At 40.8% G+C, this 144,179-nt stretch overlaps 5 protein-coding genes across 5 annotated transcripts in view; 1 reads left to right on the top strand and 4 right to left on the bottom strand.

The window, feature by feature from the left end:
* Positions 1-7,609, bottom strand: part of LOC118684147 (uncharacterized) — an 8,227-nt gene extending 618 nt beyond the window's left edge. Inside the window, exons 1-2 of the mRNA XM_036378872.2 lie at positions 6,763-7,609; positions 1-832 (exon numbers count right to left, since the gene is read on the bottom strand). The exon at positions 1-832 is cut by the window's left edge and continues 618 nt beyond it. Of these exons, the coding sequence (XP_036234765.1) occupies positions 1-822 (822 nt within the window). The 5' untranslated portion in view covers positions 823-832; positions 6,763-7,609. The remainder of the gene's footprint in view (positions 833-6,762) is intronic.
* Positions 7,610-33,871: 26,262 nt separating this feature from the next.
* TMEM64 (transmembrane protein 64) lies at positions 33,872-45,850 on the bottom strand. The gene is made up of 3 exons (XM_036378859.2): positions 44,997-45,850; positions 39,233-39,388; positions 33,872-36,550 (listed from the first exon to the last, which is right to left on the bottom strand). The coding sequence occupies exons 1-3, from the start codon at positions 45,762-45,764 to the stop codon at positions 36,356-36,358; spliced, it is 1,119 nt and encodes a 372-aa protein (XP_036234752.2). The 5' UTR covers positions 45,765-45,850; the 3' UTR covers positions 33,872-36,355.
* Positions 45,851-45,861: 11 nt separating this feature from the next.
* On the bottom strand, positions 45,862-46,422 carry LOC129046727 (sterile alpha motif domain-containing protein 1-like). The gene has a single exon (XM_054515287.1). It carries the CDS (start codon positions 46,420-46,422, stop codon positions 45,862-45,864), a length of 561 nt encoding a protein of 186 aa, XP_054371262.1.
* Positions 46,423-78,486: 32,064 nt separating this feature from the next.
* Positions 78,487-128,353, top strand: NECAB1 (N-terminal EF-hand calcium binding protein 1). Its single transcript, XM_036379201.2, is given in 16 exon segments — positions 78,487-78,568; positions 81,884-81,908; positions 87,418-87,477; positions 87,480-87,525; positions 99,755-99,780; positions 102,148-102,202; positions 102,204-102,243; positions 112,333-112,405; positions 112,408-112,466; positions 113,682-113,808; positions 116,477-116,577; positions 120,313-120,370; positions 121,782-121,890; positions 123,892-123,969; positions 124,993-125,084; positions 127,990-128,353. Coding segments are annotated over 16 exon segments (1,017 nt in total). The 5' UTR covers positions 78,487-78,526; the 3' UTR covers positions 128,016-128,353.
* Positions 128,354-131,754: 3,401 nt separating this feature from the next.
* On the bottom strand, positions 131,755-139,728 carry C1H8orf88 (chromosome 1 C8orf88 homolog). Its single transcript, XM_036379202.2, has 5 exons — positions 139,641-139,728; positions 138,746-138,822; positions 137,303-137,387; positions 133,728-133,834; positions 131,755-132,078 (listed from the first exon to the last, which is right to left on the bottom strand). Exons 1-5 carry the CDS (start codon positions 139,726-139,728, stop codon positions 132,040-132,042), a joined length of 396 nt encoding a protein of 131 aa, XP_036235095.1. The 3' UTR covers positions 131,755-132,039.
* Positions 139,729-144,179: the final 4,451 nt, after the last annotated feature.

Raw genomic sequence — 144,179 nt, 5'->3', positions numbered from 1 at the left:
TGTACGGTCCCAATGTTCAATCACGGAGTCGCAGCCTTCATCTAAATTCTTTAAATCTCTTTTGATACGTTTTGAATCGAAGGTCGAATTGAGGCTTGCGCTTTTATTTTGCCAATCAATAATATGGGTCAGGTTGGGTGTAAACAGGGACAGCCGGCCTAATGCACATGGTCCCCCGATAGGATTAGATGGGATTCCCGCCCAAGCTCGGTTTCCGCAAATTAAGAACAAACCATGGGGAAGGGTCACTGCTTTGTCATTCGGGGAGGTGGCTAGAGGGATTTTTTCAATGCGTTTGCACCATTGGTTCGGGAGATAGGAGGCATTGGAGGGGTTCAACAGGGTCAGAGAGCGTGGATACCGGAGTGAGGCAGAGGGGGGGTGTTGGGAACCCGGGGCTTCTCTAAAATATAGAGGATTACCGGGGCTGGGGATATATCGAAAAATGAGGCAAACTGGGGCAAGTGCAGAGCCGAGCAAATGGAGCTCTGGAGGGTTCACCTCAAGAGTAGGTTGTAAGCGGAGGTGGTCTCTCCAGGCGTTCCAAAAAGCAGTGGGGGATTTCGGGGTAGTTCTGAAGGAGTAAATATAATTGAAAGGGGAGGGAAGCTGGGAAGGGGGGAGCGGGATCCCCACGAGGCAAGACGCCATCGGGTCTTCTGCTGCCGCCGTGTTCAGGCAAAGGTGATCTTGCCCCAGGGCTTCCGCGAGGGTCCGCCAAACATTAGGTTTCGGCTGGGGGAGAGTCCATGCAGAGCAGCTGGTGGTGAGCGTGGCCCAAAGGAGGTAGGTGGCAACTAGGTGTGTCTGGGGCCGTGCCATACCTGAAAAACTAAAAAGAGGCAGTATCAGGGAAGGAGAACTGGGTTTTAAGAAACGTGAACTAAATATTCGAATGGTTCTGGTTCATCACTGAATAAAAAACAGATAGGCGGAAGAAGGGGGTCAAGGGGCTTTCTTCGGCGCCTCCAACTGGCGACACGGACTTGTTGCTCTTTCGCCCGGTGTTTCGCTTCCCTGGGCACAAAAGGCCGAACCCACTTTGAGGGCACCCACTTGGGACCAGAAGGAGTGAGGACGCAAGCGTACCCTCTCCCCCAGGTCACCAAGTCAAAGGGTCCTTGGGTCTGCCAAGTCTCCGGGTCCTTGATGAGGACCGGAGGCTTGGCTGTAGGTTGCAGCGCGTTGTGGCTCCCGAAGTGTCTAACCATGGGCGGGTTCAGGCTCTCAAAGGAACAGTTCAAAAAATTCAAAGTGAACATCGCCTTTGAGAGTCTGATGTGAGGGGGCTCTACCTTTGTGGTGGATTTCTGGTGTTCTAAGATTTTCTTAAGGCTTTGGTGAGCCCTCTCTACCATGGCTTGGCCTGTCGGGGAATAGGGGATGCCTGTTCGATGTTCTATTCCCCATTGCTGCAGGAACTGGCGCAGTTCCCTGGACTTGTACGCAGGCCCATTATCAGTTTTGAGCAGCCTAGGGATGCCCAGAACAGCAAATGCCTGAAGTAGGTGTTTTTCGACATCTGCTGCTCTTTCTCCCGTGTGGGCGGAGGCGAATACCGCGCCGGAGAAAGTGTCTATCGAGACATGAACAAAGCTCAACCGGCCAAAGGAGGGAACATGAGTGACATCTGTTTGCCACACTTCACAGCTCGAAAGTCCTCTAGGATTTGCCCCCAGGCCCAATGATGGAAGCTGGTGGGACTGGCACTGGGGACATGTCGCCACGATAGCTTTGGCCTGTTCGCGCGTCAGATTGAACTGGCGAACAAGGCCAGGCGCGTTTTGGTGGAACAGCTGGTGGCTTAGTTTGGCCTGACCGAAACGATCAGGGAGCGGGGCCACCTGAACAGGAGCGGCAAGGGCATCAGCGCTCCTGTTGCCCTCCGCAATGAACCCCGGCAAGTCGGTGTGCGACCTTACGTGCATTACGTAGAAGGGCTGCTCTCGGTGGGAGACTAAATTTACAATTTTGGAGAGTAGCTCGAAAAGACGAACATTCGAGACGTCCTGGAGGATTGCTCCCTCCGCTCTGGACACTACACCGGCTACATATGCCGAATCAGTTACCAAATTGAATGGCTCAGAGAACCTCTCAAAAGCCCGGACGACTGCATCTAACTCAGCCACTTGTGGCGATCCTTCCACCACAGTGATGTCTGCCTCCCACCGCTGAGTTTGAGGATCCCGCCAAGTCATCACTGACTTGTGGGATGCTCCAGATGCGTCAGTGAAAACGGTCAGGGCATCGAGGGGTCTCTTGCTCTGCACTGACTTGATGGTGAAAACAAATTCCTGATTAAACAATTTGTGGGCCGGCCGATCTATCGTGATCTGGCCCGTGTAGCTGTCCAAAGCTAGTTGTAAAAGTTCGTTTGTCTGAAGGACGTTCTCAAACATTGTTAATTTGAGGTGGCCCGTGCCAAATTTAATGGGAAGATGAATGCACGTCAAGTCCTCACCTGCCAGCTCCCTGATCCGTGATCTCGCTTTCCGGATCAGGTCAGCCACCAGCTCCAGTGGCGATGTCATTCTCTTGGACCTGTGGTGGCTCAGGAATACCCACTCTATGATCAAGAGAGGGTCCTTCGCCCCGCGGTTCTTGCTCTTCCCGATGACTCCGTCCCACTGGAAGAGCATGCCGTGAAGGTGTGGCAGTTTCCCCAGAACAATAAAACGGAATGGCAGGCCCGGTTGGTAACGGTGGGCCTGCCTGGCCGAGATTAAACTCTGAATTTTCTCCAGAGCGGTTTTGGCCTCCGGGGTGAGGGTCCTGGGAGAACTCAGCTCGTCTCCCCCCTTCAACAAATTGAAGAGAGGGGTTAGGTCTTCCGTGGGAATACCCAACCAAGGTCTCACCCAATTTAAAGAACCACACAGTTGGTGGGGCATCTGCTAGGCTTCGGATATTGCTTTTTATTGCCAATTTTTGCGGAACAATGGTCCGCTTGGTAATTTCAAGGCCAAGGTACCGCCAGGGTGGCATCCTTTGAATCTTTTCCTGCGCCAGCTCAAATCCTGCAGCAACCAACGCAGTGGTTGTCAGGTCAAGCGCATGGGCCAACAGGTCGTCGTCTGGCGCACAAATCAAAATGTCATCCATATAATGATGGATGACGGCTGACTCCACAGCTGCACGGACAGGGGTCAGCAGGGAAGCGACGTACCATTGGCAGATCACCGGGCTGCACTTCAAGCCTTGTGGCAATACTGTCCAATGGTAGCGCTTGCCTGGGGCTTCACGGTTGATGGATGGAACCGTGAAGGCGAAGCGCGGCGCATCATCAGGGTGTAGAGGAATTTGGAAAAAACAATCTTTTATGTCAACAACTGCCAAATTCCAATCTTTAGGGAGCATCGCAGGGGACGGCATCCCTGGTTGGAGGGGTCCCATATCTTTAATAACTGCATTAATTTGACGGAGGTCATGCAGGAGTCGCCATTTGTCTTTGTTGGGCTTTTTGATGACAAAGATGGGAGAGTTCCAAGGCGACATGGACTCTACTAAATGCCCTTTCTGTAGTTGTTCCTGCACGAGCTCGTTGAGCGCCGCTAATTTTTGTTTGTTTAGCGGCCACTGCGCCACCTGTACTGGTTCATCCGAAAGCCAATCCAGCTTCCAGGTGGGGCGCTCAGCAGTGGTCGCTGCCCGAAAAACCTGGGGAGCCACTGGTAGGTCAATTCGGGCTCCCCACTGGGCCAAGAGATCCCTCCCCCACAAGGGTTCCGTGTAATCTAAAACAAACGGACGAACCGAAGCCAATTGTCCGTCGGGCCCCGTAATTTGTACGATGCTCTTCGATTGTTTTGCCAATTGAAGCCCTCCTACACCTCTGATGTGGCCAGGGACGCTTTGCAATTCCCAACGCGACGGCCAATCCCGAGAGGGAATAACCGTGACGTCTGCCCCTGTGTCCAGCAAGCCGCGTAGTGCGACTTGCTCTCCCCCCTTTTTTAATTTACAAATAAGTTTGGGCTTTTCATGCCCAAGAGTTTGAGCCCAGGCTACTGTGGGTATGTCTGGAGCCTGGGTTGCCGATTGAAATTCCGGAGGTGATAAATCGGAAACAGCATAAGGTGGTGACACGACAAAGAATTGGGCCATTATTTGCCCCTTCGGTAGGAAGAGCGGGGGGTGGACACAATGCAGCATGAGTGAGATTTGTTCCGAGCCAGCGGGAAGCAGGCTCGGGACAATACTCACTTCTGGTGGGGTCGCCTTTGTGTCGCCTAGGACGAGGAGACTGTGGCTTTGACGTTCCCAGTTTGTTAGACCCTCCGGGAGGACAGCAACGTGGTGGAAACCGGCGGAACAGAGATGTAATGGTTCCGCAAGCTGCAACCTACGGGAGGAAACACAGGATGAAAGAGCATGAGTATTAATAGGTGGTGTTTGTGTCAGTCCGGCATGAAGGTCAAGTCCAGTTGGAGGCATTATCTCACTGTTCTCTCTCTTCTCCCGCCAGGACGGATGGTGTAAACAGGCCTCTGCATTTGTGTCCTGGCGCAGGGGGCCGCTGCGCTGTTTAATTAGTTTTTTTGAACAGTTTGCCCGTGGGTCCCCTGCACGGACTTTTTAAACTCATAAAATTGTTGTTTGAGGGGACATGCGGGCATCCAGTGCCCCAGCTTCCCACACAGATGGCACGGTGTGGCTGGAGGCTTGGGCACCGGGGCTGATGTTGGTGGCAGCGGCTGCGCGGTAGTGGGACAGACGTCGGTGGTGGATGGGGGCTCCTCGACGGCGGCGGCGGCAGGGCGGAAAGGTGTTCTCAGGCGGGCGGCTGCGGCAGGTGGTGGTCCGGTACCTGATGAGACTAATACCTTTTTCCCACACACCAAAAGCATGTCCCGCAGGGTGGGAGCTGGCTCCAGAGGGAGGCTGTTGATTGCATCTTTGCAAGCCGAGTTGGCATTGAGGAATGCCATCTCCTTTAACAGCTCGGCTTGCAAGTGTTCTCCTTCAACCTGATAGTTAATGGATTTTCGGAGCCGCTCCACAAACTCGAGGAATGGTTCCTCGGCACCCTGCAGGACTTTGGCATATGGGACCTGGGGTGTGGCCGCTCGCAACTCCAAGAAAGCTTTCTCAGCCGCCCGGGCAGTTTGCTGCAGAACCTCCACGGGTATGGCTCTGGCTTGGGTTGCTCCGTCACTCCAGTTCCCCGTCCCAAGCATATGGTCAATGGAAATGACATCCCCGTCTACACTCGTCCGGGAGTTCGGGGAATCCCATAGGGACGGGAGCACCTTCAAGGCTTCCTTTCTCCACGCTGCCTCCCAGAGCACTTGCTCGGTGGAATTGAGGAGGCAGCGGAAGACTCGGCGGAGGTCGGCAGGTGTAATGACCGACTCCGCCAGGACGGCCTGAAGGAGTCCCCGAAAATATTCGGAGTCCCTCCCGAACTCTTTCTGTGCTTTGCACAGCTCCTTCATGGACGAGTGAGAGAAGGGGACCCATTGAGCCAGGGTTGTCCCATCTCCCGCGGGATGAAAAACGACCGGGGCTGCTGATGGGACTGCAGACAGCTCCGGTCCCCGGCTCGGGACCCCCCCCCCGCTAGCCCCCAGAGCGTGGGAACCGGAAGGGAGGGCGTGGGAACCGGGAGCGGGGGAGGGAGGGTCCCGGCGTGGGAACTGGAGGGAGGGTCCTGCAGCAAAGTGCCTCCCCTTGTGGGAGGGGCCCCATGACGTCGTTGCGGAGGCGGGGGGTGGTGGGAGAGGAGGGGAAGGGGGAGGAGTTGCAGGGGGTGAAGGCGGGGGAGGAGGGGGAGGAGTTTCGGGAGCAGGGGGCGGAGGAGGAGGGGGGGGGAGAAGGGGGAGGGGGAAGGGGAGGGGACGTGGGAGGAACCCGCGAGGGGGGAAGGGGAGGGATTTGGGGGGGGGCTCGGGAAGGAGTGGGGGAACTCTGGGAAGGAGAAGGGGGTTTTTTAGGATTGAACACGCGGTCCCCTCCATTTCGGGATGATTTGACGCCATCTTGGCGAGAGGACCGCGGAGAACTGAAACGAACCTTGGGTTTAACAACTGGGGTCGAGGGGGTGCGGAAAGAGGGAGCAGGAACAGTCTCCTCCGGAGGTTGGCCAGACCTTCGGAGGCTCGGGGACCGGGTCGCCCGCGAGGAACTTAGGGACGGGTGTCTCCCTGGCGCGGGGCTGTCGCGGGCTGCTCCCCGCAGGGACTCGGTTCGGGAAGGAGGGCGCGAGGAACGAAGGGCAGGCGCATGGGGACGGGGAGAACTGGGGTATAACTGGGGGTCCGCTGGCTGAGTCCGGGAGGAGGGTTTAACAGTGAGGGCAGAAATCAAAAGGGATATTAAACAAAAATGGCTCTGAAAGGATTTGCCGCCAGCTTGGATCTCTCTCTGAAGGCGGGATTGGACTCGCCTCAGGAATTTGGGATCCCGGACTGACTCGGCATTTAAATCGGGGTAGGTATGGGTCAGCCAGCGGACTAAACTTTTAACTTCCCTTTTATTAAACTTATAATTCCCACCCCCCAGGGTACCCACAACTTGGTAAAAAACCCCTTTCTGAGTGGCCGACAGTTTAGCACCCATATTTGCAGATGGAATACGCAGGGGTCAGCCACTCGCTCTACCGCTAGCAACAGGAAAATCAAAAGGAATCTAAAATAAAACTAAACGGGGTCCCCACTGACCCTGACCTCCCCCTCCCACTGGCCGAGGAGAGGACCGGGATGCCTATGCCAGGTTTTCCGTGAGGTCAGGTGGTGGGCTGTACAACACAGCCAAGAGACTCACCCGTCAGGGGGACGAACCAAGGCTGCTGCTAGCGGGAGCTGCCTGCGCCGAAGGCGGCCTCTTTAGGGTGCGCTGAGAGGGTGTCGCCTTCTTCTCTCCGGAGCACCGCACCTCCCGAAACGAGGGCGTGCTACACGGAGAGCGGTGAGTCGCCCAAAGGATTAGAGCAATCCAACCCGCGCGTCGCGGGACTCCTGTTCCGAGATGCAGTCCTCCGAACGGTGTTCAGGATCCGCAGACTGCCTCAGATGCAGGGGTCTTCACGCCACGCGTTGGGCGCCAAACTGCTGCGGTGCTGGGGTGATGAGTTTGCCCGGCTCACGTTCAGCCCCGATCAGCGGCGAAGGGGCGCTTGAGGAGCCCGGAGCTCCTATCGCGCCTATGGGTCCCGAAGAGATCCACGATGCGAGAGCAAAGGAGGGCGGCAGACGCAGGGAGGCGCAGGCAAGGAAAGAGGGACTCAGCCTTCAGGAAGGGTTGGCAGGTTTATTGGAGGAAGGTCGAAGGGGGAGAAAAAGCAGGGTGGAGGGAGAAGGACTGAGCACCGAACTGAGGGCAAGTAACAGCTTATAAAGGAAGGGGGAGGGCCAGGGAGGGGCAACACGACAGCAAATGAGGGTATGAAAAAACTGATACATAGGTTGATGAACGCATGAAACCGACAAATCAGCAAAAAACTGGGGAGGGGTCCCTGCCCCTGCCCAATCACTCGACACCCTGGGGAGAAGGTTCTAGAAGGAAAGGCAGGGCTGCCGAGTGATGGACAAAGGCCAGGGGTGGGGACAACAAGACACATCTGATGGATAGGGGAGGGGAAACATGATAGACAAATAACGATAAGAAATTGGGGATTTCCAGGGAAAGAGGGGGAAACTATTCAGGATGAACCAGACCAAATCAAACAACGTTACATCACACACCACCACAAATGATCAGATTTCAAGGGCTTGCAATTATAAAATTGCTATTAGGCTGAATGAGAATGATTAATGCACATATAAAAAGTGATACAATGACTGATTTTGCTTCTTTTACTTCAGAGCCGATTCTATATAATATAAAACAGTTGGGAAACCAACAGTTAAACTTATTACATTGGTAACATTAGCACTTTACATGAAGAAAAAAGAACAATTTCAGTGTTGGACTTTTCCTGCTTTGTCCTAGACTCATTCAATTCCAAGCTGTGAAGAAAATGGCTCCTTGCCCCCCACTGCTATGTTAAGTCAGCTGTATCAGCTATGCCACATCAGATTACTCAGTTTAGCAGACTCCATACAGCACAAGATGGGAAAATGAGGGAAGTCTGCTCTTCTTTCTGCTTAGGCTGCAGAACCCCAAAACTCTTTCAGTGTCTGGGTGCATAACCAGACAGCTCCCAGCTCTGTACCAGAGGCTGGTGTGTATGCAGAGGTGGGTATGCACCAGCCTCTCTCTCCTCTTCCACAGGGAGGTATTTGAGCACACACCCTTAAATCCCAATAACTAAGCACAGACACAATGGTTTTTTTTTCCTTTTGTAGCACTTAACAGCTGTACAACTTCATCTGTATAAGGTAACAACTCCTCAACTTCTATTCCAGCCTTGAAGTTTAAACTTTTCATGCCACATAAAGAGGCAGCAGCCTCTTTTCTCATCTGCTTCTTTAGTGCTAGACTATGTTGAGTTTGCATGACCCTGATCCCCCTACTGACAGATGCCAGTTTGCTGTGTAAATGCATTGCCAGCATGAAAATGAATTCACACAGCACTGATCTGTACTCCTGAGGGTGCTGGTTTTGGCTAAGATAGAGTTAATTTTATTCACAGTAACAACTACAGGGCTGGGGTTTTGATTTGTGGTGAAAATAGAGTTGACAATGCATAGATGTTTTTGTTATTTCTGAGAAGTGCTTACACAGCAGCAGGGAATTTTCTGTTTCTCACACTGCCTGGCCAGTGAGGAGGCAGGGGGTGCACAAAGAGTTGGAGGGGACATAACTGGGACAAATGACCAAAGCCATTTGTCTTCCCAATTCACTGCTATGTGCAATGGAGCCCTGCTCCACTGGAGATGGCTGACAACTTCTGCCTGCCCATGAAAATGGTGAATGAATTCCCTGTTTTGCTTTGCTTTCATGTGTGGCTTTTACTTCACCTGTTAGACTGCCTTTACCTCAGCCCAGAATTTTTCTCATTTTAGTCTTGGAATTCATTCCCCATCCCACCAGTGGAAAGGGAGTGAGCTTCATTGCCAGCTGGGGTTAAACCACTACACCAAGCCACTAAGTACATCACTTTAATGAACAGTCTAGATTTAAAAAAACAAAACCAAAATCAGCACCCCCCAAAAAACCAAACCCACCAAAAAAAAAAAAAAAACCCCACCCAAAGCAAACAAAAACAAACAAACAAAACCAACCAAACAAAACTTAAAATAAAACAAACAAAATAAAACAAAACAAAAACCAGACCAAAACAAACAAACAAGGCCAAAAATTGTTTAGGACCCTGATGAAAAAGCCCTCACAACTTTCATAAAACCTCAAATTCAGAAGGTATGATTGAAAATAAATCACACTGTGGGAACTCAGCACATCGTTCCCGATGTCCACAGTTGCCAGGAAAACCCTTGGGGGTCTCGGAAATCCTGGAATGTTGCCAAGAGTGCTTGGTGGCTTGATTTTGATCCATCCACAGAAGTGACAGCAGTTTGAGGACATGAGAATCACTTGAGAGTGAAGGGTGTAAAATGGACACATTTATAGGGTGAAATATAAACTTTAAAGTTTTTGGTACAGGGGGGTTATGGAGACAAGAGGGATCAGGGTGTGTCTCATCCTTCTTCTTTCTTCTTCTTGTCTTCCATCTCCTGTGGTGATGTTGGCACTTGGGGATTGGTTTATGGTGAAGGTGCACTTACTAACATGGGTGAAAAGTATTGGAAAATAAAAGTAAATATCATGTACATAGATTTTAGTATAAAAAGACATGACCGCCTCGTGGGTGGTCACGAGTGCCCTTGGCTGCCTTGCAGATCAGACCTCTGTTGGGCAGGCAGAAAATTTTGTAGATAAGAAACAATAAACAATCTGAAGATCGAAAAGCTGAAGAGTCCAGACTCGCCCTTTGAAACGCGTGCCACCCAAGAACCACTCTACCCGTGTCGGGGCAGAGACAGACAGCCGAACCCGACATCACACAAACCCGACACACACATCCAGGCAGCTGCTACAGATGAAGCAAAACATTCCCTAGAAAGTTATTTTAAATCTCCACAAGAAATCTGGACTATCCCTGCTCCAGCTGAGGTGGGTTATAACTGCTGTGTATCCATGTATAACCTTGTCCAATAAAATAACTCAGAAATGGGAAGCTCTGCAGCCTCCATAGCAGAGCAACTCAATACTACTCAGGCTGGCAAAATGTTTTACATCTGCTGCCATCCCACCATTGCTCATACTTTGGAACTTTCCATGGCAGTTAGCCCCTGGTAAGCTCAGTACAAAGTTTTCTCACCAAAATCAGTCATTTCTTCATTTAGTCTTCTGCCCTTATTCCCCTTATGATCAGAAATGAGTTACCATTCATCCCTGGCTCTCTGTTAGGATCATTTAACAAACTTCCTTCAAGATATCAGCAGTAATAACCCTAACTTGTTTAGCAGAATTCCCTCATCCTCTCTGAAACTTCCAATCAAACAACTAAAGAGAAAATACTACATATCTGGACACATAGGGCTAACCCTCAAACAGATCCCAAAGAGATCCACTCAGCACAAACCACTCACAAACAGTCTGATCTAGAGCCAGTGTTCTGGACTGAACATAGCCTGGCTTTAGGCCAAGGCATGGCAGAATATCCACCCTCAACCCTGGCATTATCTGAGAGCATTTAGTACTGCTGAGTGTAGGAATTATTGATCAAGAGTTGGGGCAGGAGACTCAGGAAATTCTTTAAAATGCATTCCATGTAGGAATGGAAGGAGCTGAGATCCTTCTCAATGGGGTCCTGCAGAGCTGTGCTGGCAAGCCACAGCTTCATCACCTGACTCAGGGCATTCTCATGAGTATCTAAACACTACAAACAGTAGGGGTACAAACAGCAGCATTTCCAAACTTGTCCTTGTCCTCCACCACATACAACAATCCCCTTCATTGAGATGATTGGATCAATTAATAGATGATTACCAGCTACCTAAATCCGAGGAAGAGTCAGTAGAGGGAAGGAAGTATAATGGGAAATTTGTAGCTACTGAGTGAAAAAGTCAGTTTTGCTGAAGGTAGAAGCTGACTTTGAGTGTACAGGCCTTTTCCAAAAAAATGAATACCTGAAAAGACAATGTAAAGTTTCCACCTCAGCATCCAGGAGTTTTTGGTCAAACCTTCAAAGAAAGAAGAACTAATCCTCTGCAAGAGTAGATGCTGACCCAGCCTTCAACACTTACTGCCCAGACTGCCCTGGGACAGAAAAATACCCTGAACAATTCCCAGCATGTAACATGCTGCACAATCACAGTGTAACTGGCTGTGAATCATGGGGTGAAATGTATTCAGGAAATATGTTCTTGTAACTAACACAATCTCCCCCCCTCCCAAAGAAAAAAAAACCCCAACAAATCCCAAATTAGTCTGAAAGCTCTGGAGAGCAATAAAAATGTCTACAATTTTGACATTGTTCTTAATTTCTTCTAAAGAACTGGAAAACAATTTCCTGTAGGCATGGTCCATGATTGAGAAAATAGTTTGAAGGGAATTTTTCTTTCCATTTTACTGGAAATTTTTAAATATCTGTCAGGAAACCAGCCTCAGCTCGGTGGCATCAGTGAGCTGCTTCAACCCCCTACAGTCCAAGCCTTCCTGGTGAGCTTAGCAAGCAACACGAGCTTCTTTCCTTTTACACCAACACATGCTTACTGCTGGAACTGCAAAACACTTCTGACCCTCAGCCAAATTAAAAACACCCAGATATTTCGATTTTTATCTTGAGGGATAACACAGACAAAAAGTCACCTGAACATTCTGAATTCAAGCTGAAATGTGAAGCTCCTATTTCACATGCAATTAGTGCTGTCTGAAATACACATTAGCTTTCTTTTTGCTTTTGGAGGTCACAGATTATCTTTGTTGCAATTTATCCTTTACTCCAGAGATATGCTGTTCTGTGAGATAATACACATAATACACATTTTATTTAATCAGTGGCACAACTCCCACTGTAGCTAAAATTACACTGAGAAAAACAAAACCAAAACAAAACAAAAACTCAAATCAAAACTGCCTTAGGTCTACAGCATATCATCAACACTTCCCAGTAAAGTGATCAAGGAACAAAAACCATTTGACCTTTGTGGAGGAAAGCACCAAACTTTTTGATACTGGCATCACTCTCTGTTTCTCTGCAACTGCTTGAACAATGGTATTCCTACTCTCTGACCTGCTGTCTAAGTCTTATTTGGTTTTCTGCTGGCTCTGTGTTATTTTTCTGTTCTGTGTTAATAGGAAGTTTAAGGTGTTTGTTTCTGGAACCATGTTTAAATGTGGTTTTGTTGGCACTCTTCCCTGAGGCTGATGCATGATGACTGCTTTTGTTGTTTCAACCCCCACAGTACTTCATATTGCTTTAGTTTGTGGGTGGTTTGACCCTTGCTGGATTGCCGGGTGCCCACCAAGCTACTCTATCACTGCCCTCCTCAGATGGACAGGGAAGAGAATACATAACAAAAGGTTTGTGAGTGGAGAAAAGGGCAGGGAGAGATCACTCACCAGTTACTGTCATGGGCAGAACACACCTGACTTAGGGAAATTGGTCTAATTTATTACTAATCAAAATCAGAATACGATAATGAGAAGTAAAACAGATCTTAAAAGACCTTCCCCATATCCCTTCATCTTTCCTGGGCTAAACTTTATTCCCAGTTCTTTACTTGCTCCCTACCAACAGCGCAGGGAGAGAGGGAATGGGTGTTACAGTCAGTTCATCACATTTTGGTTTTGCCACTGGTTCCTCCTCAGGGAGAGGACTCCTTTGCCTGCTCCAGTATGAGGTCTCTCCAATGGGAGACAGGTCCTCCACAAACTTCTCCACTATGAGTCCTTCCTACAGGCTACAGTTCTTCACAAACTGCCCCCATGTGGGTCCCTTTCCATGGTGTGTAGCCTTCGAGAACAGCCTGCTCCAAGCATGGGTCCTGTGGGATCACAAGTCCTGCCAGCAAACCTGCTCTACATGGACTCCTCTCTCAAGGGGTCCATAGATCCTGTCAGAAGCCTTTTCCAGCACAGGCTTCCCACAGGGCCACAGCCACCTTCAGGAATCCACCTGCTGTGGTGTGGGGTCCTCCACAGAATACAGGTGCATCTTTGCTCCTCTGTGGACCCCTTGGTTTGAGTACAACCCACATTTGAGACCTAGCACACTGAAAGGCAGAGAGGGAGAGCAATATTTGCACAGTCTGAAATCTGGACAACCAAAGAGAGTTGTACCAGATGCCCACAAGGTGTAAAGCCAGAAGACTTCTTGGTGACAAAGTGGTTACTCCCTGCAGCTACGTTCACTTGAAGCTCAAGAAGAAGAGAAGATGCACATTTGAAGGAATACTGTGATATATGACTTTTTATTCATATTCACTGAGAGAAGATGAATTTAAAGGGAATTCAGAACTCCCTGTGGAGGCCACAAACCATGGGCAAACAATAAAAACTGCTGAAGTCCTAGGCTTATGTATGTCAAATAAAACTACACGGTAAAACTGGTCTATTATTGCATATACAGATCTGCAAGAAACCAACTCTCTCTTAGAGAAACCAGCTCTTCTGATTTATTCAGATAATTTTTTTTGGGTGAAAGACTGAATAATGTACTGCAAATAATTCAAAATCAAACCCAGTAAATGAGCCCACCATACTGCACACTTGAATAAACTGAGCAAGACATGCACAGCAGTACAGAGGAACACAGCCTGGGGCAGCATCAGTGTCCTACTAACTTTTACTACCATGGCATCTCTGGTACGTGGAGTATAACATAGATAACATGCAAAACTTCTCATGCATAGTGAGGAAATAAGGATGGAAATTATTGATTTTGTGAAAACACCATTTCCCAGACACTCTGTAAGAATTACTGCAAGTGTAGCTTTTCTTGTTGCTGGGATCATTTCAGTTATAGTATTTGACATAAAGAATAATTTATGAGAGTTTCTAATATGCATACATGAGTGCAGTTGTATAATAGCATTTGCTGAGCATTTTCCTTTGTTGTGCTAATGGAGTTTTTGGCTCTCTTCTATTTTCATTGTCAAGTCACTCAGCTAAGACAGTCACAGCAGTCATTTACAGGGACTAAGTTTACACAGCATTATGTGTCATGATGCAAGGGATCCTATCTAGTGACAGCTGCAAGGGGAATTTCTGCAAGCAGAATGCAATCAGTGAAGAGAAACATACCCAGCAATTCGAGCAATGATGGTTATGGTTTCCCTGTGATTTACAGTGACCTATTTTATTTCTGATTATAGCTGCTTAGAGCAGCAGTTTCAATGATACAACGGCAGAGATGCTGTCACCGGGTGCTTCTCAGCCTCAGGGTGCTCCTAGGGCACTCCTCACACCAGCACAGAACAGGTCTGCAGATCTCTGTGTGGGTTTTGGGCACATCTCTTGCTTTGTCCTTTGTGGCAAAAAAGCGCCAGTTTCAACACTAATGCTTCCAGGATAAGCTATGCAAAGATTTGGTGATCATCACAACAGCAGTCTATCTGTGCCTGTGTGAGAGGTGATGACCAGGACATGCTGTCCTGGTTGACTGCTGATGCTCAATACCTCCTGGCTTCTCTCTGCAAAGTTACTTTGTGTAGACCTCTAAACTCTGCAGTCAGTGGCTGAGTTCTGTTCTGCCAGCAGGAAAATTACTGCACAGTACTTAGACTGCTGCACAGTCCAGCGGTGCCAAGGGCCCCACAGTCCTTCTGCCAGGCTGATGGATAATGACAATGCAAGTGAGAGGGAGCCTTGGCACTACTCAGCTTGAGGTAACTCAGAACCTGCTGCCTGCTCCAGGAGGCTGGTCTTCTCCTGATGTTAGTAAAGAGAGGGGCAAATCTTTCCAAAATTCAATCTGGAAGAGGACCCGAGCTGAAATACATAGAAGTGCTTATGTCCCTGCCAGCTGTTCACTTTGGAGAGAAGTCTACAGTATTTTACCTTCACCAGCACCTTTGTGTCTGAGGTAACACTGAGTCATTCTGAGGGAATGATGATGGCCTTTTTTGGGGATGAAATGAGGCCATTTCTCTAGCAAGCCTTGTTATAATAACATCATGCAATTGCATATTCCCTCCAAAACCAGCCTAATCTGCATCCAAATATCCAAGTCTCCAGATGTAATGCTTCCACTCATATTCTCCAGTACTCATAACTATATATATACATGTGGGATGAATATTCAACACTGTAATCTGGCATTCCCCAGACTAGTTTAGGGATGACAAATATAACTTTTGATCACACTCTGTTCATGTGGAAAAGTTAGAACAGCTGCTGCTATTTCAGTTCTCACAGGCATGGGGTTAAATTACCTACAAATAGACACAGCAAGTATAACCCAGAAGGCAGAGAGCCCTGGGAGCTGTGCTGTGCCACCTGCCTCCCTGCAGACACCAGGGCTTGCAAGGGGATACCTGGGAGACAAGCTACAAAGCTGCCCTCTCTAGTGCTCACATTAGGGAAAACACCTCCCTCTCCCCCCTTTAGAGCTGGAACAAAGGTTTCTGGAGCTCCTTCATGCTTTTTGTTTGTTGTTTTGTTTTATGCATCTTTAAGGGCTAAAGAAGTAGAGATGAAAACCTTATCCAAGAACACTATTTGACCATATAAAGAACTCAAGGTCAAAATGGGGTGAAATAGATAAACCTTGCTGTAACAATTTTGAAATATTATTCATAGGGGTTAAAGAATGGGAGAGCAAAACACATTCATCTTGGCATTTAGAATTTTATTATGTTCCCCACATTTCCTTGACAAGTCTCCTGGTCCTACCTCATAAACTGTAAATATTCATCTGCATAACAATAGTAGCTAAACTCCAGCAGCTGGGCAAAGAAGTAAAAATTCTTCCACAGAGTCAGTAAGCTCATTTTTAATGGTATGTGGAACATTTTATTTCTGAAAAAGTAATTTATTTTGTTAGCAAAAATATGAAGATAAGGTCATAGAAAGCACAAAGCTACCTTTTCACTTCTGCCCTTTTTAATTTTCCTACTGGCTTCTCTCCTGGCAGTCAGCAAAAATATCACAGTATTTATACAGCCAACAGCACTATAGGCAATGCAAAATGAATTGCAGTAGAAGAAAAGAGAAAAATCTGAAAAAGGAAGTATATAGGACCCTTGGGGAAAAAAATTAAAGCAGAAAACAATTTTAGAAAAGAGCACATTATAAAGAAAATAATACTATTCTGTAAGACAAAAACAGGACAAGACTTTTTGGAGAATTGAAAGGAAAATTATTTGCTTGACAATAATTTGTGTCTTGAAGAAATTATTAATCATTAATAGACAGTTGGAAAATAAAGAGGGAAGATTTAGGAGGTCATCTAACTTAGTTCCTTTATTCCCTGGTAGTTTGAAGTGTCTGAGCTCTTTCAGCACAAGAACCACCTTTGAGATGAACTTCTAAGATTTTCTCTGCCAGAGATGATCATGCAACACATCTGAACAGAACTAAAGAGATATCCAAAACTAAGCTGAAGATTTCTTCCCTGGTGAGATTTAATTTAGAATTGCATGTGTCCTACCAGGCAGGTCAGAAAAAATGTAACAATTAAGCAAACATTACTCAGTTTTACACCCCAGCTGTAATATTATTTCTCTAATGACTGTCAATTTGTTTCATCCTACATGGATTGCGAAAGAGTGACCTTCAGCTTGTCATTTTTGTAGATCACTGGAAGAGCTTGATTGCAAAGGTAAGAAGATGTGTTTCTCACTACACAGCTCCCGTTTTCCCATATTTCTTTGAGATGACAGCAGGTAACTCAACTTGGAAAAATGAATAGGAATACAATTCATACAAATGTCAACCAGGTATTGCTTCAGCACATTTCTGCAGCATCAGTGTTAAGAGCCATTCATTGTAAATGTTCTGCAACTCACTGGACTGTGAAACTACTTGGAAAGCAAACCTTGAAATTTTGCTTATGAAACATTTACACTGATAAATTTAATTTAGTATGTCTTTCAGGTAACAAGAAATGTACATTAAAGTTTTGAAACAAGGGCAAGTGCAGCAGACATGACAAAATCAACAACATAAATCATATTGACAGTTTCCTATCTGCCCTAATTCTCTGCTCATTTTAGGTCTATTTTTCTGTTTTGTGGAGATTGATATTTAGAAAATAACTTTAAGCTTTAATTCCACAAAATATATAGACAGCACAAACTGTTCTCAGGGATGCAGTTATTCTATCAGGGAAGATATCAGTGGTTGGTTTAAAGCGTTTAAACACTGCCCATATTTATTCTTGCAGCAGAGAACAGAGTGCAGCAACATAAATACTTGCATAAACATAAATCAGTGGAGACATGAATTATTTTAAAAAGCAATCTTTAGAGGCAGGTAGTCTTTTGCCTTACTTGTTGTTTTCCACCCTTTAATCAAAGAATGCATTCCAGAAATCTATATTAGATTCTGATCCTGCAAATATTTGCAATATGTTTAAGGTCAAGCACCTTGTTGCACTGATTAGTCAATTTAGTTCTGTGTAGAATGAAATTGCACAACGGGAATCCTTCCCAGTGCTCATCTTGCTGTTCTCTCAGGCTTTGATACAGAGATGAGACAAAACCAAGTGCAATACAGCTCTAAGTCAGCATGTTCCCCCTGGAGGTCAAGAAAGAAAAGAATTTTTGTTCTTATGAGTAAAAGCAAAATTAAAAGTACTCTTAAATCATACTACTGTTTTAGACGCCACCCCCCCCCCCCCCCAAGACTAACTACAGAAGATGAGAAGAGAACCTTTTGGGTTTCCTGTTTATCTTGGTGTCCTAAATTGACCACTATCCCCAAAACCATGGAGAAAATTTATAAGAACCTGAAATGTTCTCTTATAGACTGGAAGTGCTTTTAAAACTTGCACAGTCTGTAGTTTAAAGGAACTGGACCAGACTGATCAGAGAAAAAAGACATCTATACTATCACCCTGATTCCAGAGGCACCAGAAGGCAATGAGCTGGAACAACGTTTTTGACTCTGTAACATCCAAGTACTAATCTAAAAAATGCATGACCTTTAATTAAGAGAAGGCAAATGGGTTTAAATTTACTACATAATGATCCATAAGTTCTCAGTCTGAAAATCAAAAAATTGAAACTCACTACTCTGAAAATGTCCAGGCAGAAATATATCAACCATATATTCCAAGTTTGACAGAAACAGTGTCTGTCCAAATCACTACATGAAAAAAGTTAGAGTTTTGACTTAGACCTCACTCCAAAAGTCAGTCTAATGTCCAGATATGAAAACTTCTTTCTCCTAATTTGCCTGACTTACATTGATAAAAAATATATTTGTCACTGCCTAATTCCCTGCCTGCTTAAATCTACCATGGTTTCCTCTTGGACTTCCTTGGTTTAGACTTTCAAAGGATTATTCTAAGAGGTAATAAAAGAAGATGTCATAAAGAAGATGTCATAAAGAAAATGTCATACTCCCTATCCTTATTTGTTCCCTAGATGGTGACCATTACATTATGGCATTGAGAAAATTGTAACACCAGAATGCCTTGATCCATAGGCAGAGCTAAAAACTCACTTGAACAATCTTTGCTCTGCATTACTGCTAATGTATAGAATGCATCATGAGCATTCATGCTATTACCTGTGCAGAATATTAAGAAATATTTTACTGGGTTTGGTTTCCCTGGGATGGAAAACCAGCTGGTCTTGGGGCTATGTTTTGGATTTGTGGTAACAGCAGTGTTGGCAGCACACCAGTGCTTTGCCTGTGGCTGAGTGGTGCTTACACAGTGCTGAGGTTTTTCTGCTTCTCATGCTGCCCTGACAGCAAATAGGCTGCTGGTGGGCACAAGTCTGAGAGAGGACACAGACAGTTCCACTGAGCCTGACTGGCCAAAGGGATATCCCATACCATATGGGATGTTGTGTGTTTGTCTTCCCAAGTCACCGCTGCGCATGATGGAGCCCTGTGCTCCTGGGGATGGATGAACATCTGAGGGCCCATAGGAAGTGGGAAATGAATTCCTTGCTTTGCTTTGCTTTTGGGCATAACTTTAGCTTTACCTCTTAGTCTGCCCTTATCTGAATTCACACTTTTAACCTCATCTTGAATATTTGTGTGTAGTTTTGGTCGACACAATATAAGAAAGACATTAAGTTACTAGAGTGTCCAAAGGAGGGAATAAAGATGGCCTTGAGGGGAGGCTGAATGAAGAGCAGCTGAGGGTCTTTTGGTCTGTTCAGCCTGGAGAAGACAAGACTCAGGGGAGACCTCACTGCATTCTGCAACTTCTATGTGAGGGGAAAACAGTACTTTGTTTTGCTGCTTCTTGCAAGAAAATCTTCGACATTTATCCTAACAGGGCTGTAACAGACTTGCTGAAATCATGCTGACTGGAGAATGCAAGCAGTGAAGCTGTACTGGCTGGACACTCACAAGAGCTGAACAGAAAAAAGACAATTTTAGAGCTGTATCCTGAAGTGAAATACCAAAGTTACATACTTAAAAACTAAACTTGAGAAAAAAGTTAAATTACTGACATGGAGAACATGTGAAATGGACAAATCAGGACACTGGATTCCTACAGTGTGTAAAATATTAATGGGTAAGGTTTTTCAGAGAGTGAGCATCATGAGTTTGAAATTAGGTTCTGATATATAGAAATATATCAGAAATATATATATATATATATATTCTGATATATATATATCTATATATATATTGTTTTATATTGTTATATATATTGTTTACATATATATATGTATATATATATCTCTATATATATTGTTTTAATCCACAGTGAAAGTTATCTTATGCTTTTCAAAGCCACAAACATAAGTCACATATGTAAAAAAAAAGATAATGAAAAGGCATGATATTGGTTTGACCTACATCACTTTGAATCAGAAGTGCTAAAAGTGACCTTAAAAAAGAAACAAACAAAAAAAAAATCAGACAACAAGTAAAACAAAAAACCCAACTAACAAAACAAAAACCAAAAAACCCCACCCAAACAAAAAAAAATCCAAAACAAACCAAACAAAAGCATAACAAAACAAAGAAGCAAACACCACAAAAAAAAAAAACAAACCCAAACAAAACCACAAAAACAAAACAAAGAACAAACAAAAACAGCCTAAAGTCAGAAATATTCCCAGATGAGAGCTGGGAAAGGCTCTCACAATACTATCCAAAAAAGTATCCAATATATGGCTGAGTTTTAAAAAAAACCAAAAACCAACAAAATCCAGGCCAAATCTAGATACCACCTTGCTAGTGGACAGAAAAAGTGCTGTAGTTTGAGTAAAAACCCAACAAAACTCATGGTGATAAAAGTTATATGTCTACTGGAAATTATTAAACAGCATCAAGAAAAATTTCAATCTGATGGAATTCAATCTTTTGAATGTTTAAACATTAGGAAAGTTGCAAGCATTATTTTGACTTGGACCAACTAGCACCTTCACAAACAATTTACAGGCACATCTCAGAAGTTAGGTCCTACCATGATTATTCCCTGCAGGCAGATTGGATGCAATCATCCCTTTTTTGGAGATTAAACTAGTGTAACAGTTGGACAAGGGCTATTCTGTGCTAGTTGGTCTCAGTGTTGGAGAATATTCCCAGACATGTTTATTTTGTGAATACCAACATAGCCAAATATTGCAAGTTATGGGTAGCTGACGCTGAAATTATTACAAGAATGTGACCTGCAGAGATTTAAAAGCAGTTGATAAACAACAGGAGCATATGAACTGATAAGCAGTCCAAGCGATGGAAGAGACCCAAGGGAATCTACAAAATGTTTTCTCCTGCAAGAACAACTTGGCAAACCATATATTTAGCTACAACATTGATTTTGTCACTGCAGCTAAAAGGCAATGGATTAGGCTGTATTTGTGGAAATAGAAGAGGAAAATTAAGTCTCCTAATGACCAGAACAGAAATTTTGTATTTATCACATGGAAGGAAGGCATTACAATCTTCTTAAAAATGCTTAGAAAAATACATTTTTGTTGCTGTTGTTGTTGTTAAATTATTGTATTATTCCTACTCTCCTTTTTACATCTGAGAGCTTTTTTTCCATATGTGCTTAATTCCTGATAATTTCTATCCTGAGTGACTAGGAAATCTGTGTCTATGAGATTGCATAAACTGCCAAGCAATGTATCTGCTTAGTAAAGTTTCAGGACAGCTTGCTCTGTTGGAGACATTGGTTCTATTTAGAGGAGACTAGTGAAACATAAACAGCACAACGTATTTACTTAGAACATCAAAGAGTTCCTGCTTATGATGATGGCAGTCTAACCTTGTCTTTCAGATTGCTGAAAGCTATTGGCAGAAAAGACAGGGTTCAGGAATGTAGGTGGAAATTAGTTTGAATCAGTCAGATTAAAGAGGAGACAGGACTGGTTCCATTTCTAGTGGCACATTTACTCTATGTTTTCAGCAGGTGAGCCCAGAAACAGGATCTCATGTCTTTGATGATGATTAAAAAGTTTACTCTACAGATCTCAAAGTTCCAGACAGCAAATTATGGGATTCACTGAATCAGGTGTGAGTTATGTCTAGCACACATCTGGGCCAAGTCACCATAGGATCCTTCCACAGTCCTGCAGAGAGGAGGGAGCTAGGCAGGAACAGCAAGAACAGGCCAGGGACTGCCTCATTACCTCCTCAAGGAAACATCTTTCCTATGATCAGATGAACTGTGCTTGAATTTCCACTGCTGGGACTCTGCTGGGAACCAAAACAACCAGACAATTAAAGTTAGGTGAGCTCAACCAGAGCAATGTTCTGGAGGGTCACTGCAGTGCCCAGCTGAGCCCAGGACAGCAAGTCAGACCCTAGACCATGCTTCATACTGCCCAGAAACAATAGAAGGTTAGGCACACCCTTTCTTAGCACAGCTCAGTTTAACTAGTACTAAGCTAAAGCTCCTAACCTGCAGCAGAAAAGTAGACAAATAGACTGATAATCCTGATCAGTGTGAGCACTGGAAGTTTCAGGCACCTCAAGCAGTTTCAGACATTTGGAAAACAAAAATATTCCTGGCTTTATGAAGGGTATGCATTTTACATAAGAAATTTCTCATCTATAAGCACAAAGAGACCCTGTTTCTTCAGGCACTGGAGTTTGCAGTGTCTGTACACAACATGCCCAGGTAATACTGTAACTGTGGATCTGACCTCCCAAAGTGGTTGCTTCACCTGCATTAAGTCTAGAGATATTTGAAACCAACCAGCATCTTACAGGAACAATTAGTACCATGGCATGTGCAGAAAGGTCAGAAAAGGGCCAGAGAGCTAATACTGAACTAGGCCTGCAGAGAGTACCAGAGAGCACACACTGTGAGCTTTTACAGCAGGAAATGTACCTTGTGCCACAGAGCACACACCATGAGCTTTGACAGCAGGAAACCAGGCAGGCTGGGACAGCTGTTTGCATCTTCCCTTCATATTCCTGTGACTATTTAAAACAATGTGAGAGGTGTTAGTACCATCGATGTGCATTCTGCTGTACACATGGCTGACACTGTTCATTATGTGCTTTTTGTGTTACAGCCAAAACTCAAAATACTTTTGCTTGCAAAAAGTCAACAAAACGTGGAACTGTGAAGACTCATCATCTGAATCACACAGCACTAATTAAATCAGTTTTTGGGTTGTCACACAGGAAGACTGCACAATACTGCAAGGAAAAACAAGCTAGAGAAAGCAGATGCCTTAACAGCTACTAATTAGAATCTAATTACTCTTTCAATTACCTTTACTCAGCACTCTAGGTCCCCAAGCCACTCCTGACAGACATCAGCTGTCCATGTGGCATCCTCATCTGGCACAAACCGTATTGAGTGCAAAATCAAACGAGGCACTGTAACCCCAGCGTCAGCAGCGAGCCTTTCAAACTCCCTGCAGTAGCAAGGCGTGCTGAATATTTCATAGCACACATTTAGAGCTGGTATCTCCTTCCTGAGGCAGTACAAATACCATATTTCTGCAGGATTGCAGTGCTGCAGAACTGTAGGCCAGTGATTACATTCTATGCACAAACACAGAGACCAAATCACAGTCATGCTGGACTAAACAAGCATTCCCCCATCCTTTTATGTGAGTTTAGATCCCTGCTGTTACAAGTCATTTTGTCATAGGTTAATATCTAGCATTAATCCCTTCCTTAAAAACAGAGAAGGTTCCTTGCACACTAAAGGAATAAAACATAAATATAATCCTTATTCTCCAGAGTTTTCTTCTATATATTCTAAGGAATTGAAAATCACCAAATCCCTGTCATCTAGAGATCTCTGTGTACCTGTTATTATTTTTCATAATTCATACAGTGCCTGGAGTCCTCCCACAGCTACAGAATCCCTCCAAAGTGGGTCTGTAGATGTTTACACTGTGAACAAGACCACACTGCCACAAGCACACAGCACAAGTGCCCAAGAAAACAGAAATAATCTCTATTTATAGATGAGGAACAAAAACTGAGAGACACTTCTCCCAAAACACAAGAGACTCAACCTCAGATTTGCTTTCTTCAGCACAGCATTTATTGTGGGTCCACCTTTCTTTCCCCAGAAGGATGGGCCTCCTTTCTTCTAGATAAACCCATCTTAATTTTGTGGGAATGTGAATTTTTGAAGCACCCTGAGAAGTAAGACCTTTTGAGACATAAAGAATTAGTCAGCATTAAAAAGAGTATCTGAGTGTGGCTTTATCATAAGAATTACCATGGGACTGTGTCAGAGACTGAATGTTGTAATTTAAACATCTTCATGAAGGACATTGTTTATTACAGCAAAGCTGTATAAAAGCTGCAGAGTAGACCACCACACACTGAATTGGCCCTGACTGAGGCCCTGAACTCTGAAGATAACAAAATGCCTCAGGTCTGGGCTGGGGAAGAAGAACACATTCTCAGAGGAATCAAGCTCAGCACTTTCGGGTGAGACCAGAGCCCCAGGGCTATGAGCTGCCAGGCTGGAACAGACCCTGGTGGGAGGAGGAGAGGTTTTGGGTGTGTGGTGGAAAAGCCTCTGCTCAGAGGCAGTGAACACCCACCCTCTGCTCTGTGCAGAGCTCAGCTGTGAGGCCCTTCACCCCGGGATAAGCTGCCTCCACATCAAGGACAGAGGGACATCATGGCCCATCCAAGACTCCCCCAAAGGGGTCCCCAGACCCTGCGCCAGAGCCCTGCAATGGATCCACAGTGTTGCAAGGGACAGTGTCAAACTTGCCCTCCCCAGAGGAGGCAGGTGGGCATTCCCACCTGGCCAAAACATACATTAACCCCTGAGATTCTATAATTGTTGGTGAGGGACTCAGCACCAAGAAAACCGGATGGAGGGAAGCTGTGAGTTGTCATTAGGACCCCTGGAAAGGTGATATGTTTCCACCTAACCCCTGTCACTCTCTCCCTGTGCCCCCACCCTGCCATTCACAACCTTCACAACCCTTCCTTCCTTCCTTCCTTCCTTCCTTCCTTCCTTCCTTCCTTCCTTCCTTCCTTCCTTCCTTCCTTCCTTCCTTCCTTCCTTCCTTCCTTCCTTCCTTCCTTCCTTCCTTCCTTCCTTCCTTCCTTCCTTCCTTCCTTCCTTCCTTCCTTCCTTCCTTCCTTCCTTCCTTCCTTCCTTCCTTCCTTCCTTCCTTCCTTCCTTCCTTCCTTCCTTCCTTCCTTCCTTCCTTCCTTCCTTCCTTCCTTCCTTCCTTCCTTCCTTCCTTCCTCTTTCTTTCTCTCTCTCTCTTTCATATGCTACGGACCACAAGGTCAATAATTATTTATTTTCCTGTTTTCCTGTACAAATCCCTCTTTGGGTAGAGGCAGTCAGGGAGACTACAAACTGTGTACTCTAACTCTTCATCCTGAGCACACTAATCAATCTCTCCTGTTAAGTAGCAAACTCAGTTATCAATATAAGGAAGCTCCTAACAAGACACAGAGTTTTCTTTTTAATTCTAAAGAGAAATGATTACTGATGTGCACACAAATAGGTCAAGCTAATATAACGAATACAGATAAAATATAAAGCAGTTTTCTATCCCAAAGCCACCCCTTTAATAAACCCCCACTGTCAGTCTTGAATCAGGTTGTTTTCTTGTTACAGGCAAATGTGCATGTGGCAGCAGACCAGATCTTTGCCTTTTCTCCTGCTTCAAGTAAAAAGCCAGGCAAACAGCATTACAAAAGGAAAACAAACTGCCAGAGGAGAACAAGCTCCACTGAAGAGATGGGAACAACTCTTGCTGTCATGGGAGTTTTTAAAGATTCCTAACCCTCAGAAATCATTATCCCTTTAAAAAACAAAAAAACAAAAAACCCCACACATAAAACCAGATATTGACCTTGCCAATACAAAGAATCCATTTTGAGAATAGGAAAAGGGGAAAGAGAAAGATGTTCAAAATAAGTGCTGTACAAAAAGCTGCCTGTCTGCTTCCATGCCACCTAAAAACTTCTTTATATTTTCAGTGAGCATTTTTCTTTTATTTATTCTGATCTAGACTATAACATACTGTTCTTCAAGAGATTGACAGAGTTTACTTTCTGTAAACTACAATGTAACACCATATATTTTTATAATTTTGTAAGTAGTCTTCTCCAGTGAATATTATTCTAACAGTAAAATGAGTAAAAATGTTTAATTTAATGTACCATTTAAGAAAATACTTTTCTTTGGGGGATACTGCACTACTTTATTTAGCCATTGCTCTGTGACAATGCAGGAACTTACCTTGCTATACAGACCTCTCTGCTGAGTTCAGACCTCAAGTTCAGACCTTATTTTTAAGTGAGACTTTAAAATTTTCCAGAAATGTTACCTGGAATTTTCTCCATGTATTCAAAGGAGAGGATAGATGAAGGCAGTGACAGAGGACTATTTTCTATTACTCTTTTTTATTAATTATTAATATTGACTAAATAGGTGATTTTATTTGCCACCTACGAAGATGACTGAAAAGGGAAACTTTTAAGCAGTTTTTCTGCATTCTATTAGAATTTTGAAATCTAAAACCCGTTAACACATGAATACACTTGGAAAATTAGGGGTTTTTTTTGGTTAACCAGAGCAAGGGGAGGATGTCAGATACAGTGGGGGAGTTCTCTCTCATCCCTCCAGTCTGAAATATTTAGCATACTGATTTTTTCATCTAAGTATATTCTTAAGCCTTTAAGAAAGTTGGAGATTACTTAAGTAAGAGCTAGAGATTTAATGCATATGATTATGCATATTTAATGCATATGTATGAACTGATACTGATATAAAACCCTAAATTTATATAAGATTAAATTATACTAAAATTATAAAATACAACTAGTTTTGCTTTTATCTTCTCCAGTTCCAGTATCTTACAATGAGATAATCCATCTAGTTCCAGTGTGGGTGCCATCTGTATTTTAATTTATTATTAAATCCTGAAACTGTTAAATATACATCAGAGGACACAAATCTAAATATAACAGAGAGTTCTTTGAATCAATGAGAAGTTAATATTGTAATAATATTGACACAAGATAATAAACCTTCCTTATTGATACTAATTTTTTATTGCAAAATTTCATCTTTTCCAAATGGCAGCAGAAGAATATTCGTGCAAGCAGCAGACTTCTGAATTAGCAGCATGGCTTCTTGGCATTCCTCCCTGCAATGAACTAGTGCAGCATCTCAGAGTTAGCTTCACAAAATGACTCTCTGAGACCAGACTTTTAGGCTGGTTTTGCAAGCATGAGATTTTGAGAAGTGGTTTTTGACCTGCAAGCACACAGACACAGCATCCCACAAAACCCTGTGTGCAAAATTGTTTTATAGATTGAACCTGCACTATTGCTGAGGTACTTTGTTCAGATTAAGAAGAAATGGACTCTGAAGTCCACAATGTCTGTGTGCCTGAGATCACAAAGCTGTGAGCCTATTTAATCTGCAGTCATATATGTATACATATGAATATATATATGAATATATATAGTCATATATGTGTGTATATATATATATATATATATCTATATGTATGTGTATACATATATATATATGAGAGCAACCAGTTTCCTGACCTCTTTGTTCCACGCCTCCTCTCCCTTCCTGTATGTAGTACAAAGAGTACAAGCAAAATGTGTCAGCACTACTTTCTTCAGGATCATCTCAGACATATGCTGAGGGATCTCTAGAGCAAAGTGAAACCATATATAGCAAGCAGTGCTTTTGCTTTGAATTGCATTGCAGCTCCAGCTAACAACCTACACATGATTCAAGTTGAGGAATTTAAGGTGATGGTAGGGAGCAGGTCTGGTTCCCTGTCTAATATTTCAATACAGCCACAGCCTTCATTTGTGATTTGTTTTAATGTACTTCTGAGCTTGGTCTGCAGTCTGCATTTAGATGACATCTAGGTAGACTAGGGTTCAGCAAGATTTCAAGAAAAGTAGATAAAATTCTAATTCCTTTGTCCAAACTAGAGGGAAGCGTGCCTGAGGCAACTTAACAAGAGACTGTACCTCTCCAAGAGGCATGACACATTTATCACAGTATCTTGATTCATCACGAGTGAAGATCCCCTAAAGCTGACAAGTTCAGAAATCAGTGGGAATCAGGATCAGGGAATTGCTGCTTTGCAGAAGACACCACAGCACTCCCATTCTGATCCTCTTGTGCCTCTCCAAACTCTGGACTGAGTAATACAGATGCAGCAGGTCACAAAAGGCCCCTTAAAAGCACTGGAAAACATCAGAAGTGTTCAGTGGAATTGGTGCTGAAATGCTTTGGAGACCCTTAGCACATGGCTTCAGGCATCTTTTAGGCACAAAGCTACTTTAGAGAAACTGTTTTCTGGGTACCTAATACTTGTTATACATAACAGGACTTCTTTGATAAATTCAGACAAACTATTTCCTTCTCTTGTATTGACAGCATTGACTGTTGCCCTGCTACAGTTAAATACCCACTACCAGTACAAAATAGGAAAAATAAAACAGTTGCCAAGGCAGCATGAATCTGAAAATGACTCACAGTAATTTCACTGTACTTAAAACATTTATTTGCAAGTGTTTGGACATTTGTCTTAATTGTCATTATTGCAGATACCTCTAGGAAGAAAAACACTCTGCTCTGAAGAGCTGATATGCTGGTATCATTTTTACCAATCTGACACTTTGAAAAGTACACTTTAATAATTACCATGATATTTAAGAGAAAAACTTGGAATCAAACCATATACGATATAGATACTTAATTTAAGCATTTAAATGCAACAATTCAAAAATACAAGTTTTGAGGATGTGTCTAAGAAGCTACTGCATGAAATGGCAAAAATGCATATTCAGCAGCAGAATAAAACAAAATTAGTCTGAGATGTCATTGGGATGTCATATTCTCTTTGTTCTCCAGCTATAACTTAGCCAGGTCAATGTTTGGAGATGCCTTTCTCCTCATCAGTGATCTTCATGCACAAATAACTCTTTTGCAACATAAATATTCAAGTGCATGCATATCATTACAATCACAGAGAAACAAGGAATCCAAGGAACTGTGCATTTCTTCGACCTGCAGGGCTGAATGTAAGAACATGACCTTTTGCACCTCTGCTCTCTTTCCTTGTTGCAGTACCCAAGCCCCCAGCACCAGCCTCCCACCAGCATCTCCTGCTCATTCCTGCTGGGCTCCTACACAGCAGAAGTGCCTCTGAGGGAGTTGTAGCCCCCAGCTTCCACTCAGTTGCTGTCTTTGACTACCTAATGGGCAGGAAGAGAAGACAGAGCCATAATCTTCCCAGAGGTGTTCAGTAACAGAAGCAATGGACACAAACTGCAACCACAAGAAAGTATGAGGAAAAATTCTTTCACCATAAGGTTGGTCAAAGATTGGACCAGGTCACCCAGGCCTCTGGATCCTCCACCCTTGGAGATATTTAAGCCTCAACCATATATTGCCCTCAGAAGAGCAGATCTAACTCAGCAAGGGCTAGACTAGATATCCTTTCCAATCTTCATTACTCTATAATGCTAAAACCTGGAAGCAAACTGCTCTTCTGGAGCTTCAGCTGGTCAAAATGATCTCATTTGTTAAAGGCAGAAGTTCCCAGCTTGGTTATGTTAATTCTTAAATATAGGGGAAAATAAGAGGTAGTTTTGTTTTGTTTGGGTTTTGTTTTGGTTTTTTTTAGGAGAAAACTCATCTCTTATTTAGGTAAATGTAATCACACAGAGCACCTGTAACGGGCTTCCATCAGAGGTACCTCAAACATTGTAAATATCATTATGGCCAATGATATCCATTACCAGAAAGTGCAGGTGCATCTCCTTTATCAAGTTCTAAGCTGGCTAGAGTTACTGCTAAGAGGGAGGGATTATTTGCTCAGGCTTATGCCACATTATCACAGCTACACATTTGGCCAATTCTGAGACACTGCAGTGGCTCATATACAATGTGGAGCATAGGAAGAGAACACCACCAGATACTTCTGCTCTGCAATAACTCCAAAGACTGAATACTCAAGGACTTTTCCCCAACAGAATATAATACATGTGATACAAATCTACCCATGCTTCACTACGTGGTTACTTTTTAACCTCTGTTTATCAGAGCAGATATAATGAAGAAAAGTAGACTTGTACCAACATACCTGCCACTTAAAAAAGCAAATATCTGCCTTGTCTCAAGGTTAGTATTCAGTAATCTGTACAAGTCTGCATTTTCTGCATTGTTAATACATTCTCCTGTGACTCCCTTTCCTTTTCCTATTTGGGTTTTAACAAGTAAAAAGGATTAAAAAAATGCATTTAATCCATTCTTTCTTCAATGACTCACTGAAAAGGAGAGAATAAAGTCCTCTAATTATAGCTGCCAGGGTTTTTACCTCTTGCTAAGTATACTAATATTCTTTTCACTAATTGCAACTTTCCCCTTCCTCCTCTAAATTTTAAATTCTCAAAATGCTTCTTTATGGAAACATTTTTGAAACTCATTACTACAAGACTTTTCTCCATTGAAGAGTCCAGAGTTATTTCTCCAGACCCTGCCATTTTCCCACCTCCAAGCTTGTTTGAAAGAACACGACCATGCCCAAATTAATTAAAAGAAGCATCCATTACAAAATGAATGTCTGTCATTAGACTGAGTGAAGTAGGTGGAAAAAAGATGGATAGATTCCTCAGCTGAAAGGAGACAGCCACCAAAAAAAATCTGCTTAATGATGGACCAGCATGTATACATAGCAGAGTCCTCTATTTGCCTGCAAACCAAATGATAACCATACAACATCTGAGAAACTGCTGTGGCTGCCGTGGGGGCAGGGGGAAAGAGTCATGCTATAGTCAGAGAAATACATTTCAACTCACTGCACAAAAATCAACTGTGCTCTGCCTAAGACCTGGAAAGACACACATCGTGTTACAACCACTGCAGCCTTCCCACAGAACACAACACAAATACAACACAAAATGCTTGTAAAGCACCAATCTATATGACCTTGGAGCTGCATATGGCTATGGTTTCCACAGCTGTGAAACCCTGAAATTCAGCACCACAAGAGAATGGGTGGAAATCAGTGATTCTGTCCAGTGTCAGCTGCAAGGAAATGCCTGCACAGCTACCACAGCACTGGTCCCTCAAAGCTCACTGACTGCAGAACCTCACACAGAAGCTGCTGAGAGTGGAAGAGATTACTACAGCTGTCTGAACAGAAAAAGCATAATTTTGTACCTCAATATGCATCCATGGGAGAATATATAGAATATTAATTTACTGGTATGAATTTTACCAGTTCTGAAGCTTTCTTGGGTGGCAGCGTTTGGGGGCTTTTTTAAATTATCATTTATTTTGGTTTGGTTTTGTAACTTTTTTTTTTTAGATCACAGGGAAAGGAAGTTACTCGTAGGGGTTTGGGGATGAAAGACAGAGCAACCTCTGGCTTCAGCTCAGCAATCTCTGCCTCCCCAGCTGGTGGAAAAGCAAATGGCAAGTGCACAGCTCTTCCTCCCCCAGCCACCACCTGTGCCAGGCAAAGCAGAGCAAGGCGAAAAGGAAGCCTTTCAGGCAGGCAAACCATCTGCCATGTGCTGCTGCTCTATAAGACATCAAAAGGGCAGCAATAAATGTTTCACTTTTAATGAGATCTAGCCATTACTTCTGGTTTGCACCTCTCTAGCTCAAATTAAAAAAGCAGGTCCTAGAGGCAGAGGTGTGCATCCAGCAGCTCTCCAGAATTCGAGAAACACTCTTTGAGTGTTTACCCCAGCTTCTTCTGAGGCTCTGTCCCCCATAACTGTAAAAGACACCTGGAACAGTCAAAAAAGTCAAGGTTTAAAGCTTCATACTGTTGCCATTTCAATGTTATTTACTTCCAGTAGTACCACCCCCATCCCTCTCCACCCCCTGAAGTCCAACCGAAAACAACCCTCTATCATCTGGGTACTTCATAATCTATTCAAGCAAATTCCTACTCCCTCACAAAAATCAGAGAATTCATTAGTCTATTCCCCCCACCACCTACCATTTCTCACATTAAATGGAGAATATTTGTGATCTTAAGCAATCAAGTTTCTAAAGCACAGTGAAAATTTGGTATTAGAACAGTTCATCACCACAGGCCTTTCCATCCTTCCTCCCACCCACCCACCCACCTACAGACTTTAAGGGAAACAGTTGCAGCTTACAGGGAACAGAGGGAAACACCTCACATTCAGCAAAGGGAGCTCACACATAGGCAGGAACACCACTTGGTACACAGATTTGTATCCCAGGTGATCTTACCCTGTTATTAGGACAAACTAAGCCTTTCTAATTTACAGAAAAGTCAGCAGAAGATTATTTCAGAAGTTAAGAGGTCTAGAAGTCAAAGCATGCTAGAATTCTCTAGAAGGGAAAATGTTGACCTGCCCCTAGGCCAGGCTACCCCAGCTGGTAAAAAGCAGAAGCTGCCAAAGGATGTGGCAATCACAAAACCGAGGCACGTAGGTGTATTCAAAGGTCTGGCAACATTATGGTTAATCTAACTCTTCAAACAGTGTCCACTGTGCCCAGATGGTAATTTCCCCTTCAGCTTGAACAACTTGTAGCTCTCTAAATTCCTCCTCCTGCAGAGGAGGGATGGGAAGCAATGCACTACAGTCACCAATGCCAAACTGTGCTGGGCTGGAGATTGCATGATGTAAAAAGACTTGTCACACTACCTGAATATCCAAGTTTTACAGTCCTTTATTACCTCGACTGACATAAGCTTATGTGGGCTACATCTTGGAAACGCTGTCTTCCAAAAAGGATGGCACCTAATATTCAAGTCTCAGAATCAGGCAGAACAAACCCTTCCACTACCTTGCTAATGACTTTTGCTCTAAAAGCAAAACCTCCAGTACATTAAGCCTGTTCTGTCAATTTCTTTAGCAATGCATCTGAAGCTCTAAATAATTAGAAGGAAAGTTAGAGGACTTTTCACCCTCACAACAGCAAATCAGGCCCAGCTAACTTCCCAAATGAATCGAGAATCCAGAACCAACCAACTACATATTAGTCACTTGGCTAGCAAGGAGGACTTAACTTACACTAATGAACTTAGGACTTCATTAAAATGTAATTTTAAGTTTAGCAATACACCAGGATAATATATTGTAGTAGGAAAGGCACAGGATTGACACCGCAGACTCAGCTTCTTGCTACTTATCACTAATAAATTAATATAAATTAAAAATCAATACAGCAGGGTAGTGCAAGACAAATGCTAATGTCCCTGAAGAGAGAATTTGTTAGACTCATTGCCCCTGTGCTGCCAGGCACATCACTAATTCTGCAGGACTGGAGAGGACAGAGACAAGCTGCTTTGCACAGCACAGCCAGAATTTGCATCAGCTGCACTTCTGCAATCGATTCGTATCCCCTCATGCCCAAACCATCATTACACAGACAGGACTAGTGCCAGCTTTGAATTACTGTGAGAAAGCCTGCCACAGAGCTACCCAAGTTCTTTACTTGCACCATTAAAAATTACCACAGTGTGAATGGGAACTCTTTTATATTTCATCTTAAGCATCTTATCCTAGATTATTTGCAAGACAGTTGATGACTCCAGTTATCTCAGTCAGTCAAAATCCAAACCGTATCAGCCTCCGGTGGAAAGCTGAAAATGAACACTAAGGATCCAGTATGGGACAAAAGCCACACACAATATAAGAGCAGCTTTCCATTTTTCAAACTTGGCCTCAGCAATGCTTGCCCAAGTTGTTGTGCAAAAATCAGTATGAGAACAGTACATAAAGCTCTGGGACTAAAAAAAAGGATTTTCTCACAGATGCTTAGTCTAGAGGTAAATTTTGACAAATTTACTGCACAATTGCACTTACCACAAGGCAGAAGAAAAACTGGTGCCATGCAGCTGAGAGTCTTTCTTCATGACCTGCCCTTTAGGTATCTTTCATGTACAAAAAGCAGAAATGTCACCATCATGACAACCCAGAAAATATTCTTGAAGGTGACTTGCCACATACTGTTTAAACTAAATTCATACCTTTGTGGGTTTTAACTAGACTAGGTAGGGAGCCTATCTTAAAAAAATGATTACATCACTTTTGCTACTATTATGTTCAGAAATGTCAATCCTCTTGCAGTTTTGTAGTATGTTTCTCATAAGCACATGTATGCTTATTCTTCTATTAAAAAGGCAGCTGCAAATACCAAACCTTTAAAGTACCTAATAGAATTAAGCATGTATTTATTTAAATGAAAATAAAAATTGAGTCTATGTCCCTTGTCAGTAACTCCCCACCCAAGAAATTCATCCTTAAAGTCTAACTTGTTTCTCCTTTGATGCAGACAATTATCTTTGTATGGCTGCATAAAGATGAGACTCCACTGCACCTTCTTTCCAACTACGTCATAGCAATTTAAACATTTAATACATATTCCTTTAAAGAAATTTAAGTGAATTTATTGTATAAAATTATGATTGGCATGGTACAGAAAAGTTCCTTTTAATGCACATTTCCCATTAACTTGTACACAAATATTACAAGTATCAAGCAAAATGCAAAAGTCTTAAGAACTAATTCCATACTACAAAAGTGTTCACATAGTGAAGTTACTCTGGTTACAAAATGTCATGGAAATAAAAGCACTTCAAAATACATATTTGGGAAATGTTTCAAATAATCAACGCAACCTTAAGTTAGTTACAAAATGCAAAGAAAGAGCTACCCTCTTCAAAACACTATTGTTCATTTGGCAAGATAGAGCAAAGTTCAGATCAGTTCACTGAAGGACTGTTCTTCACAAGAAACAAACAAAAAAAACCACCTTTAATTAAGAAAGGACTCAATTATACTATGATGACAAATAACGCCATCAAAAAGTTATCTGGCTCTCTTGTTTTCACATAGGAGCTGTCAGAGGCAGAGATGTGTAAATGAACACTTCCAGGTAGATACAGATTGCCTTTTCAAAAACCAACCAATCAAAACTAAACCCAAAACCAAATGAAACTAAAACAAAAAAAACCAAAAACAAACAAGAAAAAAAAAAAAACAACAAAAACAAACAAAAAAAAAACAAAACAAAACCCAACCAAAAGAGAAACCAAAACCAAGCCCCTAAACAACAGAAAGGAGACAATCTGAACTTTGTTGCTTTCACTGGACTAGTTCAGTCTTTAGGTCGCAGGACCAAGAACAGCAATCTGCAAAGGACACGTATTTGAGGAACAAAACGGAACTCCCGCTACGAAGGACTGTGCCGATGTTCGGTTACGCGAGTGCTGCACGTCCTCTCGGTAAGGCTGTCAGAGGCTCTCATATCTCTGCTTCCCAATGGCCTTGAAGACCCACTGTTCTTAAGACAAAAATGCTTGGACCCTACAACCAACCTTACGAAAAGGAGGCACAGTCATACAGTTAGGAAATAACACAAAATTTTGAAGACTGAAAGCATCCTTAAAAACTCACACAAAATAACTACAAAAGAAGCCATACTCTACATTATTTTTGTATCAGATGACTTGCGTGTGTTTGAGCCATTGAACATCGGTATGTATATCTACATGAAACTCACGCATACAGAACATTGTGTTCAGGCATCATTGTTGTTTTTCTTTTAGACACACACACAAGTTACTACCAGGATATCCAGTCTATTTAATGCAGTGAAAAACAGTCCACAGCAGGCGTAAAAGGAGCAGTATCCAATATAGTGTTGTCTTGCAAAAGTGGAGTCAGAATTCCTGAGTCTCAGAGACATTGCTGTCCTCTCCATTACTGGATTATTTCTTTTTTCCAAGGAGAACCTCTAGTTTTCATTTCTTCACTCTAATGAAATTTGTAATAGATTGCATCTTTTAAAAAATGTAAAACTAGTACAAAAGATGTGCCAACCAAAGTGAATTTTTAAAGCTTTTTAAAGGGAGAGGGGATTCACTTACAAAATAAAGGCCACCTTCTTGTAAAATTAGTACTGCTAATATCCCACCATTCTGTTTAGAGCAGAGATTTAACTCCCTGTTCTAGAAGCCTTACAATATGCAGTCATGTGAGCTGAAAAACTTCATCCTTTAAACAATTAAAAATATCATATATAGGACTAATGTGGAACAGCCCTTTGTTACAATCACCAAGGTGGCAAAACCAATTAAGTGTCATTCAAATAGTCATTGCAATCCAACTTCTGTATTTTCCCTTGTACTTTGCATATTACACAGTGTAACTTAAAATGTAATTTAAGAGCACTTCAGTCCCACAATGTAGGATTTAAGCTTGTATGAATACATTTGCATGGCTCTGCAACATTTGTAATGACTTAGAAAAATACATTCAACCAAAACTTTATACAGGGTTCTATTTTTTTAAATAAAAAAAATGAAGAAAAAGCCAAATGGTCCCATCATTAGCTAAATAATACACTCCAAGTTCTGGAAGCAATTCCTAAGCAAAAGCACATTCAAGAATAACACACATTGAATTGTATACTTTCTCATTCACCTTTATCAGTAATAAAATTCTACTGTATATAATTATTTAGCCTTATAAATAATGCTAAGCAGAAAAATATTTACCTCTGTGCTACTTTTTTGTTTATAGAAGCATTTCTCAGTTTATAGGAGCAAAGGAAAAAAAAAACTACTTAAAGTGCAGATTACAGGCCATGACAGGCATAATAAATGACCAAAGGTGCAGCCAAATTTGCATTTACATCTTAAGTTACTTTGCCATCTTCCTTATGTTGCTAGAAGTCACCCCATGTGCAATTAAAGAGCTGGTCAGTTGGTTTGTGCCACAGTACAACCTGTAATCACTTGTAATTTTTTAAAAATCCATTTCAATTGTCCATAGATATTTCTAGGCAAGGTTCAAGATATTTCTAGCTCAGGTTCACAAAACCTTACTTAGTCATTAACACTTGAAATCACACAATATTGACACCCCCTCCAGAGAATGCTACTGTCCTCTTGTTGCAGTATGTGGTTGAGCCATTGATGCTTGGCTGAGTGTCTTTAACAAGTGATGTCTTCATTTCCATTTCACACGCTACAATTGCTGCATTGAGTTCCACTTGAGCCCGGTGAACGACATAAAACGAGAGTCCTATGCTTATGACAATCTGCAAATAAAACAAGAGTGTTGTAGGCTCCACAGGCTGTGGGAATGAATACAACTGATCTGAATGAAACAAAAAGTTGTCAATGTCAAGATTCATGAAGGCATCTGTTGACTCAAAGCTTCACATGCAAGACACTGGAAGGGAGATGAACTTAGCCCATGAGTAGCTCTAAACCTGCATATGTAACAATGTAACCAGCATAGTAGGACATAGACATCACACAGAGCTTAAAATATTTATATACATTGAAAAGATAAGTTTCTTTCTTTCTGTTAAACTCCTTATACATGTTATAAAGCAATCCTTGCACCTTCTCTCTTCAATACAATACCAGTCAAGTTTTTAGATGAGATCCTCCTTAGGAAAAAAACACAAACATAAAATCTTCAAATAAAAAGCAAGGTGTCTCATAGTGAGAATCCCTTTGAAAGAAGCAAGTTCCTCTGCCTTTTAAAAGAACATTAACTAGCTGGAATCTGCAGCTTCCTTTCAAAAAGGCAAAGAAGTTATATTACTTAAAACAGAACCTAGAGTTCTGAGTCTAAAACCTGAACTTCATTACTAACTGTAGGGCTGCTTTCTTTAACATTGAGTACTATTGCTTAAAGCACCTGTCAGCATGGCAGACAGTGCTGGAATACCACTAAGACAACTGACAATTATGAGCACAGGACAACTGCAGCTGCATGGCACCTTGGCAGTCTCCAGCCCAAGCAGCTGCTCAGAGCAGGGCTGGCTGTAAGATCAGAACAGAACTTTTGTCCAATCAGGGCTTGAAAACTGTAAAAAAATAGAGATTTCACCACTTCTTTGGGCACTGTACTCCAGTGCTTGACTACCCTTGGGGTTTAAATCACATTCCTCATCAATTTATGCTATACATTTCAAAAGCTGGCTAATGTAATATTCACAACAATATTATACACACTGATTTTTGAACAGATAGGAAAATTTCTATTCTAGAAGCTTACCCAAATATTTAAATTTGCTTTGGTTTAGAAATATTGCTACCAGTAACCTACTTCCCTAGATAAATAATTTAAAAAATATATTTATATACATAGACAACCATGAAATGTGAAGGATTTTCAGAGCTATTTACTAAATCAAAGTCCCATCAAAGCTCACCCAGGCAAAGCACTTAGCAGAAGCCTGAGAGACAGTGGGAGAATGTAAATAATTTCTCTACTAAAGGCCTCCCCTTCAGTTATTCAGTCACGTCCCAAGGACTGGTCTCAAAGAGGTCAGTACTCCTTTTAAAAGATTCAGGCTACCCAGCTACCACTTACCTGAGCAACATTTATGTTACAACCTATATAATCTGCAAAGGAGAGTCAATGTCAATTAAAAAAAAATATAAATGGGAAAAAAAAGGAAAAGCCTACTAAAAACTACTACCCTGAAATAACATTTCATGACTAAAATAACAGCTGATCAAGAAATAATTTATTTTCTCTTTGATTTATCAAGACTATCTACGCCACACTTACAAAGGCATTTTAACCATGTTTCATGAAAGCTATAAATTCTATAGCTTCTATTTCTATTCAGTAGAAATAGTTCTATTTAAGAGTGCACAAATTTTGGGGCAAGGGAGGAAGGTATGTTTAAAATGGTCCTAGACTTAGTTTTCTATGTTAGCATTGTTAAACATCAGCTTTATGACTGTAAAAACTGAGAAACTGAAATTACTGCAGTACCTACTGAAAGCCTGCAAACCATGGTAATTGTTAGTCAAACACAGCCTGAAGTACTGTCACCGTCAGAGGAGGTTTTAATAGATAATATAATTCAGAAATACCCATAACCTCTATGCTCATAATGGTCTCACACTTAAGACTTATACCCAAAATTTACTGATAAATTATTTCAAGAGCTAAGGTTACATAAAGGTACTTTATATACTTCTCATTAATTTACTCACTTGTAAAATTAGGATATTCTGATTTAGGCATTAGGGAAATTGTACTCTACAGCATTTTTAATATCGTTAATATTTACGCAACATGGGTATGCTGAGTGCTAACGGTGAACAGTGCACAAGTCCTGGGTCTACACACACATATGCTTTTCTGTAGGGGTGGTTGACAAGTCTAAAATTCAGCAGGTTACCCTAGAAGGCAAGTGTTTTTCTGAATTTTCAGTCCAGAACAGGACCAATCAGTTCCAAGAAAAAGAAAAGCCATAATCTGAGGAAGTTCTCTGCCTCAGCTAGCTAAAAAAAACTAACTAAAAGCAAAGGAGAGCTCTTTCCTGCTGTCTGGGCTGCAGACAACACAATCCATGAGAGAATTGCGGGGAGCAAGTGCAGCCTCTAAAAACAAACTGTGCCCTTCTTTCTCCCCCGTTTTGCTCTCAGAATCAGTCTTAAATGTGCAGAAGTTAATATCCAGCATAAATAGAACAGAATACTGGGGATACAAGCATCATAACGTCACCCTAGGACAGCAAGAGAAGAAAACTTACTGAAAACTGTATCAGAAAAAGAGAACACTGAGTAAGTTCTGCTTTGTGTTATGGTGAGGTGTGAGAGAATTACACTTTTCCCAGAGCATAAAACTAAATCTAAAGAAATCAGTACACTGGGAACTCATTTTTCTGGGTATCTAGCAATCAACAGAAATCACAGAGAGACAGACAGCACTGTTACCAAGGTCTATGAAAGCAGTTATTTTAACTGACCTGTAAACAGAATACAAAATAGCCACTAACACTTTGTTCTGCAATCACGTCCTCCATGGTGCGTAAGGTAGTGCCCAAGTACGAGTTCAGGAGCTGAGTAGGAAGCAGCCCAAGTGAAGAAGCCATCAGGTAGTTGGGTAGTGATAGATCTGTAATCTGAGTTTAAAAAAAAAGAGTAAGAAATCAAAAGCAGCTTCAACACAATCTATGTGTACAACCAACCAGACTACCACTTCTCACAACCATCCCTGCAAAAACATTAAAGAATATTCTACATTCCTTCCCTGAAACTTTGATTCAAGCACAGGGGAAGATAACAGAATGGTACACTATGTATCTAGTTTTCATCTGGCCTTTTTAAAGTTACTAGGTTTGATTTCACCTTACATTATGCAACATCTCTGTGCAACAGTCAGTAACTAGGGGTGCAATTACCCTGTTCACTGAAGATATTTATTTCTACCTGGTGAACAGAGTCCTTGGATTTATGAGAATTTAATTGTGAGAAGAAATTATTTTATCGAATGTGAAAGTCTAGCACAAAAATCTATCTATCTTGCATTTATGCATATGGCAAATAATACAAGAGGTAATTGCTCAAAATGTCACTGTTTTAAATATGATCCAGGTGAACAGAATGGCAGATACAATTTGTCTACGCAGAGCAAGTTATGAGCTTATTAAGATACACATGTCTTTCAGTGATCCCTATGAGCAATACCCATCTACATCTATACTGATATATAGGAGTATCATTAAGATTGTCTACCAAAGGTATTTTGCATCTCACTTCAATTAGTGAACAAATAGTATGCATAGCTATAGGTTTTATTAATTTATCTGGAGAAAACACTAAGAAATACTTTGGTATCTTCTTCTCTTTGCTGTGAGGTTTCTGTTCTGTGTCAATAGGTGGACATAGAAGCTTACACAGGAACAAAGTACACAGTACCAGCTAAATTAGCATCAGCAGCCATCAGGAAATATTAAAGGCAAGTGTCATGAGATCAAAAGATATTTACACAAGAAAAAAGAAAAGAGGAAACTGGATTAAAAATGAGTATGAAAACAATGATTTTGAAAACAAGCAGTCCAAAAAATTTTCCAGATTAATTCAGTTGATAATAACAGAGATCTAATTAAGAACAGCTCTAACACTGAGAGCCTACATGGAAATTATTGACCTTGCCAGTTTTGTACAATGTTGAAGACCAAAGAATAGCAGCAACGTTACTCATTTCATCATGCTATTCTTAAAATAAACTTCAGTTACCGTGAAAGTCACAGTGCTGAATTCTCAGAGCTCTAACTACCATCAGTGGAAAGTTTTTGGGAGGAAGGGCAATGGAGGAGCAGAATGCAATGAAGCATAAAGATTAAAAATAATTCACTGGAACAAGATCCAATAAGCCATTTCCAAACTTCACACTGCATATTATACTTCCCACAGACTGAAATATATACCAGCACCACAAATATTATATTTCCTTCTCTAGATAAGATTAATTTAGATTTAAAATGAAAAAGGATTACATAATTATGTCAGAACTTCACATTTGACCAATACTTTCAAAAGAATTTTTTAAGCATTGTTGTAATCTGGGCCACGTAATAAGAATGCATAGTCCAAAGTTCCCATATTGCCAAGGGAATGAAGGAGCTGCTATTAAAAGTTTCTGAAATACTAAGCAGAGGAAAGATTTGCTAAGTAGGACACTATCGCTACATCTAATGGAGCTGGGAAAGTTCCCAAAGATTGCTTTAACACTCTTGGCACCTCTCTCATTTTCTGTAGATGTATTAAGGACACTTCAGTTGCAGAGCAACATAGCTGCACACCTGGATGAGTCCCGAAACAACTGGACCTCCTGAGTCATGAGAGAGACTGTTTCCAAATGAAGGGGAGAATGCCCCAGTGGATACACTTAATTGCAGCTTGTGCTTTCCACTGCAATGAAAGCTAAGGAGAGGGTGAAAAAATTTTTGACGTGTCCTTTTAACTGAACTGTAGGTTTAGAGCTACAGTTGTATCCCTTTCCCCAGAATGCACAGGAAGTGGGCAGCATCCCAGCCTAAGAAACTTCATAAATCATCACCAAAACTTACAGCTTTCCATACTTTTCTTTCTAGGAACTTTACTTGTTCTATGAACCTGCCAAACTGGTATCTGCACAGCCAGGCTGCCTTACAGAGCCTACCAGAGTTCTGTTTCTGGTGAAAGCTCAAGCCAGCAAAAACTAACCCTGAAATCCCAAAGTAAGGATGGATGTAATTGTGTTATGGGCCATAACAGAAACACATTTAAACTGTATTCAAATACAATTAAGAACTACCTAATTACACTGATAACAATAGTCAGAATCCCCCCCCACACCCTCATTAAGCCTTGGATGGGCTTTGTCCCATGGAACTCTCGTGCATTCTTTGCAGCTGACAACTTTGGTTCAGCACTGTCAAGGAATAAATGCTTCTGTCAAGACTTTGCTGGGGGCTGCAATGCCTTTAAGAATTGCAGCACAATCTCTCTTCCCTCACTTTACAAATTCCTGTGTTTCAGATCAGGTAGGCTTAGTGACCAAGGGCAAAGGATAACTGGTGCTTTTTTTCCTCAAAAAAAAAAAAAAAGTCCAAAACAAAAACCCCCAGAGACACCTCTTCCTGCCCCCCCAAAAATAGCCAACACCACCCCCTAAAAAAAATCCCAGTAATAGAAAAAAAAACCAAAAAACAGCTGCGAACTTTCCAACAAGAGGAAGTAGTGTGCATGTTCTTGCAAAGCAGGTACCATTTCTTCAACTCTGACTTCATTGTATGCATTTCTGAACCCAGAGGTTCCTGAACCCACTTGAACACTCAGATTTTTTAAATCAGATTATTTCTTTCATGTAATATTCCCCTTAAAGAGGAGAGGGGAAGTATGAAATCCCATCTAACCTACATCTGGCACTGCAAATAACCAGGCTGCACAAATCTCACTCCAAGAACAAACTCGTGGGAAGGAGATGATAACCTGCATACCAGGCCTCCTTACAGACCTGCCTTCAAAACACTCCAGAGCTGGCAAGGTGAGAGAGCTGTGCATGGGCAAACATACTTTCAAACCCACCCCAGCAGTCCAGGCCACTCTGGCATCAGGAGTTACAATTAAACAAAACTTAAAAGGAAATACAAACATACTTTCAGTTAACAAGTGCTATATTCCAGAAAGGCAAGCAAATGCGTTACCTCACCCCTCTACCAGCAGAAAGACCTTTTAAGAAGCAAGATGTTCATGTCGGGCTGGTGAGACACTAAGGAATTTGTGTTAATTTTCTCCTTGTGCTGTTTCAATTGATATGATTCCCTCACTAATCAAATGCTAAGAAGCTCTTCCATCTTTCTCTACACCCCCTACAAGTCAACCTCCCAAAAGCCCTCAGCAGATGGTACATGCCACCAAACAAGTGCGTGTAGAAATCATTTAATCCCAGCCCTGCAGATGACCCTGCTCACATCAAGGTTATGCCTTTCCCTAAATCTCACGTGTCACTTCCTTCCTTCTCTCTCATTTAAGTATTCTCGGTATCTCCAGTTTACTTTAAAATATCCACACAGAAAACATGCATAGACCAGACCACTGGAAAGTTCAAGATATGTACTTTTTCTTAAGTTCACTGTTGTTTAAAAATTAATCCTTTTAAAATTCATTGCTGAAGTTGCTAGCATGGGGAAATGCATTTTAAACTTAAAACGAGCGTTAAGTTTTCAAATAAGTGAGATTTCAAGGGAATGACAGCTTGGTCTGTGTAGGCAGAAAACTGTATTTTTTACGTAACTTAAATTTGACTCAAAATGAGAAAATGTCTTAAATTCCTAGATTTGTATGCATCACTTTTCAGTGATCTAGTAGCTCATATTAAATGTTCTGAGTGAAAAATTGAGTATACACTGTGCATTATTTGACTATGCTATAAAGCAGTAAATCAGGAGTAATAAACATAACCAAACTAAAATTAGCCAAAAAATCCAAGTTACTTAGCATAACTCAAGCATCTGGTTTCATCTCATTTCCTATCTATTATTTTAACACTGAAACCTTCCACTTGGAAAGAAAATTATTTAGCCTGCAGAATATGGAGAATACAAACCACAATGATTTACAGCATCATTTTAATATTAAACTGGCCTGAATACTCTGCTGAATTGTGTTTCCAACAGAAGGGTTATGCCAGGAAGGAAATAATTTAAACTTGGTAATTCTCTGGTCTGTTGTTTAGATCCAATACTACTCTGTATCATCTGCTGACTACTGCAAGTGACTTCCCAAAACTGTAAACAACCAGAGCACAACAGCTCTCCCCACTTTAGGAGGGTCACAGCACAGCAGAAGCTTCATCTGCACCTGGACCTTGGGCTCCAGAAGGGACTCTGCTCTCCCAGCTGGACAGGTCTAAGCTCCTTCAGTAATATAGGTAATATAAGCCTGCAGTAATATAGGTTAACAAATAAAATAGCAAAGGTTCAGCTGTTCAGTTTCTCATTCTTAACAAGAAAATGGTTAAGGACTTTTTAAAAAGAAATTACAAGTTGCTATAGTTCTTATGAATAGAGATTACAGCTCTGGAGATGAATGCTCCAGTTCACACATTTTTATATACAGCAATTTAAAATATTTGGTGTGGATGTTACACCCCAAAATTGAATGGATTAAATTTTACTTAAAAAACAAATTTGGTATTTGGTGACCTACTAATTGCAGCCACATGATTCTGTCAAAATTAAGCAAATACTTTGGAAGGGTACAGGATCAGGACTGCAGATAGAGTGGGCTATAAAAAAGTGGCAGACCAAAACATGTGTTTAGATAGTCACTTGTATTAAAGAATATACAAATTACTGATAACATTTGAAGTATTTCACAATCCGGTTTGCTTTGTTTTGATGTCACCAAGTTAGTAGATACAACTGAGGCAGAACACAGCCAAAACCAGATCCTTCAAACAAAGTACTCAGGAAGAAAGGAGGGTCTGAAATTGTAATCAGCAGCAAAATACTCAAACAAACCACCATCCACGTTCATTACTTTTTTCCTTTAAGATGATTAGAGACCAAATGAATGTACCAATCTTCACCTGAAAGTAGAAAGAAAAGCAAGACTAACCCTTTTCCAGACTCAAGTTTAAACTAACTTTCAGTGCCACTCCAGAATACAGTCCCTTTTCAGGTCTGAGGCTACATGCTGCTCTGCCCAAAACCTGCAACCTATCTTGTGTGCATGGACTTAACATCCTGTATGGATTTGCCAGATGCATGGTACAAACACCAACCACAGCGAGAAAGAATTATAATCTGTCTACTTCTTTTTTTCCAATATGATTACGTATATTAAGTAGTTTAGGAAGACCTGGCAAGAGGTTTCCTCGACTCTTGCCATGTTTTAAAGCGGATCACTTTAAAAGCAGAGACACATATAACTGTTGAGCTCTCCACAGATTTTGCTATGCGGCACCTTGGTGATTCTAACACCAGGATATGGTTTTGAAGGACAAGAGAGCAACTCTAACACAACGCCAATGAGCAAGGCATCTCAAAATCTGCCTGTGTCCCTCTGCACACACAGAAGAGCAGGCAGAGAGGGTTGTTTTTACTGTTGTTAAAAGAGAGAGAAATCACGGCTTGTTCCCAGAAAAGGAGGCAACCCCTACCACTAAGAGCAGCCACTGTACCGAAAGACATCCTTCCAGCACCTGTCTTCCTTGGCCGCACAGCCCAGGCAGGGACTCACCGCGAAGACGGCGTTCTGCAGCCCGAAGGGGATCAGCGTCAGCCGCGACAGAAACACCACCTTGAGGCCGCTGCCGCCCTCCACGACACGGACGATGGCACTGAGCGTCCCGCTGCCCTGGATCCTGGCCCGTGCCCAGCGGGCCAACAGCCGCCTGCAGGCCACGTGGGCGACAAAGGTGCCGACGAGGACGCCGAACACCATCAGCCCCATGCCCAGCACGAAGCCGTAGAGGTAGCCGGCGGCCACGTTGAGCAGGATGTAGCCCCAGCCGCATGGGAAGGACACGACGATGAAGCCCACGGTGAAGAGCAGCACACCGGCCAGGCTGTCCAGGCTCTCGGCCCAGAGCAGCAGGTCCCGCAGGTACTGGCGCACCAGGGCCAGCGAGGCGAAGCAGACGGCGGCCAGGACGCACAGGCTGAGGCAGCTCTTGCACCAGCAGGTGCCCAGCAGGCAGCAGGAGCAGCGCCAGCCCCGGGCCTCGGCCAGCCCATGCCCGCCGCCGCCCGGCTCGGGCAGCTGGCAGAGCAGCAGCTCCGCGGGCGGCAGCCCGTCCTGGTCCGCGCAGGGCCCCAGCAGCAGCCCGCCGGCCCCCGCCGCCTCCGCCGGGACGAAGCCGATGGTGTCTCCGCTGCCGCCGCCTCCCGCTGCCGTCCCGGCGGCTCGGGACAGCCAGCGGCCCAGGTCCTGCCGGGCGCCCTGCGCCGCCGCCTGCTTCACGGCCCGGGAGAGGAGCTGCAGCGCCGCGGCCCCCGCGCCCAGCATCCCCCCGCCCCGCCGCCCGGCTCCAGCGCCGCCGAGCCGCGCAGCCCCTTCGCTCCCCGCCTCCCCACGCAGCCTGCGGGCAGGGGCGGCCGTTCCCTCATCGCCCCGCCATGGCCCGGCTGCCGAGCCCGGCCAAGGGCCGGGCGGGGGCGGGGAAGCGGCGGCGGGGAGGGCGGGGAGGAGGGGGCCGCGCTTCGCCGCCGCCCGGCGGGCGGAGGGGCCGAAGAGGCCTCCGCGCCGCCTCCCGCCTCGGCCGCGCCGCCGGGGCTGCGGCGTTAGACGGCGGCGGGGCCGCTCTCTCCGTCCCGGCAGCGGCAGCAGCGGCCCTGGCGGAGCGCGAGTCCCGGGGGGCGGCGGCGGCGGCAGCACCGCGGCTCCATCTCCCCGCGCTGGGCTCCCGCTCCGCTCCGGGAAGCGCCCTCTCGGAACGGCGGTGCCGATGTGGCAAGCCCGAGGGGAGGAGGCCAAGCGAAGCTCCGGCGGCAGCAGCGCCCGGCCCCGCTGCGGGGCTCGGCCGCGGCTCCAAGGCTCCGCCTCCCGCCCCGCCCCGGGAGCGCCCCGGCGGCCGGGTGTGCCCCAGCGGGGCCCCGCCGCCCGCCTCGCCCGAGCCGCCCCGGGCCGCACACCGCCCTTCGGCCCCGGTGCCAGCAGCCCGCATTCCCGGCAGAGCCGGGACAGCAGGGTTTGGAGGGAGCCGTGATGGAAAGCGGGCTGTTTTCCGTCAGGGGAGCGCGGGGTTCAAGCATCGCTGACTCTACTGGTACTCTTGCGCTCCCTTGACACGTCTCCCTCTCTTACGTGAGGGCTTTGTACCGCAAACACCCCGGCTTGCCCGTCTCTGTCAGTGGAACGAGCCTTCCCCGACCAGCGAGCGGGCTTTGAGCCGAGGGGCGACAGCCGGTGCGCCCGGGCTCCGCGGCACCTCCGCGCCAGGTCAGCGTGGCTCACATGCCCGAAGGCTCGGACCCACTTTGGCACGGTTTGAGGGTGAGGTTTGAGGCATTGCCAGAAAGAAAGAAACAGCCTGGACATGGAGTGAGGGCTCCATTTAGAGGGGTGTTTTCTCGGGAGCCTCGCTGAGGCTCGATGGCTTCGTAGGTCGCTTTTGCTCTGGTGTTACTAATGGCAAGGTGCAGAAAGGGTTTGTTTTCTTTACAACGCTTATATATACAACGTGCTCCAGTGGAGTTATACTCCCCTGCTGGGAAATTTGCAAGCGTGTATTAAACGAGAATACGTGTAGGTTGTAAACGTTAAAGGCTGATTAGAAACAAACAAACAGATATCAAAATTAAGAATATCTTTAAGTACTGCAATTATGGAGTACTTGCAAAATACAGTGGTAGAAACAATATAATCTGGACAATCCAGCAAATCAGCCTAAGAAAATGACAGATGTCTTTGAGAGCCAAGAGCAGAATAAAACCTCTGTACGGCAGGGAAATTGCAGAGAAATGTCTCCAGCATAACCTGCTTGCTTGCTGTTACCTTTATCTGAGTGAGAGCATTTGATTTTGTCTTCACTCTTTGCTCGCATGCAAACACAGGCAGGGCGTACATCCGGAATTGTAATAATAATAATAATGTCAACATAACCCTGCACTAGAGCTTGTAAAGGATGATGGGCGTGCTTGCACATTCAGTAAGGCATTTCAGCAAACGGGGCAGCTGGGAGGTCAGGTGAACAGGAAGACAAAATACTAATTTCTGGTTTTATACTAAGAGCACATATGTCTTTGATGTGGATTCAGCTTGTGTATATTTTTATTCAATATATTATACTTTCATAAAACAGGAAAAAGTCTGTGTGGAAGTGTCTAACAGAGTTACAGCTTTTCACTGCCCCTCCATTGCTATACTTAAAGTGCAGAACCTTATACTCTGAGCTGGAATGAATTTCTGGCTGTCACTCTAAAAGCTACAGGGTTCTGTGTTTATAATTACAGCAAATGTACTTGAAAAGTGACCACAAGAGAGTATGAAGAACATAATGGTCTATCGAAGTGACAGTTTTGATATTACACTCTAACCTATAAAAAAAAAATTAACTGGTTAGTGGATATGCTTTTCCAGTCCCTAGGAATATACAGGCTGAATCTCCTTGACCTTATCCATCATCTGGGCTCCCAAAAATAGCTAATCCTGGCATTCCTCTGTTCCCTGGAGCAATAGCTCAGGAAGGAAAGGCAACAAATAGTCCGATTTTGAGTGACACAGACCATGGTCATGGAGCATCTTTGGATAAACATCCAAGTGAGGCCACAGGAATCCAGCAAGACTTGGGTGGAGCTGGTAGCTACTCCCTCATGCACAGAGGATACAGCTACAGAGATGAGAGGCAGTGTCAGCTGGCTCTTCTGAACCTTCCCAGAATGCTCTTACCATCTGAAGGGAAAAGCAACAACCTCACACACCCTTGGAAATGTGCCAAATTGGCACATTGCTAGACAAAATGCCGGACAGAATGGTCTGCCTTTCAGACTTACTAGTCAGTGAATCATAGGATATTCCTGTACCATGGATGATGCAGTTGCAATGTTACAAGCAAGGCAAGATCTGTAGGGAAAAGCAGTTCTCTTTCCAATCATTACACTGAAAAAACTAGGCAAGCTCTTGAGCACACAGTTCCTGGACAAACACTTTGTTCTCCAAAAAAAGATAGGGCTTTTTGTTTGTTTTTCCTTTTTCCCCAAGTAGATAGTTGATTTAGTGAATAATTTGCAGCAAATACTGTCTAACCTGTTCTTTTAAAAAGCACAGCTGTTACTTTTTGAAATTATTTGAAGTAGCAGGAATAAGAATTACAGGTTTAGTTCATATGGGTTTAAATTATTGTATTACATCAACTAATACTGCTCCTATACTTCCTTAGATGGATCTAATTACTTAGATTTTCATTATCTCATCTATCATGTGAGCTGTTTTCTTACCTATCTTAATATTTAATTTTGGTCTTTCTCAATGAATACATGTAAAACCTGCAAGGCACAGGGTAACAGCTGGAGTAGTGTTCTGCTTCAAGAAAAGGTGTTTCTGTAGAAAGATGCTCTCACAATTATATAGATGGTAGTGGATATTAAAGAATTTTTGCCAGAGAAGTGTTTTTTCCAGGCCGGCATTGTAGGCTGAGGATATTTCCTTGTCCTGGCACAAGCAACTGAGAAATTCTATTTTGTGTTTTGAAACTATGATTCTTCTGTCTCATTTTTTATTTGAAGGGCTATTATCATGCAAACACACCCAACTAAACATGTGAGTCAATTTGAAATGAAAGGCATGACTCATTTAGGTCCATGCAACTGGTCCATAGTGAATAGGGATGCTGAAGATGGGAAGTAGGATACATTCAACCACAAATCAGGACCTAAATTAATTCTGAAGCTCCTGAAAACTTGCCATAGTTTTTTCTGCATTGCTCTTTGGGAGGGAGAAGCAGGACTTTTTTGAGAAAATGATATTAAGAACCATAACGCTAGTGTACTTCTAAATGCCTGTTAGTCTGCCAGCATTACTGTGAAGATCCTTTGGTGGGAAGTGCAGCCTTGACTAATCTATGTTTATCTATCTATGTCAGGAGTAATGTTTCTTAGGCCACAGCAGGCTCACAGAAAGTGCCTCCATCTGGCCTGCAGTCTTCCTTGCTATAGATTCCTTTACATCCACTTGAAGGAAGGGGGATGTAAACTCATGCAGGGAATACACCTTTTGCTGTTAAACAGAGTATGAGTTGCAAAGATGTGGGGGACAGTATTAGCAAGGAGCAAGTGATGACCAGAGAAATTATTCTGGTAGACCAAGTTAGGTCTGCAAGCCATTGTTTGGGCCCCACTGATTTGGATTGTTGTGTTTCAAATACACGTGCATTCACAGTTTTGTCAAAGTGAATGACAGTTGTGCTGAAGGAAAACAAGGTATCATGTAGCATTTTATGACATTGCTTGAATTCCCCATGAAAAGTCATAGCTCTGAAGTTACTGCATCAGAACAGGAGATGTAAGAAGAGAAAGGGCACTATTTGCAGCTTGGGATCATCTAATATTATAATTTTTTGGACCAATATCAATCAAGATAGATAAAAAATTTTGTGTTACTTTCACCAGGAGCTACCTAGTTTAGAAAAAATCTTCATATAAAATATACAAACATAAAAAATTAAATAGCATAAACCTTATTTATCCCTGAAAGATTTAAGTCCTGGGGTGAGAATCCAGATTGTGTTATTTTGCAGCTTGATTTATTAGGTGTCTAGAGAAACTTTATTACTTGATATATAATCCTAATTTCCCACTTAAGTGTCATATAATCATGTTAAAAACACTGAAGGATTTGTTATACTATCATAAACTCATATAATTCAGAAAATGAATCTGTTTATTTTCATACATACTTACTTAAGAAATATGGTTTATACAACAATTTTACAAGAAACATTTCAAGCCAATTTGATTACAACTCTATGTAAGGCATGAATAAAAATTAAATACAGTAAACAATGTGCTGAAATATTTACATTGAAGAGAAAATTCTGAGGCATCACTCTAGTATGACTTACTATGTAAATAGTGACACATCAAAAACAAGTCCATTTCAGTGGAAGTGAGGATTTTTGATATTCATTAGAGTGTCCTAGACCAGAAAGAGGAAATGAGAAACCTTTCCATATACATAAGGCAAAAATACAGCTGCATACTTGATCTATCTACAGTTGCCTTCACCTGTTGCAGCAATGGAAAAATTAAGCTAATTAATCTGAAAGACTCACAAGGAATTCTTCCTTGGACAAGGACATCCTTTGGTTGGGAGAAAAAACTTCTGCCGGTTTTTCATTCCCTGAAATTACTGCTTTGTTGCCCAAAAAATGCCTTAGTCAGGGGCTATTGGTGTAATGCAGAATAGCCTGAAGTTTGGAAGTTGCAAAATTCCTCTTGAGGATTAGAGTAACATTGGTTGCCCTAGGAAATGGCATGCTATGGAAAAGGTCCAAGTATTAAATTAATTGTGTCCTCCTTAATTGCATAGTGCAATCATTAGATGCACCTCAAAATGCTAGCCAAGTAATTACTTACTTCTACCAGGACCACAAACTAGGAATCCTCGTTTTCATGCAAGAGAATGCTTGAGGCAATTCTTGGGAGCACTAAGATCTAGAAAGTGTATTTTCAAAAGAATTTTGGGTATCATGAAAAAAAATACAGTGAGAAAAGCATATCTGAGGAACAGGAATTCTCTTGGTGAAGTAGTTTATTGAGGCTGTTTACACCCAGATTCTCCTCCACTTTGAAGTGACTAAAAGAGGAACTGTAGCTAAATATATACCATGCTCAGGGCACTTTTAATGGGAGGGCTGTAAGTAAATGGAAATGCTAGCACATCCTTAATGTCATGTTTTCATCAGTTCCCACACATCTGTATCTTTTAATATAGTTTGATATTCTTCAACAAGTTATGGCATTCCCTTTGATACATCTGCAATCCCATATGTAAAAGATATATCTATCTCTTTCATATATTTGCTTTTAAAGTGTATTTCAGTAAATTGCAAAGCACAGAAAAGTAGCCTGCATTTTCACTTTTTCCACAGCAAGGGTACAGTCCTTGCAGGTTATGGATTGGAGGTCAGTTTCACCTAATACTTTTGGTTTAGTGATTTTGTAAAAGTATTTAGCATGAAAGGATAACCCAAGATGCAGAGACTGTTTTAATAACACAGTAACATTTGACTGAGTTTTACTATTAAGCTTTATTAAGCAGCTTTAAGGTTAGCTTCAAGTCAGCTCTGAAGCAGACAATCAAGTTTGTAGCTTGGACAAACAAATATGTATTCAAGTTTGAGGGTATAAATCAGGCCATCAGTTACAGCTGTCTTAGATCAGAAGAAAAAAAAAGCTTATGGATTAATTTCTTTGTGTTTTCTTGGTTTATAATTGGTTTTTACTGAGCTTCAGCAGTCCTTCTTCATCTTTGTTGTTATTTCTTTATTTAGGAAACCACATTATGGTACTGGCAGGCATTGAACATAGAAGGGGTTTATGCCTTTGTAGAAGCATGAGGATTAAAAAAAAAATCTCAGCTTCCAAAATCAAAGGCAGAGCTCATCTGAGTGTTTCCCTCTATAAGGCACTGTTTATATCACTTTGCATGTTTATAATCCTTGTTGTAGCATATCTACTAAATTATTTATTATTCATAGTTTCAAGCTAGGCTAACTGATGAGTTACAAACATCCTCTGAGAGAACATTCACATTTTTTATTAAACACTGGTGAAAACATGATTTTAAGCCTAATTTGCCTCCCATTCTGACTTTTATGACCCTAGCCCCAGGCAAAAGAGCATTTTAACTAGAAGCCTCCAAAATCAGAGTTCAGTAGACAGCCTGGCTCTTCTCTACTGTGTAGTTTAAAGGAGATGTAGATTATGACTGGGCTTGGAAAAGTCTCTTCTTAATGGTCTCACCTCCTACGTGCCAAGACTGTGAACTGGAAACTCCACTTCTTGTCTGTTTTTTCCAGGCTCTGGTGTCTGCACCCCTACTCCAGCAGCTGAGATTGGGGACACAATGTAGTTGCAATAACAGGCATCCATTAAATTTGCAGCAAAGATTTTGCCCAAGGCTTGGAGTGTCCTGTCTTTCTTTTGAAGCATTCAGTAGTCCTCAGCAGGCTTGGTGGGCACACAGGAACTTGTAAGAGGTGCTCAGTATCAAGCATCTGGGGAGAGAGAGACGTAGAATACAAATAAATGAATGATCAGATGAGATGGAGAGGGCTGAAAGGACTTAAAGGATGTTAGTCTTGATAGGGAATCACATGAAAAAGGGCTGTGTGTTCTTTTTGGTCCTGTTCCTCCTCTCCTCCAGTCACAAGAGATGCTGTAAACATAAAAATGCTTTCTAGTCCTACTTGAGTGGAGTTATACAGAAGAAGGATGAGAAACAGGGTAGACGGACTAGGTCTGTGCATGAAGGAGCCTGCTCCCTCTGACCCCAAACCTGTTCTATCCACGGCAACCCCTGTGCACCCTTTCCTGCACTCGAGGGCAGCTTTTCCATAACAGGAAGAAGGAACCTGTGATGCTGGAAGAGACAGCCTTGCACACAGTAATTAAGATTAGGGTGTTTGCTAAATATAAGGCCTGTGTAGAGAGCAGATCTGTATTATAGGGCACACAGCTTAGGCAAGTAGGAGTCCAGGTGCATGGTATTTGGGACTTTTGAAAACAAATATTTCCAAATGGTTCCTCTTAGCAGTTCAACAGAGACAAAATAGCTGTGTTGAAAAAAATTTAGATGTGTTGAAACTATTTATTGACTTTGAGACTGACTTAAAATGCTCATATATTGATACTCAAAAGCATGTGTTTAAACTGAAGTTATTTAGTAAACCTGGTTCAAATGATATCATTAGATAACATCAGAAGGAGGTTTCCAAACTTGATCTTTCAAAGACTTAGCAGCACACAGATGTTAGTCATGTAAGTAGATATATTGGTCTGCCCTCTTTGACGGTACTGTCATCAAAACTGTTCTCTCTACAGCCAATAAACCCCAAAGGAATGTTGTAAATAGTTGCATACAACATTATTAAACACACAGGAAAGGTAGACATGTCACTGGTAGACATTTTCAGGCGAAGACATTCACAAAACCTGAAGGCATACAGAAATGTCCATGGATAAGCTCTATAGCACATCCCTTCTTCAGTTCTTTACCTGGATTTAGAGTTTGTTTCTGAATGTGTTTGTTTGGAGGTTTGAGCCACCTATACCATTGCTTCTTAATCTTTATTATAACAATTTCAATTTTATCAGTTTTCACTGGGCACAATTTTTTTTCAACTGTCTGGCTCTTGTGTACATTCCATTCTCAAAACACTGTATAAGCATTTTGTGTTGGATATATTGCCTCCAGCTGTCCCTTGAAGCACTTAAAATTGCCTTTATAAAATATGTGTACTGTAAATCAAGCATATAGTCCCTTTGAATGAATCTGCTCTAGAGTGCTTTCCAAGTCATCAGGCAAAACATGCAGTCTGCAAACCCAGGTGTTGCTTTAGAAAATAAACGCATCCGCAGTATATCAAAGCCCAGGAAGAAGTTCTCAGTCTCAAAATGGAGTCATTCCCCATTATTGCTCCCACAATAACAGAAATGTTGATGTGAACCATTGTGTTGTGCTGCTCATTCCCTGATATGCAGCACCAATTCACACACCAAGTTGAGGTATTTCAGTTTTTTATTTGGGTTTGCACAAAGTAGGGAGATAACCCACAAAAGGCAGGCTCCCTGATTACCAAGACTATGCATTTTAACAAACAAAGGCATCAGCACTCACTGATTACAGAATACATATTTATTTTACTAATTAGTACTCAAATTCCTATTAGTTGTATCTCTTGCTCCTCATGCTAATTAGTCTGCACATGCAGTTCTTCCCTCCAGTTGAGTCTGGGGTCTGCTTTAAGTAGGTGGTCAATGAGTCAATGGTCACAATCTGTACTGCCAGAATTGCCTTTCTCCCAGTTACTGCTGAGTTCTGCTGACTTCATTCCTGGTGGCTCTCATCCAGACAGCCCATTCATCTTGGGATTGTCTTCCTTTTTTTCTTAAAAGATTAGCCAAGCATACAACATTCACAATGCAATTGCTTAATCATAACCATCCAGCTAGAGCTACTGGGAAACAACCAAAAAACAAATTGCAAAGTTTGATTCAAATCTTGAGCTACTCAAATCTTGGGGGGCTTGATATCATTTGTAGAAGTCCTGACTTGACCAGAGAATTCCTTCTTCATTGAAAGAGCACAATAAAAGCTTTCTACAACATTGAACTAGTTAGCTTTGTAAAACCTCTGAGCAATGTTTGCTTTCTTCACACTTCTTGTGATCACAAATAAAAGGGTTAAATATGGGAAACTAGTACCAAAACTGGGATAAAAACCAGATATTTCTTTTCCTATTATGCATATTTCTACTTTTCTGGGTACTTTTTTTTTAATCTTAAAAGATGTAAAGATTATTTTTTAAAGTAAGTTTGTGCAACAGGAAGAGTTCCCAAAATTTTCTTCCTATTTTTCTCAATTTTATTAGCATATTCTGAAATCACTCTTTCAGTGTTGTTTGTGTTCCTTCATGAAACATTTTTGAATATATAAACACCTTATACTGCTCCATGTTTAGAAAACTGTTAGCTTTGTCATTCTGTATGGTCCCAGTGGTAACACTTATCATCCTTTATTCTGTTTCCAGTCAGTAAGAGTGGGAGGTTCACACCCCTGTTTCCCTTCCTCCTCTGCCTTCTTCCTGGCATTCTGCCTATGGCCATGGAGTAGCAGGTGTGTATTATCAAGCAGTTACACCAGTTGCTTCAGGCATGCAGATCTCTTCAAATTACCTTCTTCAGGCCCCTCATCAGCTGTTGCTGCTTTATCCCTTTACTGTCAGATGGGCAGCAAGAACCAGTACTAATCCAGGACCAGCTGAGATGCCATTCTGTCCCTACAGCAGCACCACCATAATATTCCTTACTGGAAACTGGATAACTGAATAAGATTTTTTTAAAATTTAGTTTAATTCTTCTTTATGTGTGTTATTGATATTTGTCAAATAATAGAGGAATCATTTAAGAGCGAAGGAAATATTGAAGAGCTATTATGCACAATTTTTAATGAATTTTGAATGAAACTCTACATCACTCCAGCAAAAATTTGCCTTAATATGAAGTATTCCTAATTTTCTTCTTTAGGCATCAAGATCTTCCAGATTAGTCTCACATACAAAAATATTGAAAAAGTTTGCTATGAAATTCATGCATTTTAAAGTGTAAATTCTACCTCACCCCCTATACAGTGCACAAAAATTTCCATAAAATAATGATTTGACTAGATAAAAAGACAAAAATCATTTGGAGTCGACTGTGTGTGATACTTAATAACTTGAGCAAGTAGTTACAGTGTGTGATGCTAATGTTATCCTTCAGTACAGAAAGCAACCAAGTGCACCCAATATATGGACTTTGATGATAGTCTCTGACACACTATATGCTCTGTAGGAATTAACATGGATGACTGGAGTAAGACTCTGGCATGACCATAGCACCTCTGTATGACCCTTTCCATTCCACAATGACTTATTGCAATCATAAGAAAAAGGATATGGTGCCTTTTTCCTTGACCTTTTTCTGTATCACATACCTTGACCTAAGGTGCCGAAAGAGAACTGCTGGATTCCAGGAGAAGCCTTTATGGCCCCACAAAATCAGATGTTAGGAATTTCCTTCATCTAGATCTAGAAAGATCTCCTCAAAGGATAGACATGCACACCAGTAATGACAGAGGCATAAATTACCTCTAGACTGAATCTATGGACAAACTGCACCTGCTCTCCCTAAGGACCTGTACTGCCCTGAGGAGCACTGACATGCAATGTGCAGAAGCTGTTACCATGCTGTGGTTTGGATTTGGAATGAGAATGGTGTTGATAACACACTGATGTTTTGGTTCTTGCTAAATTGTGTTTATCTAAAAAGTCGAGGACTTTGATTTAGTTAATGGGGTTTTGGTTTGGGATTTTGTGGTTTGTTTGTTTGTTTGTTTGGTGGGGTTTATGTTAGTTTGTTTGTTTGTTTGGTGGGTTTTTTGGGGGAGGAGGTGTTTAGTGTTGGTTTGTGAGGGGTTTTTTTTGGTTGGTTGGGTTGGGATTTTTTGGTTTTTGGTTTTTTTTTGTCTTATGCTCTGCCAGACAGGAGGTATGCAAAAGAAAATGGGAAGGAGTATAGCCAAGTGACTTGAACTGGCCAAAGGGATATTCCACACCAGAGAACATCATGCCCAGTATATGAACTGGGGGAGTTACACAGAAGGGGGGACCAGTCAGGGGGATCAGGAAGGGGGATCTGACATCACTGGATGGTGAGCAATTGTACTGTGCATCATTTGTTCTTCCCTTTTTATTGCCATGATTACTATAATTTACCACTATTACTGTGTTTTACTTTGGTTTTGATTATTGAACTGTTTTTATTGCAACCTGCAAGTTTTACTTTGATTCTCCTCCCCATTCCACTGGGCTGAGGGGAGAGAAGGGGCTTTGAGTGAGCAGCTGCATGGTGCCTAATTTCCAGATGAGCTTAAACTATGAGCAATGTCATTTAATTGGCTAATTCCAGGGAAAACTGTGTTACAAATACAAACTACTTTTCTCATTTATGCGTAGTTATTATGCTAACAGAGGTTGACAAGTGTAAAAAAGGATCACATCTTTCTTATTTGAATCCATAGCATTAAAAAGTTATTTGGGGTTTTCATGTTTTTGTGGTTGATTTGTTTTGCAGTAGCTATTGTTCTTTCTTTCTTTCTTTCTTTCTTGCTTTCTTTCTTGCTTTCTTTCTGAAATATCTCATGAAGAGTCTAATGAAGCAGTTCTTTAAAGAAATCAGAAAACTGGCAAGAAAACTGCATGTGAAGTGTTGAGTTTCTGTTGAGAGCAAAGATTGTGTATCTTGGGTCTCTGTAACACCTTTAGTCTTTATGATTTCACCCTATTGTTTCCTAGTTACCCCTTTCTTTAAAAGTTGTCATGCACTTTAAACTTTCGGCCCTTCAGATGCCTCATGTTATTTCACTGGTCACTACTCCTCCACTCCTCCATTTGCTGGGCAGAAGGCAGATTACATTTCTTAGGCAATACCTTTGCAGATTGCTTCAGAATTAAGACATCTGATGATAAACTTAGTTTGTAGTGATAAAGTCAATCCCAGTAGGGACTGACCTTAACCCAGGACACTTCTCAAGAGATATGAGGAAGCTTTTTTAAACTTACCTTTAGAGACACACCAAATTAAGGAACAATTAATTGCACTGACATTCAGAATCCACAAAGCATTTTTTTTATTGTCTTGATTTTTTAATACCACTTTACTTATTTAAGCTTAAGCAGCCCTTTCCCATCTTTGTTGTTATTACTTTATTTCAGAAATTATAAATTGAGTCTATTCAAGGTAATGGAGTTGCTCAGGCAGGATTTTCCTTTGGCAAGTCCATGATGACTACTCCCATATATGTTCTTCATGTTCTCAGAGGACTTTATTTGCAATTTGTATCTTTCAGATAAGATATAGAAAATATTTCTCTGGAATATATTTCTACTTTGGATACACTTCTTCCTCATTTCTCTGCTACACATTTCTCATAATATATTTTCTGGCTCAGTACATATACTGTGATCATCATGTTTGCGGACAGCAAACACAAACAGGGCTGGATCCAACCCTTATCTAGATCTGGGGACTGTGTTGTGTGTGGGGCTTCACACACTGTGTCTGAATCCATGTGCATGCTGGAAGAGGCTAAAGAAGGATGGACCAGGAGAAGGTTAAGGGCCATGTTACCTGTCTTCCCTCCCTGCCTCTTCCTTCAGGGTATTGTCCTATCATTAGGAATTATTTCTCTAAACAGGTAACAAACTGGAGGAGGGAGATTAATAAAATTCTATACAACAAGTAGTTGCATAGCTGAAAGCTTGATCTGATTCAATAGGACATTACAGTAGCTATAGAAGAAATTATCCTCCTTGGCATCAGAGATTTTGCATGTGCAGAATAGGAGACACAGAAGCAGTCAGGCTTACTTAGCCTTCAGTGTAATAGAAGGCTGCTTCAACAGAGGTAATAAAGTAGTTGTAACTCTTCTGCATCCAATTACAAGGTTTCTAATTATGCAGAATTATTTAGGATTTCCCCAAGGAGTTAATTTTAGAGAGTACCAGAGATTGTCTCTAAAGACCTCTTCTAACCTGTCACACTTAAAAGCATTCCAGCTTCTCAGATGTGCTGCTCAAGGGAGCTCTTTCTATTTTATTGGTATCCACTAGAGAAAAATAAGCAACAGCCAAGTCATAAAAAGGTTGGGGTTTATTACTTAACATTACAGCAATTTGCTGTTTCTAACCTCGTTGGGAAATTGCAGGGAGGTGAAGATGAGTGGATGAGCTGATTCACTGGGGAGTATGATTGATTGATGGTGGGAAATAATGAAAAGTCCCAAGGAAGCACACAGGAGAGAGAAACTTCAGCAAAAGGAGAGCTTTAAAGAGAAGTGTTCTATTTTTCCTTTTTTTTTTTTTTTTAACAAAGGCACCCAGTATCTTTATGATAGGCTTTGATGTGCAAAATTTTGATGAGGTTATTTTCAGAGCACAGGAAGCTCTCCTTTCTTTGGGAATGTGAAAAGGCTGTGCTTGCCACCCCTGGAAACAGCTGTGGGATTCACAGTTCACCCAGAACTCCTAAGAAATTAGATTCACATACGTAGTGTGTACTTCCTTTTGTTAACATAAAACCAGCTGGTTTAAAGAAGTTTGTTAAGACGAGTCTAGTCTAGGTCACCTGTGGCTGGTGGTGGTGGGTCTATAGCACACCTGAGTGGAGGCTGAACTGGTCCTCTTCATGCCAACATTTAGTTCAGAACAAAGTACATGTAAAAAGCCCCCCATGTTTCCTACCCTCCCACAGACTGTAACCATCTCTGTGGTTTGGAAGCAAAGTTGAAGAGGGAAGCTGTGATTTCAAAGCAACACAACAGGAGGGAAATGATCAGTGTGGCCACAGGGTCTGCTGTGCCTGTCTGTCCTGGGGAGAATGATGGAATTGCTCTGCTGGTGGCAAATACTTGCAGATGCAGCACACAGATCTGCAAGAGATCTCCACTGTGTCTGCAACAGCATCTCTGCCCTTAGCATGAGGGCAAAAGAAGGGAAAATTGGTCAACTGGGGGGACAAACTACACAGCCAAGAGATTTCTTCTTTCTCAGAGCTCAAGCAAGAGGAAACCATAGCAAGGGAATAGGAGAGGGGAGAGGAGAACCACACTGAGGGAAGCCAAGCAGCCTGTCTAACACACCTTTGCTTTTAGGGGAACTCAGGACATGGGTACGTTTTTTGGCTTTTCCTCATTGTTGGCATATATGGCCAGTACAGCATTAAGTCCTCTCCTCTAAGATATGGAATATCACATAAAAATGATCCTCCATTTTCAGATTTTTTGGAATTAAACTTAAACATACACTGTACTAGCACAGGTAATGTTGCTACCACAGTTGTTGTTTCTTCTTTCGTATATTTCTGCAGCAGCACAATTCAAAATTGAAAGAATGAACATGACTTTAAGACAGAAGAACCCCCTGTAAAGGAATTAATCTTATCAGGCTTCTGAAGTGAAACAGCTCTGTTTCTGCAGAACTGAAACAGTCCTGTTTAAGTACAGAAGAGACCAAAACTAGTATGTGCAAGGGAGCCTGTACAGCTTATGCAGCTTCAGGAAAGGGGAGCTGCCACAAAGGGATCATTCCTGGTGCTTACTTCAGACATCACTTTTCAACCTAGGTAACCAAAAAAATTATTAAAAAAAAATTAAAGAAAATAAGGACTGTATCATTATTAAGATTTTAATTAAGGAATAAGAAAGGTTAAAAATAAAACAGAAAATTCTTCTTCTTTTTTTTTACTTCCTGAGCATTTATTAGGCAGCCAACACAGCCAGCTTCAGGAAAACCACTTGTTTAACAATTGGACAAAAATCAAAAGATATATTTGAAGGACATCTCTTTGGCAGCTCTCTTCAGCATGCAGTAAGGCTCCTTTAAAAATGTTACAAGCCAGTCAATCTAAAGATGCCACGTATCTTTTAGGAGAGATTCAAAGTGAAACTAATCTGCTTAGTGCCATCATGACCCCGTAATAATGTATATTGTCTGTCCTTGTCTCATGTTCAGAATACCAGCATGACAATCAGATTTTCCTAGAGAGCATATTATTAATCTTTTCCCTTTATAATAAACTGTTGGTTTTATCTGTATTAGATACAGTATGAGCCCAGGATCCTGTCAAATACTCATCCTTTATGGAACTCTCACTGCCCAGCGATGTGGGAGTGGGAGTCTCTTCTGAGACCACTGAGAATATGTCCGTTGTGATTTCCCTTAGCTCAGGAGAAGGAAAATGCAAATAACTCCAGAGAAAGAAGTGCAAATTGCACAGACTCCAGTACCCTGCATGGGACCAGCTCTGTGCTGGTTTCAGGCAGGCAGTTGGATGGATGCACACACTGCAGCAGGTGAGACTCCCTCCCACTTGGCTCTGCGGGTGGAGCTCCGTCAGTTCCTGAATTAGGCCAGGTTCCCTCTTGGGAAACCCTCAGGAATTAGCAACTCTAATTGCATTACCCAGAGAGATTTTGGCCACGAGTGAGACCTTGATGAAAACTATCTGTCTTTTGCCCATCTCCAGGTACTTCTTAGCAAGTTTGCCCCCTTTAAGTATATATCATTTAGCAAAATTATAGCTCTTTATAACCTGTATAGCTTTAAACAGCCAGCTTGAGGACCAGGGACTCAAGGAAAAGGCAACAGGAATACTTAGAGCTGAAGAGCCTAAGAGAAAGAGCGATGCAAATACAGCCATCCAATAAAAGAAGTGCTTGTGTTTTATCTAGATTCTCTTGCCATTTATACTTAAAATAATCTGATTAGTTCAGGTTATAACTTGGAATGTTCCCTTTGCTGCTCGCCAAAAATAAATTATTAAGCTTTATTCTTTCTGCTAGAGGGCATTGGAAAGGGAAGCCGTGGAGAAAAAGACAAGAGAGTGGGCTTTTCTCTATTGAGAAATACCCAGAATACTCAGCATATATTTATAATGTGTTTATAATTTTTAAGTACACCTGAAGCCTACAAGAGATCAGAATTTTGAGACCACAAACAGGAGAGAATCCAGAAGCTGCTTAGTCAGAAATGATGGGAAGAACATGTCTCACAAGAGTGTCACAAGGTGAGGATTGCTGCACCCTGCTCATAACCTTAGCAAAGGAGAAAATGAATATTTCTGTAATTTTGCCCCTGATTAAGTATGAAGTCCTGAGGGAAACAGTGTGTCTTAATGCTGTTTCCCTGCTCACAGAAGATATTTCTATGCCTAATTCTGTTCATATTCACTGCTATGCCAACAAATGAGCATCAAATTCCATTCCACTGATGTTTTTTTTCAGAACCTCCGCCAAACCATCCAATCCGTGGGGGTTTTTTTCAGCGTTGATGTACAGTTTGAGAGACTATAAACTTTAGTTCCTGCAAGATACACACAAAAGCAAAGTGAAGAGAGGAATCAAAATCTCTTGCCTGCTTTGATGGCAAAATTGTCTGTACAACAAGGAAGTATAAATTCTTTTGTTCTTTTCTTTTAAGTTTCTACAGCTGCCAAACTCATCCTCTGCTAAATTTCAGTATTTCAAAAATGCAGTGACATAACTCCAAGGGGTTTTGCTGATGAATTGAAATCCCATCCCTCTAGTTTTCAAGCTAACTTTTCCAAACCAGCACATGCAGCCATTTTTGTACCTGGGTATAGCGGTTGTCCCAGTTCCAACCTCAGACCCTGTCTTCTGTATGCAATGATCTTTCTTCATATTCACTTCCTTACCCAATCAAGAACCACTTTCATCCTTCAAACTAAAGGTGGAGCTGTTAATGAGTACTAGTTAGATTAATCTTCTTCTAGTATCTTCTAAGTAGACAAAGGACTTGTCAGTGGAACCTGGGGAAAGGAAGGGGGAAGGAAGAAGAGGAAAAGAGAAGAAAGAGTTTATTTGGGAAACCCACTTCATGACTACCAAGGATACCTTTGATTCCTATTTCTGAAGCACAAAACAAAAGCAAAAAGTTGCATTTAGACCTATAAGTTTGAAACCAGTACAGCTACCAAATAATTTAGCTGGCTTGGGAAAATTTCATAGGCAGCATTCTCCATTATGTTGTTGTTTCCTCGTGTGAGTTACATTCTCAGTAAAGTGAGCAGAAGGAAAGGATCACCGAGTTAAAGAGAGAGACAATCTCCAATAAGAAAAACTTAGTTCCCATTATTACTGTTAATTGATATATAGTGAAAATGGATAAACAGTTACCATCTTGATAATTAAAAGGTAATTGTCTAAACCTGTGGCTGTAGTGTAAATGGAGATGTGCTAACACAACTGAAATTTGTGCAAGTATCATCAGCAGCTAATCACACCCTTCTTCTCTATAGGCTTGCTTGAATTTGCTTATTTTGGAAACAAAGCAAAGCTTTAACCTCATTTGTTAAAACTGTATAGGCAGCAGAACTAGCCAGTGTTTTACTCTGTCCCATGACCTGCTAGTAAAGTTCCCAGAATCAGCAGATTTCCAGGTGCAGAAGGTTTCACTGGTGGCAATATACGTGATGGAAGTGACTCATGGGTTGTAAGATTAATAATGAAGTACCTAGCTCTGATGTGTGTCCCAGTCATGTATTCCAGTGGTACATATTTAGCATTTTACACCAGCACATTTCTGTGAGGTGGCCTGAAGGTCAGCAGCATTAAACATATGGTGACACAGTCAGGTTCAATCAGCATTTACAATAATATAGATCTAGACTGACATCAATATTAAGACATCAGCAAGAGTGAGAGAGAGATCAAGAGCACTTGGCTTTTCTTCTGGAAAGACACAGAACAAAAAACATGGCACTACTTTTCCCACAAAATTTTAAATGTGCAGAGGTGATGGGAGCATGTAGGTACTAATTCATAATCCTTGGAATTAATTTCTAAATTTTCCTATCATATCCACTGAGACTCTCAAATTACTTTTGTTATAACATCACTCCAATTATAATATGTAGAGAAGTTCTGACTCCTTGAAAATTGGGCTCATTCTGAATGAGAAGAAAATCAACTTTTTTATAGTTTCTTAATAGACAGTTTCTAGCGGAGATGCTGTTTCAGGAAATTTGAAATGCATTGCTCTAAGATAATTAACTAGTAAAGAGGTGTGAGTTTCAGTCATGAAAAAATTTATTCTGAAAAGGATCCAAATTAATCACACTGACATTATTAAAATGCTTTTCAATTCTTTTCATCATAGAATTTCATGAAAAGCAGTGCATTCTTCAGATAGTTTAGTTTTTAATGAAGCTTCATTTCCCAAAGGAGAAATTAAAATAAATTTCTCACCTTTTTAAATTTCTTACCTTTTTAACTTTATCCTTTGTTTTCTATACTCTGTTCATCTGACACAATTATACAAATGCTGGACAGACACTTGCACCACTACCACTACCACTACCACTACCACTACCACTACCACAGTTTCTAGGCATGAGTCTCTTACTCCATCTGTCAGTACAAAAGTGTATTACAAGACAGACATTACAGCTTAATGTATTTTACAGATGGAAGGCTGTCTAAGGGTTAAATATTGATACCAAACTATATGGTAAATGCTATAAACCTACACACACCCCAGCTTTAATCTAGTTTTTCATATTGGATGTGAGTGCTGGCTAAATGAGGCCCTTCTGCTTTTAAAGAGGTGATCAGAGTGAAATGGGTAGATTAGGAAAAGAAGCTTATCTAAAAAAATTAGGAGGGAGGAGTAAGGCCTGAAGTTGAAAAATACATAGACAGTATCTCAATTAACAAGAAAAAGCTTTCCAAAGAATGGATGTACTTGAAGTATGGTAAAAAAATTAATTGGTTCTCTTGAGGTTAATAGGGAATTAGAGGGAGGATGGAGTCGCATTGCAGACCTGTTGTGTAATTTCCCTGCCTGCTTTTACAAATGAAGTGGATGGAGATTTGCTTTAGCTGGAAGCCCATTTTCACGAACACAAAGAAAAGAACTAAAACATAATTCTCAGCTTGCAAGACAGGCAGGACACAGCAGGGCCAAATGGAGATGAAGCAAAAGATTTGTGGTTAGGAAACTGTCAGAGGTATCTACTGACAAATATTTGTCAGGCTGGTTTTGGTTGATTCTAAAAGCAACAAACGTTCTGAAGGACGGAAAAAAAATGTAAAACAAATACCAATACGAGAATCAAGGCTTATTTGCCAGAGATAGGCAGACTTTTATTACTGAGAACACACATATGAAAATCTGACCTTTGGCAAGGAAGTGTAATTAGACAGTGTGCACACTGCAGGCAGCGTGGCTTTCCCCCAAAGGACAGCACAAGAAGCAGCAGGGGCTGAGGTGCTCAGGGTTATAATGAGGAGACCTGCACATTCTGGGCAGATGTCACCTGTGTATCAAATATTGCCCATGTGGGAGGAGAAGAGGGTGCACACACTCTGTGCAGCTCAGGAACCTCACCAGGTCAGTGAGACAAGATCTGGCTACAGCCTCTCTAAGTCCTCAGTCTTCTGCAGATGTACTTTTGCCCCTTCTCCAGATAGTACAGAGTTGGCAGATGAGTTATTCCCAGGCTGCAGGGGACTGTGGTAATGTTCCTTTACTAAGGGCTGCTTTAGTGTCTTTGACATGTCTTACACATAACTTGCTTTCTTTTCAAGTGAGATCCATCTGATAAATACTGTTTATTGATAAATACTTCCTCATTGTTGGCAACACAAAGCAAGTAAGGCTGGTAAATCTTAGCTGTTAATTAAGGCTATGCTGAGAGTCAAAGACTCTGTCATAAATACCCACTTTATTGCCACGTGCAAGAAGCTAGGAGAGCAGTGCAGACTGTTTGAGTGTGAGCTACAAATCAGGAAGGGAGAATTTATATAACTCATCCACCAGCTATCCTTAAATTCAGCACTGATTTTCCTCTAGTGCATGCCACCTCCCAGGCAGACTCCTGTTCCCCATTTATGTCTGCTGAGCAGGGAGGCAGGATAGCCAGGACCAGGACGGACCATCCAGTGCTTTGTAAGGTGCAAAGCAAGAAGGTTTGTGGGAAGGAAGCTGCCATGGGCATAACATGACTGTAGAGGCAACTGAAGAGAAAGACTACTCTGGACCAAGACCCTGGGGCTATGAAGATCTTGTCTCTTAGAGATAAAAGAGACCTCAGCTGGGTTCCTGTGAATATTTACAAAAATAATAATAGAAGGGGAAAATTACATCTGCTACGCATCTCCATAAATGTTATTCTTTCTACAAAGGTTTCAGACTTTAAATCCTCGCTCAGTCAAGAAACTGGAATTGCCTAAGAATAATCATATTGACAAATCAAAGACAAATGGGGAATTTATTAAATCTGCCGTATTGTTAATTTTTTATGCATTGTATCCACCACAGGATTTCATCTCATACTCATCAAAATTAAAGCTACCTCCTTGTAATCTCTTCTGAAAATAAATCACTTTCTACCTTAAGAAACAGAATCGAGAGCTAACAGCTTGAGTTGTTAAAGATGCTGCAGTTAAACACAGAGTGCTGTTCAGCAGACAGGAGTGTTCAACAGACCGTGCCAGCTTCTGCAAACACTGCCCATGTCTTTCTCTCTTTCTCTAAGCACTTTCCCTGCTTTAATTTGTGGCTTGCAAGAATTGATAGCCCATTAGTGGGTATCTTTGGGCATCATCCTGTTAATAGCTTCCATGGTTTAATCAAATACACGACAAATGCTGCTAACCCTCGTTAATTCCCAAATTCTTATCCATGAGAAAGGCTTAGTGTGGGCAATGCTCTTTGTGCAGATGGAGTTTGTACAAGTATGCATTTTATTTCTGCTGCTCTCATTTAACCTGTTCATCTCCTTTGAATTTTAGGAGTTGAAATACAAAATGGAGGGAAAGAAGATAAGATGGGGACCAGATGTAACTGGTAAACCTCTTTCCATGCACTGCAGCTTTCTAAAGACTAAACAAAATTGCCGAATGTCGTGCAGAGGGAAATAGGAGACTAGCTTTGCACAGCTTTAAATCTCTAGTTTTAATGACTTGTTAGGCAAGATTCAGAATTTCTGAAGTGTTCCACATCAGAAACTCACTGGCAGTGACAATGAAAATAAACCAAAGAAGAATGTTATTGAAGAATGTTATAAAAACCACCTTCATGCTGTTTCATCATATGACATTTTTGATTTTTATCTAAATGTGATGAGTTCAAAATGAGTTAAAATTAATATAGGCATCATGTTTATTCTCCAAAATTTAAATAATATAAACTCTCTTTTCTAAAAAAAGTAACATGTATTTTCTGTCCCTTTTACATGTTAAGGTAGAATATTTGTCAATGTTATTTTTATGTTTTTAAACTTCTCTCAAATCATTATTCAAAAATATCTTTGATAATTAATTTTTTTAGTTCTGAGCAAATACTTTAATGTGGAAAGTTGGAAAGATTATTCAAATATTATTATTCTATTCAACTTATTCTGGTTTAGAGCCATCAGAAGGCATGTTTGCTGAAAATATACTGTTCTAGCACTTTAATTCAGAGAGACTGGAGAAAATTACCTAAAGCTTTTGGTTATATAGTATTAGGCTGTAGTGTAAAAAATGAAATCTAAAATGAAGGGGGAGTGTTTGTCTCCTGGCAGATTTGTGTTCAAAGGGGAAACCAGAGTGTGCCAGCAGCTTGGGTCATTTTGCTAAAAGGTGAAAACCTTTAGGATTTTGTATGCTTTTTACAGCAAAATCACACCAGATGAGAAGAGAAAAATAGCAGATCCATGAAAGTTAAGACAAGAGTCAGGTACTGAAAATAAAAACCTTAGAGCCACATGCTGTTCTGACTCCACAGCAGGGCCCACGAGTGCAGAGCACTTGTCCCCATGGCCAGAGGACAGCCCATGGCTGTGCCCAAGCCACCCAGCTGGGCAGGGGAGAGCCCTAGGTCTGGACCCTTTGCATGAGCTATTCCTCTCTTGACTTCTCCAGAGAAGCAGCATTTCTGAAGGCTGTATTTTGTGCTGCACCTGATCTGTAGATTAATGGAGTTCAGCAATCTCAGCTGTTGATCTCCCGCTTTTCAGGAACATGATGTGTATACTTATTTACACTTGCATTGCTACTCATGAATGTATAAGCAACTGTGAAGGGAACAAAAATAAAAATAAAAAATGAGACTCATGGGAACTCTGAATTCTGATTAGAAACACTGCACATCCCTTATCATTTTGGCTCGCAGAAGTTAATAGAAAATGACATCAAAGGCAGCTTGTGTTTACCAATGGTAGATCATGCCAGACCAAGCTTCTTTGATGTGCTGAGAGATCTGAATAGGAAATGCAGATCTCATCTATCTGAACACCAGGAAAACATTTAATGTGCTGTCACTTGGGACCATATCTGCTAGATAAATGGTAAAGGAGCTCACAAAAAAAAAAATGGAAAAATGCATGAAGTTTGGAACAAGACAGATGACAAACTGATTCTGTTGAAAATCTTCTGTATGCTGGAAGGAGGTTAGTAGTAGAGACTCTTGTGGGTTTGGGGTGGGTTAGTCATTTTCTGTACCAGCACTTATGCTGTTACTCCCCCCTCAAGCATGATATGTTCGTGAGGGATTTTCCTGCCAGGTGCTCCAGGGCTGCACAGCAAATGAACACAGTGCTGCTCTGGATCCTGACCTGCATTACTCTGCATTACAAGGCAGTTCCCTTCCTTCCTCCAGGGCAAATCCTCTCCTGGGCTGCAAGTGTATGCTCCAGGGAGGGCTTCAGTAGCCAGCAAGTGCAGGGAAGGGGATGCTTCCCACTTCCCTTCAGCATGGACACTTTCAGAAGAGTTTACAGGGCTGCACAAACACCACAAAATCTTTTGGACTCAAGTCCAATTGACAGCACTGCCAGGTCATCTTCGAACTCATTAAGAAAGCAAGTTCCTTTGCTGAGCAGAAACAATAAACACAGAAAGAGAGTTTTCATCTACTTTGTTACTTTTAATTGATATTGGCATGAGGTGACAACTCAGAAGGTGGCAATATCATTCAGGAGGATCTAGGAAACTTTAGGGCATGGAGTCAAAATAGTGTGATGATCTTTCATCAAATATGTTGTAAGATCCTGCCCCTTGGACCTGCAATGAGATTTGTGTTGCAAACTGCAAGTGGACCATGTGAGGAGATGATGAACCAGGAATTTATTTTCAAAGAAACAAAAGTATTGTCTGAGCTCCTGGAGCAGGTCCAGCAGAGGATGAAGATGATGAGGGGATGGGAGCACCTCACTTATGAGGAAAAGCTGAGAGAGTTGGGCTTGTTCAGCCTTGAGAAGAGACAACTGAGAAGGGACCTCATCAATACCTATGAGTATCTAAAGGGAGGGTGTCAAGAGGATGAAGCCAGGCTCTTCTCAGTGGTTCCAAGCCAGGGCACAAGAAGCAACAGGCCAAAAACGATGCACAGGAAGTTCCACCTGAGTCTGAAGAAGAAATTCTATACTGTGCAGGTGACCTTTCTGGAACAGATTGCCCAGAGAGGTGGTGGAGTCTCCCTCACTGGAGATATCCAAGAGCCATCTGGACACAATCCTGTGCCATGTGCTCTGGGATGGCCCTGCTTGAACAGGGAGGTTGGACCGGGTGACCAGCTGTGGTCCCGTCCAACTTGACCCATTCTGTGATTCTGCACTAATTTTAGCAAAGAGGTCAGGACATATTAATGACATTTTCCTGGTAAGCCCTTTCTGGAAGGTGGCATAAAAGCCTTGTCCCTTACTTTGAAAAAGAGAAGCAAATGAGTACCAGTGCACAGAAGCAGACATGATGCAGGAGCTAACGGCTTCTTTTAATGAGAGAAACATTAAAAAGTTTAACTTAATTAGCTCAGCAGAATCAAAGCTGAAAGAAGAAACAATTATTCTCTGTAAAGCTATCAAGACCAAACCTCAGGGAAGGAAAAGGACTTTCAGCTGACACAGCAAGACATGGAAATAAACTGGCCATGAATATGTTTAGCCTGGAAAATAAAGGGGAGGATAACTAGCAGGAAGCAGGGTTGTCTCTCAGTAAAGGGGAAAAGAAGCATATGCAATTTTAGAACAGCAGCTACTAAAAATATGGAAGGGCCACCTGGAGCACCACCATCCTGCAGCAGGAAAAAGAAAACATGAGTAGTCAAAAGGCACTTCTTGTTTGCAGCTGGACATACATAAGCCAAAGGGATACCAAATTGCATGGCATTTAAATAAAACCACTTCATGTCTCAATGGAAGAGACTGCTCTCAAAGCAGTATGCTAATGCTGGGATTCAAAGGCCAGTCCTACATCAGAGCAAGCAATTCTTGGCTCTGGGGTCATAAGTGAAACTGTAATCATATCTGAAACTGTAATCATATCTATCTGGCCCTTATTGGCCCCACTTCCTCCTGTTCCTAAAAGCAAAGAAGGAAAAGACTGGCAAGAAGAGCAGCAAGCCCATGATAAGGAACTTCAGCCAACATTCAGATCCACAGCTGAAGCTGAATTGCAATGGCAGAGGGTTGGTTATCAATCCTCTGCATTGGAAAATGAAGGATCTTATAGAAAATCTTATATATACTTTTGCTATGAGTTATTGAAACTCCAGGTAGGAAATAAACACAATTTGAAGATGAAAAGAGCTCTGGACATTACCACAATGACATCCTGACATTCCTTGCTCTCTGTGCCTGCCAACCAGCAGCCTGCAGACCTGAAACATTGTTTTGGGCATGTGTCTGTCTGCGAAGCATCCTCTCCTTAGCAGAGCAACTGGACCACTGTTTAGGGGGTGCTGTTTGAGCCATCCCCCCCTTGGCTGTGGCTGAGGACGAGCTGTTGCACTTCCACTTCTGATTAATTCCCAAATTAAAAATCATTACAAGCTTTGTGCAGACCACAAGATGGCACAGATGCAGTAGATATATAGAACTGCATGAGGCAGCCCAGCATGAACAGATTAGAAATAAAAATTAAGATAGAGGATAATATCAATTCAGAGTTGGAGTGGAGCAAAAAATGTCCTATTTTGATTAAAAAAACCTCTAATTTATACATGAAGGACAGTGTTCTCTGAGCTTATAAACAACAACAATGCTGAAATCTTTTATTTACAGTAAACAACTGCCTAGATATTTAGAATGAAATATCTGAAAGCAAAAATTATTTTTGAACAAGGTAATCAGTTTTGTTTGAGATCTAACAGAATCTTGTGAGTTTAGATTCTTTTCAGTCAAATGGTACAATCATTATAGAATGACTTTTGATTATTTTCTTAAGCTTAATTTTCTTAAAATTCTTTAATACCAACAAAGCCTGTCTACCCTACAGACAATTCAATTTACAACCATTTTCAATTTTTGAATAGCAAAGGAGTTTGAGAACAATCCTTAATTAGATGTCACATACAGATGACCTTTTGAAAACAGCCTTTTTATGACACAACCACAAGGCAATGAATGCACTCCATGACACAATAAAGTAAGTGATATGGATTTATAGGTTTCAGATTCACTGATCTGAAGGCATGTCCCAAGGGACTGGACAGTATAGGAGTACTGTCTGCAGGATATTTGTTTTTATTATCCCTTAACTACTGAGGACATTATTTGAGGTAAAGAGAAGGAGATGTATATCAAAAACTACCCAGGGAGGAGGAATTTCATTACATCTCTGTAATGGATTTTTTGAACAAAAATTATGTGATTGATATTATTCACCAGTGAGTTTTGCCATTTGTCTTGCAGCTGTTAAGCATCAAGCATAACGGACTGATATTCCCTGGTTAAGATTTCTAGGAACGCCTGCAATAAAAATATTTACTTTCTATCTATGTGCTGCCATGTTTGTCAATCATTTTCACAAATTTCAGGGATTTTGGGAGGTCTCTTTATGGCAGAATAATTGAAATGTAAGCATAAAGTCATCTAAATAGTGATATGTATCTATAGATAGATATAGATATAGATATAGATGATATAGATATGCTCCAGAAAGATCTAAATCTAGTCATCTAATCTATATCCAAAGAGAAGAAAAATGATAACTTTATTATTCATTTTTGTAGTAAATCAGAATTCCTGATTAGCATTCAAATTAAAAGCTGGCCTTTCCAAGTTTGCTACATTAAACTGTTCTCTGACTTGGACAGTAAGGAGACTCACAGAAGCATGTGGGGTTTTTTAAGTGAGATCTGAAACTTTATTTAACAATTTTTTATTTGGGTTGACGGCCTTCCTTATGTAAGTAACTGGGAAATTCCTATGACTGTTCTTGCTATGCCTGGAGTAATATTTATAAGGAATATCCTAGTAAGTAAGTGATTTGTACAATCAGTCTCTGAAAGTTAAAAAAAAAAAACTCTCACAGTGAAACACATAGAATGTCCCTGTCATTTATGGTATCCTTTGATGGTTGTGTTTTGGCTTTGGTAGAGAATACACATCCTAAAATCTCGTCTTTGAGTTGGGCTAGCACTGGGGCATTGAACCAGGCCCACAAGTCTGGCACCAGAATAATGGGATTAGTGGGATATGTCTGTCCAAATCACTTACTGTTATGCTCCATCTCAAATCCCATCTGTAAGTAGAAATTCTCTGGGAGTATTTTAAGTAGAATTTCTCCAAATAAGCACAATGTTGAGAAGCAAGCCAAAACTTCAACATTTGTACCCAGAAATTATTTCAGTTTCTCATACAGAGTTGCATTTGGATAGAAATTTCTCCAAAATTATGCTCTGTTTGGATTAAAGCTTTTGGCTCTGTAGAATAGCAGAAGTGATTCCTTATTTCAAGTAGACAATTGTAAATTCTTATATTAAATATTTAACTATTAATTATTGTTAAAATCAACAACAGATAAAATCACATCTCTCCCTCCTGTTTTTACATTTATTTGCATTATTCTCCTTAGCCTAGGACTGAGCACAATAACAGCTGGAGAGCAGACAGTACTTGGCATTGAATTCTCTGGCTATATAAAATTGCTAGAGACTTTTTTTTAAAATAGATGGTGACATGTTTGCTCTTTCTGCATGAATTCAGCTCCCCCCAAAGATCCACTGAAAGCAAAACAGAGTCTCATCTACAGTTGTAGCAATATGATCAAAACATCAGTCAAAAAGGCCTTGAAGAGCCCTTTGCTTTCCTTGAGGTAAGAAGCAGCCGGAGATGTTCACGAGGCTGTGAGCACTGCCAGGCTGGGGAGAGGGGTTTGCCTGCATGTTCGGAGCTGTCAGCGTGGCTGCAAGAGATGAAATCACTGAATTGGTGTAAGCCAGGAGGTCATTTCAGAAAGCAGAATTTCAACAACTGACAAGGATTTTCAAACTGAAAAGCAAAGAAAAGAGCTGGAATCATCACATGAGGTGCTGCTTCATGGGAGTTATATATCTGAGGATCAGCCTGGGAAAGGTAGGGAGAAAATTCTTCAGTTCAAAAAACTATTGGAATAATACAGTTTTTCTTTAAAAAAAATCTCAAATCCAGCTACAGAAATGAGTTTGAGATAATCTTATCAGGTCCATGATCTTTTAATTGGATTCAAGTAATTAAATCCCAGTTGAACAGGAAGGACAATGGCCAACATGTAGTTAAATATTTGGACACCCAAAGCAGAGCTCAGGCACGGAGGTTTTGCCAGGTCTCAGACACTCTCCCAAATTGCTGTACTGTCTATTAGAAGTGTGTATGTGCTCATTTCTGGCCTGGGAGTGAGGCACTTTTTGGCATTATTCTCAGTGACAGCCACAGTAATAAAATACGTTACATATGGGTTGCCATTTGTCAGGAGGACACATACACGTGGAAGAAACTGTAGTTATTTACACACTCCAACTAGCCTCAAGACTTTGAATAAATTAACCAGACTCCTAAAAGTACTCTGTAGTCAATGGCTCCTTCTGAGCTCTTAAAGACCAGGACCCTTAAGACTGGAATTAACTCTTTGTGGGAACCTCATTCCCCATCTTCGGCTGTGTGGGAAACTGTTCTTCCAGGCTTGATGAACAATGAGTGACTAAAGCTTTGGAATACAAATAACCTTATGATTCTCCCTCTTAGGGGGAACAGAGCAGGGATGGATGGACTGCTCAGGACTATTGCTTATACCTGAGCATAACAGGTACTGTGAACTGAACTTCTTTGGGTTTGGATTAATATCTGTCATGGTTTAGAAACAGTACTTCCAATTCACTGTCCCCTCCAAGGCTCTCCAAAACCACACACCCATTCCCCTTTGCCCTTCCTCCCTTCCCCTTCCCGATTCACTGGGGTGGCATTGAGAATTGGAAGCACAAAAGGAAAAGGTCATGGGTTAAGGTAAGAACAATTTACTGGAAAAAGAGATGAGATAAGAAAATTAGCAGTAACAGTGACAATACTGTAATATATGGTAGGAAATAATTCATGGTATATAGGTATATATATGTGTGTATGAAATATTGTGTAGATCCAAAGTTATGTCTTTGACCACTCTGGCTGGGAACAGAGTTCTATTTTCATGTAACCAGTTCCCGGACAGGACAGCGTTAAGAAAATATCAGGTCTGTTACGGTATCAATGGGACAGTCCCGGGCCATCCTCTATGATTTCCCTGGCATCTGCACAGGGGAGACAGCATCTCCCTTCCTGGACCATGATTGATGGAACGTCTCAGATACTCACAAGACCTGCACCTGGAATGATTACATCTGCTGTGCTCAGGAACCAGCATCACTCTACTACATGTGAATACAGCCTCTGCCTGGACCCTGGACGCTCAGACATTCGTCTGGATCTCCGGATTCGTCTTTGTCTGCTCCTGCACATGTATGGAGCCAGCTCTACATGTGAGGAGACACAAAGAAACGTGGGTCACCCCTGCCTCAGGCAGAATAAACTGTGTATGAGCTGGCTGCTGGAGGCACTCGGTGTGAACCACTGGGGACACGCTGTCACTCTGTCAGTTGAACCCTCGTTCACCCAGCGCCCGCACCCGGGGCTGACGCTGTATTGGCTGTGGTGGTTTTTCGAAATTCTATTTTTTGTTATCGATCCAATAAATCTTTGTTAAATTTTTCAAAAATTTGGCTACCGATTTGATAATTTATAACAAATACTAATGACAGAGGTTATAAGAAAAGAAACTACTCACATGGGGGGAAAAAAGCCCCAGTTATAGAAAATACTATGTTTTCTCAATATGAAGGAATCCCTTCTCCCTGAAAAAGTGTCACTTTCCCCAGCAATGGCATGAGGTGGTTCAGAATAACCTCAGTGCCCTAGCCATGCCTCCTCCCAGCTACTGCAAAAAATTAACCCTGTCCTGACCAGAACAAGGACATCATTAAATCATTTTAGCTGCAGACTAACAATAGCAGTTTTCTTCTACCTTTTTTTTGGTGGGAATGTTGCAAATATAAAGAATAAAAGTACACCGTGCTTTCACATTGTTTTGCTTCTGACCCTTATGCTTTGATCCTCTACTTAATTCTTTTTCTTAGATCTTATGAGTAAATATTTGCCTTATCCATCCAGTCTCACAGCAGGCTTTTTCTCAACATGAGCCACAGTTGCTTCTGGGTGCCCCTTTACCTTCCCTCCTCCCCTTGGCCAGGGGTGCAAACCCTGCCTCAGTAAAGCACCTTGCTGCCTCCACAAATGGCTGATTGTTTTGAGTCATTAACTTCTAACATACCAGTTTCTCACAATGGCTTTACATTCTATTTATTCTCCTGGTGGTTTAGGAAAGAGCTCCAATCCATGGAGCCTGCATTCAGGCTCACCTGCTGGTGCTCATCCCTGTTATCTGCACTGGCCTGCCATTGAACTGCCCAGTGGGCAGTGGGGCTCCAGTACTGCCGGTGTCTGGTTTTCCTTTGCACCACCAAGTGGACATGGGGCCAGAGGGAAAGGAGGAGGGCAGGAAATCCATGGGAGCAGACTCAGGCCTTGTCCCAGGAGGGATCCTGATGAGGTTCCCAGAGCCGGGAACCCTGAGGTGATTTTCATCTGATGAGCTGTACCTAGCCACACCCTCCTGTATAGGTAGCTGACCTAATGGTTTTCCAGGCATCCCAACACTCCTTCTGGGATTTTGTACACCCACCCTTGCTGTCACTGGCACAGTTACCATATGTTATAGAGGAGGACTTACTTTTTCATCATCAGAGTCCAATTCGTAGGAACACCGAGCTGCAGAAATACTGTGTCCTCCCTTGGGTCAGATTAGTGCAACAAACATATTCAATCTGAATTTTCTCTGTTTTTACTTTATGATCAAGAAAAGTTATGAGAGAGCAACCACAGGGGCAGCATTTGAGAACCCAAGCCAGAGGCTGGTTTGGGGTTGGCCTACAGAGCACCAGACCAGATGGTCAAACCATGACAAAACAACAGGTTTTGAAAGCTGAAGGGGATTCTGTATAAACTGACTCAGCACTTTGGAGACATACCAATCAGCTCCTGCAGCAAAGAAAAAAGACCATAAATCAGATCCATTCCCTTAGCCAAGTGCAAATAGTACTGTTCTTCTGCTGGAAAGGTTATACTTTGACATAAGCATTACAAAGTGTCAGTTAGAGGCCACACACATAGAGAGTGGAATCATGGAGTGGTTCAGTAACTCAATTAGACACTTGGACAGCATGCATTTCCTCAGTAAAAAGGAAGTTTTGCTGTTTATCTCTCTCAGCACTGATGGCTCTTGCACATCACAGTCCACTGCACAGTAAGTGGAAGGTAGCTCTTGCTGCCAGCTTTTAATTTGTTTGTTTTTCCCAGATTAAAGGGCAAAATCATTACACATTGGCTGACCAATTCATTTCACATGAGCAAAGATGCTAGTAAAGTACCTGGTTCCTAAATAAAAGTTTAATGATTTGACAAACAGCAAGAAAAAACAGGCTCTTTTAGGTTTTATCCTCAGACACACATGGAACAACTGTTATTTCTTGTAATAGGAGGTGAGCAGCACAGGTCTGTGGCTGCAGAGGGGAGCATGTCAGTGAGTGCTGACCTTTGCTAACCTCACCTGGGCAGGTCACAAAGCCATCATCCTCCCACTAAGGCAGTACCTGTACTCCCACATCACAGGGCACCACAGCAGCATTACCCTCTCCTCATGTCTTCTTGCTCAGAGACAGAGGGAGATCATTGAATGAATATGAAACTGAGTAAAATTCAGAGCTCTGGTTCTGCTTGTGGTGTTAAAATTGAGGTATTGCTTCAGGTAATTTTAAAGCAGCACAAAAACTATCATCAGTAAGTTTCACATATACTCTACTCACAACTTTCTCACGTAATAAAAGTTCTATGAGACATTTTTGATTCTTATGTTTTCATTTTTACCCTAAAAATATCAAGATGGCACAATATTTTTTCTTACAATTTTGAAGGAAGATTTCTCTAGACAAACAAAATATTCTTGGTGAATGTTAAAGCTAATCAAAAAGGAAAGATACTGGGTCTTCATCAAAGGTCTTTTTATAGATAGAAATTAGTCAAAAAAGTTAAATATGTAAATTATTAATGTTGTTGCTGTAAAAGTTAAAAAAACCAAGCCTCTCTATAGTCTAAAGAAACTTGTTCTTATTTCTACTCACCCCCCTGGCTCTTGAGACTACCTTTGGAATTTCTTCTTCTTTCCTCTGTCTGGAAAAAAATATATTCCCATATTACCATCATAAAAATCAGATTAAATAAAAGCCTTTCAGTATTATTAAAAAGCAAAAATAGCCTGAGATGATTTTCCATCTCTTTTTTTAAAGCCATCTTTATGAATGGAGATAAAAATTGCTCACCCTGTGAAATGCCTTGTCTTTCCAATTGGAAGGGTCTCTTCCATCTCTCAGGTTTTCCTCTGAAATGTTGAAAGCAGAAACTTTCAAGTCACACCACGGCCGAGGCTTTTCGTCCATGAAAGTGTTTTAAAACAAAAACTTCACTCTAGTATTTGTTTAGAAGCATAGTATTGATGTAGTGATCACTAGCTGCAGTATATACTCTATCCCACTGTTGTAACACATGATGTAGAATTGCGATGCCGTCTGCTCGTGGCGGGAGCACAGAGTCACAGCCGCTGTTACAGGATGTCCGTGCGAGAACTCCTTGGCTCGGGTGTGCAATAGCTCGGGGAGCTCCTCTCAGAGCTGCCTTCCTCTCCCTGAGCCCGGACCCTCCTCCTCTCTGCCCGGACCCCGCCGAGCCCGCTCCTGCCCCATCCCCCTGCTCCCCGCTTGCTTCCCCGCAGGAGCCCCAGCGCTACACGTCCCTGCAGCCCCTGGTTTTTGGCCGAGCCACTTTGACGTATATATTTTATCCAAGCATCATCTTATTATCAAGCCCGAGGCTTTTGCGGGGCGCAGCTGCTGGCGGTGCCCGCAGCGCGGTGTGGAACACAGAGCCGCCCCGTGGCCCCTGCACTGCCGGGACTTCATCTTACACCGTATATCTTATAGCCCATCCTCGGAACGGGCTCTCGTGGCTTTCCTGAGAGACATCTCCCCAAAGTGACTGTGCTGACGGGGGCGGCAGCCAAAACGACGGTGCAAACGTGGCCTGACAGACCGCAAGACCCAAGTTTCTTCATGCAGACAACGCAAGTGTCGCCAGAGCCCGCCCTAATTAGGGATGCAACAGGGAGCGTGTGCCCCGCACGGCACGGCCGCCCCGGCTCCTGCCCTCGCTGGGCCGGGCTCCCGGGGCCGGGCGGGGCGGGGGGGGGCGGCTCGGACCCGCAGGGACCCCGGCCCGGCCCCCGCAGGGACCCCGGCTCGGACCCGCAGGGACCCCGGCCCGGCCCCCGCAGGGACCCCGGCTCCGACCCGCAGGGACCCCGGCCCGGCCTCCGCAGGGACCCCGGCTCGGACCCGCAGGGACCCCGGCTCGGACCCGCAGGGACCCCGGCCCGGCCTCCGCAGGGACCCCGGCCCGGCCCCCGCAGGGACCCCGGCCCGGCCTCCGCAGGGACCCCGGCCCGGCCCCCGCAGGGACCCCGGCTCGGACCCGCAGGGACCCCGGCCCGGACCCGCAGGGACCCCGGCCCTGGGCGGGCTCTGCGGGCGCTGCTGCGGCTGAGGCGGGCGGATGGCGGCGGAGCGGGGAGCGGGGCTGCGCATCTTCCGCGATGTGAGTAGGGCACGGAAACCATCCTTCGCACCGGGCACCTGCCAGTGTTTGGGGAGGGGGCACCTGGTTTGTTATGCTTTGCCTTTTTCTTTTGCCTTTTTTCCTCTCCATACTTCCCCCCTCCCTCCTTTTATTTCTTCTTTTCTTTCTTTTTTTTTTTTTTTTTCCCTGACCTGTTATCTCCTCCCTCGGTGGAAGGGGGTGAAGCCCAGTGAGACTGTGAATCTTCCCCCTTTCCCTTTCCCATTCCCTTCCCCTTATCCTTTCCCCTTCCCCTTTCTCCTTCCCCTTTTGTTTCTAATGGCTGCATGTGTTAGGAGAGCACGTTAGTGTGTTTGGGGGTGGCTAGAAGAGGTTCTGTCACCATTCTAAATGAGTGAAAACAGTCTAAACAGGCACCTCTCTAAATAAGTTACTTCAAATTTTATTGTTTTTATGGGGCAAGGGGATGGGGGTGCTTTTCACTAAAGTTTCTCACCCTATAAAAGTTTTTGGGGTTTTTTTCACTAACCATGCAGGTTCTTCCCATCCCTTTAGACCCTGATGAATTTGAGGAGCCCAAGGTCAATGTGCAGAGAATCCTGAGCCCCTCAGCCCTTTGAGGGTGAGCCCAGGGAGGTGCCCTGATGAGCGTCTGGCCACGCAGCCCCGAGAGGTGCTGTGCTAGGCAGTCACCAAGGGCATCTTGCAAGGTGCAGCTGTGAAGTTTTTTTGTCTAAATTTGTGCAGCACAGAGTATTTCTTTGTTCCAAGGCAAACTCCCATCCAAAGATCTTCAAAGTATCCCCTGACCTTGGTGAGACCTGCAAATCTTGAGACCAACTCTACCACCAACGCTGATCCACTTCAGACCAGCTCTTGTGCTGGCATTATTCCACAAATCAGCTGAAAATGGCATAGCCTGTATTAAAGGACTCTTTATCTAGGTGTTTTCTCTAATATGCCCACTTCAACTTCCCCAACCTTTCCCCAAATTATTTCAAATGAACCTCATCTGCTCATCTCCTGATTTCTCTAGCCTCCACAGAAAATTGTTTAAATAAGACTTTTTATTGACTTTTCAATTCAATTCAATTTTCATTTCAATTCAAGTGTATATTGAAAATGCAGGTTTTTTTCTTTAGTTGGGTATTTTTGTGGTTTTTTTTTTTCCTTTTGTCTCAGAGATACCACTTGTAAAAGAAATGGGAGAATTACAATCATACATCACAAAAACAGAAGAGAAATCCAAATTGTCAGGAAAGAGTTAAATAACATTAAATGCAGCCAGCTCCTCAATTTAACTTAGCACACTGGATTAGAAATTGCACATGGTCAGATTATCTGATAAACTGAAAACTTTTGATTTCACTAAAGTAGAAAAGATTTCAAAACAAAATTATTTGTTTAATTTTCAGCACTTTCTTAAACCAGTGTCACGTTCATATTTATAGGAAAGCAGATACCTTTCACAAACCAACAAATAGGAGGAGGCTGTTTCTGTGATTTTCCTCTTATATCTGGAGGAAAACCTTAAATCCAAGCCATGCCTGCTTCAAAGCAGGGACTGGACCCTGGGGGCCCTTCTGCTGCGAGAGTACATTCATGTCACGGATATTTTAGATATTTGGGGATGTGTAGGTGTGTGATTATTCCTCAGTGAAGTACCCCCACCTATATAAACACACTTAAATTAGATCAGGCAGCAAGAGGTTGGTTGTAAGGCTGCACAGAAAGGGCAGGCACTGAGGTCCTGATTCCCCTGGGGAATAGAATTATAAAATTATAGAATGATAAAATGGCATGGTTGGAAGGGATCTTAAAAATCATCCAGTTCTAAAGCCCTGCCATTGGCAGGGACACCTTCCACTAGACCAGGCTGCTCAGAGCTTCATCCAGCCCGGCCTCGAACTCTGCCATCCACAACCTCCCCGGGCCACCTGTACCAGTGCCTCAGCACCCATACAGCAAAGATTTTTTTCCTAACATCTAATCTAAACCTATTATCTTTCAGTTTGAAATCATTTCCCATTGTTCTGTCACTAAATGTTCTTATAAATAATCTCTCTCCAGAGAGAGAGACCTAATGAGAGTGATTTATGATTGCTAAAACAACCTCTTCTGTGGTCTTCTGTCAAACTCCCTCTCAAGTGTCTAAAAGATTTTAATACTTGCTTAAGGTTGGGGGCAGGGGGGGTTAATTAATTGGAACAAATTAATATACATTTTAAATAATAATTATAAAAATAATAAATACATAAAATAATTGATTTTAAATAATTTTTTAAAATTACTTAAGCAGAAACTTTTGCCACTCTTGACCAATGGTTATGGGACATTTCATTTGATTGAAACTCCACGGCTACATCCCCTCAAAAGTCCAAGCCTTACACTGAAAATTGAATTATCATTTATTTGGATAAATAGGGAGGGAAAGTGTCATCTTACTAAGTATATTTCATATTTTATGTGCTGCAAATTTGGTTCAATGCAAAGTTCACCATCAGTGAAGTCCTGGATGTGGGTCACAACTCTGTTGGTTTCCCTGCCAACCCCACCCTCCACAAAACAATCATGAAGGTGCTCCAAGAGAGCTGGGCACTTGGATCCATCTTGTCTGGTTTCACTTCTAGGAGCAGAGCAGCCCTGGCATGTGCTGGAGAAACTGTTTAAATGCTACTAACATTTTAATAGACCAGAGAGTGTTTCCATTGCTGTCAGCTCTCAAAAATATATGTGCAAAAACATGTTTGAAACACTTCAGTGATATTTGCTGCAGCAATAGAAACTACGTTTGGAAGATTTGCTTTCTTGCCTTGCCTACACTTGTGGCAGCATTTCCTGGATGATTCCCCATTGCAGTGACACCGAGTCTGATCCCTTTGTGCCACCCAGCTCCTCTCCTGACTTACCCTTTGCTTCCTCCACCCACACAAACCATGAGTCTTTCTCACCATCTCAGATGCTCAGCACATCCTCCCAGCCATCATTCATCTGCTTCTTTAAGCCACTTCTCTCAAACCTGAGTCCAGTATCATGGTAGCCATATGGTACCAGGTTTTGTGCCTGAACATCATCCTTGAAATCCATAAACAAACTAGAAAATAAAGCTGGTTCTTGTTATGGTCTTGGTTTTCAGTGCACACAGCAAGAGAGGAGTTAAAAAAAGCTCAGAGGGATGGATGAAGACATATTAAGAACTTTAAAACTCTATGCAGCTTTGTGAAAATGTGATGTAGAGCCCAAACTATTAATGTGTACTAAGAACATTGCTTGTTATTAACCCATACAAAAGAAAAAATTGACTCTGTTCTTTCTGTCTCTCTTTTTGTTTAGATATTAAGAAGAGCAGACAAGAATGGTAAGATTTCTTGCACGTCTTGCCTCTTTCCTTTGGAAAAAAGAATCTATCATTAATTCAGCATTTTATGTCATGTTTTAAACATCCTAACAGGAAAAGCAGACATCCCTCATGTCATTTTATGTTTCCTGCAGATTCAGTGCCATGTATTATGTTGTGTTGTGATCTGATCTTCCCTTCTTTAAGGACAGATCTTATGCTTTCACAATTTGACATTTGTGTTTGATTTGCACTTTGGGTACATGTGAGTGTTTTCTAGTGACACTGACTCAAGAAGGTCTGAAATACTTGTAAGAAGCTCCATCTTATCTGTTTTAAACCACCATAGGCTACATCCAGAAATCAGCTTGTTTTTGTATTTTTTCAGTGTGTCAGTTGGAAGAATAAACCCTTGAATCCAATGCACATATTTATACTACAGAAGTCATAAGGTTTTTATTAACAAGAGAAGCATTGAACAGTGTCAAGCCCACAGATCAGACAGGTTTAACCCTGACAAGTAATTCCCAGTCCAGTCAATCCTCAGAAAACAGATACTGGGTGCATTCAATAAAGAGAAGGCAAATGGATACCATTGAGAAAATCAGTGAAAACTTACAAGGAAGAACTCTTGGACAGCGAGTGACTACTGTACAGTTTGGTGGTATAACTGAGTATGTTGAATAACTGTGTACTGTTTCTGAGACAGAAATCTCACCTCCACAGCCCACTTCTGGTTGCTATTCCTGCGCCAGCTCATGTGCACAAGACTATGGTAGGCTCCTTCAGAGAGCTCAGGAGCCACAGAATCCATCACTGTGAGAGTTTTTTGGTAGTGTTTTCTTTGTTATCTCCCTCAGTCAGCTAGCTTGCCAGTTGTTTGCATGGGCAGTGATGGTGCAAGGTGAATTCCGAGGTGAGGGATGGCATGGGAAGAGGAGGAGGACTCCCTGCACCTGCAGTGGTGCATCTCTAGCTTCACTGCCTGTCAACCACAGCACAGCTCTGCTGGCATCCCCCTCAGACCTGCTCATGGTGTTTGGAATAATGTGTGTTCATCTGCCCTGAAGATTGATGAGGGTCAGAGCACATGAGCAGAACTCATCAACCCCCTGGAGGCTAAAAGAGACCCCGGAGCTTTGTGTCCCTGCCCTGGACTTTGGGCTCGTGCTGTGTCAGCCCTGGTGGATCCACTTTGGTGCTTAGGAGCACTTCAGTCCTCATTTGGGTTTCCCCACAGCTCATTACTGTACATCACTGTGAAAACAGGGGGAACAGCTCCCAGTACTGGGGACAAACCAGAGCAATACAAAACCATATCAGCCCCAGAGATTTCGGTCACTGGTATTCCTACCTGTATAGGTTTCTTTACAACATATTATTGGCAGAAAAGTGGCTAAGTTCAGTCACTTCAGTACTGTTAATGTCCATGAACTTGAAATTATTTCAGCTTTTAGGTTTTAATTGTGTTTGCTCAACCATCAATTGCCCATGGGACTTCCACTTTGCTTATCTAGCAATGCACAGGCTTGTGCCACATTGATAGGGAGATTTGTTTCAAGGCTGTGAAGTAAGTTCATTTTCAGCAAGGTTATTGGATATGTGACCACTTACTGAAAATGCTTACACTGTTGTCACCATAAATTACTGGTTTTGGTTAATGACTGGTCTACTTACATTTTCAGTGTCTCCTTTCTGTACTACAGGAAATCAACTATTGGCTTTCAGTAACAAATACTACATTACTGTCCATGACACAGCCCTGTTAAATTCTCTCCTATACTTTTAATAGAACCTCCTCTGCTGTATTCATTCATTTTGTGAGATTAAAATACCTTCAGAGAAAATATCATCAAAAACTTTACTAGATTCTTGCTAGACAGCAAGGAAAAAAAAAATCAAAAAAAGTGGATGGAGCTGATAAGTAGGAGTATTGTATAAGCATTTTTACTATGAATTCGTGGCCTGTGGGACTTCAGGTAAGCCTTCCACCACAAGGAAAGATAAATATTCTTGCAAAGGCAGTATAAAATGAAAGACCAAAAGAGCCAAGACATTCCACTGAACTGCTAGTACTCAAAAATGCTACAATAATTTATGGCATTTGTGGTCAATTAAGAAAGTCCTTTAGCAAACAGCCATGTGAATGAAGTCATACAAATGGCTTCTTTCTTTGCCAGCCAGGTGCATATATCATTCTGTTACTGTCCTATTTCTGGAAATATCAGCTATGCAGAAATTCCATGAGAGGATCAGCTTCATAAACTCTCTCTGTAGTTCTTATTTCATGGCTCTGCTTTTTGTGGAGCTGATCCATATATCTCCCATAAATGAAAAGGTCATATGATTTTTTTTAAAGGGAGAACAAGACACAGGGAAGGATTTTAAAGAACTATATGGTTCATAATATTGACAGAAGCAACAGAAAATCCTGAGGGGAGAAAAAAGCAATTTCATAAAGGTGAGATGCTGCACATTGACCTTTTTGGAAAGGAGATGTTTCAGGTCTGTATGTCAAAATGAAATTTTGGTAAGGTTTACTTTATAGAACACCACATGCTCAAAGGAAAGCATGTGGATTTCACACAGAACTAATTTGGAAAAAAAATCCAGCTAAAAGGAAAAATCTTCATTTGTTTAATTTCTTTTGCTATTTAAAACAAAATCAAATTCATTAAATTCCTCACGAAAAATAAAATCTTGTCCCTAGCCTTCAACAGAGGGAGCAAAGAAAAAATGGGAAACTGGAACTGCCAAATGCAATCTTTTCTAACCCCCCAAAAAATTCACTTCCCTCATCTCTCAAGAAACAGTGGTTGCCTCACACGTATGTGAATGCAGCACCTGCATGTGCTTGTCTACATGAAATGTCTCTCTTATCCCCTGATATGCCAGGAGGGACGTGGGGCATCCCATCAGCCTTGCAGTGACCTGCAGTCAAGTGAAATTATTTCAGTTGTTGGTGAATGTCACCCAGGGGCCTCTTGTGACCATGCAGCTGTGACATGTGCCCAATTAAAATTGCCTCCTGCCAGAATTCCCTTCTCTTAGCACAGGAATGGAATTTCAAATGCAGACTACATTGCAGAAGTCCAATCACAAACAGTCTGACTGTGAAATAGATGGGGAAAAAAAAAAGTAATAATCTACTGAGAATGCAACCCTTGATCTTGCAAGGGGAACACAGAGGCTCCAAATACCTCTGTGCCCTTGTCCATTCTTCACTCGATACCTTTTAGCTTGCTGAAATCACCTTTCAACTCAGAGACTGTGTGTGATTTTCCTCTGTCAGATATGCTGTTCTCTACTGAAGGCATCAGCTATCTAAAGAATATCCTGAAGATTATAGTAGCATTTCTGCAGCCGACTGGCTGGGGGATGTCGCTTGGGCATATTTTACACAGAAAAACATCTACTCAATAGACAGGTAAATGTTACTGAAATAAATGTGAGAATGCAATTGTAACGTGGAGGAAGGCTCCTGTAAACCACTGTGTGAATCTGTTTCTAAATTTGCAAGTGCAATGTGGGGAAATTCATTTTATTGTTTATATTTTCATTTTATTTACTTGTCTGCCAGTTGGGAGACAAAGGAGAACGGGTGACTGTGCCTGCTTTTAAAGAAGCCCTTCTTTTGAAAGATGTCCGAGAAGACAGACAAAAGCAAGCAGGTCTTGCAAAACAGCTTCTTAAATAACATTGCCAAGGCAAATACAGCTGAAGGTTGATTTCCCTGATGGATGCATAGCTTCAGAGAAGTTTATTTCATTACTCATCCTTCCCCTGTCACTTGCCAGTGGCAAGGATTGAAGAATCTCTAATAGAGGTTTCTGCTCAGCACTTAAACCAGATAGCGTTTATCTGGGCACTCCAAGGGCACTGAGGTGTGCCCAGGGCAGTGGTGCTGAGGACACATGACACAGCCTTTAAAATAAAAGCTATTCTTGACACTTGGGGGGGGAAAAAACTAAACTGTCTAGGCAAATGCATCTTCAGTTTAACAGCACAGGGAGCACTTGTTCAGCGTTGGGTCTGAGCTTCATCTGAGCACTGAGGAAGCACAAGGATGGCAACTGGCAGTGAAGCCGTTCCCCAGCTGCTCTGGCAAAACAGTTACACAAAATCAGAGAAGTGCCCTGGTTAATCAGAGCTGTTTTTTTGGTAAAAGTAACTCTATGAAGTCTGTAAGTACCAAACAGGTTCAAAAAGCCCTTGTGTTTTGCCAGAAACAATCTCAGTGATTTGTCACTCAATGTCAATAACATTCAGAATGTTATTAAGAATAAACAGCAATGAATGAAAAGGCAATGTCTGCTCTTCGATGACAAAAAAATAAAGAAAATAGCTAAAGTACCCAATCTGTTGGTTGATCAGTGATTTTCTGGATTGAGATAAAGCCAATGATCCTGAAGGACTGAAACAGACTTTTTTTGTATTTTGTGTCATACCCCCAGGCTGTTCTATGGGTAAACTCATATGTTTATCTCAGGAAAGTTACCAAAAGTCATTGAGTATTCTCAGTCACAAGTATTCTTGAGTATGTGTATAACTTGCATGTAAATCAGCCTTCCCAGCAAAGGATAAAGCTGCAGAGGTAGTTTGATTAAGCAATTGATTGTATCTGTAAGAGCCAAAGGAAGCTTATCTGTGAGAACACTCAGCTCAACACACTCAATATTTGATATTCCTTTTCTGTAACCAGAGCCAAATGGCAAATGTATTTAGATTCTCAGCTAGGTAATCATTGCAGTTTTGTGCCATCTTGGTCTCTGGCTCTTAAAGATCTTGACATTTTATTTTGATTTTAATGATGATCATCTCCAGCTACACTCTGTCTTTTCATATTCAACATTTCAAAATGGTTTTGTTGAAACAGGCATTTAATTTGTACAATTTTGAAACCTCTTCACAATATCTGAAGCCATATATTCCAGTCAAATTATGAAATAATAGCAAGTAAAAGAAGGAGGAAACTTCTCAGCTCTACTCTTCAAATCTGCCTGCTGTAGTACAGCATTTAGTCACAGGAATTAGAGAGTGCCTTTATAATAGATTCTTCACCACTATAAAATTAAGTCACAATACACTGTAGATCAGTCTGATGCTTATCTTCGTCTTATCCTCTACAGTTTTGGTTTGGTTTTTTTTTTTTTGTGCCCTGTGAGGTATTCAGTATGTTACTGAGGGAAAGAAAGAAACATGTGAACTTACATTTAGTGCTACCCAAAAAAAGTTGTGAAGTGTTAGGCTATAAAAACATTCTTTATGCTTCATGCAAAGGCTCAATCAATTTAGATAAATCATTACTTAAGTACAATTTAATCTTTCAGATTTCTTCTAAATAACAGGAAAAGGTGTATCTTTATTTGACTTTTGTTTGCTGATTATCATCCTTGCATTAAAAATGTAAAGTTTCTACATTTAAGCTAAAGACCTAGACGCTTTTAATACTTTCCTCTTTTACTGCATGAAATAAACAAGAAAAAACATGAATTAAATTAAGTCAATTTCCATTTCTTTATTGTTTCAGATGATGGAAAACTGTCCCTTGATGAATTCAAAACTTACTTTGCTGATAGAGTTCTGAGTGGAGAGAACTGCATGAGCTTTTTTGCACCATTGATACACACAATACTGAGTAAGTGCACCCTTCTTACAATTCCAGTGCCCCTTTCTGTACCTGCAAATGGAAAACAGACCTCAGACTGATTTTAAGAAACAAGTTTATGTAGAAAGGTGCTTGAAGGAAGCCAGGCTGTGTCATATGGATATAAACTGTATAAGTGAAGAGTTTTGAAAACTCATTGAAATATTTGCATATTTCAATGTTCATATTTCAATAGATGTGATTTGGGTACTGAGAACACAGGGTGGAAATTGGATGCTTTCTGCATTCCCCCACCATGGAAAGAAAAGGAGCTCGGGCCTCCTTCAGGCTTAACTGTGAATTCCTCAATTCTCAATTCCACTGAGTCATACTGAGATGAATACTTGGAGCAGATGTTGAGAAGGAAATAAAATAAATGAAGCAATTATATATAGTAAAGAGTTGTGCTGGTGTGTCCCTTGGGATATTCCCATTATGGTTGGGTTTAACAAGGCCGAGGGGAAATAAGCTGACAGGAACTTCATGAAGTTCAGCAAGGAGAAGTGCAAAGTCCTGCTTCTGGGGAAAAACAAGCCCCAGCTTTCGTGGGAAATGGAATCAAATTAAATGTAGTAGAGTTCACAAGATTTTAGACCTTTTACCAAAATAATGTCCTGAAGTAAGCAGAAGAAATGGTATTCGATCTGTTGGACTTGTGGGGAATAAAAAATACTACAGGATTTATGAGGTGATTAAGGGATGGGGTGATGGAGACAGGGAGGGGGAGTCACCACCCTGGAGATATTTGGGGGATTTGGCAGTGCTGGGTTAACAGTTGGTCTCGATGGTTTTAGAGGTTTGTTCTAACCCAAACAATTCTATGATTCTATGGTTCTATGTACCAATAAGTGCTGGGGCCCGCTCAGCTGCAAAACAGCTTGGCAGAAAAGGATATTGGGTGGATACCAAGTTGAAAATGACCTAACAATGTGCCCTTATGGCCAAGGTCAATGAATGACCCAGAGTCAAAAACTCATTTCGGAGCCAAACCCATTCATACAGCTTTAGACTTCCTCATGTGTACCACATATCTGTGTAAGTAGTTTTATTTTAGCATAATTCCATTTGTCTGAAAGCATCCTGATAAGGGCAGAAATTCTTGATACTAAGCAAGATTTCTAAGAAAAAATACAGATATTCTCCATCTATTTTTCCCTCCTTTTTATTTGTAAAGTTTAAAAAATAAATTGATGATGATGGTTATTATTATTATTATTATTATTATTATTATTATTATTATTATTATTATTATTATTATTATTATTATTATTATTATTATTATTATTATTATTAATGATAATAATAATATTAATAAATCTGAAAAATATGTAGAAAAGTGAGGATAACATTATGTTTTTCCTCCTGGTAGATAGGCACACCTGAAGAATTGGTGCAATTGTTGAATGCTGCTGCTATTAATTGAAAATAGGTAATTAAACTGTCATGACAGCCATCTGAGAGAGAGGTCATTTCACTGTCCAGAAAAAGCCTGGCAAAAATCTGGGCACAAAAGTTTCAGAGTAAATGCTGTGAAGAGTTCAGTTTTCATGTATTGCAGGGAATGGAGCAGGTGGAAGATTAAGACAAGCTACTAAATTACCATTTTGAACCAGAAGAAAGGGTGCTCTGTATTGATGGATTAACATTTGTTACAGGAGGAGGAGGAGAACCTAGATTTGGGTAAGAAAATGTACTTGAGACTTGGATTTAAAACAGCAACAAGAAGATTTTGAGTGTTTTTTTCATGGAGCCTTGAACTGATGAAAGGCTTTAGGGTGACTTTGCAGCTGAAAAGTATTATACCATGCTTGATATATAACAGAGACAAATACACTCTAAAAGCTTTCCTCTACCCCTTTGTAAGCTTTTGAGGAAACCTGTCAGCAAGGTGTCACAGGCCAAATATCAGATGGATATAGCAAAGAGAGACAGCTTGGCCAGTATAATATAATTTCCTTGCTAACATAACTTTCAAAAGAAATAAAAATCACATGGAGCAGATATGATGAAGCAAAAACTTTACTCGCTGGCATTTCCTGAAAAGGGCAAGTTATGGTAAAATGTCTCAAATTAATGAGCTAGCTAAGAAAAGTAGCAAAATGTTCATTGAACCTTGGGAAGTGTTTTAATGTAAGCATTAGGAGAACCATGTACATATCAAACAATCCCCAGACCATCTATTTTAAGATATTTTTACTTCCAAATTATCCAATGGAATGAAATGAAAATTATGCAACTCAGAAGTATTTTATGGCTGGTTTTCAGGAGGGGAGGGCAAAGAATTCTGCTCAATTTTTTACCTAGTGGGAGGAGATTTGCACAGATTATTTTTGCCTTTCTTATCCAGTTAAAATGCAGACACTGTCAAACTCTGGGCAAATATTTTATCTTCTCTCTGCTTCACTTCACCAGTTACAAATTGCAGACTGTAGCTCCCTATCCCAGGAATACTTCATAAGCATTGTGATTATGCAGTGATTTACACTTCACATGATGCCTAGGACAGATGTCTAGGGAAGCATGTCATGATCCCTTTGTTCATTTCTTGGAGTATCTCAAGATTTTGTAACCATCTTGTCACAAGAGCAGACTTTGGGTTGTTTCCACCTGCATTAAATCCTTTAGCTCTGCCAGCATTCAAAACCTCACTGTCTGTGTGCACAAGTCTTTGTACTTTAAAGCCTCAAGATGAAAAAGGAGATGTGGCCCTGGGGTGATAGCCATGGACCACAAACTCAGGCAATTTGAATTCCCTTCTCAGCTGTACTGCAGCAATTTTCCAATAAAAGATTCAAAGCATGAATGACTTACACTGGCTTAACACTTCTAAGGGAACTAAATTAAGCAGGTATTAAACCCCACTATTACACAGGCCCTAATGTCAGTCTGGTTGAAGTGAGATTTAGATTATTAACTTTTAAAAAGACCAATCCAAGCTAATGCAACATGCTTGTCACAAAGCAGATAGGCTGTAGAAGACTGCTGAAATGAGTAATTACCATTTCCAGTGTGATAGCAGGGAAAATAACAGAGGGTTTAACTTCCCAATAATTCAGGTTGTGTATGCATGACTGACTAGGATCTCTGCACCTTGGTATTTGAAGCAGTCAGGTGTTCTCTTTTTACAGAGTAAAAGGAGTCAATTAGTGCCTAATCAGCAGGAAAAACACAGATGAGTAAGCATTAGTTACTGCCACACCAAGTTTCCAAGACATAGGTTGAATAGGAGTTTATTATGACAGGATGAATTTAAATGTACATTTTTTCCTAGACCCTAAAGTACAGGTTATTAATTCAGGGCAGATCATTGCTTGTACTGAAAATTTGCAATAGCTGAGGGTATTTCCTCAGTTTGGAATACATAACTTGGACATACATTTTGCGGTTTTTGAAGGTACTTCCATGTATACTATTTTTCTTTCTATTTAAAAATATGTACCTTACATTTTTATGACATTTGATATATTAAATAATTACTATTAAAGACACTGTGTATAAATTGATTGCCTTAATTTTTTAGCTTCTTTTTTCCTTTGGACACAGCCAGAAACAAATGCATAAGGCAACCGAATTAGGTGAAGTAGCATATCGATGCAAAAAGGAAATTTTTTTCCATCTTTTAGTCCTGCTATGATATTTTACCTTTCTTGAAGGTAAGCTTTGATTAGGCCATACAATGAACGTTGCTGACATGTAATTGCAAGGTGACTGTTTTAGGGGAGTAGCAGTCAACCATTCTCCTGTAAGTGCTGTTTCCAGTATTGTTATTACTTCAGAGTGAAGCTGAAAGCCAATTAGGCATTTGACTGCCCCTTAGAGCCACTTCTATTTGTGCTTTCAAGGAGCTCATGAAACCTTTGGGCAATCACATACCATTAAATGGTATAAATCAGCAGCTGTGGAGGGTCCACACTCAGATGCCCTCACACTGCCAGTGGAAGGAAAGGCTTTGCATTGATGCAGAAGGGATCAGGTCGAGGCTGTTACAGCCACATCTCCAAGCTCTTGTTTCCTAGCATGCATTTTCTTCTACTGCAGTTTCCTGTACTTAAAGACCCAGAAAAAAACCCAACCAAACAAATACAGGTAGGAAATCAAGAGCTTTGATTTAAGCTTCAGCCTGGAGTTGTACAGTGCTTCTCCTCCCCTTTTCATAATTGTTTGCAGGTAGCCCCAATATAAACACACTCTAAGCATCTGGGCAGCATCTTAGGCTCTTCTTAAGTTATCAGGAAGCCAAGGTAGATCCCCACAGTTTCTTGAGTAGGAGCCAGGCCCCCAGAGTAAGAGTTAGACCAACATGAGTGCATATCTGTGAGCAGGGAAGGGGCAAGAGGAAGAGTTTATTTTTCTGTCCTGATTTGACATATATTTGACATGCCATCCATGTTACACATCTGTAATGTCAGTTTGGACCTTGGTCAGTGCTTGTCCTAACACTTCAAAAAATCTCAATGCACTCTATTTGAAATCTGAGTTAACTTTTTTGGAGGTTTGTGAGGGTGAAGGAAACCCAGTGTGGTTCCTCACCCCTCTCTCCTCCCCCAGTCTGAGCTCCAAGCTCCACATGCTCAGTGAGGCTCTGCAGGGCTGGTGGGAGCAATGGGAAGGCTGTTGGAGCAAATGTGAGTGCTGCAAAGGCACCAGAAGACTTTCTTTGTGCTGACAAGGAGGGTCATGAGGAACATGGTCTGCAGGTTGTAGTCATTTTAGAGCTGAAGTAATTTTGGAGCTGAAGTACCACATACTCTGCTATCTCAGAGCATTCTTGTTATTAAATGAATGCAAAACGTCCTTCATGTGAAACAGTGTTGAAGCACAATTGAGGAAGCTCTGCAGAAATACTGCTGTTTTGTTTATATGTGTTATTGTATGAATAATTGTACTGAAAGTAGAGAAAGGTATCAGAAGCACAGGTCTTTTTTGTACATGGAGGCAGAAACATACAGGAAAAGTTTGAAATTAGTGGTTTAAGGGGTGAAGGCTGTTACCATTCATTTCTTTGGTAAATCATCTCCTACCTAATGTTAATGTGAACTCTGACAAGCTTGTGTTTCAGCAGAGCAAGAATCCTTGACATGGTTAATGGTTTAGAGAATAAGTCTTCACAAAAATCATTGCAAGTGTAACCTTCCTCTTACCCTAATCCTTTACCCTCCCCCCACTCATGACTTCTATGGAAATTGTTTTAGCATAATGGCATCCTCTGGGAAAAGGTGTCAGAAGATAATGAGAATATTTGGCAAAGGTACAAACTAGGAGATATACAGAAGGTCTCAAGGGGATTTAGTCTGCAGCACTGCCAGAGAGATAGTGCAATAAATGCTTCACTGATTACTGACTCACAGGAGTCTCTGGGGAATCAGACTTATTTTTCTCCCTTTACACATTGGTAAAATAAAGTCCTTAGTCAGGATTCTAGTTACAAGGCAGGAGGGATGCTAGAACTATTGAGGGCCTGGGGCACAGGCAGCCTCCCAAAGGTAGGGAGGCCCCATTAAACCTTTGTGTGTGGCCTAAGTTAAACTGTGCACAAACTACAGATGAGTTTGGTGAGGATCTGAGAGCCTTGGCCAGCTGCAGGCAGCACTGAGCTTATGGTGGGCATTTGGGGAGTGTGTCATGCTGCATGCACAGCAGATAGAGAAGGATGGCACATGGCACCATGGAGACATCTACACTTGCATGCCTGTGTGTCAGCAGGGTGTCTAAGGCTCCCTCATGCTCAGGGAAGTCACTGGCACCTAAGATGTGGTACTGTTCACATGAGCTTCAGCTCAGTTGCCCAGGCTTTAGGCATTTGAGATGTCCGCACTTGAAAATCAGCCCAAGGTGGAAAGTGTAACACAGCAGAAGTAGTTGGGACAGGGATGATGGGAGAAATGCTAGAGCATTTGAAGCAACACTAGATGCCTGTGTTATATCAAATTATTTCTGAGTCTCCTCCTCATAGCTGGTCTGTTAAACCCTCTCACTGCACTGAATTCCCTGGGACTCCTTTGCCTGGCAGGGAAGGTTGGACAGCCAGCGCCCATATGGACATCTACATTTGGGTCTCATCCCCAAAGTGAATAAACCTTCCTCCCACCTGCCCAGGTCTTCATTAGCAGAGCCCTAGTTCCTCCCTTGGGTCAAAAGAGAAATGCTGAGATCGTCTGCCCGAGCAGCAAACTCCCAGAGGTGACAACTGGGTGTTGAGAGGCTGGTTAGCAATCCTTGCAGCCATGGGCACCCGTGAGCCTGGAGCCCAGTGCTGGGCACTGCAACTAAAATAAAGGACATGTTTATATGGACCAGAATGCTTCCTTCAAGGTTCTGCTTGTAAATTCCATAATGACAAGTCCTCAGCAATTTAAGGGTATTCTAAGTGTACTAATTATCTCTGCCTTGGATGGTTTCCCTTTGTTTTAGTTGGAAGGCATATTTCAGTCTCATGCTGTTGCTGATCTTTCACAGTTCAATACAAGAAAAGAATAATTAACTCTTAAGTAAAACAAGAAAAATAAAAAATGTATTAAGAACAATATACATACAGACAGGCTCTTTAATTAGGGGAATTGCAGGTGAGTAATTTTTTAAAGGATTTTTTGAATGCAAATTTGCAAGAGGAAAATAATATATTAGGGTTTGACCATTTTTTAAAAACTGGTTCTTTTAGATTTAATTAGAATATCAGGCACATGGTGCAGCATTGGCATCAGAAAGGTGTGTTTGTTAATATTTAAGACATGTAATTGCAGCTATTGGCTTTAACACAGTTTTCTCATTACCATAGCTATAGAAATCAGTTTGGAAATGAAGCACAGAGACAAAGGCAAGATACTGGTCAGAGTGAGCTGATTATACATTTTAGCATTTCACAACTGATCAAACAAGTTTACCAAGAATGATTTACAAAATCCTGATGCTAACAGATCTTCTGGTCAGACAGACAAGCTGCAAATAGAATTTTGCTTGGAAATTTTCCATGTGAGTGGTTATTTTTAATGTGAAATTCAGCTTTCTGCAGAAACAACTGGCAATCCCTCTCAGTGAAAAAATCAAACAGTAATGACTATTTTCAGTTGCCTTTAACTAAATGGAGCTGACTTAAAGTGCTTCATTTCAGTTCTGCAGTAGATAACATTGGCTTCCCTGCAGTAAGCTGGCTGCTTAATGGTAGGTGTAGTTTGGAGGCCTGGTCCCTTCTATAACTGGCTTTCCCAGAGAACCACAAGATTTTTAATACCACTCAAAAATCACCTAGAGAGGTTTTGCAGTGACATCAGATAGCTCTGGGGATTCTTATATGAGCCCCACCAGGCTCCATAGATTTGTAGGGATTCAGCTGAAGCAGCAGATCCCACACAATTTTAGGGTTTACTGGGAGTCAAACATTCTCACAGCCATGGTCCTCCAGCTCAGGGCACTGAAACTCCCTTGGTCTGTGTTGAAGACAGAGGCAAAGAATGCATTAAACACCTCTGCTTTGTCCATGACCTTTTTGTGAGGTGCCCATCCACATCCTGTAACAGGTGATGTTATTTCTATGCTGCCTTTTGCCATTAATGTATTTAAAATAACTTTTTATTTTCTCACACATTTCTGGGCAGCTTCAACTCCAGTTGATCTTTTGCTATATGAATTTTCTCCTACACTGGCAAGCTGTGTTTCTGTATTCTTCCCATGTCACCTGACTTTGCTTACATTGGGCACACACCTTCCTTTTCCAAAAGAAGATGCCTGTTCAGAAAAGCTGACCTTCTGCCTTGTTCGCTTGATTTCTGACATTTTGGAATTGCCTGCTCCTGTGCATTTCCAAGGAGTGTAAGAAACCAAAGTAAACATTTTATTTTGTCTAAGAATAAATAATTGAATGTCAGGGTTGTTTTGGTTTTGTTGTTTTGGTTTTTTTTAATCATTTTGTGACAAAACCAGAAATTGAAACATTATCCCCTCCTACGGGGTGAAAATTCTGAAATTTGCTCTCTGTGGCAAAAGAGCCAACGTGATGCTGCATTTCATTTCCTCATTTAGATTTGTGTCATTCAGACTCTGCAAAAAAAAAAATCATAGCTCTGCAGCCTTTGTACAGTGTTCTACAAATTTTAGCATATACCACAAGTTTTAATAGCATTATTAAGCCTCTTTTAGCAACACGAAGGCTGTTACAGCTGGGATGATTAAGGTGACTTGTCAGCTGTGTAGTCATCGCATCCCTCTGAGTCACTGCTGAGTGCAAAGGACAGGAGGGTTGTTTTGTCAGATGAGTTCTTAGTCAGGAAAAAAACCCTTTTATTCTCTCCTTCAGTCCTGCCACAGGCAGAGCAGTAGGTGATGATTCTGAAGTAATCACTTAGCCTGGAGCTAATCAAATTAGGCAATTATTTAGTGAAGCAAAATGTGGGCTAGTAAAAGAGCTGACCCCACTGCCCATGTCAGAGCCCAGAGAGCCAAGCTGGCTGCTGCCTTTGGGAGCCCAGAGGGTGCACAGTCCAGACAGATCTGGGATTGGAGAGCAGCAGTGTCCTCAGGGCAGCAGGAAGTTTGTATCTCCAGGGACAGAAGCTTCAGAAGCTTTGTCCCACTTCTGGGACTCCCACTTCCTCCTCTCCCTTTTCTGTGACCAGAGGCCAACGCCTGAGCTTCTTACAGCACTGCATCCTACTGGAAGCAGTTTTGCCTCCACTGGTAAGATACCTTGAACAAACCTGAACAAAAGGTGTTGTTTGCTGTTGCAAAGGAGCTGTGAGTCAGAAAATCCTTAAAATGGAAGTGCACACATAAGACTCCTCTGCAAAACACCCTCAGCATTGTTGGAGCAGTTAACCTCATTTTGCTGACAAAGTGAGATGGTACACAGGTTTTCTTGTTGCAAAGACTTTACAGCTTTTTGGCTGAGGTTGTCCATGGATTCCTATTCAGTTACCCTTGCAGTTATTTCCTTTCACTCACCAATTATATGCTTCTACTAAACAATAGGCAATACTAGCTTCAAACTTTCATCCCTAAAACCAAATTTAGCAAAAAGACATGCAAATGGGACTGAAAAGATAGTTAGTTCAAGCTTTTGAGATAAATCCTTCTCATATCTGAGAATGAAGAGAGATCTCAAAAGAAAGTGTTATCCTTCTCCAGCTGTTATTCATGGCAATGATTTTCCTAAATTAAGTTAGTTCATAAAGTCTTTCATATAGTATTGGATTCTTCAACAAAATAAGTGCTTTATATTTCAGACTCAATGCTCTATAAGATATCGCCTTTTCTTGTGGTCCAGGGAAAATGCATAGATCTTCTGCTGGTTCCCCTGCCTAGAGGTGCCTTTTGTGCCATAGAACAGCGTGTAAGGTCGGTGGATCCATGGACACACAGCAGTGGATGAGTGGAATAGCTTTAAACTTCTCTCCTCCCTGGCTGCCCCCAGCACACATTGCTGCTTTGCAATTCTGCATTTTGGACCACTTCCAGAGGTACCACAAATCAGCCCTTTTGCCATGGCTCAGTCAAGTGAATTTGACTTATTTTTTCTGTCACTGACCAATAGCTATGATCAACTTTTCAGTGATCAGGACTGCTCAGTGTATTAGTCCTTTAAAAATAGCTCATATTTTTAGGTAGAGAACATTTTAGACACGGACAGGTAGAAGGACTGCATCTAGTAGTCAGAAAGAAAATTGAGAATTATCATTCTGATGTGATGTGAATGCATTTGCCTCACCCTATGCTTTGGTTGCTTATCATGAGTGGAGGGCTGGAGCCTGGATGTGAGTCATCCAGCAAATATTGTTAACAACATGTTCAGCATTGCCAGATTATGGGTCTAGGCAGAAGCATCCTTGGCATATGTACCCACTGAAATGAGGAACATGTGCTGCTGTAAACCTGAGTACTGAGTTACAGAAACAGCCTTCTGGTGTGCACCTCACTCCTATTATTAAATACTTGCCAAACTTCTTTAATTATTTCTGTAATGTCTCTCAGGGAGTTTAGAATTGTTTGTATGCAGCAAAAGAATTCTGAGGTTTATTTACACCTCGTTTTTGAAGCGTCATGTCATTATTTCAGAGAGAATGAAATAATGACTGACAAAATTACAGCTTCCCTGCCTAGAACAGCATCCCCTTCAAACAGGATGCTGAGAACAATGAAGTCTCAAAGGCTATTTATAACAGAAGGAAATACTGAGTATGCTAGACAGAAATCCATGTTCTTTATGTCTTTTCTGTGCTTTTTCACAGGCCTGCTGCACAAAATGTTTTGGATAATATTTTCTGGTTATTCATGTGTCCAGTTCTAACTGAAAATGAATTCAGCACCTGAATACTTTTCCATTTTCACTGGTAGTCTATTTGCAGCTGTGCCACTCCTGTCAATAGGACAAACAGCATGTTGAAAACAGGGATGCTGAAAGCCTCTGAGCCACTCCCTATGTCACTAACAGGGGGCTGAGGATGTTACAAAAGAACACAGACCAGAAGGGATTTAAATATAAAATTTGAAAAGAGAGCATGAATTTGTCTGGTTAACAATGTGAAAGGCTGTTTTAAACACCATTATCAAGCTGTGCATTAAGAAATGCAGAAGTCTTTTACATTAAATCATTAGGGCAGATGATGTGAAGGATCAGAAAATGCAGGGATAATGAAAAAAGAGTAGGCATTATAACAGCAAACTCCTGTCCTTTGACCTCATCATATCCTGTCAAGGCTCTTTGGCTCAGGAAATTTTCCAGCTTTCAGGGTTTCAGTCTGCATTTAAGAGGTGAAATCTGGACTGTTCCAAAATGGGCTGCTGAACTGCAGAAGAGTTGGCCAGACACATTAGATCATAGATACCATAGTGATCTGTGGTAAACAGCCTTGAGGGGTTGCAGACACTTCCCCATCACATGGTTTGTTTACCTAAGAGTTGAATTTCACAGTTCAGCACCAGTTCTTACAGACTGTGAATTCCTTTAACCCTGCCACCAAGGTCATTGGAGAAATCAGGTGAAAGCCTCATTTGCAGCCATCTCACTTGGCCTGTTTGAACGCAGATAAGAATCAACTTCAATTAATAAGTGTTGTGTGAAAATCTCATTTACATTATCAATTAAAAGTGTTCAGAAGTTTTTATAGCCCTGAGTATGTAAGTTTGTGATAATCCAGGATCCTGCAATTTCTATCAGTTTCTCTCCCTTGTGAAATAAAAGCCAGATGTATGGAAGTTAGCAGTGGAGAAAGTGATTTTAAGATAGTACTGTGTCATCATTTTGTTAAAAGGTCAATTAAAAATTCCATTAAAAAGATAAATGAAAAAATACTAAGTGCAGTCAGCTGTTCAATATTCACCCCTCAGCAAGATTCAAAGAGGACATTCATGCTTTTAAGTTTTTTTAATAATCTGTATCTTTTCCTCCTTGGAAGAAAAGCAATGTGCTAACTTTCAGTAATGAGCTGTAGGTGAAATGTGTTTTTCTTTTAACTATTAAAGCCTTGCTTATGAGAGAAAATATCTCTTCAAAGTTGATCAAGATGAGATCTGCTTCAAGAAAACAGGTTTGAATTGAAGAGAATACTTCCCTGCATTTATATATTTATATAATGATGGCATGGGAGTATGGCAGTACATCTGTATTTTTCAAATTATTAATTTTGCCAGAGTTAGTAGTGGTGAAATGGTCTGCCATGGCCAGAAAGTCTTAGGAATTATGTGTGCTCGTGGGCTATGTCTGGTTTTATCCTCCTTCTGCAAGGCTCTCCCATAGAGCACTATTGCACATCAAGGATTGCAAACAGGAGAAAGTTACTGGGTTTTTTCTTCTTTAGCATGGAAGGCCAAGGTCTCTGAGGGGAGTACAGGCAGAAAGGTGGAGGAAGAAACCCCAAACCAAAAATTTCTGGTGTTTAGATGTATTTCTGCAAGAACTGGGGCCAAATGTGTAGGGCCTGAGGAGCAGTGACTGCATTGTGGTGCACAAAGGCTGAACTTGAGAGTGAGCTTGCAGTGAGTAGGAAGGTGCCAGTGGGAATGGGCCCAGGAATGGAGGCTGAACCTGCAGCCAGCTTCAGAAAGGCTGCAGCCTTCTGACTTAAGGCAGCAGAGCAAGGCCAGCCAGAGCCAGGCACTTGCATCTTCTGCTGCAGCCCAAGCAGGGGCTTCATGTGCCAGTCAGGCTAATATTTGAGTTGCACTATTTACCAATACAACAAAAAAAAAACATTACTAACCTCACTAACCTTCTATACTCTTATCTTTCCAGCACTCTTGACACAGAAGAGCTCTGTGGTAAGTTCTTTTTTGGGGAAGAACAAAATCTATGCCTACAGCAGCCCTGTGCAAATAAACATGCCATGTGATTATTTTTTTCTGTTTAATCTTTGTAGCTCAAACAGAAAATAATTTCCACTCAGAGAACTCCTGGGAAAATGCAGATGGCTTATAATCTTTTCAGGCTCTGTCATCCCTTATGTGCAGAATTTGCTTTGAAAATATTTTTCCTAATCAGTATTTCACACTCTCTGAGACTCAAGATCTGTTCTGACATAAAGATAGATAGATAGATAGATAGATAGATAGATAGATAGATAGATAGATAGACAGACAGATAGATGGATGGATAGATTACTTGTATTTTATTTCCCCTTAGTATGAGTTATCTTTTCTAGTTAGTTTCTCACTTTAACACTTGTCATATACCCCCACTAAAAGAAAATTCATTACTTTCCTCCTACTTGAGGCAGGGAGAACAGCAAGTTTGACAAGCTCTATCATCTTTGTTGCAATAAATCTCCTGCAAGGCCCAGATTTTGGCCCAATTACCCATTTCTGTACCTCATTCTGAGCTGTGAGTCATTTCCCCAACACCCTGTTTGCTCTCCAGCTTATCTAAGAGCACCTGATTTAGGAGTGCTTCTTGCAGCACAAAACAATTTACAAATGTTTTTGCAGGTTCTCCCACAAAATGTCAGGAAAAAAAAAATCCTACTCGTCAACACCAGACAGTTTCTGAGGGAAACATGGCAGCCTGATAAGTTTTCCAATGGTCAGCAATGTTGAAGACCTTTAAAAGATGAACATTGTCAAGTTGAATACCGGCTTGTTTACCCATCCACAGGGTGACATGGCCAAGAACCCCCTAAAAACCACCTCACCCTGTGGCTTATAAATATGTGACAAGAGGCTTATCTGAAGTGAACTGGGCTGTTACAATTTCTGCTGGTTGAGCATCTGGCCAAAATTGTATAAACCTGGCTGAGGAAGAGAGGTGGTTTTGTTCCACATGGGATTTACTGCAGCTGATGTTGCACAGGCTTGCTGGCCTGGGGGTGTCAGTCCAGCACTGACTCTGTTTATTGTCTGTTTTGATTAAGTACAGGCTGCTTCAAATGCCTTTTAAATCCTTCAAATGTTGCCACTAGGGTGTTTCTCATCTGTGAATCTGGCACTGAATTTACTCAATCCATATTTAAGCTTGTGATTATACATCTCTTTCTGAGCTATATGAGTTTATCTCAGAAATGAAGCTAAAAAAAATCCAGGGTACTAATTAATAATACATTTTAATTCTAAATAATTTCATTCAATCTCACAGCAATATGAGGTCATATCACAGTGTTCCTGGTAACTTATGTTTTCATGATTCCCCTGAGAAGCTCATGCTGACCTCTTAAAAGCCCTGAAGGGTTGCTATTTATTATTTCAAAAAGCTCCTATCTAATCTTGTTCTTCCTGTCTGCCACTTAGATGTTAATTTTTGTGCTCTTCCAGGTGATCTGATGTTTAAATGCCTTGTCTAACACAGTCTCTAAGCTTTAACATAATTTTATTTATTTCTTTTTCTTTCTTCTTTCTACACTACTTCTTTCCTGTTCTTCCCTCTGTTGTATTTCACCACATCAACCAAATGGGAAGTCAGGTCATCATTTCCCAGGTTTGTTTCCTCCTCTTGCTGTAATCCCTCTGATTATACATCAGCTCTTTCTGTTAAGAAGTCCTTTGCTTTGAGAAGCTACACAGGGACATCCTGCAACTTGTTATTTCCATGATTTTCATTAAAATTAATTTTGCATGCATTGTATTTGTTTGAAAATGTCACAGCACCTGGGACTAGAAGCTTATCTGGCCAACTCATGGTCTCTTCATTTCTCAGAGAAACAGCTGCTCTTTCCCAACCCTGCCCCACAACAGCCCCCACCTGATGTTCTCTCCTCTAAGGGCTCTACCAGAATTACTCATTTCATATCAATATAATCAAATTCACCACATACATATGAAAACTTCACTTGCTGCTAGTAATTGAAGACTATTAGACTGAAATTTCAATTTACAAAGAAGATGTAGATATTTTGAAAATAAGTTTGTTTCATCTGTAAAATGATATTTACATTTTTTGTGAATTTGACAGATCACTTATTTCAATAAAATATTTTGAAATACTGATCTTGGTATTTTAAGAATGCCAGGAACGATTTTGCAGAGAAAGAATACAAAATTTAAAAAGAAAACTATCCTTTTCATTGTAACTCTTTTTCATTTTGCATTTAGATATTCAATAATGCTGTAACTTAATTCAGACTTGATGAAGCTGATATTTAATGAGACACTGATTTTTGAGGTCATTTGTAGGTGATGTGGGATTTTTTCTTCTTTTAGATTATTTTTCAAAGCACTTAGGAGAGTATGAAAATTTTCTATCTGTCTTGGAAGACAAACATAACCATACTGAAGGCAATGGACAAAACAAAGAAAGTAAGTAAAGATTGTGAATTTTTTCTTACATTGTATATTTTGTTTGTTTGGAGTATTTCTTGTCGTTTTCTTATGAGAATTTACTAATTCATATTTAAGTTCTTCCAAATACGCATGTTTGTAGCAAAATCCAATCAGAAAAGGCTTGTCAAAATGGTTGTATACAAAATCTTTTAAGTCCTGTCTGCAATCTATTGCAGTTTGGATATAGCCAAAATGTTTGTGAATGGTCTGAAGAATGTTCTTTGCACTGTTGTGTGAAGAGGGTTCTATGTCCCCTGCCAAATGTGGGTAAGTATCAACACCAACATTTGGAAATAGACCAAATTTGAAAACAAAAATCTGGTGGGTTGAGGGAAACCTCCTGGCCAAGAACAAGATTTCATTTCCATTTGAGGCCTTTTAAACAAAAGCAGAGGTCACAGAGCCTGCCAAGAGGAGGTGCTAGGGCTGTTGCCCACCAGCACAGCAAGAGGGCCTTTAGCCTGGAGGGAGGAGATGTTTCTCAGGGGAAGAAGGTTGGTTTGTCCACCTGCACATCTCACCAGGGATGTGGCAGGGCTGCAGGACATGCCAGGCAGCCAATCCAGCTGGCACTCAGTTCACTGTGGCTGTACCTGCTCCTGTGTTCAGACCCCATCCCAGCTGTGTGGCTGACCAAAAGTGCATCAGTACATCGGGTGATTCCCTCCTCTCCCTGGCTGAACAGTTAAATGTCCTGTGCAAGGTGGAACAGCTTCAAAAGGTGAGGGAAGTGAACCAAGATCCTCCAAACCCAGCCACAGATCAACACCAGGCTAGTCGCCAAAACCAGAAATTTCAGCCAAAATTATTCAGTGAGATCCCCTGGGGTCAAAAAACCCTGCGTGTTTTTTCAGTCAATCAGTGGAGAGATCAATGTGGAAAAAGCTGTGCTTCTTTAGTGAAGCTGTTATCTTTGGTATTCAGGTGTTTGCAGGAGTAAAGTACTCATACATTTTACATAACCTGCCAAAATAAAAACCCAAAAGTGTACATTATTTATTTAGAGCTTGAGCCAGGAAGCTGAATGTCTGCTCATTCATGCTGTGCATCTTCCACTCATAATGAAGGGGCACTGACTCACTGTCGTGTTGAGCTGGATATTAAAAAGCAACAGATTGGTTCATTTTAGCTATGCATAATTTTTTAAAAATAGCCATATGTATCAAATACTGCTGCTGAAGGGCAGGATGTCATCTCATAGCAACTGGAAGTAAATAAAAGACTGCATTTAAGAATTACTTCAGAAAGTTAATTAGGAGAAGTCCCAGCAGACTAATGAGATTATAAAAGATATGTACTGGCATGACTAGAAATATGGATAAGAAAATATGGACTATTAGTGTTGCCTATGTCTACTTGAAGAACCCATCTAAAATATAACCAAACCACAATTTCTTTGAATTTTATTTTCTTAATTGAGGATTCAAGCCTAATGGGTTTTCTGTCTTTCAGGAATACTTCAGCTGACTGTTTGTTAGAGGTGGCAGAAACAGAGCAAGGCTAAAACTGGAAAAGCACTTTTAATTCTATTTAGTAGAAACTCTGTGTGAACACAGTCAAACAAAAAAGGTGTTCTCAAATATTCTAAAATAGAGCTTTCTGCCAAGGATACACTCCGACACTACATCTTTGTATGGAAATTAAATGTTCAATTCAAAGTTTGGATTGTTTTCAACAGGAACTCAGTTCTCAGGAAACAGATAGGTTATGACCTCATTACCCGATAAATCATTGGAGGGCAAATATTAAAATTTCTGTCTTAAATAGTTCAAGTTTTACTTAAGTTCGTGGTCTAAAATCTGGACTTCAGCCATCTAAAATCAGAGCTGGATGTGCAGCAAAAGTTAGTAAGCACATTGAGATAGCATAATAAATTATGTTCCTCACCAGTGACACACAAGATGTGAGACAGCTCATAGCTCAAGCTGACTCCCTGCTCAGGTTCGTGTGGTTTTAAATGGCCATTGACATGCATCCCAGGCTAGACTTGGGTTTTCTCTCCTAGTGGAGCATAAAACTTTTTGTCACCAGTCTGCCACTGCAGCCACTGAGTCCCTTGAACAGTCACTGAGTACTAGCAGCATTTATTACTCTCTTCTAAGTGATGTGCTAGTTGGAAAATTCATGTATAGAAAAGAATTCTGGAATTGAAGACCTGCACTGTGGGACCCACCTGCACACAGTGTATCTACAGTGGCTGAGTCAGTTTTCAATGACCCAGAGCAGCATGATTTCTGTGTACTTATTGCCCTCTATAGTTTGAAAAAGCTGTCAGCACAGCTTTTTTGAGCTGAGTTTTCTCCAACCTTCCAGTCCTCTGCTATCTGAAAGTGAAACCATCATAATTTGTGGCAGGAAACATTCCAGTGTGTTAGCAGGTTCAAGAAGCTTTGACTTCCTTTCACTGTTCTGGGGCCAGATCCCTCCTGCCAAACCAAACTAAACTGCACCTGGGAAGCTCTCAGGAGTGTAGGAACTGTTCACGCCCCATTGCTTGATGGGAGGTTTGAAGCTAAAAATGCAGAGGGATAGATTTCTCCAGGAACATCTTTCAGATTATTGAGTTGCATTTGGAAGCAATATACTTCAATACAAACCCCATCTAACCAGAAGATGACTTTCTGTTTCAGTACTGTTTGCTTGTGCTATATCCTCACAGCAGGAAGGAAAGTGATCACCTCTGAGTGCACAGTGATCACCTCTGAGTGCAGTGATCACCTCTGAGTGCACAGTGATCACTTCTGAGTGTGCAGTTATCACCTCTGAGTGCAGTGATCACCTCTGAGTGCGCAGTGATCACCTCTGAGTGCGCAGTGATCACCTCTGAGTGCGCAGTGATCACCTCTGAGTGCGCAGTGATCACCTCTGAGTGCAGTGATCACCTCTGAGTGCACAGTGATCACCTCTGAGTGCAGTGATCACCTCTGAGTGCACAGTGATCACCACCTCTGAGTGTGCAGTGATCACCTCTGAGTGCACAGTGATCACCTGAGTGCGCAGTGATCACCTCTGAGTGTGCAGTGATCACCTCTGAGTGCACAGTGATCACCTCTGAGGCACACACTATTCCTGTAAATACTGAGGTAGAGATCTACTTTTGGAGACAAAAAAATAGCATGCTTGCATGGGAAGGAATGGCAGACAACAGAGGAAAAGAGGGATGGAACATTGGAAATTTTCCTTTTTTCAGACTCTGCAAAAGTCTGATTCTTTACTTTGGAGGGACTTTCTTCCCTCCTTTGCAGCTCTTTTATGAAAGACACCTAACGATTTATCTGTGAGAGCAAGGGACCAGACTAGGTGAACAAGAAAAATGCATTTGAGCAGTAGTGATCAAAACTGATTTATTTAGGCCTGGTTTTAATGCAGTACTTACATACACAAAACATAAACATTAATTTTAAGATGAAAACAAGACAATTCTTCAGTGGAGCTACAAAGTTCTCGAATAGCCTTCCAAGTCTTTTGGGGGGGAAAAAACCCTAACTGCTTTTTACATGTTGCTTGTAAAAACATAGAAAGGGGGGGGGGGTGTGGTGTGCAACACAAAGGATTCAATGACAAACACAGCGTGTCCAATTATCTGCTTCTATGAAATCATTAATTTTTCTGCTTTACTCAGAAAAACCCAAAGCTAAAAGTCAGTGCAGCCTTATCATTACTTGAAAATTTCTTGATTACTCTAAAAATAGGAGCCAGTAAAATAAAAGAGAAGATTATAGGAGCTGAGAGAGTAACACAGGGCTTGAAATTTAGTTACTGATAGTGCATTTATGGTAATTATGTAAATCACTGCAATCTTGAGGGTTGATACCCATTATAAACCAGAATGCCTAGATTTTTTTTTTACTTGCATATTTGACTAATAGTAACAGTAGCATTTATGTAAATTTTATCTCAAAACAAATTATCTGGGAAGAAAGATAAGTCTTTGTTGACAGTGGTGTTCCACAACTAACATTATTTTGAGCAAAAATGAAGTTTTAAATTGCTTTTTTGTTTTCATAAAAACTGTCTTAAATTGGCTGGCACCCATTTTTCCATGAGGTTAGAATTTATTAACATTTTTCACAGAACATAGTCTTGTTCTCTTTGAAATTACACTTTTTACAAATGCACCTTTCACAGAATTAATGCAATGAATAGCTGCTGCACAAGAAAAACAGGTATTGCTCTGTTTATCCTGAGTATTAATTTTCATGCATTCACTTGGAAAACAGTTCATTTGTTCCTTTAGATTTATAACTTCTTTTTTTTTTTATGTCAATCAAAAATCATGGCATCATTAAGGTTTAGAATCATTCAAGGTGGAAAAAATCCATAAATTCATCAAGTCCAACCATTAACCTCTTGACACTGCCAAATCCACCACTCAGCCATGTCCCCAAGTGCCACATCTGCACATCTTTTAAATACCTCCAAGGATGATGACTCCACCACTTCCCTGAGAAGCCTGTTCCAGTCAGTAACTGAATTGACTGTCTCTCAAGTGAAGAGAGAAACGCTGGTGATGATGCTAAATATATCACCAGGTCCACCCTGCTACAAGGCAGAGAGGACCCTACAGATAAATGCTATTTTTATCTGGGAACATTATTAAATTATGTTTTGGACTTTCTATTTTGTTTATTTTTAAGATTGTGACTGTTAGTGCAAGTCAAGTCAAACTAAGATAAATGCAAAATGCAAGCAATTCTGAGGAGTCATGCAAGGATATTCCAGACATTCATGCCTTTCCTTTCCTCTTCTAGCTCCTTATCAGAGTAATGAAAACTCTTGGGAGCTTCTTTGATCTTTTTTTGGGGAATTTTATACCCACTGGGTCAGAAAGACACAATGCTCAAATTTTTGCCAGCAGCAGAGATTATGTGTTTAGTCAAAAATAAAGATAAAACAAAACAAAAACCCCCTTAATTTAATATTCATACCTCTAAATAGAAATTATTTCACAGCAGAAAAATAAACATTTAACTAACCATTCTCCTCTTGATACCTATCAAAACCACCAGAGGCTTTGATGTTTTATGTGTAGCAGTGCAACCTCTCCCTGGAGCAAGGGTGGTACACATTTCCCTGCTACCTGCTAATATCAAACACAGCCAAAACAGTTTCTCATCTCTAAGCTACCTGATGCACCTAGTAGCACTTAAATAGGAGTTACTTTTTACCCATGCATGGATTTTGTACACGCTATTATTGCAACAACAGTGCATTACTCCTTCAGCAATGCCAGCAGAGGAGAGTGATAGAGTGTTCTGAGAGGTGCTATTACAAATGTATGACAATCTTCTTTCTAATCAGCCATGGTTGCCTATTTTATTTCATTGCTGCTATGTCAGCACTGCAGATGGTTAGTAGAAATTGTCACTGTTCCAAAGAATTTAAAAACATAATTTATGCTAAATATAATATTTGGATAAACTTGTAAAACTTGTGCCATATTCAAAGTTGAATCTAATAATTGGGCACATCCTGCCTTTGATCACTTTTACAGTGAGGATCCTGTAAAAGTTACATTTGTGTGACATCAATACATTGAGCATCTCTCAATATGGCTTCTAGTGAGATTATGATTTTATTCTGATGCTGTTTTGATTTCTTCCTACAGTCTGAAGAATTAGATCTTGGTGATTTCATTTTAGTGAAGTTATTCTGACTAATTTTATATCCTCATTTAAAGTTGTAACCCAGGGCATTGTCCCTCTAAATTGGGATCTAAACGTAGCAGGGCAGGAGACATTCAATGATAAAGGGAATTTGAATAGATTATTTCTTACTGAGTTCTACTCAGTGATAACTGCTTTTCAGTTGACTTGAGGGTATTTTCTGTAAAGATAAGCATAAATATTTTTAGAAATTATGTTTAATATGACATATAGATAGGAAACAGAAAATTGCTAAGTGATACATCAGTAAGAAATGTCCCACTCCTTCTCCATCTCAAGGAGCTGCTCTTCTGATAATGGAGCAACAGGGTCAAGGGGAGAGGGGTGAGGCTGGCACCAAAGACTGAGAGGATCAAGAGTTGCTGAACCTTGGTAACTCTGAGATGGGGACTGCACTAGGAAATTCCTAAACCCTCCCTCCTCTGCCTTTGTAAAAGAACCTCTTCTTCACTTTTCAAGATGCTCTTTAGACACTTTTAAAGACCACAGTCACCTTTTCCACAGTAAAATCACTAATTATGTGCATTTTCAGTTTCATTAAACAAATCTTTGCTGCTTGCAAAGGTCACAGTTGCCTCTTGATGAGGAAAATGTGGAAAATTACCCTCATTCATTCACACTCAGTAAAACTAACAAGCAGAACAATATGTTAACACAGACTTATTTCATCTGGACTGCCCAGACTGTGGTGCAGTGTAATGTGTATGCTAATGAACAGTAACTAACAGCTAATGAAATTCAAGAAATGGGACATTATCCTAGTTTATGTTCAGATACCATCCATGGGTCCCATTACTGATTGGTGGCACAATGCACTGGCAGCACAAATGCTGGGCATGCCAGTCAAGCTGATTCTACCATAAGATAAACTTAATAAATTGATACAAACATGTTGTACCAGTGTGCCTCTAGTAAAACACAAAATAAGGTACTTTTCAAAGGAAATAGAGTGGTGAAATGATGGCTAAGCAAAGCATGGCTACTAATTCCTCAGTGTTGAGAGCTAGGCTTGAGGTTTAAATTGAATTGTAATGGACAGTCTTTTTCCCTCCATGACTTAAATTACAATTATTCCGATCATTTATATATCCTGAATACCCTCTTCTGTGATCTTTGAAGAACTTTAGAAAGACAGGTAGTAGCTATTTTTCACTGGGCAGGAGTTGAAGCTGCCCAACATTGCTGTGAGCTCAGAATTCTCAGAATTCTTGACTCATAAATTCTTCAAAGAAAACAGTAAAAAATTTGTAATTATTTGCTCAACTACGTGCATTAAGAGAATTAAGTTGTGAGCACTAATATTTGGGTAAGGAAAGGGTCTTTGATAATTCTAGCCTGCCAAAGATGATGTTAGCATCCTGCCTACCTTTCCCATCTTCAAAAATAGCTCTGTAAATCTGATAAGGTAACTCTAAGACATAGCTAAAGATCACAAGGACCTTTTTCATAGGGAAGCCTTAAATATAGAAGTTATGGGACAGGAATATAAAGAAAAAAAGACTAAATCCTATAGTAGAAACAGGCAATCCCTCAGCTGGGGAATAATGTGCTCTGACTCCATGAATGAGAAGGCTGAACAATTGCTTTATTAAACTGTACTACATGACACTAATACTGTACTAAATTACATACTAAAGAGATACTATACTAAGGAATACTATACTAAAATACTATAGATACTATACTAAAAAGATATTAAAGAAAAGCCTGTGACTGTCTGCAGACAGCAAGGACACAGCTTTGACCCAACTGGCCAAGGAATCAAAACAACCTTCACTGGTGTCCAATAACCAAATCACTTCGGGTAAATAATCTCCATAACACATTCCACATGTGCAAAACAAGAGGCGCAGCAAGTAGAGATAATAATGGTTTTCTCTTCTTCTCTGAGCTTCTCACTGCCTTCCTCAGGAAAAATACTATGGGAAAATTGTGCCTGCTGCTCTCTGTGAAGAGAGCGGCGGCCACAAAATCCCAGTGCAATGCACAAACTTGGAGTAGTTCTAATGAAAAAATCTTACTAACTTTAAGATGCAGGAAAGCTTTTCTGGGTAATTTTTTCTCTAGGAGTTGGAAAGCAGAAGCCTCAGACAGCAGCAAGTATTACATAGCTAATGTTTATATGATCCCCATATCTGTGAGAACCCACCTGAACTGTTCGCAAAATGAGACAACACTGATTTTACATTTAGGTTGTAATTCAGCATGTCTGTATCAGATTTACCATGAGTATCATCAGGAAGCAATATCAAAATATTTGCAACATTTACTTTCTGAATGCCCAGAATTTTAAAACACAATTCAAAAAACTTACAAGAAATAGTCAGTTTCGAGATGATTTCTTCACTTACTTCCAAGAGCAATGGCAAAAGCTGAAAAACAAATGAAAGTATACCTTCGATTTCCACTGAAAGGTTTCAATTATCTGTCCATGCTACACAGATTCACACTGTTGTTCTAACCTGCCAGAAAATCAAAATTTTTGGAAATGAAATGATTTCTTAGGTTCACTGAAGTTTTAACTCAATTACAATGGAGACAGTTTAGAAGAAGAATAAAATAACAGCTTTCCTATTGCACAAAAAGATTAATCATAGAAAGGTTGCCATAAACATTATTATAGACTGTATGAGTCCTTCAGGTAGACTGACAATCTCTCATGAGCTTCTATTTTAAAATTGTATCAATGAAAAGTTATTTGTTGGAAAGTGACTCACAGCTGATTAGTCTGAAGACAGAATAAGTAAATGTAGAAGACCCTGAAGCTTCTGGCTACATAAGTAACTTCTGATAATTCATGGGTGGTTTAACACCTGAGATTTCTGTAGCAGAAGTCTTCCAACAAGAACTAACTTAATAACAAATATTGTGAAAAGATTGCTCTCATTTGAGAGCAAAATGCTTTTAAAGCTATATCTGACAATCTTTCATTTTACATTCAAATTTCTAAACATCTTCTATTTGTGTTCTGATTGCAAATACATACATGGAAAAATTCTAAGAGAAGCCTAAAAATCAGAAAGGCATTTCAGCTGTAATTCCCATTGGAAAGAACATGAAATACCTTAAGAATACCAAAAATACTCAAATGGATTCTCAGATAGTGTAGGAGGCCACACCATTGAAGTGACAGGTCTTCTTTAAAGCTTGGAGGTGGGGGACCAGCATCTTTCTTCAGATGTGGTGACTAAAGAAATTTCTCATTGAAGGCCCCTCATATTTTATGAAACTGTTTTAGATGGAATTTTGCCCAATGGTTTTCAAGATCAGCTGAGTGAGGAGCCAACAAATTCATTCAGAGCATAAGAGATCTATTTTCTATCTCTGTTCCTGATGTGACCTCAACACAGTAAGTAGAGGCTCTAGGGGTCTCTTCTCTTCTCTTCTCTTACATTTATTAGTGAGAAAAAAAATAAAGAGGGTGTTCATATCATTGTAAAGGTGGCCCCCTCACAAAGCATTACCTACGTATTACTGCAGAACTGCCAAATCACAGAATCACCTAATGGGCATGGTTGGAAGGGAACAGTGTGTTTTTGCAGATTTAGGCTTGCCAGAAACATCAAATTTGACCCCAGTCATGGAAATATGATTTATTGGGCCAGGGAGACAACAGGCATAAAAATTGATTTCTGAAATTATCTGCACAAAAAAAAGCATAAATATTTTTGATACATACAATAAATTGGTAATGTCATTATTCAAAGAACCACTACAAATTGCTAAGCATAGGTGCAAACTTTTATAATAACCAAACTCTAGTTTAAATTACATTTAGATACATTATTTGAAATTGTGAAACATACAGATATATGGTTTCAAAAATAATTAAACAAATTAAAGGAACAAAAATCAGTCAAAGAGTGTTAAATTCAGAAGGCAACCTCTCTCACACAGTCCTTCAGCCAACTGCTGGTGGGATTTTTCAGGGGAGTATCTTAAGCATGTGCTCTGCTCCAAGACTATTCCCATAATCAATGTCTGAGACAGGCCAGTGGGCTTGAGAAACATCTTTTCACAAGAGTGGATCTGAATTAAAACTTTAAATTCAGTTCTGCAGCTGTCAGTCTTACTTTGGCTTTTCCACATTTCAGAAGTAATGTGGTGCTGCCATCAACTGGAGTTAAGGATTTAAAGAAATGGGTCTTTTTGAGTAGAAACTGTATTGTGTCACTGTGTACTTGAGCCTCTCAGTTTGAGTGGGAGTTGTGCCTACACCTGGAAATTCAGAGGGCTTTTTGTCCATCAGCAAAGGTTGTTTGTGTGGTTTACATTTATAAACATGGAAACATCCAACCTGCTTCCTTCCTGAATGAAGTCTGAACCTTCCCTCATGTATTTCTAAATTATTAAGCAAAGCCTGACCTTTTGGGTTTTTTTTTTTTCATTTAATCCTTAGGACTATCAGGAGGCTTCCAGTTTGGAGCAGTTTGTAACTTGCTTTCTTTTGAAGGAGACACTGAACCAGCTGCAATCCTGCAGAGCTCCCTGGAGTGTGCCATGGAAAGCACGGAGGAACAGAGCGCAGGAGAGGTGAGCAAAGCCCTCTTCAGCTGCAGGGAAGGGGTGAGGAGTGAGGTCACAGTGAAACTCCACAACTGCTTTACATTTCACCCAGAAATCTGATAGAGGGAATAACAGGAGAAATAGGGATACACTTTTTATTCCTTATAGGAACACACTAATAGGAGTTTTCCTGAAATTGAATGCATCTGATGTGGGGCTGCCTGTAGGACAGTAATTTAGGTACCTGCTAGGTTCTGCTGACTTATTTTTAAATCCCTGGACAGTTTAATATGAAACGTAGAAACCAAACCACTGCACTATAAAGAGCTCTGAAATTACTAAGATGCCTGATTATTTTGTTTGTTTTTTCCAGCTTTATAATTTATCTTTTTTTGATGCACGATGCAAAAATGTTAAAGGAAGAAAATAGCCAGATTTTTGCTTGTCACAGCTTCTTCCTAGAATATATGGCCATATTCTGGTTAACTTCTAGCTCTGTAAACTCTCAATCACCTGGGTATCCTTCATCCCTCCAAGGGTTTTAGCTTGATCTCCATAATGAGATTTTGTAGAATCAAAGGTCAAAAAGTTGAAAGTTGAAAAGTTGAAAAGTTACTTGGTTATATGGAAATTTTTCCTTAGTATGCTATGTTAAAGACAATAGGGAAAGCAAAATACAAACTGTTGTATTTTATGGACAAAGAAGATCTTAAGACCTTTCTGTTGGAAATGTAATTCTTTTTTCTATTGGAAATGTAATTTTTTTCTTTGTTTTGCTGTTGGGTTTGAGATCCCCTGAAGTACAGGAGTAATACCTGGTTTTGTGCCAGCATCTTGACTGTAGGAATCAATCAGGTTTTGAAAGTCTGAGGGTGCACCAAGCATGCACAGTGTCTGTGCACCTCTATTCAGGCCAGTTCCTCTGCAGTGATGCTACAAAACTCCTGTGAATGAACAAACTGTGAATGATTACCTAAGTCAGGTCAGAACCACAGTATGCACAGATAGTGACCTTGAAATTTGTCTCCCTCAAAGATTTAGGTTTATGCCAGCTTAACCCTCTTCTTTTTTTCTTTTAACTTCTTTAATGACCTAATCAAAACTAATGAGTAATAGTGAAAATCCAGAAAATAATTCAGTGCTCTCAACAGGTATTTCTTTTTATTTAATTCAAAAGGGAACATAAAAGCACACTTTTTGAGAACAGAGAGAGAAGAGTTCTCCCACATTTTTTTTCTTAAGAAGTCTCCTGTGTTTCTGTGCGGAAAAGATCCAACAAAACCAGAAGTGCTCTCAGTTCAGTGGCCAGGAAAATGCTTAGCTCGAAGGCTTCAGAGGAACAACAGCCTGTCATCAAATAGCCCTTATTGTAGCACAGATATGGTATTTCACATTTTAAACACATAGACATATATACAGAAAAATTCACACAAATCTTCCTCTCTAAGAATTTAATTTAGACATGTAACTAAGACACTTTACTGGCAGAAGACAATTTCAATTTAATACAGAAGATACTAAATGAAAACTGAGGAAAATTAATGCATATCCATAGATCTGAAATTATAAAAGATAAAAACTTAATTGTGGGCCAAAGTGTGTATTTTGGATTGATTCAACATTTTTTAGGTAATCTGTATTGCTTGCAGACATGAAAATGTGAAGGCATGACTTATATGCAACCAAGTTCTCTGCCATGACTCACATCTCAGCTGAGGGGAATAAATAATAAACAGAAAAGGAAGACACAAAACCAGAAAGAAAAGAATATTTCATTTAAGATAACGCACACAAAAAAAAAACATCTGCAGCAGAATTTCTGCTTTGGAAAATGATGGAGTACTTTGGTAAATGGGATTATTTGGAAGCTGTGACATTAGGCATGAAGCTGCAGTGAAGACATCTCTGTGCTTAGTTACATGTCCCAGAATCAAGGCATGAGGATAACTGAAACAACAAAACATTTAGTGGGTCTATCTCTCTTCTTGACCATGTGTTGACCTCTTCCTTTTAAACCCTCTGCTGAGGACTTTTCTGTCACTCACATTCATGACTCACTCCCTGCCACTCACCAAATGATGCTGGTCTTTGAGAGCAGTGATGCAGGATGATGTTTGGTCTCTTGTGGGTTGGTGTTCCTAACAGGGAAGGTCACAGAGCCTTGTAGCTGCACTCCTGATTCAGAAGGAGCCCAAACAAATGCAAGCTCTACCAAATCCACTCACTGTATTGGTGTAATCTTAAAGAGCTAACATTTTCCTCCACAGCTCTACTAATAGCTGACGGCTGTCTACTTTCCTACACAAGGTTTGTGTTTGTCTTGGCACTTGGTCTTCCTGCTTACTGCCAGCTGCCCACAGTAACACTGTGGTGTGCACCCAAGGCTCAGGCCAACATTCCTTCAGCCTGTGTACCTGCTCAGGTAAAGCCACACCCTGTCTCCTGTACAGACCAGAGCTGTGGTATGTTCTCAGCATTAGGATTTCTTTCTTTGGTCAAAATATATGCAAGTGACACAAGAACTCTCAGCTGGGAAATGAGAAGGTTGATGAATGTGGATAACAAGAGCATTTATTGAAAAATCTTCCATTTCTGATAAATAACCTTCCTCTCTTCTTAAAGCAACCACTCATTTACACATTTACATGATGGGTGATGTCAGAAACTTCTTTAATAATGCAAATATTTGTTTCCTTGAGTACTGTCATTTTCATTTGGCAGACAATTTTCACAATACTTTAGCAAAGCAAAACTTTCCAGAGATATTAGAGGGACTCACAGAATCACAGAATATCCTGAATTGGAAGGGACTCATAGGGATCATCAAAGTCCAACTCCTTACCCTGTATAGTGTCATCCCCAAGAATCACACCATGTGCCTGAGAGCATTGTCCAAATGCTTCTTGAACTCTTGATGCTGTGACCACTTCTCTGGGGAGCCTGATCCAGTGTCCAGCCACCCTCTGGGTGAAGCACCATTTCCTGATATCCAACTTAATTCTCCCCTGACACATCTGGATGCCATTCCCTGTCACTTGTCACTCTCACCAGAGAGAAGAGATGGGCACCTGTCTCTCCTCTTCCCCTCACAAGGAAGTTGCAGACTGTGATGAGGTCTCCCCTCAGTCTCCTCTTCTCCAAACTGAACGAGCCAAGTGACCTCAGCTGCTCCTTTTATGGCTTCCCCTCAAGACCCTTCACCACCTTCATAGCCCAGATGCTTTTGCCTGTCTAGAACAATATAGTCTAGCTCCAGCCTGCTATATGACATCAGATTGGGTTGGATGGGGCACTGAGCAATCTGACCTAGTGGAAGGTTCCCTGCCTGTGGCAGGGGAGTTGAAATCTGATGATCTTTGTTGTCCCTTTCAACACAAACCATTCTATGATTCTATGATCAGGTCACCACACAGACAGGAATATCCCTGCAGTGGAGATGGAGAACTTTCTTCTGTTACCAGCATTATTTCAAAAGCACTGGCATTTATAATGTAGTTTTCATTCTGTCTTGGATTTCTATTGAATCTTAAAAAGAAAGAAAATAATTCATTGAGTCAAATCATGTTTTCCTTTAGTTCCACCTGTCGCAGTGAGGGAAACTTGGACGCTCAATATGAGTGTTTAGCAAGCTTTGTTTATTGAAGAGAGCATCAGGCTTTTATGCACAACAAGTAATAAGCTCATACATATTCTGCAAGCTAAGCAATCTACTGGCTATACTACAATATCAGCTCTTCCTCATACCTTAGGGGTTACATCTTTCTTTTCTCATGTCTCTCTCACTACTTGTTATTGTACTACAGCTATGCTCGAGGACACAGTGTTTTGCAGGTGCAGGGACCCAGATTAGCTGCATCTTCCCAATTCTTGGTCTAGAACGTGGCCCCTGTCACGTAGCCATTCTTCCACATCCACCTAAATGAACATTGAACTAGTTGCAGCACAATCTTTGAAAAGCCAAAAAATTTGCAGGGATATTTTTTTTATAAAATACAGGAATACGCTATCTACCAGCAACTTAGCAACATTTTATAAAGGTTAATCTTTTCTCTTTTTCAAAGGTTGGATTGAAGAAGACAGCCAATGGGTGATCCAGATAAACAGACTCCAGAGGCTAATTGATAGACTGGAAAAGAAGGTGTGCAGGCTTTTCCACCTGTTTCTTCTTTCACTTTCAGTAAATTAATCCTTAAACCACAAATGTTTTCAATGCCCCAGTTGCAACATTACCTAAGAGACCTAACACTCATTAAATGCCTACATTTTCTTCCACCTTCGTCTTTCCTATTCATGACATTGTTTTTCCATGCTCTTCCCTTTCCCCTCCCATTACCACAGATTGAACTTTTCATAAAGATGTGAAAAATTGTATTATTCTATGACTGGAGAATGTTAATGTATTCAGTAGTGCTTGTTTGTGAGAGCATGTTACAATCTTCCTCTTTTATGATCTGATATTTTCCTCTTCCTCTCTAAACTTTTACATGAAAGCTTGGTAGAAAGTTTTGTTTCCTCCTTTCCCATCAGAGAATACTCATTTATAAAGATTAAACTGCTTTGCTTGTCAGTACAGTTCAACCAAAGTCTGATGCAAATATTTTTGGGAGCTGGCTGCAGCAGCTCCCAGAGCCCAGAAACCACCTGTGTTTCCCACACCAAAGCAGAGCCCTCCAGGAGTCTGACAAATCACCCATCTGATCAGCAATGCCAGGGCTTCCCAGTGCTTGTAAAATCCTGAGCCACATCTGTCTGTACAGAAAATATCTATTCTTCATTATTACTCTGACTTGATTGTTACTCTGGTGTTCAAAAGTTGTCTTAAAATCTGTATGTGATGATTTCTTTTTTTCTTTTTTATTTTAAGAAAGAACAGCAGAGGAAAAAGTAAGGTTATAAATTCCTGAGTTTTTCTCTGCATTAAATTTCCCTATTGAAGGACAGACAGACAATTTCAGATACGCCCTAAGGGAGTGGCCGAATGCAGTGGATTTTGGGACCCAGGGTGTTTCTTCCTCCTTGTCCACTAGAGGTGAGGTTTTGAGTTGTGCTCTCAGACCCAGGAGTAGCTCCAGTCCCAGTGCAGCTGCTGCTGTTCCTCCCCACAGGTCAGTGCTCACCAGCAGTGAGACTGCCTGCACTTCAAAGACATTGGCATGGGTCTCTTCACCAGCACCCACACAGGCAGCACTCACAGGGACATGAAACAGTCTGATCCTGTTCTTTTCTTCTAGTTGCTTTGGATATTCCCCTGTGAATATTGTCATCTAGTATTTGTGGCTGGACCCATACCCCTTACCCAGGCACTGGCTCAGACCTTGGGTCAAGGCAGAAAAACATTTCCTGTTACTCAACCACTAGTCCAGCTTGAGTTCAGTAGCAAGTTACACACACAGAAAATAGTTAAGTGAGGATTTTAACAAAAACCCAATAAATGGTGGTGACTTGGCACAGGCCTCAGCAAGAGAAGCACACTGACCTTTCTCTGCCTTTCCCCCCAAAGAAAAAAAAATGCCCCTAACTACCTTTCCCTTTTGGTCCCAGTTTGGTATTTCTGTTATCTCAGCCTAAGTACTGATTAGCTGCATGTGGCCACCCCCAGCACTGCTGGCCTTGCTCCAAAAGGAGCCCAGTGTTCCCTTTGGTTGTCTCTGCAGTCTGACAGTCTCTCGCATCACTTCTCCTTAACCAGCTGTGAAATGTGGCCATTCCTTGTGGCACTGTCCATGACTCTGTCAGCTTCTTGCTCTGCTCTTGCCGTGCAGCTCCTCGTGGTCTGCTCAGTGCAGTAAGCTCTGCCCAGGGGTACCCGTGAGCCTCTGCCCAGCCACTTCCTCCCAGAGGCCATTTCTGCATGGGAAAGGCAATTACACAGCAGTTGCCACATTAGGGACATTTTAGTAGCAACTTGATCTTTTTCTGAATAGATATAAATTGGATTTTGAAATGTCAAAGTCCACCATGAAAGGTAAGTCTGGCTTTACTCTCCACTCAGCTTTGGAAACAGCAGCTTACTGCCCTGCCACAATTGCCACCTGACATGGAACTGATGCCAAAAAAAACCCATTTAAAAGAATGTTACTTTAAAAAGAAATAAACATGGCATTCAGCAATAATGCAGTTCAAATGTTACAGAAAGCAGCCAAACATTTTGTGGTAAATAAACTTATAACAAGGGTGTTATAAAATGATCAATTTTTTACAGACAAATAACAGAGAACCTGAGTCTGAAAAGGAGCTTGGTGCCAAAGGGAAGCAGTGGCAGGGTATAAACCTCCCATAATTACCTCCTTGTCAATATAAAACTTGATTAATAAAACATAGCAATTACATACGTCTAATTTTTCCAGTAGACAACCTATCTATATTCACCTTTGTCTAATTTTGCATCTACTTGAATTTGTATCTCACAGCCATGTCTGACTGGGAGAGGCATTAAATACCAGCTGCCTGTCAGACTAAAACTCCTCTTCTTGACTTTGCCCTGAAAAAGATGAGAAAGGATTGCACAATCATTCTAAAAGGCAATTTCAGAAGCCACCACTTCTCAGCAGAGGTGAGGTAGGATCACAAAGGCATTTTAAAGCCTCTGAGCTGCATCCATTTTTATTTTCAGGCTTTATTTACATATACTGGCAAAGAAAACAATTATTTTCTTGCTACATTTAGAGAAATTTTGCAGCACTTCCTGGAGTCATTCCTTTCCTCTCTTTTTCCATATGTTTCCTGACCAAAACAAAGGCAGTGAAAGTGAACTTTCACTTCAAGAATACACTTTTTTTTTCCCCCTCGTTTTTTTTATCTGAAGTGTGTGCACTGACAATAAAGCTGGCTGTCTTTCCCTTCCCACACACATTTCATGACTTCAACTTCACAGCAGCTTCTGAACACTTCACTCCTGCCTTGCTCTGCCACCTGCTGCTGGTGGAGGTGCTCTGCTCATTTGAATTCTACCTGCACATCTCTAGTTGGTTTTCAGTGAGTACAGCATCTGTGCTGGCAGAACAGCTGCTACCTGAGGTTAATCAATCCTCACCCATGCTAGGAGTGGAAGATTTTTCTCTTTGTTGCACAAGAACTGTGTTCAGTGAGACGTGAAGCACCACTAACAGAGCGTGTTTTGCTCCAGCTGCTTATTGCAAATCAATCTGCTTTTTTTTCTTAGGCACATGGGTATTTTTCAGAATATCATAATGGCACTGGGTTAGGAGGTACTGCATCTGCCTGGCAAGCAAAGAATGATTTTGTGTGTGTTACAGGTTGGTGTTGGTGTGAATCACTGATTCCTGAAGTGCACATCCAGTTTGGGTACCAGGTGCACTCACAGATGCATCTCTTTGCTGCTGCCCAGCCCATTCTTACAGCAAGGGCTGAACAGAGGTTCAGAGACCTGACTTGGACCATCATGCACATCTCTTTCAATGCTAGAAAACAGCCCCTTGGAAACACAGATTCCCTGCAGGGAAGTTTCTTCTGTGTAAAATTTCATGACTGCACAACAGTAGCTGATAGTTCATTTGAAATTGCCATTCTTACTCATCTCCACAGTCCATGAGACAATTTGAGAGGATGTCTGTCTTTTCTCAATTAAATCCAATATACATTTGGGAACAAGCAGATTTGTTAAAATGAAAAATCACCTGCCAAGCACTATAAATAAAACTTTACAAGACAGCCTGGGCTGGAATTAACCACTGAGGCATGCAGGATCATGTAAAACTTGTGTTTGACTCAGAACTAATAAAGAAGGGATTTAACTTCTTGAGGTAGAACAGAATCTAGGTTTTGGAATAGCTTGTAAAAAATGTAAGAGTGGAATACATCTGTATTATTGACTCTTCTTACAATTTCTATTTTCTTTTCAATTGCCTCAAAGGACCTAAAGCTTGAGCCACTTGAAGAGGAAGTTTTGGAAGAAAATGCAAGATCTGTAAGTACTGTTCAAGATAATGATTTTGACATTTTATTTTAAGCACCAGGCATTGAGACCACACCTGGTCTCTTTTGTTAAAAAATAATTTTAAAAATCTTTATCCTCACTTTTTCCAGTGATAAGAATCCATTTTAGTTAGCAGGATACACTGTGCAAAAGGCAACAACAAAATTTAGAATATGTGAGTAAAACTTTTATATTAACTTTTTAAAGGACAGAGTGAGCCAAAACCTTAACACACATAAGGAGAAAAATTAATAAGATTTATCAAATTTGGCAGCAATGTTTATGGGGTGGTAGCTTCTCTGCTCCAAATGCTGAATGCATGCTTTAACCATTGTTATACAGCCTCCCTCCCTCCCAAAACTGCTATAGGAAATCTTATGAGGTAAAATGGAAGAGTATCTCGTGCTCATTACAATCTACAAAATCAAAATTGTGACCAGAAATAAACTTACTGTTAAACAAGTTTAGGTCCCAAGATTGATAAACTAGCATTCCTAAATTCATAAACCTAACTTTCATTCATTTGAACCTACGAAAATGCAAATCAAATATACATGAAAAAATCATTTAATCACAGGAGTTGATTAGATTTTTTTTTAAATGAGATTATGCAGTATTGTTACACAGACTGCTAATAATCCATAATTTAACAGTATTCATAATCAAGGCAGAAGCAAGTCAAAAACCTGCATGAGAAATTAGGTTGTACTCATTAAGAAGCACATAGTGTTGCTTTAAATGTTCCATTAGTAAAGTTGACAAGCTTCAATAGATTAATCAGTAAATAAACAACTTGAAAGAGCTAAATGATAATTATTTTAATTCAGGATAGATAGGATCTTCTGCACTGCTGAGTGTTTCCATAGTCCTGTTTAAAAAGACTGTTCATTTTCCTGCAGAGTTATGGAGGGAAGACCCCCTCTCTCTTAATCACTTAATGTGGGCTATCTTAGGCATCTCAGTCAGGTAAGGGGCAGGGCTCTAAAAGGTAAAAACTATGAAAGCACCTTAACAAAAACAACAATGCATCCAGTGCAGGTTGTGGGGATATTCTATTATCCCAAACCTCACGCCTGCTGGCATACAGATTCATCCAAGGAAACACACTGACTTTATTACTCAGCATCTCAAAGACCAACCTTTGCTTTGCCCTCTTCTGAGAAGACTCTCCTCCAGAGTTAGGACAACAGGCTGAAGTGGACACTCATGCCCAGAAACAAAAGCCATGCTTGAGCATTTCTGCTTCTCCACTCCAGATCACTAGAACAAGGACTGCAAACCTCAAGGGAACTTTTGTGGGTTTTCTTCTATGATTGTGATTTTATTGTTTCATTCTAGACTTTTCTGAGTTTAAAGTACAATTCAGAGGAAGCTGTGGCAGCAATATTGTCATGGTTTTGTATCAGCAGATAATGATCAGCACTAAATGTCTGTGAAAGAAGAAAAAGTGGAAGAATTCCATCTTGCCCTGAAGCAGTACCTGGAATCTGCTTCTGCTCAAGGTGGCTGCTTGCAGTAAGTACAGGGTTATTGTCCTTGGGCTGAAGGAAGAAATGTAGTCTTTTTTCTTTAGTAACTTGGATTATTCATGAAGAGAGAACCTATGACACCTTTCTTGGTGTGTCGTGTGTGTGTGTGTAAGACAAAGCTTCTTTAAAGACACCTAGAACTAGAAAGAGATGTGGGAATGTGCAGATTTTACGTACTATCACAAAATGACTGTACATCCCAAAGATGCTAAACTATCTTTTCAGGCTTGTTAGCTCTGCAGGTCATCAATTCATGACTTCTAGAAGCTTCTAGGCTGACATTCTTTATTGGAAAACTCATTTGCCATCCTTCATTTATGCTCACCTGGAAAAGGAGCAACTTATGAATTGTTTACCAGTTCTCTGCTTGGAAGCTTTCAGAATCTTCCCTTTAGGCTGTCACTGTAAAATTTTAATTCATAATAAATAATTGGAAAAATTAAAAAGCAAAATTTTCAATGAAAATGTGTTTCTGCTTTGCTCCTTTTAGAATTAATAAAACATTAGAGCTGGGATAAGAATAAATTTTAGTGGCTTACCAGTGTACTTAATATTGAATTTAACATAGCAGAGAGATCTACTATCATACATACTACAGACCATTATGAAAAAGATATTTTGGTAATGTGTACATGACGCAGAATCTTCCCATCTAATCAAGGGCTTCAAAGACTGCCTATCACAGCCCTAATTTATGAGTCTTGTTGCTATGAGATTATCACAATTAGGATTTTATCAGTAGTGTTCACATAGACCAGAAAAATTAAGCTGGAAGAGTGACCTTTCTGCAGTGGTTCACTTGTAAAGGCAGACTGATGAGGAAAATAAAATTCTCTTGTTGGCCAAGAGATGGAAAAAGCCCCCAATAAGAAGTCCTCCCAGCCTCCTCCCAGAAATGAACATCCAGCAAAACACTGTAGTGACTGCAGATTTGTTGGGGAAGAGAGGTGACATGACTTCAGAATGCAAGTTAGCGAATGGTGGCAGAAAGTTCCTTTCTTTCCCAAGTTTACAGGCATTTGTTAAGTCTGTAATGCCACCTAACGATGGGTTTTGCTGTAGCTATAATTGACAGTGACTTGTTTTTTCCAACAGCTTTTGATATTTTGGCCATTTTACCATGCACTTTCACATACAGCAGGAAAAAAACAATAAATCACAAAACATTGCTGACTACAATATGAAGCATAAGCTGAGACCAGTTTTCAAACACATCATTAGTGAAGTCAGCAATATCACACTTGGGCACATGGAAAAATCTGTATATATACTTTCTGTGCTATTTATCTAAATGCCAATTTGAGTACCCAAGTGAATAAATACCCTACACACTATAAATTATCCTTTAGGCTCAGGATAATAAGCAGGATGATGCTGTGTAGAGGATCAACAGATATTCTGTGGGTCACTTTCCACTCCTGAGAAACTGTTACTTGAATAACTTAGGAACAAGTAACTAGTAGGCAAAATATTAATTTAAAAGTGTATCTGCACCAGATGTCAGCCTATGTAGCTTTTTACTCTATAATACGTACATTATTTCATCTACTCCATTTGCTTTCAAAGCACCTAAATTCTATGACACATGGATGCATCTCTCATAGAAAAGGATAACTTCTACTTATTAGATGATCTTCCCTGAGCAGCTGTTTGATTAATTTTCTGTTTAGCATTTGTTTAGATAAATTACACTATTGGAGCAATATGAAAAATGTTTTTCATAAAATATTACATAATAAAAATAAATATACAAGGGTCTTTATTTTTAGAAGCTCAGATAATTTGAAGTATGTGGTCACTATGATCACTCATTTGTTAAGTTTATTAATTGGGTTTGTATTGCGTTTGGTTTTCTTGTTTTGTTCTGTGGGTTTTTTTTTCAAAAGTCACTGCATCTGTTCCTACTGATAAACAGTTAGGAATAAAATGTATATGTCCAATAATTTTGTTTTGTTTCATTAAATTAGTTTTATTGTGAAATTCTTAGTGTTTCCATACAGAAGATTCTGAGTAATTTCCACTTCATTGTTTACAAGTTCTGGGAAAACAGCAATGCCTGGAATAGGTAAGTGTCAGAGTGTCAGGACTGTGGTGGCTTTCTTTTTTTCTTTTTTTTTTTGGTAATGCATAAAGTTTTGAAGGTTAGAAATCAATTGTGTGGAAAGACTGAGTACAAATTACTTTAAATACTGCTAACTGATGTTTTGCTAAATACATCGCAATTAATACTTCAGAACAATACTTTGGTTGAAATAATTGAATATACTGAAACATAAATAAAAATGCCAGAAATACAATGGTGATTATTCAAAGCAGAAAGAGTCCAAAAGCAAGTACATAAAGATCACATTATAAAGATAACATCAGGTGGATGTTAGTTCATCAGAGACAGAAAACCAGGAAGACAGCAATAGCACCAGTTTCATGATAAGGAAGAAGAAACAAAAAGACACAATTATTGAAACAGAAGATGTGCCAGCCTGTAGCACACATCAGTAGTTATGGGGAACTCTCCCACACCTTCCCAATCTACATCACAGGACCCCATCCAACAGACTTCCAGAGTGTCTCTTTTGGGCCCAAAATAGAAATTATTAAACATCCTACCAGATGAATGCTAGCCTCTGGCAGGCAGATGACGAAGGAGTTGAGTAGAGACAAAAGGATTGTCCTTACCTACATTTAGTTACAGCACTCAACCCTATGATCCTAAATCTGTAGAGAGAGCTTGTTCATGGGGAGATGGAGAAGTGTCTTGCAGCTTTGTTGCTTTCCTGTCAAACAAAACCCCAGTTTTACTGGGTTTCCCATCACCAAGACTCAGGAACACTGGTAACACATGTCAACACTGTACTGGGTCACAACCAAGCGATGAGCATCAGACTGACAGCGAGCTGCACAGAGAAAACCTGGGTTTCATAGATCTGCAGGCACTTCATAGCTTATCTGGGCTCCTCTCCCACTATCACTGTAAGATTTTAAGCACAGAATCTCTATACAGCATTAACTGTGAAATTTCTTATGCTCATTTAAAAAATTAAGCCCCTTTAAAAAACATGTTACATTTTTATTTTTTACAATTATTTAGCCACCTTCAAATGAATTACAGCAAGACATTCCAGAGAAGTAATATGGATTTCTTGGAAACTCCAGAGCTCATCACAACAATGCTAGTCCCTGGTAAATATCAACTTTTCACTTCTTTTTTTTTTCTTCTTTTTTTTTTTTTTTTTTTTTTTTGGTTACATGTGAATGGTTCTATTAGTGTGTTCCATATGCAAGACCACTGCATAATATCACCCTTATTCAGATCTTCTTTGGTAAAGTATAGAGGAGAAAAGGACTACAAATATTTCTATTTTAACTACATAGACATAAAATGCATCAGCACGGAGAAGACCCAGCTTTATTTCACATAGTGTGAAGTAACACTGACATACTATTTAAGAAAATATTTAGAATAAACTTAAGAAAATATTTAGAATAAACAATACTATTTGTGAATGGTAAAATAGATCCCATTTAAGATTTTCAAGGAAAAAAAATGCTTTCTGATTAGGACTTCAATTTATTCCTACTTACATTAACTGAAGGGAGCCTTATTTACCAATAATTGATATTCACTAACCAACTTGTACATACTTCCTGCTATGTTAAAAAAAAAAAAAAAAACAGGCTGGTAAAGATTCCAAATTTTTATTCTTAATACAAACCAATGAGCATGTAACATCTTTCTCCTAGAAATAAGAGTTAAAAGACACAGTGCAGGTGCAGGATGAAGCAAAAAAAGAAAGCATCAGTCCCATATTTACAGAGAGAGGACAATAATTTTTTTTTATTTTAGAGAACACAATCTATTACAATGAAGCCCTAATTTTCTATGTGTCTGAGTACAGACTAAATTTAAAATAATAAAACCTCACTTAGTAGAAAAATAAATGTAGTCCTGTACCTGGGATTTGTCCTTAAAAGAAACCAGACAAGACATCTTCAGATCTCATGAGCCTGACATGGACAGAAAATTATATGCCAGGGACTCCTGCAGAATTTGGAGATTGAAGTTAATGAACCAAGTATCTCTGTAAATCTTGCATCTACTGGGATGTTGCTGGATTTAAGAGAAACTTGATTTGGAAACAGTGGAGCCTTTTTCAAAAATTCTTTCTGTCCAAGAGACTGCACATGATCCAGCAGTGTTCCAGGGTAGTTTACACATGGGTAAAGTGTAATTTACATAAAATAAAATCTAAACATAATTTTTAAGTGCCTAAATATGGAAGTGTTTGAAATTGGATTCCAAGTACTCATTAAAGCATTTGCTCTGCCTGCTAAGAAGGATTTCAGTCTGCAGCACTCTGTCCTGGCAGACAGTTACCATAGAAACAGCATTTCTCACTGTGCACTCCTTGCTGGGGCGGGGGGGCAGTGGGAATTGATGCATTCACAGTTCTTTGTACAATATTATACATTACCTGTAATTTAGAAATCTGTGCAATGATTTGAACTCTGTTTCCTGGAAAGAGCTGCCCACAACTGATCTACACAAACCGTATTTGTGTTTGAAAGACAGAAAATGATCTTGAAGTAAAAAATGATGGCTGCAATTCCACCAGTACACTTTACAAAAGAATTTTAGACATATTTTATCACATAAAGTGATATCGCTGTAAAATCAGAAGGAAAAAAACCCTAAACCTGTCTGCAGTTAGAACACAGATAGGCTCTATTCTAAAAACAAATTTACCCTAGCTGAGAAACTTCCAAACTTCTTTTACACATCTGGGTAGATAAGAAATGAATCAATTGCAAATTGTAATCTGAATCTGATTCATTCGAAGTTTACAACCTTTAAGTCTTTACCAATTAACTAAAATTAGTAAGGATGCACTTCTGTGGCCAAGAATGATTCAGGAAGACAAGTTTTCAAGACCGTTTGATTCAGTATTATCCCAAAGATAATAATTTACCCTCAGTTAAGAGGAACCACAAGCTATTATAACCACTCATACACCTGTTAACTCACCCAGTTGTTTCAGCCAATCTACCAGGGTGGCATGAATCATTCAGTTCACATTCAGTGAATGTCTCATTTTTATACAAGATCATCTGGACTTAAGGACTCTAGAGAACATTTGGGTGAAGAAAACAAGATAAAGGGAAACTACTGAACACTTATAACACTATAACCCATGAAATAAATTGGTAAATTGGCATTTTTGGGGGTTGAAACATCCACTGATGTTTCAAAGACTACTAGGCTCATAGCCTGAATTCAGGTAGGACTCGAGTATTTTCTCATCATGTTTCTTCATGAATAACAATTTTCATTAAAATACCATTAATGGAAACATTTATGGATACATACATAAGAAATAAGTTCTGTTAATGAATTTGTGTAGTGTGACACCTACGTAGCCTAGTACACTCCTTGGCATCTCAGATACAGTCCCAATTTCTTTCCTTCCTTCCCATCTCTCTCCATAAATCTTGTGGCTCCTTTCTGCATAAGGTTCCATTTCAAAAGGCCAAAGGCTAGAGATTGTGGGGAAGAAATACAAATTGGTTTCACCCCAGCACTGCCTATAATATGGTGATTACAGAATTTTTTATGGGAATGACATTTTGCAAGTCCATCAATTTTGAGGACAAAAAGTTACTAATTCCTAGAGTTGTATAAAAAACCCATAGATTTGAATAATGTCACTAGAAGACCAAGTCATTAAAGCTAACACAGCCACCCAGGGAACACAGTGCTTGGGTTAAAAACTGACACACACAGCAGCACAGGACTGAGGATTTATTTGGTTTGCTCTCAGGGCGCTTCATTCTATGCAGCTGCACCTATGACACAATAATGTTTCTTTGGATGTTATCAAAAAAGGGATATAATTATTGTGATAAAGCCACCTTCCCACCACTCAGCTCTCCCAGTATTCTGAGTATTTTTTGTCACCAGTATTAGCTGCATATATAAACAAACATTTAATTATATATATTATAGGTATTTTATTTAGAATTTTTACCAGAGGTGAAAAAAAGAAATGCAATTTATGCTAAAAAGTAAATAAACTCTGCTCTCTTTCAGCATTGTGGTGGGTTCTCAATAACTAGAAGCTGGGGTTCCAAGTAATGTTAATGTTGTATTGTCTTTCATTACACTAACATTCATATTGCAGTGTACAGGTGAAATTATGATGTGATAAAGTTTGTTATTATGGATGGGATCTTTCCCACTTTATCCATTCTAAGATCTGGAAAACTGTGCATTTATTACCTTTTCTTCTTATGACTAGTTCAGTGAAATGATGCATTCTAAAAACTGAAATAAGACAACTATGATGAATTATTTCTGTGACAGTCCAAACTGTCACAGAAAAGTGCGTCTTGAATGTATGACTAAATAGTTGTGAAAAGTTTTATTACTGCATTAGTAAACAACCATTACTTAATGCTGCTGTGGTCTCCTTTTACAAAAGAAAGAAGTATGAACCTGAACACACATGTTCATACATGTCTGCAGAGAAGCTGTAAATCATTAGTGAAAAGAATAAACATAGGGAAAACTCTTTGTGCTAATACAGAACTTCCCCAGGATATTTTCTGCTCATGACAAGACAAGGCAGCACTACCTTCTCGTAACAGACTCACCCCTTACCCTCCCAAGAGGAAACATATCTGCCTGTCTCTCGTCACTGGAGATCCCCAGACTGAACACTGCACAAGCTCTATGTCCTGATCACTCAGAAAATATTTTCTTTAGATCTCTGGCAGATCACTACAAAATCATTAGAGAAACTGCAGTTACAACATAAATAGCCATAAACCTTGTTTGGAAGTTGGTTCTAGCAGGGGGCAGGGCTGCTGTATACCCTTGACCATCTCCATGGGGAAGATCACCCTCTTCAACCAGGGTGCAGCTTTGGTAAGGAGGCACATGGAGCACTGAGGGGGAAGTGGACACCCACCAGGCCAGCTGGGTCAGCTCAATCAACCTGGTCATCAGTGGGTGACAGGAGTGGAGCCAGACTGCCCTCACATCCAGGGGTCTGGGTCCTGGTTGATTGAATATCAGCCAGCAGTGCCCTGGCAGCCAGGAGGGCCAACCCTGTCCTGGGGCGCATCAGGCACAGCATCACCAGCAGGGCAAGGGAGGGGATTGTCTTGCTCTGCTCTGAGCTGGGGCAGCCTCACCTCGAGTGCTGGGAGCAGTTTTGGGCACAAAATATAAAAGAGATATAAAGGTTTTTAAGAGTGTCCAAAGGAGGGTCATGAGGATCATGAGGGGCCTACAGATGTAGCCATACAAGGAGTGGCTGAGGTCACTTGGTCCAGCCTGGAGGAGACTGAGGGGAGACCTCATTGCAGTCTGCAGCTTCCTCATGAGGAGAAGCAGGCACTGATCCCTTCTCTCTGGACAGGACCCAAGGTAACAAACAGCATCAAGTTGCATGAGGGGAGACTGAGGTTAGGCAATAAGAAAAGGTTCTTTACCCAGAGGGTGGAGGAACACTGGAACAGGGCAGTGGTCACAGCACCAAGCCTGACAAGAGTTCAAGCAGCATTTGGACAATGCTCACGGCACATGGTTTGAGTCTAAGTGTATCCTGTCCAGGGCCAGGAGCTGGACTCAATGATCCTTTTGAGTCCCTTCTAGCTGAGGATATTCTGTGATGCTCTAAGACCTGGAAGTAGCAATACTTGATTCCCTTGTCTCCTGCATCTGAGGTGTGCCCTCCAGCCCAAGAATGGGCAAGCAACCACTGTAACCTCACACTCCACAGCAGGTTAACAAGCTCTACATGCTACATGACCACTGTCTCCATCCATTTAGCAGTCTAAGCTTACAAACAGTACCCAAAAAGAAACTTAAATGCCATGTTCAATAAAATACCGTCTTGTTTAGTTTTATTTTTTCTCAACAAAAAAAGTTACCATACATAATTGAAAAGGGGGAATTCCAACTACAAAGTCCTTATTGCAGTAAGGCCCTGTATTCCAGAAATCACAAGGTCTAAGCTCAATAGGTTCCTTTTTTATCTGTAAAGTTCTGAGGCAAGTTATTTGCCTAAACAAAGGCAAATGTAGTGCACGTGAGTTACTGTAGAGGACACCAACTGTTCTCCAGCTCCCAGCTGAGGATGACACGTGTTACCTGTAGTTTGTCTGTCATTCATGCCAGGCCCATGCAGCATGTGGGCTGGAATTCCAGGTGAGTCTCAGATGACACCAGATGCCTACCTTTAAGCAACTGAATCAAGCCCTTTGCCAATGAAGTTCATGAGGCCTTGGTTATCCACACAAATATGGATGTCAGAGAGGGATACATGCACATCTGAATTTATGTGCCCACAGTACAGAAAAATTTCACCTTTATCTCTCTCACAGTATCTAAGTGGAAGTGAATGCTTTTAACACCAAAGTCCAAGGCTTTCCTGTATTGACATGATCCAGATCCTACAGATCTGTCCATTTGTAAAAGGGCACTGAAATTACCCTCACAAATGACATCAGTATAAGTTTAAAGGTTTCTTGTCTTAATCAAAGTAAATCTACACATACTTCTGAACAACTGGCTGCTATTTTTACTATGCCAAGATGTTAAGCTACTGTACAGCATGGGGTTTTTTTGTCACTACTGACCTACCAACAAAGGAAATAGCGACATGTGACACAGAATCAGGGAAAAACCCTAAAAATTACATACTACACTAAGGTTTGTGACATTTTTTCTTTTCACTGGGAAAATGTATTAAAATCATTCTTACAATCACCCGCTTTAGAACTTCATGTCAATTAGGTGCTGGAAGGGTGAAAAAAGTTGTAGCAGGTCCTATATCCTTATAAGAGTTACTCACCTTTGTATATATACTAGTAAAAAACCACTTTGATGAATCATACACAAGAAGAATTTTGAGAAGTTTCACTTAGGAGTTTTGAGAGCTACACACAGAAACTGTCGGAAAATATTCCCCAACATATTGGGAAAACAGATCCATATGACTCACTCTAAGAAACTCCCAGTGATTAAAAACTAACCAACAAAAAGATTTATTTGCATCATTCAGGAAAAGAAATCCTGTGCCGATCCAGTGCAACTTGACAGGTTTTTGCATTACTGCAATAGCCATTTAACACATCCTCCTTTAGCTTTCGTTATCATTTGTGACAGAGGGTAAAAAATTGCCTGCAGTACCCAAATGATATTATTATGGGTCTAAATAGACATTTATAAGTTAATTATATTCATACAAAATATTTATTATTGATGCCTGTCAACTGATGGATGCTTCCAGGAAGTACCTGAACTACTGCTTTCCACTTCAGTATTGGATACCAGACTCATTGAAGGAAAAAAGAGAGAATTAACTCTACATTGCTACATCCATTTACCCATATAAGACATAGGATTAAAATCTGTCTTGTTCCTCAGTTTTTCCTATTACTTTCACTTTTCAAAGTCAAGAACACTGGACAATTATTTACAAAGAACTTTAAGGAATACAATGCATATGCAGGTCTCCTGTTCTGATGCAGGATGAGAAAATGTCCCTTGTTAGTGAAATTACTACTAATAAGAGACTTCATACCTTGAAAAAAGGTATGGGTATCCACAAGATATTAAAGAATATCTTGTGTCAAGATGAAGATTTCAAATTAAGAAGAAGCAAGTCAAGTTTTGTCAAAAAAAAAAAAAACCTTAAAAAATTCTCTCTACTACTAGAGGAGTAGATACCCTAAGACATCTGAGATTTGACACAGCCAGTAGTTGTTCCATCTTTACTTCTGAGGAAGGGAGTTAGGAGCAATCAAAAAGTCCAAGTGAAGTATTTATTCAGAATTTATGGTCAGGCAACATATCTGGCTACATAACACAAACAATTCAATGACAAAATTCTGCCACACCAATATGCAAAATTATTTATTTTCACTTTAATCATATTGCCATTTCAGGCATTACAAATTAAAGGTTTGTCTCTTAAAGCATTCAGGCAATTACAGGAAGAAACAGGCATTTTCATAGGTTTCACAGGGTCGTACTTCCATCTGCAGGCACCCAAGTACCTTCAAAAATCTTGAAGACCTACATCAAATGTAGCTCCCTCAGTGACAGACTTTGGATCTTCCAAACAACATGTCACTTCTTGCAGATGTCAATGAAAGGTTTGTTCTTTACCTGTGAGACAAACCAACCCTCAAATTACTTCCATTATAACAGATCACTTAAAGTTTTCATTTCAGTCTGCTTGTAACTCTTCTTTACTCCACATACATTTCACAATTTGGAATTTTTTTTATTATAGCAAACAGTTCTATTTTCATTAATCATAGAGATTTCATCTAAAAGTTTCCTATTGGGTGTCAAGCACTAACAGTACTAATATCTGTTTGAATGCTGAGCTATGTATTGGTAGCCCAGATCCCCACATCTGAAAAAAACCCCAGTGTCCTTTGGGACAAATGCAGTCCACAGTCCACCAACTGTATCTTCCTTCTACAAGTCATTCTAGGAAGTTTTCTTCATCTGACAATACAACTTTTACTCATAAATGGGCACACACTTCAGCAGTGGCTTCAAAAATTCAGAACTAGTAAAGTCTTAGAGGCATGAACTGTCTGAATACTCAGTTCAGCAGCAAACTGTTGAAAACCACCTGCTCCAAAATACAAGCTCACTGACACTGTAGGATTGTCTGTCATTAGAAATTTATTTGCAGGCCACCTTCTGCCACTTTTAAGCATCAATTATTTGATTTACACATGCACCTAATCAATTCCTCTGGTTTCTGTGCAGAAAAACAGATGACATGATCAACCAATAGCCTGGAATTTTGGCTGAACTAGGTGATCTCACTGATTTCTGTATAGGGACCCTCCTTTTTCCTAGGAATGTAAACATCTGAAAGCACACAGAGTATCAAAATTTGCCACTCTTAGAAACCCAGGTGGTGGGAGAGGGGGGAAAGTTAGGGAATTAAAGAGCTGAGACTTCTGAATCTGAAAGCAAATTTTCAAACAAACAAAGCTTTCACCTTGAGGGTAAATAGAAAGATATAAAAGTAAGATCAGGGAAAGGTGATTATGGTCATATATTAGTTAATTTTTGTTTTTTCAAAGGACAGAAATTTTTAAAGTTTAAAAATGCCTCCAAATGTGGCCAACAAACTAACCATGTGGACATACTTTTCCATAATAGGAATCCTATTTCTAGCAGAACTACATCCCAATGGTCTCAAAAGCAGCCTAGTTATGTAGCCTAATTTGATATGATGTTTACACAGATTTTCCCACACTTGGGGTCCAGAATGTAATCCAGTAGATGGTTTCTCCTAGCATATGAAGTTTTTGAGGATTATTTCATCACAAACATTAAGATAGCACACATGGATATCCTTCACATTCATTTCTATTAATTTCTCCCCAAAACCAAAGACCAAAGATAATGATAATACAAACTGCAATGAGCTCATTAATGGTTTTGTGATGGATGCTGATGCATGAACAACTCAAACAGTGGATTAAGATTTTTACCAAGCTGGAAATTTATCAAGATTGTTCTCTTCTATTTTGAAAACATGGAAACATACCTGATTTTTTCCTGAAAACAAATTTAAAACTCTTTCCCTTTATAGGGTAATACCCAGGGTGAGATGTCAAATATCAACTGCAGAAGTTACATACAAAAGTTGTGTTGAATTGCTCAATCTGTCCTTGAAAGGTTTTGCCAATTTGACAGGCCATTTTGAAGGTGTTTCCTGTCAAATGGTTTATCAAAACTTCCATGATGATTTTATAACTTCATTTACCACAAAAGAATGCACTTACTGGCTTTTCAAGTACAATTGGATGATCAGGAAGAAACTCTGGTTTCTTCTGAGAGAGAGAAACATTTGAAAGCTTCAGAAGGAAATCTCTGCTGTATTGGATCCTTTCTGTGAATATACAAAATCACTAAGTTTAACATTCTTGTTTAAGGAATTAAGATTGGAAATTCAGAAAAATTATTTTGTAACTTATATAATAGTAGAAATGCTACACGTGGAATATAAAGATCAGTTTTAAAAACAGAAGTAATTTAGGTCATATCTTGCATCAGGAAATTCTGAAGTAAATAGAGCATTTCACTTTACCTGCATCAAACTGACACAGTAAATCAACACAAAAGAAGAAAAAAGGTGATTCCAACCTTACAACAGACTCCCTGTATCTTGTTCCAGTTAGCAGAAACACCATAAACTGGTCTTGAAACCCGCAAGAAAATCTGTTTATAACTCACTCCAAAGTGGCACGTATTTCTAAGTGACAGATAACAAAAACGGGGTGTCTCTTTTCTTGGAGCTAATAAGTTAAATGTCTTTCAACACCTAAAAGTAATGAAAAGATCTGCTGCACGTAAAATAGCAAACAGAATAATAGCAGTGAAATACTTGAGGGATTATGTTGGATCAACAAGTGTCAGAGCCTTTGCTCAGAACATGTAGGTTTCTCATTTTATAGCACTACTAGAGTTTATAGCACTACGTCTACTATGGCATAGCTTTGGATACAATATATCTAGCAATGTCTGTATTTAAGCTGATATTCTCAAACAAGAGCAGAAACAAGAGGAAAGGAATTAGGCAAACAAAGAACAAACCTTATCTCTGGTCCTTGATGACAAAGAAGCATATTGCTTTAGAAATAATGGGCTTCCTGCAAGATTGTTACACTGTCACCTGATGACCAACAGTTTTTCCTTCTCAGACTGAGGGATGTTGAAAAGAGAGAAGCTGATATCAACGATGACACAAATCTTTTCCTGCCTTTGAACACAAATGATGCAGTAACTGGTGAACCTAAGGGAGGGCATGTGGGTAACTTTGAAAAACAAACAGTTTAAAGAATATGAGCATACTTGAAAACTTCTGTCTTCTTTTTACCTCCCTTTGATTAAAAATCTATGAAGATGATGACTTCTGTAAGGCCTTTAACACAATCCCCCACAACATCCTTCTCTCTAAATTGGAAAGATGTGGATTAGATTGGGGGACTGTTCACTGGAGGAGGAACTGGTTGGACAGCTGCATCTGATCTCATGTTGGAACAAGTGGAGTGGAGAGTCCCTAAGCTGACCACAGGGTTGGAACACCTCTCCTATGAAGACAGGCTTGGGTAGTTGGAGATGTTCAGCCTGGAGAAGTCTCTTGGGATACTTTGGGACAGCCTTCCAGTACCTAATGGGGGCCTACAAGAAGGCTACAGAGGGACTTTTCAGAGCATGTAGTGATAGGAAAAGGGGGAATGGCCTTAAGCTGAGGGACAGTAGGTTTAGGTTAGATAGGAGAACAAAATTCTTTACTGTAAGGATGGTGAGCCAATGGAAAAGGCTGCACAGAGAAGTTATGGATACCCCATCCCTGGGAGTGTTCATCATCATGCTGGGTGGGGCTTTGAGTAACATGGTCTCCTGGCAGGTGCCCCCACTCATAGCAGGGGGTTAGAACTTGATGACTTTTTAGTCCCCTACAACCCGCACCATCCTATGATCCAAAGAGTAGTGGGCATGTCTGGATGTAGATCAGTGAGTGATGAATGGTATCCCTCAGGGTTCCATATTTGGACCAATTCTTTTGAGTATCTTCAGCAATGACAGACAGTGGGATCAATGGCACCCTCAGCAAATTTGCAGGTAACACCAAACTGAGTGGTGCAGTTGGCACACCTGAAGGAAGGATACCATCCAGAGAGACCTGGAAAAGCTCAAGAAGCAGGCCCATGAAAACCCCATGCTGCACTTAAGAACTGCTGAGACAGATGATTGAAAGCACAGTACCACTGAAGAGATATTAAATAGAAATTATTATCTGGAACTTAAAGTACATCTGAACATAAACAGAGCTCTAGAAGAAATTTTACTGTGCAAGTAAAAAAAATGAAGAAAACAAAAGACTTATTTGTAAGAAGTAGCTGAATAGTAGACCTCTAAAGTTGTGTAACTCAGAAGGAAAAGATTACAACTATCAGCAAACAAAAGCCCTTTGAAAACAAGTGTGAGAAAAAGTTTGACAATGGGGAGAATTGTGGAGCAGACTCAGAGAGGCATCACAGAGCAAGTAACCACTGAAAACGATCCAAAGGGTTGGATTATACAAGAGATCAGGATCTGATGAGAAGCTGTTTAAGATCTTGTAGAACAAAACAATCTCTACTCACCACAAGCAGAATCGATGATAAAGGATCAGAAAGAAATCACTACAGAACTTGACAAGTCTGTCATCTAACCAGAAACCAAAAACCAGGGCTCTCTTCTATTTATCAAGATCAAAAATAGAAGAAATGAACCTGAGCTTTATAAAGATACATGGAAGACTTATTTTCAAGTCAGTAACACACAACAGAACCAAACTAATGCTCAAGAACCTGAGAGATGGTAACCTCAGACTGACAAAAATATGAAAGCCTCATTAAAACCCAATAGAATTCTTTCAAATTTTGAGTACAAATAGCAAAAGAACAAACTACATCTTCAGAGATTACTTAAGGACTGGAAAATACAGATGGATGCCTGATTACAGGCAGACATAGACAAATTAAATTGTCTCAAAGAACTGGTGACCTAACCTGGGTCACTGATGCAGTTTCTGTAACATGTTTAGAAATGAAGAATTAGGTAGGAATCAGGGCAGGGAAGTACTGTGAGAAAGCATTTGAAATCTGAGATTATCCCTTAATAAAAAAAAAAAGGAGCAAAAATTTGACTTGGTTAAACACCATTTCTCTGTGAGTACAGTGGCAGGCAGTACAGAGAGAAAAGCATAAGGAGCAAAGTTTAAGGACAGTACTGACACAGAAACAAATAGACCAGGATTAATCATAAAAAAATTAATTCATATCTAACCACCCAAACGCTATTATTTCAGAACCACCGTAATAAGAGCAGGACAAGGAAGCCAAAATGCTGAGTTCTCAACTTGTTTACATTCAGTAGTCTGTGTGCCACAACTGAGCCCTGCAGCAGGCTAAAGGATGCAACTCAAATCTTTACTTCTACACACACAAGCAATCTATATAAACTCAAGATTTAGTGTGAAGAATTTTTTTATGTTTGGGGTCTGTTTTTACAGGGGGTTGGCTGCAGTTTTTTGTTTGTTTGTTTTGTTGGGTTTGTTTGGGTTTTTTTAAGAGTTGTATCCCTATATGCAAGCAGCTCTACCAGGGAAGTTCTTTACCTCACTTATGGTGAATTTTTATACTTTCTCTAGAGTGCTATGTGAAAAGCAGAAAAGTTTCACTCTGCTCTCCAAACTATCAATGCACTGGCTGATCAGAAAAAATAAAGTACAGCCCATATCACTTCAAAGTTCAGTTGGCCTTTTTCCAGAAAATAAAATCCTGACACAGCTCCACATGCAGTATTTTACCTTTTTTTTCTCCTGATTCATGTTGCTTTGGTTGACAGAGCATCATAGTTTGAGTTAAGATCTTCACTTCAGTCATTTCAGATGACTAAGATAGGAAGGAAAGTTATGAAGCTTATTTCCTTTAAGCATATTAAAACAAGGATACATGTTTCTTAGGTAAAAGTAACAGTTGTAGTACAGTTTAATTTGAACCTGTAGAATGTTACTTTTGATTACATACAATAAAGGAATAAGACAATACAGATGAACATATTTGAGAGATATTTTTATACAGAACTTTACAGTTCAATTGTTAGTCTTTAAAAAGAACACAATTAACCCTTCCTTTTCTATCATCCCACCTAGAATGCAGCCACAAGCTGCTACATTTGGGAATAATAACAGCAGGAAGAACTTTTCTTAAAGACCAAAGGATGGACTTGGATTCTTTCATTTAGCAGAAAGGAGATGGTCAAAAGTATTATTGAAAAGTCTTATCCATATGCTACATTAAAGAAAAAGTTAAAAAAATATATAAAAAATACAGCTATACCTATATCAAACAAAGGCAAAGTGCAGCTACATGTAGCTAAATACTGATGAAACTGAATATTACAGCACTGATGACCAAAGGCTTATTTAAAAGGGAGTAGTTTGTTCTCTTCAGTAATTACTGCTCAAGAGACAAGGCTAAGTGTTAATTTCCCTGTGTTGGATCAAAGATAGGCTCCCAAGACCTTGATTTTTAAAAAAAAAATAAAAGTCAAAAGCAGCTTGCACAAGCTTAACAAAATAAAGAACACCTACTGGATTACTAAAACTCTTCTAAAATAATAAAAAAATAAAGTAAAAACTAAGGAACAGGTATTTGTTCTCACAAAAACCCCCATCTATCAACACTCTGAAAAAAACATTCAAATCAGAATCTTTAGAAAGTCAAATTCAGGCTATGAAACATGAAGCATTCCATTTGGAAGACTTCAAACTTCATTTTCCAGCAAACAGCTATAACCAATTTCAAGTCCGAAAAACATATCTGTACCATGTCCAAAGTCAAGCACTTCTAGCAATAAAGTTTTATGATGTTTGCTGTCTCAAATGAATTTGTACACATGCTAACAACAAAAAAAATTCTAATTTTATTATTTATACATAAGTGAAGACAGAATACATGTACTCTACATTTCAAAGAGCTGACTTAAATTCAATAAAGACTAAAGAAATGCCACACAGATTTTTGTAAGAACCTTAAATTCCTAAGCTGCATTTTTCAGCTATTAGTGCATGCAAATACCAGGGAAAGGCATTCCTGAAACTCGTAATTCTTTTCAACAGTTCTGACACTGGTGGTTTAAAACATTCAGAGTCAAGGACACTCCAAGCTGGAAACAGTTTTCATTTGGTTACATAATAGATCAGCTGACCTCCAATTTATAAATAATTATATATTTCCTCAATACTCACCCAGTTAACCTTACTCTGCAAACATACTTCAGTGCTGCTGGGTAATTCAGTTCGAATGTTTAACGCAATGGGTGATGCTGGTGAGCATAAAACATTAAGAAAAAATAATTTCAATAGACACCACAGTATTATTTTGTGATACTTGCCCCAAGAACACTCCTTGCTGCACAGAGATTATACAGGCATTTATTCACAACTTAGAAGCTCCACATGACCACAGGACCCCTCTTCCGTTTCTTCCATAAATTTCATACAAAGTAAAAATTTATGATGTCACTTAGCTGCAGTCCACATCAGCACAGCTGATGACTTTCTGGCCACCAAAACTTTCTAACTTAACAATAACAACTGTAGTACTGCAATAGCTAGGCTTGAATCTATAGAAATTTAAAATTTAAACCAAAATATTCACACTTGACATAAATACTGCATGATTTTTTTCTGGAAGTTTTTTGGGTTTTTTGTTTTGAAATTGTATGAAAGCTAGATAAGAACAATGCAGTGCAGTATACTGTACCTGAGGCATCAGTACTTGCAATAAAACCCAAATAATCTGTTAAATTACTTGTATTTTATGTTCAATAGTAGGATCAGCCACCCCAAGAAATCCAAATTTAACAGAGAAGCCTGATCCAGCTTTCTGAAGCTACATTTCAGATGCCAAACTAGAAGAGCAGTACCAAAGAGCTCTGCATAAATCTAATACAGTTTAAATTCAGATTTTATCACAGAAATGATGTGCTAAGATCAACACACAGCAAGCTATTTACTCACTGTAGTTTAATGAAGTAATTTAAAAACAAAACAAAACAAGACACCTTACACATCCTTGTTACTTCCCGAAACATAACCCAAACTTTGGTAAAGTGAACTGCACCTTAGCCAGGCTACTCACCTTGTTTAGAAGACAGTTGATGCACAGGTCGTGCTGGCTGAAGGGATTTACCAATAAACTTTTTTGCTTCTGTAACATTTTGAAACATCGCACTTCAAAAAAGCAGCTGAAATCATTAGCATTCAGTTTCACAAATGGATGTTAAACAAGAAGAGCAATCTACCTACTCCTTGTTAGTGGCACTTGACAAGGCAATATTATATCTGGGCAGGAAAAAGCAGAAAGGTCTGATGCATCAATTTTTTTAGATGATTGAACATCCTGGATAAAATTTGCATGAAAACAGAATCAGACACTTCTCTCATTTTTCCTTCCAATTGAGCTAGCTTCTTCTTAAGAAGATTCTTTCCCTGTATGTCTATGTACACATTTGGAGAAAGGAGATGGGGAAGTGATGGAAATAAGGGAGTTTCTAATATTTTAGTTCAACCAGTTTTTAATTAATTAGCATCAGTATACCCCTTATCAATCTGTTGTCTGCACAGGAGTTCCTTACCTATCTATATAAACTTAGAGGACTGTTTTTTAATAGCTACTTCAGTTAAGTTAATACAGTTTTGTATCTTCCCACTCAGTTTAGCTACTATAGAAGCATCAAAAACTGTGAAGGTGGTGCTGGGCTGAAAAATCTCACACTTTAAGTAAGCAATCAGTTGGAAAATGTTCATTTGTAGTATCTGTATCCTAATGGATATCCCTCTCATTCCCATCTCTTGTCAACTGGGAGATTTTATGATTTGAAGGAATTTCAGCATTTTTAGAGAAAAAGAATAGCAGAAAGAGCCACTGCCACAATATAAATGATACTGATTTTTTTTTCCTCTAAGAAAGTTTACAAGACAAGGGAATAACTGTTATAACAAAAAAATTCAAGAAATAATCACAACTGCAAGGGTTACAACTACATTGTCCACTTTCAGTACAAAACAGGAAAAGAGAAGCTAGGCTGTTAGACCCAGTATCATTCACAACTTTACTTGGTCTTTATGTTACAGGAAGAAAACTAAAAATCATCTGAGAATTTACTACATTATAATTTTTTGAACCCTTCTAACACAGTCAAATAATTTTCCAACACATGAAGTTGGAACCAGGTCTAGAAACTGTTTCATGGTTACTGTCGAATTAGAACAACTTAACTAAAGCAAGGAAAAAAAATCTCGTTTGGTTCTCTGATTTTCCTACCCGCTCATCTTAAAAAAGGGAGACTTCAAAGCTGTAGTCAAAAGCAGCAATGAAAATTCCTGCAACTGAATTAACTAAGACTACACATATGGATGACATATTTGATTTTACCCAAATTATGAATGCTTGTATAAATCACATTTATCCTAGATAGTGAATTTCCACAGAGAACAATGCAGTAATTATACACATTTGCATAACAAGAGTGAAAAAAACCACAACAAACAGGCAAGTTTTCCTTCATGCCCTGATGACAAATGATATGCATGCTTTTTAAAAACAGGAAAACTTGTTAAAGAGGCTGCCTAGCTTCTAGAATGCAGCATACCTCTATTTTTTCACAGTGTTCTGATAATAAAAACAAGTTTTGTGGGGACAACAAAACACATTTTGTCACTCTTCCCTCACCCTCCCCCAGGAAGACTCTGGAAATGATCTCAACAAGTTATCTAGCCCAACCTGCTCAATTAATAGAGTGTTCTTTCTGACCAGTGTCAAGGAAAGTGGAGGAGTCGTTTTAATAGCTGAGAAATAAACTGCTTCCATGAGAGACTACTGCAGTAGGGGCGGCATTCCAAGAACTGTCCCTTCCAAGGCCACACTGCTTCTCTGGGGACATTCCCATGGGAGACCTGCCCAGCAGAAGGGAAGCCTTGTGCCACCAACAAGCGGGCCTAGAAGCAGTTCCGTAGAACCCAAGAATTTTTTTCAGCATATTAATAACCTGGACATTGACGGCAGCCATTTCCCAAGAGCCCACCTCAAGTGTTTGGAAGGCTTTTTTCCTAAATGAGTGAAGGGGATTTGACGCTATTTTCGTGAAAAATCCCCACAGGTAACCGGAAACTGACCGTCCCCTCTCGCCCGAAATGGCACCGCACTGGGAACCCCACAAAGAAACAAAAGCCCCCACCGCCGCCCGGCCCCTCGCCCCCTGCCCAGCCCCCGTGCCCTGCCGTGGGCCGGGGGATGCCCAGCCCACCTCCAGCCGCCGGCAGCGCCCCTGCCCCGCGATGCCGCTGGCCGTGGTCCCGCTGAGCCCGCTCCGTCCCTCAGCGCGGCCGCGCGGGGCGGCCTTCGCGCGGCGCCTCGGCCGCGGCCGCGTGCCGGGCGGGGCCGTTCAACGTCGCGCCGCGGGCCGGCCACGGCCGGGGCTCCGCGGGGCTGCGGCGCCGCTTCCCGCCGCTTCCCGCCGCTTCCCGCTTCCCGCCGCTTCCCGCCGCTTCCCGCCGCTTCCCGCCGCTTCCCGCCGCTTCCCGCCGCTTCCCGCCGCTTCCCGCCGCTTCCCGCCGCCCCTGGCGATTCAGGGCAGCGGGGCCGCCCTATGAGGCCCTCCCCGCCAAGGAGCAGGAGAGGCGGGCTGAGGTGCTGCTGCCCAGCTCCCTCTGCCCAGCTCCCTCTGGGGTTAGAGCTCAGAGGACTCGAGATGGGTAAAGGTGTCCTCCTCCTCTGTCCCACAAACGCAGTCATGTCAGGGCCTCACAGTGGTAATTGGAAGAAATAAGTGACTTTAGAACACAACTGTGAGGCCTCTACAGCTAACCTCATCGAGAAAGAAATGAGCAATTTGCAGGCCTTGGAAAGCTGTCCGTGAATTGGAAAGCTGCCCTCGTGGCATGGGGCAGGAGGGACGAGAGAACTGCCTCTGGCTTCTCAGTTACAGAAGCGATGGCATCCTGTATGGTTTGGAAATTCAGAGTTTTTCCTCCTTTTTTGCTCACAACATGTAATCAACAGTAGCAATGAACACACCTTGCTCACTCCCTGAGAAGCACACTAAAGTTCCCTGATGTTAGTTTGCTAGACTTCACCTTACTTAAGTTTGCAATATTAATTAAAAGTCCTTAAGTTTTTGCTGATTTTTTTTTTCTAACATATGTATTTCATATCACCTACTAAGAACTCCAGAAGTTCAGAATATGAAGGTAATGCCAAGTACATAATCACACAAATAACAAGCAACTATTAATATCCAATGTCAAGATTTACCTGGCTAGTTTATAAAGACTGTTTTGTTGTATATTGGCTCTGCTTTGCTACAGTCTCTGAATTTTATTAACTTAGGTATTCAGAGATGAAGCTGTCCCTGAAATAGTGGCTATTATATACAGACATATTATCCTACAGTATTCTCTCCTAACACATCTTCCAGTTGGTTTCCTGAGCTGTTCATGCATGATGTCCTATCAGCCTTCTCTTTACAGACACTGGTGCACCAATCTGCATACTCACTAACCCATTTGCTGCTGTTTAAGGTCTGATTAAAAGTAATTTCTCCCAAGTGAATTAGTTTATACTCAGACATGTCCTGTTTCTTCTGACCCACCATCCATTCTCGCAAGATTGTCATGTAAAACAGTTGCTCTCCTATTCTTATCAACCATTCCCTTAGCTACATAAGAACTAATTATAAATTATTAATATGTAAGTGCCCATAAATATTAAATGTCTCTGGCTGTTACTCCAGAGCTGTTACTGATGGGAAAGTCAATGGGGCAACTAAAATAAAGGTATGTTTTTTTTTTATAGAGCTGTTGTGCTTTTTGAAAGAAGCGTGTCAGGTGCTGCAAACCAGATTTACACAAGAGTGACACTATCCTTCTTGACATATTGAAATGGTATCACCTACACATGTAGCAATAGGAATTCTTCCAGTATTTTTGCATATTTAAATATGCTAAGGATGAACAAAACAGTAAAAAACCTCACATGTGTTTTTTAAAGGGGCTGTAAACTGGACTGCTGCTGGGTTGTAAGGCAAGGAGAAGGGGCAGGAACAAAAATACGGGGGGAAAAAAGGAGTGTGCCAGGTATTTTGAAAGCTTGCTGGGAAGATGGGAATATTGGGGCTGGCAATGGCTGTTTTGCGAGGCTGCCCGTGCCAGCAGGAGCAGTTATCACCCCGCACGCTGCAACGTGAGCTGGCAATGCCGGCATGGGCTGCAGCCATCGCCAGATGCCAGCAACCTGCTCTGCTCGGCAGCCTCGCCCGTGCCCGGGGAGAATCGTGCCTCCCACTGCGGGAAGTGGAAAATACATTAGCTTATCCCTTGTCTCCCACTTTGTCTGGTGCTGGCAATTACACTACTGAAAATTTCTATTTCGTTTGGTTGGTATTGTTTATGTTCTTAAATGATGATAATCAGGTGTTCTCTCAAACACCTGATATACACAGTAATTAATTTGAAGGGCCAATTTGAAGGTCTAGCCAAGAGAGACTTAGTATATGTTGCAAAATATAAATATTAAAGGTTTTTGTAGCTGTGTGAACAAAATGCTTATATGTAAGGAAAAAAAAAATCCCCAAACCAACGTTTTTTTCTATTTGATGAAATAATAATAATAATAATAATA

The sequence above is a fragment of the Molothrus ater genome, chromosome 1 (assembly GCF_012460135.2).
Source record: "Molothrus ater isolate BHLD 08-10-18 breed brown headed cowbird chromosome 1, BPBGC_Mater_1.1, whole genome shotgun sequence".
Classification (NCBI taxonomy): Eukaryota; Metazoa; Chordata; class Aves; order Passeriformes; family Icteridae; genus Molothrus; species Molothrus ater.
This window is presented reverse-complemented; position numbering and strand designations above follow the sequence as displayed.

Coding starts and splice junctions, on each gene's coding strand:
- TMEM64 (XM_036378859.2), bottom strand. CDS start 45,764: ATGCTGGGCGCGGGGGCCGCGGCGCTGCAGCTCCTCTCCCGGGCCGTG. Junction 39,389..44,996: donor TGCAGAACGCCGTCTTCGCG/GTGAGTCCCTGC, acceptor TTTTAAACTCAG/ATTACAGATCTATCACTACC. Junction 36,551..39,232: donor ATTTTGTATTCTGTTTACAG/GTCAGTTAAAAT, acceptor TTTTATTTGCAG/ATTGTCATAAGCATAGGACT.
- LOC129046727 (XM_054515287.1), bottom strand. CDS start 46,422: ATGCGGGCTGCTGGCACCGGGGCCGAAGGGCGGTGTGCGGCCCGGGGC.
- C1H8orf88 (XM_036379202.2), bottom strand. CDS start 139,728: ATGTTTCAAAATGTTACAGAAGCAAAAAAGTTTATTGGTAAATCCCTT. Junction 138,823..139,640: donor TCAACTGTCTTCTAAACAAG/GTGAGTAGCCTG, acceptor TATGCTCACCAG/CATCACCCATTGCGTTAAAC. Junction 132,079..133,727: donor CAATTGTACTTGAAAAGCCA/GTAAGTGCATTC, acceptor TTTGTCTCACAG/GTAAAGAACAAACCTTTCAT.